This window comes from Passer montanus, unplaced genomic scaffold (assembly GCF_014805655.1).
Source record: "Passer montanus isolate IOZ18808 unplaced genomic scaffold, ASM1480565v1 scaffold47, whole genome shotgun sequence".
In the NCBI taxonomy this organism is placed as follows: Eukaryota; Metazoa; Chordata; class Aves; order Passeriformes; family Passeridae; genus Passer; species Passer montanus.
This window is the reverse complement of record NW_024369596.1, coordinates 6330309-6471669: the sequence shown is the minus strand read 5'-3', so window position 1 is coordinate 6471669 and position 141361 is coordinate 6330309. Positions and strand designations below refer to the sequence as shown.

The 141361-nt window shown below is 50.1% G+C and overlaps 2 protein-coding genes across 8 annotated transcripts; one reads left to right on the top strand and one right to left on the bottom strand.

Annotated features, from left to right (window-relative positions):
- Positions 1–15876: 15876 nt before the first annotated feature.
- Positions 15877–33230, top strand: KCNJ1 (potassium inwardly rectifying channel subfamily J member 1). 5 transcript variants are annotated; one of them, XM_039722120.1, is made up of 4 exons: positions 15956–16102; positions 17888–17958; positions 21356–21459; positions 30468–33230. In XM_039722120.1, exon 4 carries the CDS (start codon positions 30487–30489, stop codon positions 31600–31602), a length of 1116 nt encoding a protein of 371 aa, XP_039578054.1. In that variant the 5' UTR covers positions 15956–16102; positions 17888–17958; positions 21356–21459; positions 30468–30486; the 3' UTR covers positions 31603–33230. The 5 variants fall into 5 exon arrangements, 4 of the variants coding, with proteins under 4 accessions (XP_039578054.1, XP_039578053.1, XP_039578052.1 ...); XR_005628992.1 differs by lacking the exons at positions 21356–21459; positions 30468–33230 and adding an exon at positions 30061–30452 and having other exon boundaries at positions 15877–16102; XM_039722119.1 differs by lacking the exon at positions 21356–21459.
- Positions 33231–42247: 9017 nt separating this feature from the next.
- On the bottom strand, positions 42248–132200 carry FLI1 (Fli-1 proto-oncogene, ETS transcription factor). 3 transcript variants are annotated; one of them, XM_039721866.1, is made up of 9 exons: positions 131918–132200; positions 130017–130098; positions 84309–84517; positions 72834–72988; positions 69334–69537; positions 62848–62913; positions 46855–46917; positions 45781–45828; positions 42248–44786 (listed from the first exon to the last, which is right to left on the bottom strand). In XM_039721866.1, exons 2-9 carry the CDS (start codon positions 130053–130055, stop codon positions 44257–44259), a joined length of 1314 nt encoding a protein of 437 aa, XP_039577800.1. In that variant the 5' UTR covers positions 130056–130098; positions 131918–132200; the 3' UTR covers positions 42248–44256. The 3 variants fall into 3 exon arrangements, with proteins under 3 accessions (XP_039577800.1, XP_039577802.1, XP_039577801.1); XM_039721868.1 differs by lacking the exons at positions 130017–130098; positions 131918–132200 and adding an exon at positions 119805–119920; XM_039721867.1 differs by lacking the exons at positions 130017–130098; positions 131918–132200 and adding an exon at positions 118344–118730.
- Positions 132201–141361: the final 9161 nt, after the last annotated feature.

Genomic DNA, 141361 nt, shown 5'->3' with positions numbered 1-141361 from the left:
TCTGTGAAATTCCATCACATCTTCTGCCTGCTTATAACTGCCAGGAATGTCTTTTCAGCAGAATTACTTTTACCTTTTAGGGGTATGTCTGTGATAACTTCATAAAAGTGCTGTTTGGGGAGTACAGTCAAAGTTTGGGTATTTTTAATGAGCATTCAGACTTCCTTAATAAGCACTAAAGAGTAAATTCATTCAGTGGGAGAGTCAGCCCCCCTAAATCACAGCGTGGGCTTTCAGAGCAGGTCCCTGGACGCTGCTTCCCCAGCACTAAGGACAGTGCCACCTTCAGAATGGCATCAGCTCCGCTTCCTCCTTCATCTCATCTCTGTTAATAAGATTTGGAATGAATTTGTGTGCTAGGAAATGTAGGAGGAATCTTTGTGCTGCCCAGGCAGCAGCCCTGGAGGAGTGGAGTGCCTGCAAGGCCGGTGTGTCACAGCCAGGGCTGGGGGAGCCTCCTTCCACAGCCGCGGGCTTGGCCCGGGCGGCCGGACGGGACCGGGACGGGACCGGGACGGGAACGGGACGGGAACGGGACAGGAACGGGACAGGAACGGGGAGAGGGGGCCCGGAGGGGTCCCCGCTGTGCTGGGTGGGTGTCTGCCAGCTCCGCACGGCTCCCGTGGCACAGGAGCTCGAGTGGCTCCGTGCTTTGTGCGTGTCCCTGACACCTTTCCCGGCTTGGGCAGATTCCCGAGGCTCCCGGCGCTGGAATTCTGCTCTCCCGACAGTGGAATTCTATTCTCCCGGCGCTGGAATTCTGCTCTCCAGGCAGTGGAATTCTGCTCTTCCGATGCTGGAATTCTGCTCTCCCGATGCTGGAATTCTGCTCTCCCGACAGTGGAATTCTGCTCTCCCGATGCTGGAATTCTGGCTCTCCCGACAGTGGACTTCTGACAGGCACTGCCATCTGCCGGCACCGCGGCCATCCCTCCAAACCAGCCCCAAACCCACCACACAAGCGGGGTTATGCCAGGGGTTAAGCGTGGCCCTGGATTTTCACAGAAATCCCACTTTCCCCAACGTCCTCCACACAAGCAGGGTTACGCCAGGGGTTAAGTGTGGCCCTGGATTTTCACAGCCCCTGCGGCTGCAGAAATCCCACTTTCCCCAACGTCCTCCATGGATTCTCCAGCTGGAGAATGCACAGAGGCTTAGAGGCTTCTCCCCTAAGGAGGTTTGTCCGTGGCAGGTGGATGGCTGGGACCCTTGCCCACCTTGTGGGATTGCACAGCGCTGTGCCCACCCTTGTCCCAGGTGCCAGCTGGGAGCAGAGCAGAGCTCCTGACCCCAGCCCAGGCTGGAAGTGCCTTTCTGTGCCTGTCACAGGGGCTGGTGCACCAACCCCAGCACAGCCAAGGCCACACCAAGCAGGGCTCTTGAGAGGCACTGCTTCAATCAGCACCAAAGGCCTTTCAGGAGCTTTTCTTTGATCACCAGGCAGGATCACCTTCCCCTGGTCCATGTGAGTCCCTGCTTTTGCTTCCTTATCCCTACACTGCAAACTCTGCTGTGTTTCACGTATTATTTCAACAGACATCTCCCAATTTGCACTAATTAATGACCAGCCAGACCTAAGAGCAGATTTTCAGCTGCAAACCAACGCCAGTGACATCACCGTGCCCCTGCTGAGGTGGTGAAAAAGTTTTCAATGGCCTCACAGGTTTGAAATACGTTCCAGAGCTGCAGGGATCAGCAGGCTGCAGAAGGGCTGATTTAACACCAAATGGCAGCACAGTTTGGATATTTTTGGGCTGGGATGGAAACATGGAAATGCAGAGGGATTGATTTTCTGTTCAGGATGGGATTCACCTCAGGCAGTGGCATTCAGGATGTGCAGCTCTGAGTCTGAGAAGCCCTGCTCCTTCCTTTCCAGCTGATGCACACAGACAGGTAGGAGCAGGAGGCAGCCAAATTAAACCTTGTGCTGGAATGGGATGAAGGATCCAATTCCAGGAGCATGGAGGTACAGATTTCACATCAGTGCAACATCTTGATTTTCCTGGAGGTGCTCATAAGCTCTAACAGCTGTACTGTTCAAAGGACATCCAGAGCTATTTACAGGGGGGATTTATGGCAACTGTGGAATGCTCAGCTCCTGGAACTGCAAGCAGAACAACAAGCTGTGGAAGAACAAGCTCTAATCTCATTTTAGTGTCACTAAATTGCTCTCTGAGGATCTTACCTATATCAAAAGCTTGCCTAAAATGAACACTTTGGATTTTTGCAGGTTCCTGTAGAACACAGCAGGGCAGCCCCACTTTTGATCTGTCAGGGAGCCAGTGGGGAGTTCCCTGCATTTCCCTGAGGTTTCACGGGCTATGAATGAGCCACGGCCCCTGCTGAGGCCAGACTGGCCCTGACACTCATCACCCAGAGGAAGAGTGAGCCCCGGTGGCACGGACACCTGCTCTGCAGTCAGGGCAGGCTTTGGCTTTGAGAGGAGAGGGAGCAGCAGTGCCTCCAGGGAGCGTTTTAATTTGTTGTGCAATTTGATCTCTGGAATGAGAGATGTCTCTTCCCGTTTGTCAGCCGTCCCACCAGAAGAAAACAGAGTTGTAAGAGGCAGTGCTGGAAACAGCTCCTAGGATTGCTCATCCACCCCCAGCCTCCCCTGGTACTCGCCTGAACGGGAGCTGAGGCTCTGAGAATCCTGACGTGACAGTCACCCACTCTGTCTCGACTTCCTTTTGTGTTTGGGGCTTATCCAGCCCCCAAAATCAAAACGAAACTTGGGAAGCAGGCGCAGAGGCAGGCGAGGGGAAGTTTCCTGAGCCAACTCCCCCGCTGGGCTGTGGAGGAGCCAGGCTGGACGTGCTTTGATGCGATAATGAGGATCCCATCGGAGCCCGGCAGTGATGCTGCCTCTGTCCCGCTTGGGTCTTCACCTTCGGGAGCGCCCGCCCGCGGGTTAGTCCTGCTCTGAGCCAGCTGCTCTGGTAATTAACACTAATTAAGCTCTTGTTTTGCAGGTGCAGCAGCAGCACCTAAGGCTGAACTTCCCGGCAGGTGCCAGGGCGAGGTCCCCGGGGGTGGCACAGGGCGCAGCCGTGTGACATCTCCTGTGTGCCACCTCCCCTGCGAGCCAAGCAGAGCCGGGCTGCTCCCTGCCTGCAGCTCAGCAGCCACAGGCACCAGCCAGGCACGCTGCTCAGGGCAAACCCAGGGAGACAATTTCCCTGTTAGCTGTCAGAAATGGAAAGGTTTGTGACAACAGCAAACGCCTCGGCTCTTCCAGGTGGGGATCTTGCTACATGAATTCTCTCCTAAAGCACGGAGCCTCTCCTTTGCAGAGGGATGGGATGGGATGGGATGGGATTGGGAATGGGCTGAGATTGGGAATGGGATGGGATTGGGGATGGGATGGGAAAGGATTGGGGGGATGGGATGGGATGGGATGGGATGGGATGGGATGGGATGGGTGGGTGCAGGAAAGCACAGTCTGCTTCTCAAACCAGCCATTCATTAACCCCTTCCCTGGAAAGGGATCTCAGCTCCAGCTCGTGGCTTTCCCAGCACTGGCAGGAGGGAGAGGAGGTACAGCCAGAAATTCCTTCATTTGCCTATGAAGAATCTTCCAGGGGATTTAATTGGTTCTGAAAGATTCCACAAATGTCTCTGTGGAATGAGTGTCAGACACTGAATGTTGCCTTTGGGCACTGGAAACAGCTCAGCTAAAGCTCAGTGTGCTCCCCTCCAGGCCTGGATCGTGTCCTTGTGAACCAGGGATCCCTGAAGAGGGATCAGGGGAGCAAGGTATCCCCTGGAGAGGGATCAGGGGAGCTAGGAACCCCTGGAGAGGGATCAGGGCACCATGACCAGCCTCTTCCAGCACATCCTGTGGTCACTGAGCAGAAAGCACAATCTGTGGAGCAAAAGCAGCAACGAGAGGCCCTGCAGCAGCAATTTGTGTAAATGCCATGTTTTGATACTTTTTGCAATCCGTTCTCAGGAACTAAAAGCAGATTGGTCTCACCCCCCCTTACTCCCAGTTCAGTCTTGCTCTGGGATTCTTTGGGTGAATCAAGGAAGCAAAATGTGAATTCCTGCTGCCACAGCAGGAGCACGGAGTGGCTGCTGGGCACACCTGGCACAGCCCTCCTGGCTGCACTCCCTTTCCTGCTGGAAATGCTCTACAGGGGAATTTTCTGCTCTGTCACAATTCCAGCCCTTGGGCTGGGCACTGGATCTCCTCTGCAATGAGGTTTTATTCTTTTACACATAATAGACCTTCAGGCCGATTTCTGAGGTGCACCCACACCTTCAAGGGAGTCCTACACAGTGAAACCAATCATTCCATTTGTCCCCAAAGTGTCTGTGGCCAGAGAGGAATCTGCATGCACTGCTTGAATTCAAACCCACCACTGTAACCATCGCTGTTCATTAGAAAACCCCAGAAACAGTTACGCAACTCGGATTTCCACAGAGTTTACTAAAATTAGCAAGATTTTCAGCAGTTTTTCAGTCATATGCAAGCTCGAGAGAACCATTTCTAGAATTTTATTTGCAGACCTTGCAGCAGCATTCAATATTTATAAGGAATCCCCTGTCTTGGTAGCAACGACTGACAGTTACGAAAAATAAGTACATTATAAAATGCATTAATATTTTAAGTCTGCCTGAGACTGCTGGAGGAAGATATTGCCAGCTGACTGGCTGATATTTAGTTCACACAAGTAACTGACAAAAGCAGACATATCTAGGAGGCAAAAGAGAGGGTGTGTAAGAAATTGCAAGAGCTACAGTGAAAGATTTGTCTATGTTTACACAATAAATCAGCAGCAGAATGAGAAAAAGAACCATTTTCCCCCCGTTTTTGTTCCAGCCACTCATTCCGTGCTGTTATGCACTCAGATATTGCTTTTGGGTTCTAAATAAAAGCCTTCCTGATCCTCCAAATAAAATGTTGAGCTTGTGCTGAATCCTGGTTTTCCCACAAAAATACGAATAACTCACGTTTAATGATGCAGCTGAGAGAAAAGATAAATCTTGATCTGGCTGGAATAAAGTGTTTTTTCCTGAGCCCTCCTGCATGCTGGGTGCAGGCAGTGCTGGCCACGAGCCAGGGCTGTTTACAGTGACAGCGTGGCTGTCCCACACTCCTGAGCATCTGCACATTTTGTTCCTGGCATATTTGTGTCTGTGGAGCCAGCTGACCTTGAAACTCTCATCAGAGGGAGAAAAAAAATCAGCAGCCAGGAGCTACCACCCTCCGTATATTCCAGTTATTATCAGAATATTTTTCCTCTGTTCAGTTTGCGCAGAAATGACATTCAATAACACCGAAAATGTTCCCTCTGTCCCGAGAGAGGCATGTTCAGAGTGAAACCAGAAGAAATTAAAGACCTCTCCAGCAATCCCCCAGCACGGGTTCATAAATATAAAACTGCAGCAGTGCCTGGCTCAAACACTGAGGAAAAAATGTGCCAAAGCTCTGGGGTGCCCCTGCTCCTGCCCCCCACATCTTCTGCCTCTGGGAGGCTCCCTGTCCCCCTCTGCTCCCTCAGGGCAGAGGATGGAGCCTCTGCTGTGGCACTCAGGTGCCCCAAGCCTCTGGCTGTGACAGCAGGGCCTGGCAGCCCTCTCCACAGCCTCTCCTGTCCTCCAGAGGGGCTGCAGCAGGGACAGCCTTTGGAGCACACTCCTGTGCCCAGGAGAAGGGTGCTGCACTATGGGATCTGAATTCCCTGGAAGAGGGAGGGATGCAGGCACTGCTGCCAGACCCTGCCCCTCTCCAGCTGGGACAGCTGCTGCTCCTGAACTCCAGCTGCAGAATGGCTTTTCACAAAACCATGGAATAGCCCAGGTTGGGAGGGACCACCAGGATCATCCAGTCCCACTCCTGGCCCTGCCCAGACCCCCAACAATCCCACCCTGGCCATCCCTGGCAGTGCTGCCGGAGGCTCCTGGAGCTCTGGCAGCCTCAGGGCTGTGCCCATTCCCATTCTGGGAGCCTGGGCAGTGCCCATTCCCATTCTGGGAGCCTGGGCAGTGCCCAGCATTTTGGAGAACCCTGAACTGGCAGACATTCCTCAAAGTGCTCCCAATCCTCCTGAAGAGTGAACAGATGAGTTTTGCTGTGACCTGTGTGAAACCTGCTGCACGTCAGAGCCAGGGACCTTTCAGGGAGTCCTGGGAATGAGGCTGTGCTGCTGGGAGGCAAACTGGGTCCTCTGCAACCTCCACTCCTCCCTGCAGTTATGCAGGATTCAGTGACACTACAGGGCTCCCTCCCATGCTGTCACTGAGCAGCAACACCTCTCTAAAATTGCAGCAAAACTGTTGGATTCACCCCACAGGCCCTCAGTGGAACTTTCTTTTCTGCCTGGATCTGCCTGGGGCTTCTTCCTGTGCCACTCCACACACCAACTCCAAATTTTTACTGCTGCTTAGTGCTAAAATTGTACGAGAAAAGATGCTTCACCCAGATGGATGAAATTTACTTTACTTCCTGGTTAGTCATGAATTTCATCCTCTGTTTGATGTATCTGAGCCCAAGATGAAGGAGATCAGTGTAATCTCAGTTTTATAAAACCTTCTCAGTGTGGAGCACAACCACAGCCATAACTCAGCCAGCTGCAGGGTCCCTCTGCTCCGCGCAGGAACAGACACAGGAATTATTGCCTGGATTTCCCAGGACGTACCCGTGTAAATGAGGCATAACACCAGAATTGTAGGCATGTCAAAAAGCATAAAAATAAGCTTTCCCAGGAAATATGATACCATATGGACATGGTCTTTGTTCTGGTGAGGCTTCTGGCAGTCCCCCAGGCGCTGCCATGGCAGAACGTTTCCGAGCAGGAGCACTGGGTTGTGTCAGCTCAGCACGGAAATTGCCTTGGGCTGTGGTGTTTCCACACTGACAAAAGCACTGGGACTTGTGCATTCTGCACTGTCCCATTTGTGGAGAATTGATTCATCTGTGCTGATAGCCTGCACACACCTTGTCACCCCAAAAGTCCCTGAGGTGCCAGAAGGGCTCTGATTGTTGCTTTGGATGATTTATCCAAGACTTATGCAGCACTCAGAGCCAAGGCCAAGAAAATTCCCTGCTGTGCCTGGACCAGATGCTGCTCTCATCTGAGCTGTGTTAAATCTGAGCTAAAACTGCTAAAGCCAACAGACAGGGAGTGCTACCACCACCCTTGTTTTGGCTCCCATGTGTGTCCACCCCATCCCCAAAATATCAGCAGAACAACCACAAGTGCATGGAAAGCTCAGCCTCTCTGATTCCCCTATTTGCTGTGCAAAAGGGTTTTGACAAAAGATTGAGTGTTTTTTTAAATTGACAACACTGGCCCTATTTTGAGGAGCAGGACGGATCTTTGGAGGCTCAGGCAGGTATGGCATGAAAATGCTAAAATATTTCCTGCCCAAAGCTTCACCTTCCCCCCCTCCCTGCCACCCTCCACCTTTATTTCATGTTTTCCAGAGGTTTTTCCACCACCAGCAGCCAGTGTTGCCTCCAGCAGTCCCTGCACAGCCCAGCAGAGGGGAGTGGGCCACCACACTGGTTTTTCCTCTCCTGCCCAGTCTGGGGTAAAGCCATGCATCTCTAGGATGTTTTTTAACCACACAGACTATTTGCAAAAAAAGATTAAACTTTTTTTTTTTGTTGTTGTTGTTAAGCATAATTTTTCTAGTGGAAGGTCCTTCTGGTCATTGCAAGGGTTGGAACCAGATGATCTTTAAGGTCCCTTCCAACCCAAACCATTCTATGATTCTAAGCATGAAGCAGAATTTTTACTGAGCTTTGTCCATAGTTTGATGGCAAAGACACACTGATTTTAAGTTCTTTACCCATATATGAGGCCTAGGTAAGAGTTCACAGTTTTAGAAAGTGCCGTGCAGGACAAACATGTTTTGGGACATCTACAGAAAAGGTGCAGAGTCAAGTTTCACCTCAGTGTGAGTGATGGAGACCTCCCAAAAACCTTGGTGCAGGAGCTGGAGGTGCCTGCTTGGGCATAAATCAAGTTCCTCTTCAGAAAGAGTCTCTGGAATAAAATCTTTGTAAAGGGCAAACTTTGGCACAAAGAGACCTCAGGGTATGGACACATGGTGAGAGGAAGGGCAGAGCATCTCATCTACCCAGCCTGGTAGGCTTTTATCAGACTGAGAGAGATAAGGAGCCAACCTACACAACCTGACTCAGAGCTGGCTGAATTCCTGCTTCCCATTCCAGCAGGGAGCTCTGGAGCCAGCTGCCTCCCGAGGAGAGCTGTGAGCCACCCAGAGCAGCTTGGCCAAACTGAGCTGGAGGAGCCACTCTGCCACTGCCCCCCTCTTCTGCAGCCCCTGCCGGTGCTGGGCACACAGAGCAGCCTGAGCTGGCACCTGGGGCTGCCTCCTCTCACCCTGGCTGGCAGCAGCTCCCTGCCTGCTGGCAGAGCCTGCATGGGCTCACGTCAGCCATCCTTTATTCCTCCCAGCCCTCCGGGGTGCCTGCCTGCATGGGCTCACTCTGCACGGCAACCACCCTTCATTCCTCAGGTGCTGACCTTCCAAAGCAAGGTCTGGGTTTGTGCACCATTCCCTGGGAAATGTGCTCCTGCAAAGGGAGCCCTGAGGCTGAGGGACAAAACCTGCTGGAAGCTCCATGCTTTTTTCTTCTGATAGCAGCCACCACACACAAAAGGAATGACGACTTTAGTGGGAGCAGTGTGGGACTGCCAGCCCCCTCTGCTGCCCTGAGGAACAAGGAGCTCCCTGGGAAATGTGCTCCTGCAAAGGGACAAAACCTGCTGGAAGCTCCATGCTTTTTTCTTCTGATAGCAGCCACCACACACAAAAGGAATGACGACTTTAGTGGGAGCAGTGTGGGACTGCCAGCCCCCTCTGCTGCCCTGAGGAACAAGGACAAAGCTGCCACCCACCTCTGCTGCTGCCAGGGCTGGGGGGCTCCTGAGGGATGCAGGGATCCAGGGGCTCCAGTCCCCCTTGGCACGGCCTTCATGGAGCACAAGCTCCTGCTCAGCAGTGCAGGCTTGGCTCCTGGGTCCAGCTCTTCCCACGGAGGCTTTGCCTAAATCTCACAATGCCAGACCCCACAGGCCCATGAACTGCCCTCAGACACCAGCCAAAGACAGCCCTTCTCCCAGGGAAAGAGCAGAACAAAGAGCAGAACACATGTGGAGGGGATGTGCTGAATTCCTCATCAGCCTGTCGTGTGTCTTTGCGGCCTCTGGGACCTCAGTGCTCTTGGGAGATGACTAAATAAACAATCATTGCACACAACCTGCTCACTTCCTCACTCTGCTATCACCGTGGGCTCCAGCCCAGCCATTATCTGCAGGGGGAATTCAGCAGGGCTGTAATTCCTTCACACAATGTGCTCTCACTTTCTGCATGGCTCCCAGGGGAGACCAGTGCCTGACTCCAGTGGGTCAGGATATCAAACCAGGCTTTCTGCCTTGCCTTGCCTGTCTCTGCCTTGCTTATCCTCTGGGAAAAGCAGAATGGTGACTGCTTCCTGCCTTTCTCTGCCTCACCTGCATTCCCAGAGAGAGGGTGAGTTTCATTTACTAGTGCTGGTAATGAATGATGCTCTCTTTGAGCCCTTGGGGACCTGCAGATGAGGAGACTCAGCGTGAAGCACCACAGAATGTTCTACCTTGCACAAGGATTGTGCTGTGCTGTTTCTTTTCAAAGCACCTACTGACACTGTCTAAAGTAAAAGCAGCAGTAATAATCAAACCCAAGTAAATCCTGAGCCTAACAATCTGTGAAGTGCAGCTGAGGCTGCCAGGCAGCCTGCTTGGGGAACAGATGGAATGAGTTCCTGAAGCTGGGAGGAAGGGAAGGCTGAAATGGTCACTTGGACACTGAGCCAAGGGGTGACCTTAGAGACACATCCCAAGGGACACAACAACAACAACCAACAGCAGGTCCTGCTGCAGAGGAGACCAGGGGCATGACAATATCTGGGAACTTCTGGGGAGCAGCAAGATCAACCCTTGGATTGTGATTGTCGAGGGACTTTGGGAACAGCAGCACAAGGAGTGGCTGCTCCTGGGCAGAGTGAGGCAGGCCTGTACCTACACAGAACTCTGCCTTTATTCATCTGGGAACTTCCAGGGCTGGAAAAACTGAGGCACAGACAGCAGATTTAGCAGAAGTCCACATCTGGTTCTCCAGAACCCGTTCTCCAGAGCTAGACATGATAGTCTATTCTCAACTGAATTTTGCTGGTGATGTTGAACACAGCCCTGAGAAGACAACTGAAGTAAGCCAAATATACCCATATCTGCTATTTCCTGTTTGGATATTCTCGCTCTGGCAGACAAGGGACAGTCCCCATGCCTGGCTGTGCCACCCTGCCCCTTATCCAGCTCCCAAGCTGGCTCAGGCAAGCAGGATGTCACATGCTCCAGAGGAAAACCTGTGTGGAGACACCTCTGTGCTCCCAGCAAAGCTGGATCTGACAGCCCAGGGGCTCTCTGGGGTTGGTGTGGGGACAGCACCTCACAAATGGCAATTTAGGAACATCTCAGGCCCCTGAGGAAACTTAAACTTCCCCAAATTTCCTTATTAGAGCTTCCAGAAATGTGTTTATTTGGCAACCAGTGTGAGAGGAAACATGCAGAGGATGAAATGAAGTGTGAGCTCATTTTAAAGCTTCAGAGTATTTGATCAATTGCTGCTCAGAAAAACCTTGGTATGTTGTGTGTACCTGGGACATCTGTGCTCCTTCTTCTACCCAATTAATTAACTTTGTCAGCTAGTTGCAGCTACTAATTAACACTTTTATTACCATCATGTGCACTAGATAGGGTGAGAGCTTGAGAGCTCCAATGTCCCTCAGAAACCAGATGGTACCAGACAAACCCAGCTGAAAATCTGGAAACAAAATTTCAGCAGGTTTTACCTGCTGACCAGTTCTTTATGGCTTCAAACACATTCCTGCACACAGTTTCAAATTTCTGTTTTTCAAGCTTCAAGCAGAAGGAGAGATTTCAGATACCTCTGAGTCAGGTGCCAGTGCCACTGTTCAGAGCACTCACTCATTTTTTCTGTGGATTCCTTTGCTTAGGAGTGCAGGGAAGGTGACAAAGACATGGCAGCCAGTACAGGAGCATGGCTCTTTATCAGTACAAGCTTTATCTTCTGTGGGCTCAACTAAACTCTATGAAAGAAGAATTCAGTTACTGGAAAAGGGAAGTGACTCTGCTGTTTGTGCACACCCTCTACTTGAGGTGCCATGAGCCCCTGATCCCACTCCCTGCTCATATCCCTGTTCCCATCCTGCTCCCTGCTCCCATCCCTGCTCTGATCCCGCTCCCATCCCTCCTCCCATCCCTGCTCCCATCCCTGCTCTGATCCCGCTCCCATCCCTGCTCCCATCCCTGCTCTGATCCTGCTCCCATCCCTGCTCCCATCCCTGCTCCCATCCCTGCTCTGATCCCGCTCCCATCCCTGCTCTGATCCCGCTCCCATCCCTGCTCTGATCCCGCTCCCATCCCTGCTCTGATCCTGCTCCCATCCCAGCTCTGATCCCGCTCCCATCCCTGCTCTGATCCCGCTCCCATCCCTGCTCTGATCCTGCTCTGATCCCACTCCCATCCCTGCTCTGATCCTGCTCCCATCCCTGCTCTGATCCCACTCCCATCCCTGCTCTGATCCCACTCCCATCCCTGCTCTGATCCCGCTCCCATCCCTCCTCCTATCCCACTCCCATCCCCGCTCTGATCCCGCTCCCATCCCGCTCCCCACTCCATGCCGATCCCTGGATGGGGGTGGGATGGATGGATTCTCTGATGGATTCTCTCTCTGCAGCCCCCAGCCCGCTCTGGCTGCCGCCGGGCGGGCAGGATGGAGAGCGGGGCCTCTGAGCCGTGTCCCTGCCCTACCCTGCAGCGAGGAAGGGCTTCCCTGGCGCTCCCTCTCTGCCGAGCTGCCAACTTTATGAGTAAATACAGGCAAGGAGCTTTGCTGGAGGATAATTCCCTCCATCAGCAGAGTTGCATAAGCCCCACTTTCCCCACGTGGCACTGCCAGCAGAGGTGTTGTCCCCTGAGGCCTTGCCAGGGACCCGGGGGTGGATCCCACGGTTTTAGGAATTTTTTATGGCAGCTGAGCTGCTCCAGTGTAACAACTCAAAGATGGTGCTAAATTCTCTTCATCAGTTCTCTGAAAATGAAGAATGAAGTGTGTGAATGTGTCATAAAGACACAAAACAGCTTGGTTTGTTCAGCCTGGAGAGGAGGAAGCTGAGGGGAGACCTCAGGGTGACTTCAGCATCTTCAGGAGGGGCAGTGGAGGGGTGGATTTGGACAACATTGCAGGCACAGGGTGGGATTGTTGGGCTGTCCTGTGCAGGGCCAGGAGCTGGGCTGGATGACCCCTGTGGGTCCCTCTCAGCTCAGGATGTTCCCTGATTCTGTGATTCCATGATAACTTGCCAGGGCATCTCTCATGCTGTCAAGTGCAGGGAAGGATTTCCCCTCTCTGAACCCACCCTCAGTGCTCTGTAAAGAAGGGAGCAGAGAACACAAGGGCTCTGCTGCTGTGTCTGACCTCCCAGAGTCCAGTCCCACTGGTCTCTGCCTTTCTGGGGTCCCACATACACTGCCAGCATTTAAACAGCCTGGGCATTTAAATTTTGTCATTAGACTCAGCAGAGGAGGACAAGGCTTCACCAAGGATGTGTGAGGCTGAAGTGATTACAAACCCTTTGCTTTCATTACTAGCAAGACTTGAAGGTGCTGGGAGGGATGAGGGGTATAATTTACTCCATCTGTAAGGCTGTTCTTCCATTGCAGGCACTCAGAGATTTACACTCTCTGCTTGCCTGCCTGCGTGCTCAGATTATTTAGGGAAGGCTGGCGGGGAAGCCAAGAGGAGCCAAAGCCCCGCTCTCACATCTCCTGCACTGTGACGGGGCTTATTCCCAGGGAGGGAGGTTTGGGAGTGACTCAGAGGTGCTCAGACAGCAGAGTGAGTGCTCAGCCCCCCGTCCCTGCTGCTCCAGCTCGGCTGGAACCCGCTCAGCGTGCGCCTCAGCCCCGGGAGGATGGATCCTTTCCTGGGAAGGATGGATCACCTCTCCTGGGAGGGATGGATCATCTCCTCTGGGAAGAAGGGATCATCTCCCCTGGGAAGGAGGGATCATCTCCCCCGGGAAGGATGGATCACCTCTCCCAGGAAGAATGGATCATCTCCCCTGGGAAGGAGGGATCACCTCTGCCTGGAAGGATGGATCACCTCTCCTGGGAAGGAGGGATCATCTCCCCCGGGAAGGATGGATCACCTCTCCTGGGAAGGATGGATCACCTCTCCCAGGAAGGATGGATCATCTCCTCTGGGAAGGATGGATCACCTCTCCCAGGAAGGAGGGATCACCTCTCCCAGGAAGGATGGATCATCTCTCCCGGGAAGGATGGATCATCTCCTCTGGGAAGAAGGGATCATCTCTCCCAGCACTGCAGCTCACACCCCTCCCGTGCCCAGCACACTGTCAGTAAGGACTGGGAGGCTGCCAGGATTCCTGCACCGAGGTTAATGAATAAACAACCGCCTGCAGGACTCACTCGCCTCCTATTTTTAACGTCTGTATCTTTGATTGCATCTTCGAGAGCCTCACCATAAATAACCATTCCAAGAGATAAAAGCATTGGATGTTTCCTTTGACAGAACAGAGATTATCAGCATTTAGACAGAAAAACTGCTGGTAGGCAAGCAGGCTCTTGCTTTTTATAGAAAATGTTGCCTTTATCGTGGCAAACAGAACTCTGAAAGACAAGAAAATGCAAATATAGCAAGGGACACTCTGGCAATGGGAGCTCAGTCATGCCTTGTTTTCCCCATTTTTCCTGGTGGGAGATGCTCTCATCACACACATTTCCAGGAAAACAATGAAGGAAGCTCAGAAAAGTGGACAATGTTGGGCTGCTGAAAATGGGATTTAATTGCTTGGTTATGGATGCAATTTTGGGACTATTACCCGAGGTGAATAAAATAAACAGTTTTACAAACACAACCCCTTGGATTTCCAAGAGTGCCTTGAGTGTTTGGAATGTCCAACATGAGAGACGAGGAGAAGAAATCCTTCTGCACTATGTGGGAATCCCTGCCATCCAAGGGGGCTCCAAGCACCTTGGAGTCATTTGTCACTTGTGAAAATCTAGGTCATTTACTCCCCTCCTCCTGCTCTGCTTTTTTTTTCATGCTAAATATAGAATGTATTTTCTGGCTTCAGACTGAATAAAGTTGTTAATTACACTCTTTCCTAAAAACCTGCAATTGAAATTCTCTTGGGGAGTCTCTGAAAGCTGGGGAAGGCTATTCTATTTTATAATATTCTTTTGACATGTCTTAGAGGAAAAAGGAAGAAAGCTCATTTGCTTTTAATTTCTCAGTTTTGAGGATAATATTTAACAGAAGTAAATCCCTTTAAGGGCTCAGCTATGCTCTTTGAAGCTAGAGGGAAAAATCCCATTGAGTTTCAATGCAGGAGAACCAGCCAGATGCTTTGGAAAATTATGTTAAACAATCTGCAGTGTGTTAAGTGATGCAAGAAAATTAATTTGTGCCATCATGAACTGCCAATAGGTGAAAAAGATGGGAATCCTGAGTGTAGTAGGTAAGGTATAAAAATAACCAGGTTCTTTCAGGGTGTACTTCATCAATGAGCTCCTGGTAAAGGGTCTGGAGCAATTCCATCCTCAGCTCCTGGTGCTGTAAAAGCCCAAAGGTGTTGGTGTGACACAGCTGCCTGCCAGGAGGTGTGACAGGGACTGACATGCTCTGCAGATGAAAAGGGCTGCCTGAGTGAGATCAAATTTGTTACTAATGACAGAGCTATTAGAACATGGGGTGTCTAATGGCAGAGTTAATTCCTTGTTCTTGTGCTTTTGTCCTTGCAGCTGTGAGGCACTCGCTGCCTCCCTGAGCCTCAGAGCTCCTCTGGGTCACTCTGAGCACACCTGCCTCTGCCCAGGTGTTAAAGAACTTGTTTTGAACATCCAAATCCTGCTCCCAAGTTCCTCAGGCCTCGGAGGAGCCCATCTCCAGCTGTCCCTGGTTGTGGCCAGAGGCACCGGGCGCTTGTTGCTCTATCCCCAAGGGAAGAGCAGCTTCCAGGCTGGGGTTGTTGAGGGAAGAACTCATTTATTTACAGCAGGGCCTCCAAAACTCAGGGATACAGCCTGCCCCAGCCATCCTCTGCTGATGGAGAGGGATGGGCACCTCCACAAAGCAGTGCAGCTGGGACACCTGCCTGAGAGGGAGAAGAGGAGATGCCTCCTGAGCACGAGTGGAAGCAGACCTGGCTTTATCAGACACCTCGTGTCTGTGTGTCTGCAGGTGGGGGGGATCATCCCAGGCCTTGGTCACTTGGTCCCTCAGGGTGCAGAGGATGGAGAACTACAAAAGATGGACATTTCTTTAAGCTCCAAGGTGACAGAAATGCAGAGAGACAGCAGCCTCAGTGAGGTTATTCCTGCAGCCTCAGTGGGGTCACTCCTGCAGCCCCAGTGAAGTCACTCCTGCAGCCCCTCCCCTCTGCAAAGGGCTCAGATGGACTCAGGTTCAGCTCAGACCTGGGGGAGAAGTTAGACCAGGAGTGTGGGCAAGGACACAGCCAGCTCACAGAGCACAGCCCCATTAAATCAGGCTGCAGAGGGCTCTGCAGCAGATGGGGTCATCAAGAGGCACCTGGTTCTTGCCCAGACCAACTCCCCATGCAAAGGCAAGGCCTGGAGCTCACAGGTGGCCAAGGCACCCGTGCTGTGCCTGTGCTGGGGCCTGGGACACGAGGCTCGGGCGCTGGGCAGCAGCAGTAACGCCAGCTCCTCCAGGGAACGCTGCATTACTGTTTAACTCTGGCAGCCCAGCTCTTCACTGCCTCCCCATCCATCCTGCAGCCCATTCCCCTGCCTTCCACATGCCCCGTGCAGATGAGGCCCAGCATTAATGAGCCATTGCATACAGATGAGCTGGCAGCCAGTCTGACCCGCCACAGCCACACATAAAAGCCAAGGAGGGCCTTGGGCTCTCTTCCTTTGATGCAGGAGCTGCTGGACCCAATTCCGTGGGAGTTCCCTGCTCAGGAGGACACGGGCAGCTCCTCTCCATCTCCCTTCTGCACTGGGTGAGACACAAGGTAAGGGGCTATGTTCTACTGTTTTCCCATCATACTTCCCTAGAGACTGTCTCTTCTGTCTCCTTGCACAAATTTGCCATGTCAAGACTACAGCAAGGGAACCAAATAGCATGTGTGGATTCTAGTCTGCCTTGTCACTGGCTCACCTCTCCTTGGGCAGCTCTTTGCCACTTCTGTGCCTTCATTTCTGCTCCCACTAAGCAGCAACTGAGGAGAACACTGCCAAAGAAAATCTCTGCATCTGCTGGAGTCCCCTCAGCCCCCGAGTGCAGCTGATGGCAGCTCAGGCATTGCTCCTCTCTGGGAATGCTGAGTGCATCTCTGACAGTGGCATGGGGCTAGAGGGGCCTTCAGCCTCAGCTCTGGGAAAAACTGGGGTGGGATAAGCTGGTACAAGCTCAGAGCATGTCAGATTTGTGTGGGACCTCCCAGCACTGCTGTTCAGCCCTGTGTTAGCAGCAGCCACCTGGGCTCCAGAGTGACTTCAGTAACTTCAGAGTAACTGAAGGGCTAATTAAGTGTGTGCAAGTGGACAGTTAATGAGCATCAGCTCAGGGCTTCCACAGCCCTACCTGAGCTGGGACGTGTTTCAGTTCCCCAGAAACAACTGCTCAGAGCAAAAGTTCCCCCAGCTCAGCTGCAGGAGATGCTCAGAGCTCTAGGAACAAGGTTCTCTAAACTTCTAAAGTTAAAAAAAGTAACCACCCTTAAATTCTCTTCCATTTTGGGCATGACAATGTGTAGTGCATGGTTCACTTCCTTAATCTCACAGTCAATTGCTTTTCTCAACCCCTATAAACATCAGCAGGGAAAGAGAAAAATCTGCATATATGTTAGTAATAAATTTAAAAATCAGGGCATACCACTTAAGGGTTCACTTGTCAGAAAATGGTAATTAAAAGTGTTCCAGCTGACAGTGCTGCTTTAATGAATTATTAGTAATGTTCTCAGAGAACATTTGATGAAAGACACCATAAGAGCTCTTGCTTAAACAAACCAATTTTCTGCATCATGCAACTTCAGTGCACAAGAGGGGGAAAATCTCCCCTATAGAATTACAAAAATAACCAGGTAATGGTTTGAATGATCATGATGGAACAAGTGGCCATTCATACTCAACCTGTATTTCCTCCACCACAGCCTTTTTCCATAGGTGCTTATCTGAGAGCTGCCACTCTTGAGTTAAACTCTGTCCCAAAAGCCCAAAGAGGTGCAGTGTGAGAGCTTCTCACAGTTCCAGGTGCTCTCCATGCACAGGGCAGTGTCTCTGAGACAGGCACAGAGCCTTTGGCTCCAGGTCCCTGATCACAGCTGGGGCTGCTGGGTCCTCCAGGCTCATCCTGGCAGGGTCTGGGGGAGCTGGACAAGGCACACAGAGCAGGGGGGTGAGGAGCTGGAGCTGGGTGCAGAGGGCATGGAACTCTAGGGATGGGCTCGCTCAGTACCCAAATCAGTTGTCCAGTGGTTCTTTGTGCCTTTTACTGCTTGGCATCTACTGCAGCTCCTGCAGGAGGTCCTTACTTCAGACAGAGCCTAGGCTGGCAAGGAGACACTGAGGGGAGAGTGTGTGGAGAACTGGAAACACAGCCCTGCTTAGTGGCAGTGTTGTATGGAGTGGGGAAGGATGAGGGCAAAGAGCACTAAGGCTTAATCGTGGATTTGTGTTTGGATGTGAAGGAGATGGTGGTGGGAGGTGGGGGAGAGAGACTCCCATGCTTCATTTTCTTGCCATGGGATTCTTGCTGGGTTCCAGCTCCATCCAGATTTGTTGTTTGTCCTTGACAGGAGAAATGTAAGAGTGCAGCTCTGGGAATTCACCTCTCTGGCAGAAGTCCCGTGGACCCACCCCAGCCCTGGTGAGCAGCACATCCTGGGGAACTGTGGGGTTCTTGCAGGGGAGGTGGTGGGAAAGGCCCTTCCTGAGAGGAGTTCAGAGCTCCAGAGGGCTGTTCTGGGTTCAGCAACTCACCTCAGCCCCCTGTGACCAAGGCACATCCCTAAATCTTTGGGTTACACCAGGAATGAGGGCAGTTTGACAGGGGAATGGAACCTCCCCTTCCCAGCCCCAGGAGTGCCCGCTGTGTGTGCCCTGGGCACGCAATCCCAAAGCTGCACCAGCACCACTCGCCCTGCCTGGGCTGCAGCTCAGCCTGCCCACAGAGAAAAGGAGCTTTAGAGCTCAGTTCCAGTGCTCTGGCGGCCCCCCATCAGGAGTCCTGTCCCCAGAGCAGGAGCTGGGAGCAGCACGGGGCCGATGAGGGCTCACCCTCCCTGCTGAGCCTCACTCAGGTAAGGGTTTGTTCCCCTCTTGCTTTGCCCAGTGTGGGGGTTTGAAATAGCTTGGTTTTGGTGAGGAGGAAAGCAGGGCAGGGACAAGGGAACCTGCTTTCTCTGCATGAGAGAGGCAAGGGACTTTAACTCAGCTCAGGTTTAATAAACTCTCCCAGCCACTGCGTGCTGTGGGCAGAGCTGTGCGCAGAGGAACCCAGAACGGGTAACAAGCTGCCAGGTACTGCTCCAAGCCCTTGGAATGCCCATCCCAAAGGGAAAACCAGGCAGTTCTACAAATGAGCACCACAGGGCAGAGCTGCTGTGACCTGAATGGCCACCCTGTCTGTGGAGGTTTGGTAATATTGAGAGAAGTCCGTCTCACTTCCCTTTTTTTGTTTAAATTTGGGGGCTGTGTCTAATCTTGTCACCCTGGGTAAGAGGAGACGCCCTGAAGAGCAGCTCCTTCAGCCCTCAAATTTAAACTGCAGCTCTGGTGCCTCTCTTAAATGAGCTGCCTGGGTTCTTCAAACGTTTGAAGGGGTAAAGTGAGGTGAGAGTAAATCCTTCATGGGCTTTACACCACTTTAGTAGGACTTTGGAAAGCTCAAATAACATCCTGAAGTTTGCTGCATAATTGAATCCTACATGAAGTGGCACAACTGATACAAGATTTTTTAAAGCTCATTAATGGCTGAGGTCAGAGCTTCAGTTTTGGAAGTAATTTAGTCCCAGGTTCAACTTAGGTACTTAACAGAAGCAGAAACTTAAAATAGGAATCTTGGTACCTAGAACTGCTTGTGTAGCTGATCATCCAGGGAAGTTTGAAGCAATTCACTTTGAAATGCCAGTTTCTGAGAACTGAGGGGAATTCTGAGGCACCAGAGTCACTTGAGTCAGTTCCCTCAGGTTGGTGGAATGAATCACCACCACAGAAAATTCCATTGAGATTTAAGCTCCTAAATGAGTGGGAAGGATGTGAGATGCCTGGACAGGTTAAGCTGTTTTTCCCTGGAAATGAAACAGTGGGATATATGTAAAGGGAGCCCAAGAGGTCAACATTGCTCTCACTTTTCTGTCTGGTTCTGTCTGGAACATAAGGACCTCCTGCAGGAACTGCATTAGGTGCTGAAAAACAAGAGGCAGAAAGAGCCACTGGGCACTTGGTGATGGTGTAATTTAAATACAAAGCCTTGCACAGTGTGGGGGCTCATAATAAATCCAAACTTAAGACTTTGAATTGCAAAAGGATCTGCAAATCAGCTTTATATTTGTCCCCCTCCAAAAGCCATTGTATATTCCCTCTGTTTCACTCCTTGCTGAGAATACTGAGATACTAAATTCGCAGAACCTTTTTCCCTTCACAGACAATAAACAGGTATCTGCCAATATAGCAATGGGGCATCTCTTGAGACTCTCCTAAAATCTGTACTCCATTCCAACTCTCAGTACAGCAAACTGATGCTGTTACCAGCCCACAGCTCCACACTCAAAACTTTGCAGTCACTGAATTTATCCACCCAACCCCCTCCTTCCTCTGCCATCTTACCAGCAGATGGGGAAACAGGCACAAAGAGGAGAATATTTGTCTCATAGTACACAAAAAAAGTGGAAAGTTGGGAATTCAGCTCAGCTGTTTGGACTCTGGGGAATGCTTTATCACTTGACTGCACTTCCTAGGTCCTGCAGCCAAAAGCCATTTGATTAGGACAGATCAGTTGGGTTTTGGGTTAAGACAGAATCTGCTCCCTAAGTTTACTCCTTGCTGTGAAATAGCAAGGAATGAATGTACTGAATGCTGGTCTCTGACCTTGGTAATAAGTTGATTTAATTGGATTTGATTTTTCAAATGTAACATCTCAAGTCAGCCATAAACGCTGGAATTAGCATAGCACATCTCGGCACAGGAGAGATTTTCTAGCGGCAGAAGGAGATGAAGTCCGTGCCCAATGAATTTCAAATTACACTGAGGATGAACTCAGCCATATGCATGTCAAACCCAAATTGGGCAGGCTCTGAGTGCAGCAGGCAGCACAGTTATTAATGGCTTACATTTGCTATTAGGAATGCAGAGTAGCTGCTTTGCACCCAGTTTGTTCTGACGTCTCCTCACATCAATGACCCATGTGACGGGTCAATAATTCACTCTGTGCACTCTGCAAGCCAAGAATGTCTTGCAAGTCAATTACACTCATAGAAATAATTAGGAGCACAAAAGTAACTGAAGGATGGGGATAGAAAAAGCCTTGCTGGTGAAATATTGCATATCCCAGGCAAAGCAGAGTGTTTCTGCCTTTAGATCTGCAGCTCGTGCTCCCCAGCACCTTCCAAGGGCACTGAGCATGCCCCTGACAGCAGGAAATGGCCTGAAAAGGGGCAATTTTCAGTGCCAGTATTTCAGGCAATAATCAGGTTCCCGTGTAACTAAAAGCTATTTTCTTTCTGCAGGAGATGTATAAAAAAGTAGGACATTAGGCAAATAGCTGCCTGCTGAGATCTGAGCCTCAAAATTGTTCCTGAAATTTGTTTAGCTTCCATGGCATTAAACTGTAATAAATCCCAGGAACATTTTAACCAATCTGCTGGGCACAAGCAGACTCTAATCCAGATGGACAAAATCTGCTTCATCAGACCCTGTATGAAAGAGCACAAAATGCCTTTACCAGCTCTGGGTTCAGCTGGGAGGTCCTGAAGCCAGGCTTCTCACAGCCTAAGTCTTGGGCTGAGCCTAAAGGCCACAGCAGGGTCTGCAGGCTGTGCTGAGCATCCCTGGAATTAGGGCTGTTATCCACACCGTGGGGAGGCAGCCAGGGAGAGCTGAGGGATGGAAATTGCTGAGGTGAGATTGGAATGGGAGTGGATGTTATTGAAAATCATGGGAATTGGGCCTCAGGAGCCAGGGTCAGGACAAAACCCATCAGTGCCAGTCTGGAGCACTTGTGGTGGGCAGGAATCCTCCCAGTCACTGGTGTCTGGTCTGTGAAGGTGCAGCCTGAACTGGTCCAAGGTGGAGCATCAGCCTGCAGGGGCCAGCCTGAGCAGCCCAGGAGAGCAGGATCAGGAGCAAACAGAGCAGGGAAAATCAACAGGTATGGCTGATGTGCTTCAGTGTCAGCTCAGCTCATCACACAGGCAGACACTTAAAGGAATTCACAGGGCAGGAAACCTGTATTATCCAAAGGAAAAGTGCATTTGCTCTGGAATGCAACAAATCCTTTCTCTTTTGAGCAATTCAGTGGGGTCACCTGGAGGTTCCTTTGCTTTCTGAGGTACAGGTAGAATTAAGAGGTTGCATCTTCCCCCAGATTCTCCCATTCACTGTGGCCCAACTGCAGATATCAGGGAGGGCCTTTGTGCTTCTGAGGCAAAAAGAAAGTTTAAAAGCTGAAGTCCAAAATTTCTATTAATGGAGAGCAAGTCTGGAGTGATGTTCCTTTCAACACATCTGCTGGGAAACTCCTGAGTGAGAGGTGAGACACATTCAGAGGAACCTAGCACATGACCATGAAGCGCAGGGTCTGTTACTACTCCTGTCTGAGAGAGACTGATCCTACATACAGAAATTCAGGAAACAAGGACAACTTGACTGCAAAACAAAGCCAAATCCAAGCAACAGCAGAGCCAGGAACAGACAGAACAGTAGCAGGAGAACTAAGAGTAGAAAAGCCCTCTGTAAACGATGTATTTGTGGGATTTACTATGAAAGTACTGTTATTTAAAGAAGGGGATATGAGGTGCTAAGTCATGAGCACAGAACTCGGGCTGCAGTGCAGCCTTTAATCCCTGGCAGGTGAGACAGGCAGAGCTGGGAAATGCTTCATACACAGTGCAGTGATGTAAATGATCCAAGGGAAGAGTTCCACACACACTTTGATCTTGAGAGAAAGCCTGCCTCACTTCGTTCTGTGTTTACATGAAGAAAGAGATAAAATGTGAAAGAGCTGCCTTCTGTGGGAAACAAATCGCAATAAATTCTATTTATAGCACAGCAATTCTCCTGAAAGGTTCAGAATCCCTGACAGCTTGCCCAGGGATCACTGCAGTTACTACTGAAGAACTGTAGTACTCTAACAGGGCAGGGCAGAGGGTGCTGGGCAGTAAAACAACACCTGGTGAAACCCCAGCCTCAGCCTTAAAATAGCCTCACACTTGCATGTAAAGTAGAGAAATTATTCTTATTTCCTTTGCAGACAGGGACCAGGAGTTAGAGAGAGATGGAAACGTCTGAGCACACAGAGTCAGGGCCCCAGCTCAGCAACTGCTGTTTCCAGGCCAGTGAATCCTCACGTGAACCATCTCAGGGGGCTGGGCAGTGCAGCTCCCATCCCATCCCATCCCATCCCATCCCATCCCATCCCATCCCATCCCATCCCGCTGTACATCTGCAAGTCTTTGCTCTCCAGTTCTGCTGTCTGGAAAGTGCTCAGGGGCTGCCATTCCCAATGGAAACCTGGCAAAGCAGGGTGTGAGTCTGGCTTACCCAGACCGGTGTGAGAGGCCTCTGTGCTCTGCTTGGGTTGCTGGCACCCAGCCAGCACAGCACAGGGCGGGTTTAGAAACCAAAGTCACCTTGGCAAGCACCAAAGGCTGGGCTGCTGAAATTACAGCCTCAGGTGAGGACAGTGCTCTGCACATTCCGGGAAAACATTCCCTGGCTGACTGGGGTTTTCCCTGGTGCTGTAAGCAGGGATGGCAGCAGAGCAGTGACCCCCGGGTGGCACTCACACCAGGGCTACCAGCAGCAGTTTTTGTATCCCAAAACCACAGAGCAGCCCTTCCTGCTGCAGTCCCACACGGGACAGGGGTTTCTTTGCCTTTCCCTTAGCTTCCTCAGCTCCCACAGGGAGCATCCCACCAAACGCTGCCCTAAGGGTGCAGTGTGGCTGTGGCAGGGCCAGCCAGGTCGTGGGTGTGTTCTGAGCACCCCTTCCCATGTCTCTGCTCCAGAGCTGGGACTGCTCTCTGAGCTACTGTGGGGAGATTTTCTGTCACTCAGCGTTTGCTGTCTTGTCTCTGTCCTTGTGCAGAGCCCAGACAGAGGAGCTGCAATGCTCCTCCTGTGTCCTGAGTGAGCAGAACCCTTTCCCAACCCACTGAGGTGACCAGTGCTGAGTTCTCTGCCCCCACCCCAGAGCTGGGGCCTGTCTGGAGCAGTACCACAGCAGAATCAGCTTAAATCCACCGGCACTTTGGGTGGAAAGCCTGGACAGGGGCAGAGCTTCCATCTGCCAGGCTGTGCTGGTGCTGAGGGACCTGACAGCAGAGCAGGGTTAGACCTGTCCGTGCTCACAGGTGCTTCTGCCTTGGCAAAGCCTGTGCCCTGCTGTGTCCCCAAGCCCAGAACCAGCTGCCAGCCGGTGACTGCTACCTGACATTGCCAGCCTGGAGAAACACCCCAGGAGTTAATGATTCAACCCCTTAAATGCCTCAGCAAAGAACACCAGCATGGGCAATGTGCAGAACTGGCTCACATGACTCTGCCCCTTTTCCCTGTGGCTTTTTGGTGTGATTATGCAGCATTTGCCTTCCAGCCTTGCTGCTGAGGGTTCACTGCATTCAGATCAATCCCACATGTCCAGGTGAGAGCCCATTTCCATCTGCCCTTCTCACACATTCACAGGGCAGTGCCTTTGTCTGGCAACACAGAGCAGAAGCAGCCACACAAAACCTGCCTTTCTCCATTAAACATTTCAGCTAAAAGCAAAAGGGCTTTATGTTCAAGGCTCCTCAGCCCATCAAAATCAATTGTTCTTAAAGTAGAACAGAAATCTAGTGCAGCACTGGGGGCAAGTTAAATCCCTATTTTTTCTTCTCATGCAACCACAACATGTCACACACAACTCTACTGCAATGAGAATTATTTGCGGAGATTTTTTTGCCAAATTAAAAATCCCCAAAGATAGAATTTGCTTGAGAAATTATTTCTCCTAGACAGCAATTTCCTACTAAAACCTGAATATTTTCAGTGGAAACATATTTGTCTGAAAATAGAAATGAGTTCTGCTGAGAAATCCTGCTGGAAAGAGAGCTCAGCTCCCAGTCCTCTGGAGCAGAGGCAACATCCCAGCGTGGCTGCACCTGAGCTGGTGCCTGGGGATTCCCTGTCCCAGCAGAAGGTGCAGCTGAGGTTCAGGCCAGCCATGGAATCAACCTGGCACTGCAAAAATATCCAGTCGTGATGTTTTCCCTGGTGCCTGTGAAGGGATTCTTGCTGAATGCTGGCAGATGGCTTTGTGCAGCCAGAGGTGCTTCCAAGGGCCAGGACAGGAGGAAATGCTGCTCCTGCTCCTCCACCAAACCCTCCCAGGTTTGTGTATGGGATGTGCCCTTTGCTCTCAGTCTGCTGGAGCCTTTAACTCTCCCCCAGCAAATGCAGCCCTGGATTAATTTCTGTGCAGCACTAATTACAGTATTATTAATTGCTAACAATGACAGTAATGTCTTTATTGCTGTAAATCCTTTATTTATACATCTGAGGTAAATATTTTAACCTTTGAGGACCCCAAATGCTCCTAAGCTTTCAGAAAACAAGATTTGCTTGAGTCCCCAGTGCTGCAGTGCCTGTTCTTTCATTTATTCACTGGCCTGTGTTCCCATGAGGGAATTATTTCTTCCCCTCAGATCTTGGGGGGGTGAACTGCAGCCCCTCCTTTCAAACCACGTGTACAGGGCGCAGCATTCCTGGGTGGAATTAGTGACTGTTTGTTATCACAGAAATATGATGGAAGTGGCTCCAAGGGGCACCCAAGTCATGCTGGGGCTGCTCAGCAGCAGCACATCAGCACCAAGCCCTACAAAACAGGCAGGAAGCAGCAGGAGAAGATCTCATGTAAGGCAGAGGGGCAGAACGCCCCTGGCAGGGCAGGGCAGGGCAGGGCAGCACTTCTGAGGTGACTGAGTCCCTTGAGCAACCAACAGCTCCTGTGGGGTCCCTACATCCCACAGATGTCAGAGCTGCTCCTGAAAGTCAGGACATGAGGAGAGGAAGGGAGGGGACAGTACACATCCAGGTTATGGCCCTGCTGGCCTGGGCTGGCCAGTCCTGCTTGGTGCAGGTCTGAGGCAGGAGGATGAGGCCTCTCCCTTCTCCCATCTAAGGGGGACAGTTTGGCACTTCAGGGGTTTCTTCGCTGGGTGCTCACACAGAGCTGTGTGCTCCACAGAAATCTGGCTGGGACACACCTCTTCCAAGGATATTCCATTTCCCCAGGGGATATTATGGACTATGCCCAGCCCTCAGGCAGGTGTCCCTCTGCCTGTCCTGATGGAAAAGGGCAGCTCGGAGAGCTCACAGTAATTCTGTTTAGCAGGAGAGAGGGCAAGGCAGGGGATAAGATCCTTTGGGGTATCCACTTGAAATTCCACTTGGGCTTTAGGCAAACACAGTCACTTGGGCTGGAGCTGTGACAAGACTCCAGCTTAGCTCTGAGCCGGATGGAAGGATCACATTTCCCACATGGAGCTGGCAATTCAGGTGACACTCTGAGGCACAGCCACAGTGCTCAGCGCTCCAAGCTGCTGCCAAGGATAAATATTCCATGGTGGCATTGCCAGGGCCAAGAAGGAACTGTGCCAGTGCCAGCAGGTCTGGTCCCTTGGCAGATGTGTCCCTCAGGATGCTCAGAGGATGGTTCAAATCAGGTTCTCTACAGACAGACCCCAAGGCCAACTGGCTGCTGCAGGGACCTTAGATTTTCTTTCACTCTCAATTGACTCAGCTCTCTTTGACAGTCCTTGATTCTGATTTTGATATAAGCAACAAGACAGAATGGTGAAATTGCTATCCCCTTCCTACAGGCCCATTCCTACTATCCCATCCCATCCCACAGGCCATTCCTGCCCTCTGTCCCATCCAGGCCCATTCCTGCTCTGCCCAGGGCAGCTGGCAAAGGGCAGAGGAGCTCTGCTCCCCAAAGGGCTCAGCAGTGAAGCAGCCAGAAGATAATACACCATGAGAGTAAGCGTTAGAGCATGCTATTCTAATAAAAACGGATTTGATAAGGTATTAGGAATTGGATATTTCACGTACTTTGTTCAGAGAAAGTTCAACAAAAAGAAAAACACAGAAAGGACTGAAAGAAGATCTGAATTTTGCAAAGAACTGAACAGGACTGAAAAAAAATAATCCTTTAACTCTGTATCCCCTTTCTTCTACCTAAGCTGCTTAGAACTTCCTCTGAATCCCTAACAAAGATGTGTTTCCAGGCAGGCTGCGGGCTCCGAGCTGCTCTGTCTCCCCCTAATGATCCCCTGGTGCCAGCTGGGCTCCCTCACCCTCTGCTGCCAGGGAGGGAAGGAGTCTGGAGCCACAGACACCAACCTGCAGGGACAGAGCAGGAGATGGAACCTTGCTCTTATCAGGCCCCCATCAAACATTCAACACGTTTTCCTTCCTCCCCACTCTGATCTCCTCAAGGGCTGCACGTGGCTGGGATTAAAGCCAATTCCCTGGACTAAAACTTACCCAATGTCGTTATCCCCCACATCCATACTTTTCAAAACAGTGCAGCTGAAAGGAAGTAAGAGCAAAGAGAAGCACTCAGTAACATTCCTGAGGCAGCAGAGGAGCTCCAGCTGCTCAGGACCTGCAAGGATTGCTGTCACCCACCTGCAGGCTGCAGAGGGCAGGCAGGAATACAGGTAACAGCTCTCAGATATTTGGGTGGAGGCACTGCTGGAGTGCTGGGAAAGATGAGAATGGAAACATGGAAGTTTTTCCTTCCTCTGGTGATCCCTGGGAAATGTGAGACTGGGCCAGGGAAGTGGGACCTCCTTGTTTTCACAGCTAACCTTGACAGGTCGTGTTTATTCATGGCGTTTTTATTGGTGAATGTCCCCTGTGCAGGAACTGGAGCAGTGCACCCTCTGTAAATTCTCCATGCCTGGGGACAGCAGCATTCCCCAGGTCCCACAACGCAGAATTCCACACTCCACACACACAGCAGTGCCCTGTTTATTTGGGCCCAACAGGAAACATACCTGGTAAACATTAGCTAGGATGTAGTCAGGCACCTTTGCTGATTTGAATTAAAAGACTTTTAATTGCTGTATTATATAACTTTATATAATCTTCTCCAGACAGTCAGTGATATGCTCACAGCATGCTTATCCAGGAGGGAATTTTTCTCCTGCTGAAGCAAATCAACACATTTCAGCTGTGTGTGGGGGCAAAGGATTTGTTGAAAGGAGAATTCCTTTGTCAACCTGCCTGAAGAGAGGTGTAATTCTTCTGCCTCTTTGATCTGCTCCAGGGTAGCTTAAGCAGGGCTTGTAAAGGAGCCTCAGAAGGGGCCATGGATAATTTAAAGAGGCAGGAGAAGAATGGTGGAGCTGGGGACCTGCATTCAAGGATCCAGGGTGAGCATCTTGTTCTCAGCTCTTCTGTGGTTGTTATCTGTTCAGCTGCATGTCCAGATCCTCACCCACATTCCAGCAGGTTTCCAGTGAGGCTGGATCAGAACTGTGACAGTAATTTGTCATGATTCTGCTGTGAGGACATGGGCAGATTAGAAACCAGAATTCCTGCAGATTTCTCCCCTTCACACCTATTCCCTGAGGTCAGGAGCCCCTCTGTGCCTAAGGAGTCCACGTGCAGCTCACGATGTACAAGGTGAGGCATCCCAAAATTTCACCCTGCCATTCTGGTAAAGTCAATGTTCACATTCCTGCAGAAAAGGACAAAATGAAAACAAGGAGCAGCTGAAGTTGGGTCCTTTTGCACAATAAGTGTAAACACTGGAAAATTTCTTGCAATAATCTGTTGCACAGGAATATTTTATTTCTGCTCAAACTATGCATTAACATGGACATATTAAAAATGCATCAGGAAAATAAAACTTGAGAATTGCTCAGGAAAGTGTGACCTCATTCCCCTTGCCTTGAATACAGGCTTAAAGTTTAACCTCTGTCAGCTCCATATGCAACCAATAAATTCAACAGCAAAAGGGTGAAAAGGTACAGTACAAAGTGACCTTCACTTTTTTCTTTTATTGAGCAGGGGAGGAAGGTGATTCAGTACAAGTGCAGAAAGAAGGCAGCTGTAAGAGACAAAGAAATGAGTTTATTCTTAGGCCTGCTGATACTAACAAGGACATTAAATAATAGAATTACTTCTGGCTTTACAAAATGCAATTAATTTGTACTTAGACTCTGTCCTTGATAATTTAATATTTTCTCCTTGCTACTCATTGACACCTGTGAAGGTGTTTTCTGGTGCCTGTAACTGGGTCCGATGGGAGGATTTCTGCTCTAGCCAGCTGAGGCATCAGGCAGCTTCTCTAAATTAATTTTACAGGACCTTGCCAAACAGCAATCATTGACTTCCTAAAGCTGTTGTGGTGGCAAGGGGACCCTCCGAGGGGGCACTCTGTGCTCCCTGTGTCAGCTGTACAACTGGCACACACTTCCCCAGAGTATAAATGAGACAAATTTCACAAGAAACTCCCACCAGTGTCTAACGGCTCACTTGGGACTGTCCTCATTTTGGATATATGAAATTAGAGTTTAGGAGAGGTAAACAGCTCTTGTCACAAATACTTAAGCACATGAAATCAAGCAAAACTTGGACAGTCCACTTGCCACCAATTTGAGCCCAAGCATTTTGTGCTGACCAAAGGAAGCCTGGGTGGGCTGGTGATAGGAGGCAGGGCTTGAGATAAGGTGTAGCATCTTTAGCTTGCTCTAAAAAAGTCATCCCTATGGCTTGTTTTACTGTCCCTTACTATTTTGAAGGTAAAGTAACAACAGAAACACAAAGCTCTCAACATCTCCTCATTCCAGGTGCGCTCACAGGTTTTTTTCCCAAAGGAAGCATCCCCTGGCAGCTGAGGAACCCCAAACCCTCACTGTGTGTGGCTGGGGATTCTCCTCCTCAGAGACCCGGCAGGCTCAGAACAACCCTGTGTGAGTCAGCACTGGGAATATTTTCCTCTCAAGTTCTTTCTTTGTTTGGAAGCTGCAGCATTTTGCCGCAGGACCCATGATCACAGCGCACAGCTCATTCAGGCACTCAAGAAGGATTTTGTTCAACAAAAGCTAAATAAAAAGGCACACATGGGTCCAGGGCAGGCTCACTGTGCACTAATCCAACATCCTCTCTGGCAAACAAACACATTTTATGCTTCAAGGGTGATAAACTCAGAAATCAATTATTTCTAAGAACACTCCTAAGTTTTGGGTCAAAATCAGGCCCTAGGATGGCCCAGGAACATCCCAGGCAGTGTCTGACTCTGCAGTGCATCAGCTTCTCCCCACACCTGTGTGTCTGAGGAACTCCAAGACTGGAATGTTTCAGATGTAGGGTAATCCAAATTCCAGTCTGAACACATCTGTAGCATTTTCTCCATCAATGATTCTTATTTCCTCTTGTTAACATGGTTGGCCATATGGGACAAAATAAGAGGGACAGAGAAATACACTTTCCTTTAAAGGATCAGGTTCAGAAATCCATTCTTAGTCTTAGCATCACATTTGTGGTGAGTAAACACCCAAATTCTCCTGCTGGAGTTTCATATTTTCTTTTGTTCTCACTTAATAATCCTATTTGAGATGCTTGTGTGATTCCAGGGTCTGCATTTCACACCTCCAAACCCATCTCTAACCATGCTAAAAATAACTGTGTGTCTGGCTTAATTATGCTTTCTGCATCTGCTCCCCTTTGTCCCTAAATTTCCTATCCACATTTCATCCAGGATCTCCTAATGTCAAGATACACACAAAACTGCATCAACAGACCGGGAATCATCTCCTAAAAGGCAGAAAGGTCTCCAAACCCAGCAGTTTTCCCCACACATGCCCACGACGGAGTTATTGCTGCTCCAGGCTTCACTTACACAACTGAGCACAGGACAATATTAACACTTGACTGACTCGGAGTTTATTGAGCAAGCCTAAATGATTGGTTTTTGCTGGAATGCTCCTTAGGCAAGGAACTCTTGAGTTTCCTCACCAGCTGACTGGAACTCTTCCCCACCAACTGCGGGAAAATATTCAAATTATATAGCTTTGTCCTAATCCAGCATCTTGAGCCTGGGTCAGAGTTTCCCCTGGCCTGCAGGTAGAGGTTAAGCTGCCCTGGTTGTTGTTTCTCGCCCTGCAGAGCCCTGTCAGCAGCGGGGATGTTCAGCTACCTCCGGGAGCGCTTCTCCAGCCACCTGCGGGAGCGCAGCCGGCGCCGGGCCAGGCTCGTCTCCAAGGATGGGAGGTGCAACATCGAATTTGGCAACGTGGAACAGTCCAGGTTTGTCTTCCTCATCGACATATGGACAACCATCCTGGACCTCAGGTGGAGGTACAAGATGACCATCTTCATCTCGGCCTTCCTGGGCAGCTGGTTCCTGTTTGGGCTGCTCTGGTACGTCGTGGCCTACATCCACAAAGACCTGCCCGAGTTCAACCCCTCCATCAACCACACCCCCTGCGTGGAGAACATCAATGGCCTCACCTCAGCCTTCCTCTTCTCCCTGGAGACCCAGGTGACCATCGGGTACGGCTTCAGGTGTGTCACAGAGCAATGTGCCACTGCCATCTTCCTGCTCATCTTCCAGTCCATCCTGGGTGTCATCATCAACTCCTTCATGTGTGGGGCCATCCTGGCCAAGATCTCCAGGTCCAAAAACCGGGCCAAGACCATCACGTTCAGCAAGAACGCTGTCATCAGCAAGCGTGGGGGGAAGCTCTGCCTCCTGATCCGCGTGGCCAACCTCCGCAAGAGCCTGCTGATCGGGAGCCACATCTACGGGAAGCTGCTGAAGACCACCATCACCCCCGAGGGGGAGACCATCATCCTGGACCAGGTCAACATCGAATTTGTAGTGGATGCTGGCAACGAGAATCTCTTCTTCATCTCGCCCCTCACCATTTACCACATCATAGACAAGAACAGCCCCTTCTTCCACATGGCTGCAGAAACCCTCCTGCAGCAGGACTTTGAGCTGGTGGTGTTTTTGGATGGCACCGTGGAGGCCACCAGTGCCACCTGCCAGGTGAGGACGTCCTACATCCCCGAGGAGGTGCTCTGGGGGTACCGCTTCGCTCCCATCGTGTCCAAGACCAAAGAAGGGAAATACAGAGTGGACTTCCAGAACTTCAGCAAGACAGTGGCCGTGGAGACTCCCCACTGTGCCTTCTGTCTCTACAATGAGAAGGAAGCCAAAGCCAAAGAGAAGAAAGGTTATGACAATCCTGGCTTTGTCTTGTCTGAAGTCAATGAAACCAGTGACACAAAAATGTAGTGCCAGCTACTCGTGGGGCTGAGTTTTCAGAGAGAATTCAGTCTTGAGAGGATTAACAAATAATCAGTAAAACAAAACAGAAAGACAGGTTTGGGTTTGCTCTAACCCAGCATTTGTTTTCTCAAAAACCTCCAATCAAAGAGGAACAGCATACCAGTTATCACTATTTAACTACATTATATATATTTAATAGAATTTATATTTTTATATCCGTGGGACATTTAATAAAGCTGCTATGTTGGAATGTCCAACTCACTGAAGTTTTCAGGGGCACGCAAAGGTGTTAAAAAGCCTGAAAAGATGGAAAGAAATTTTAGGACATTAAAGATACACAGCTGCTGGAAGGAGAATGTGAAAAGTCAAGATAGAAGGCAAAGCTAAAGAAACCTAAAGGGCTTAGGAGCCAAAACCTAAAAAAAATTTCTGGTTGTCAAAGCCCTCTATGAAAACAGAGACTCTGGCTCTGGAACTTGAGCACCTTTGAATGTTCTGAAACAATTCTGTCTCTCTTTCTTTGGGGCTGGTACAGCTGCAGGACAGAGCAGTATGGGATGGGACAAGCCTAGGAAACAGAGAAGACAGAGCTTGGGCCAAGCTGCTGCATCTCCAACTCCAAAATGTGACTTCTCCCCTCTGAAAGCCTTTGACTCCTTTCAGGGAAAAAGAGCCAAATGCAAATGACAACTGAAAAACCAAGGAGAAGCAGAGACCCGCTCTGGGACAAAAGGAATTTTGCAGCTTATTCCCAGCTATCCCAGCCTTCAGCTGCTCTTCACTGCCCCAGCAGCTGCCTGGATGGGGAATAGAGAATAGTTGTTTGAAGACAACTCTCCAGAAAGGTGGGGAGATGGAGAACACATTCATTCCTTCACACCTGGCAGAAAGCACTCCACTGGAGAAGAGAGGAAGTTCCCAGATCTAGTTGTATACTTCCAAAAAAATCCCCAATACAAACAGATTATCTTCTTCTTTGAAGCACAAAGGTCTCGTTCAAACAAAAAGCCCAGGAGCCTCCTACCAACATTTAGCTTCAGATTTGGCTCCAAACTGTTCATCTCCCCATAGCCAAATGTGCATCCCTACAGGAAACAACTCCTGCTCAGTGGGAGCTGAGTAGTGCTAAGGATTTTCTGGGGGTGATTTTTGACATAAATGCAATAAGAAGCTTCAATACCTTTTTAGTGAATTTCTACTTCCTCACAGTCAGGTTTTTTTCTCCCCAATTCATTCTGTTACTGAGAGTCCTAGTGGCAGACCAAAGAGTTTTTGGGAGCTCTTCCTGGTGATGTAACTCAACTCATCAATTTTCAATGCTGTGGTAAAATGGAAATAGTGTTAAAAGCTGGTGGACTAAGTGGTTTTAAAGAAGGGGAGAATTCAGCAGGTCAGATGATGACAAGAGAAAGTTGTGCTGGAGATGAGCACAGTGTGAGCATGGAAATCAAACTCTGGGAGCCAGGAGTGTTCAGATCCTAGTCCCAGAGCAGTGTGAGCTCCTCTCTTGGGTCAGAACAAATCACTCTACTCTGTATCTCTGATTGCCATCAGTAACACTGGACAAAAACACTGACATTGTACAGAGAGCAATGGTATGAACAGTTATGTCACTAAAGCACTTTAAAAGCCAATTCTCAGCTGTGTCAATCTTTCCTCAGTGCACCACTGTCACACCCTTCTCCACTCTGGATGGAAAGGTCAGCACACAAAGTTCTGCTCTCATCACACATCAGAGCCACCAAAAGTGGCTGCACCAGAACTGTGAATAGAAAAGCAGGAGTGAGACCTTTGAGGTAACTCACAGATACTGCCTGAGATTTTCATTGTGCTGGATTGCAACTTTGCAAACCAACAGTGTAAAAACTACTTTGCAGTCCCAATCACCACAGCACCTTAGTGCCCTTCATATAATCAGCTTGGAAGGGCAGTTTTGAACCCCCAAAAGAAATCAGTGGCTGTACACAGAAATCTCAGAGGGAGGAGGGAAGTGAAATAATGTGTCCAGAGTTCCAGAGTGGTCTGAACCAAAAGGCTGCTCCATCCTTCCAGAGCTGCTGCTGCATTTCCTCCCAAGGTTTCCTGTACAGTGCCCTGGGTGTAGTGTCTCCAGAAAGTGGCACTGTCAGTGCTCAAGGCTCACAAGCTGCACCTCCTACCCCTGGGAAAGGAGATGCATCAAGATGCCTTTAATAGAAGCAGAAAAAGGTGATGCCTTTAATAGAAGCATCAAGGCATCAAGATGCCTTTAATAGAAGCAGAAAAAGTGTCCTCACAGGACAAAAATAGCAAATCCAAGGGAAATCCATTCGAAAGGTCGAACCCAGCTGTGCAATGAGGAGTCAGGGAAGATTCCTACTTTAAGTACTGTTTTGGGATGTTAGTTCTAGTGGGAAAAAGAAATCTAATGCTCTGCAGTGCCTGTCCAAGAGGTGGTACACACCCTCCAAAACTTAGAGGGTCCTTAAACAATGCACTTCCAGGTATGCCCTTGGAAAGGCTCCTCAAAATCCTAAACCTCAACGTTCTTCTGACCCAGCGATGGAACCTTTTGCCCTGTCTCTGCAGGGTGAGCATGGGGAGGTGTTGCCCCATTTCTAGAAGCATGAAGTGCTCCCACAGCTCAGAGAGAAGACACCTGATCCCCCTGAGGGGGTGGCTGCCTGTGCTCCCTCCTGACAGTCACGCCTGCCTCGGGACCTGCAGCACAAGGGAGCTGCACCAGGGGAAGGGTGACTGTGCTCTTTTGTGTATTTTGGCATTACTGGAAGGCATCCAGGAGCAGAGGAAATTCGAGGGGAGGGATCCCAAGCTGACAGGGCCATGGCTGAGCTGTCAGGCTCCCTTAGAGCAGGATCTTGCTGGGAGCTGACTGGGAATCCCAGAGTGAGCCTCCTGCTGGATGCCACCCCAGGAAGCCCTGGCAGCCCCGCAGGAGATGGAGCTGAGGCAGAGCCCAGCAGCAGCACAACGAGGAGTGGAATTTCCTCTGGCTGTCCAGGGAGAGCAGTTTGTCACCCTGCAGATAAAGGCCTGGCCAGGAAGGAGGTTATCGGGGACAGGCCACTCGGGACACGCTCCAGAGGAAAGCTATTTTGGGGGCTGTCACCCCTGCTGCCATTAAAAGAAAGTTCAGTTAAGAGGATGAAAATAAATTTAATCTTGCTGAGCAGAAGTGGCTGGAGGGAACCACAGAGCCGATACTGGAAGACAAAGGCCGGGTTCTTCCCCTGGCAGGGCTTCACTCCTCCAGCCCTGCTCAGGTCCCTGCTCCCTCGGGGTGCCCTCCTGCCTTTGGGCTTCCCCACGGACTGGGATATCCCACGGAGCCAGGTTCATGCCCTGCAAAGGTCTCAGGAGAAAGGCCTGCCCTTCAGGCAGCAAACCAGACCATTCCTGCTGCATTAGGGCCTAAAGGATTTCACTGGGAGAGCCAAGCAGCCAGGCTTGGGAATAATGTGTCTGCACTAACTTAATTTATCTTCTCATTTCACAAACAACATGTTTCTTCTACTGTATTTATTTTAAACACTCATTCAAGCTGTGCATAATATTTCAATCATTTTGAAATAGATTTACCCTCCTGCTGGCAAATGAATAAGGCATCCTGCTGACTGCTGGAGAAAGGGCCATGAATTAAAATGACTGCTTTTGGTAAACTGACATGTGCTGGTTTGCTGTCTGTCTGCACACATGCTCTGGGAGGAGCTGGTGAAAAGGCACCCCTAAATAATAATAACAACAATAATAATAACAAAAGCCCCTGGCACACTGTTCAGATGCTCCCACTGACTCGCACTGCTGGATTGTGGCAGACCACTGCTCACAGGCTGCCAGCGAACGCCTGGAGAGCTCCTGCCTGGACACAATTCCCTGGAAACCCTGCTGCTCACCACAAACCAGGCAGCAGGGGGCAAAGACACAAGTGGTGGCAGCTGGGGTGCTCCATCCCCTTCCTTCTCCCCAGACAAACCCTTGGGAATTCTGCTGGGAACAGCCAGGATTTCCGCCCCCTTTCTTCCCCCTAAAATCACCCCTGCCTTGATCCATGGTCGTGGTGCTGGCCCAGCTCCTGCTCCCCACAGGAGCAGGGAGAAAACAGCACCAGGCCAGGAATGTGAGCAGAGAGGGAAGCAAAGAGGGAAAATAAGCAAGTTCCTAAATCCTCTGGTGAATTCTCCTGCTGCAGCTTGGGGAACCTCTGACATCACCAGCAATGGCCCCAAATCACATTTAACCTTGTGGCAGCATCACTGGAACAGGAGTGAAGAAGGCTGAAGCTCTCTCCATGGCTGCTCGAATACACACAAAGATAATTCCTGAGGCCAAACTGGCATTCCTGTGGTGGAAACATCTGCCTGGGGACACTTTCACTTGAACAAACTCACTGCTGCACATCAATTCTGCCTGCTCAGGGGAGGTGGATGAGCATGGGGAGGCTGGAGATGGGACAGACTCACTTGGTGTCTCCTTTTTTTACACAGCTGGCCAAATTTAAGCAAAGAAAGCATTAAGCCCTCGCTCTCCTGGGCAACCACATCCCAACCAGCTGTGCAAAACCACCACATTAATCCCTTGTGACAGCCCAGCGCAGAGACAGGTCGGGATTCTGGGGACTATCAGGGGAGCACAGGGCTACAGGGGAGCATGGGGATTCTGGGGACCACTGGGGATGCTGGGGAGCATTGGGGATGCTGGGGACTGTCAGGGATGCTGGGGAACACGGGGCTGCTGGGAGCACGGGGATGATGGGGACTGTCAGGGATGTTGGGAGCACAGGGATTCTGGGGAGCATCAGGGATGCTGGGGATCAACAGGGATGTTGGGGAGCACGGGGATGTTGGGAGCAAAGGGTTCTGGGGAGCACAGGGATGTTAGGGACCATCAGGGATGTTGGGGAGCACAGGGATTCTGGGGACCATGGGGGACGCTGGGGAGCATCGGGGATCCTGGGAAGCACAGGGACCCTGGGGACCATCGGGGACGCTGGGGACCATGGGGGATGCAGGGATGCAGCCATCCCCGCGGTGTTTTCTTGCCGCCGCCACAGGATGGCACCGCTCACCTGCGGATCGGCCGCTCCGCAGCCCCGAACTCCGCAGGGCGACCGCGGCAACCTTGAAAAGCAAAGCAAGAATTTATTGGGACCGTTCCGTGTTTTATTACACAAAGTTCAGTGCGTTTAGTGGCTCGGTTTTGGCACGGGCCGTGCCAGCAGGATGTGTTTAGCCCCTTCACAGAAGGGTTGGGAATTCTCGGCCGTGAATTCGGAGCTGCTGAGTGAGTGGAGGGCTGGGGGCTGCAAACATCGGCTGCTGCTGCACCCAAAGCAGAGAGGGGGGATCAGGAACGGCGAGGCTGGGTCTGGAGAGACCCATATTCCATAGGGAATTCTGCTCTGGAACGCCAGACCAGACACTGCTCCCTGCTTTGTGCCTCAGTTTCCCCAGCACGGTGGTGCTGGGCTAACGCTTGGATTCCATGGCCTCAGAGGGCTTTTCCAATCTCACTGAGTCCACGATTCCACCACAGATCACGTCGGGACAGCCCTGAATCCTCCCTGTGTTGGTTTACATCAGTGCCCAAGGCTCCTGCTCAGATGAAGCTCCCCCGTGCTCTGGTGCAGAGCTCCTGGTGCAGCAGGGAGCCAACCCCCCCAAGGAGTCACTGTCACTGTGGCAGGGCCTGCAGATCCTTGGGATGCTTCTGGAAGCCCAGGTCACATCCCTTGGTGCTGCTGTGCTCGGAGCTCCCCAAACTCTGTATGGAACCAGCCCAGAATGGCAGGATGGTTTGGGCTGGAAGGAACCTCAGAGCTCATCTCCTTCCACCCCCTGCCAGGCCCCCTGCTCCTCTCTATCCCTCATGGAGAAGGATGCTGCTCCCCAAATTCCCACAGCAAGGTTGGGATGCTGGGTCTGCAGAGCTTGGAATGTACTGGGTGAGGATATTGGGGAGTGCTCAGCTCCCTGTCAGCCTTGAGCCTCCCGAAATGGAGCATTAAGGGAAGTTTTAAATCCTCCACAGAAACATCTGCCCCAAGCTGAACCCCCTTCTTAATTTGTTTTACCCTAACACCACAGTATCCTCTTATATCAGATAGGTGTACATATACACACACAATTATATCAAACAGGTGTACATGCACACACACAATTATATCAAATATGTATGTATATATATATACTGTTCTATGAAATATACATAAATCTATATGGGATCACAGAGCAGTTTAGGTTAGAAGGGACCTTAAAGCTCATCCCATTCCACCCCCCTGCCATGGGCACTATCCCACGTTGCTCCAAGCCCCATCCAGCCTGGCCTTGGACACTTCCAGGGGTGTGGTAAGTGTATATATATAATAGATAGATGATAGACAGACAGAAAGATGTTAGATAGATAGATAGATAGATAGATAGATAGATAGATAGATGAATTGTATGTATGTATGTTTGTATGTATGTATGTATGTATGTATGTATTATACATGAGTCCTGAGGGAGACAGAAAACCCAAGGAAGGTGTTCAGGTTTCTACAGGTGCCCTTTGCCAGCACAACCTGCTTGAGCCACTCCTCGGGGACACCGGGAACACCGGGAACACCGAGGACATGGACCCTGAGCTCCAAGGTCGGCCGTGTCCCTGCCAGCCCGGCATGGGGACACTGGGAACACCAGGACACAGATCCTGTGCCCAGGCCGTGTCCCTGCCAGCCCGGCATGGGGACACTGGGAACACCAGGACACAGATTCTGTGCCCAGGCCGTGTCCCTGCCAGTCCTGCATGGGACACTGGGAACACCAGGACTACAGACCCTGTGCCCAGGCCGTGTCCCTGCCAGTCCTGCATGGGGACACTGGGAACACCAGGACTACAGACCCTGTGCCCAGGCCGTGTCCCTGCCAGTCCTGCATGGGGACACTGGGAACACCAGGACACAGACCCTGTGCCCAGGCCGAGGGCTGCCCGCCAGGCCTGGCTGGTGCTGGGCTGAGCTCGGCGCTTGCAGCAGCAGCAGCAGGGGAGGTGCGCCCAGCCCTGGGCTCTACAGCTCCGGCAGACACAAACTCAGGCAGAAGCCAAAGCAAATAACAAGTTTGCAGCAGTTCCTGGAAAGGAAGGAGCCGGCTCTGGTGGTGAAATCGCCCTGAACTGCCAGAGCCCCAGGCTCCTCATCCTCCTTCACCGCTCCGGCTTCATGCAAGAACTCCAGGACCGAATCCTGCTGTCCTGGCCCTGGTTAGGAGCAGCAAGGTCCCTTCACCTGGGAACCTCCCCTGCCCAGAGCCCTTTCCTCTGCAGTTGTTGTCTGGGTTGGGGTGGCTGCTGGGCTGCAAACCCAGCTGTGCCCATCCCCTGCCTCCCGGGGCAGATCCTCGGGGCTCCCTGGGGCAGCTCCCACTGTGGGGTGCAGGGCTGATGGGCTTATTGCTGTCATGGCTCAAAACTGCTCTGCCTTTGGTCTTCACATCCTGTGCGTTTGGTGTTGTGCTCTGTTTGCTGCTCTTGGAGCCTGAAGAGCTGATTTTTGCCAAGGATCTCTAATTCTATTCTGATATAATAGAAGAATCTGAGCTTCATGTGCAGGGATTCTACCTCTGTAGTAGAAAAAATGAGAACACACAAGCTAAATTACTCGTTGTCACTCTCCACACAACCTTAATCAGAGGTCTCTCAATTCTTTTCTGATTTGACAGAAAGGTCTGAGCTTTATTTGCAGCGAGTTCTGATTTCACAGATGAAAATTGTCATGTGTGTGTTATGCTGGGTATTGTGCAAAAATATACAAATAAAGTCTTTGAAGTGAATTCATAAACTCCAGCCCCTGACGTGCCCCTGGACTGCAGCTCTAATTAACACCAAATGCAGCCACGCTCGGTTTGATGTGGGAGAAAAGACTTGGGTAAGCAGCAGGCTGAAGTCTCACCAACTAATTTCACAGAAGTTATTAAAAATACTGGATCAGCACAGCAAAGCAGCCTGTAAAAACTCTATTATTGTAATAGGATAATGAAGTGAAGCTGGCTGCTTTCATGCAGCATTTACAGACTGATGGCTCTCTCCTTGTGACACAGAGGTGGGAAACAGCAGCTGGGTTCATCCCTCCTTGGAGCACAAAGCTTCAGGCCTGGGCATTTACTGCCGTGGGTGTGGATGGAACACTGCTGGGCAACTCCAGCCTCACATTAAGTATTTACATCAACAGAAGTTATGGCAGATTTCCCTCATAATTAATGTCTCATTTAGGCTGTAGTGTACTTGCTGGGCATGAGCATGAGAAATCTGTCTTTGTCTTTACTAAGGGAAGGTCTTGGCACAGGGAAATCCCTCTCCCCTGTCCTGGCACAGAGAAATCCCTCTCCTTTGCCACAGCACTCTGTTAGAAATCTGCAGCTGTTTGGAAATTCATCCTCAGGGCTAAAATACAATTTTTAGGTATATAAAACAGGAAGACACCAGTGTGCACAGGACGTGGGTTCTGGCATTCAGGGATTCTGGACAGGAGTGATCTCAGGGATTCTGGACAGGAGTGTTCTCAGGTGCTTGGGTCTGGAAGGATTTGTTATCCCCTAGTTCAGTGCATCTAACTAGTGCTTAAGCTGGGAGCTCCTTCTTCCAGTGGGGATAAAAAGCCTGCTTCAAAACCCAGTTCAAAGCAGGTTCTAAACCTGCTGGCTGTAATTAAGCAGAAGGAATTCACACGCAGAGGCAGGACCAGCTCAAACAGAGAAAAGCAGCACAGAGATCCAGCCAAGAGAGCCAGAGCTCTGAGCCTGTACAGCCATGGCTGATTGTATTCTATGTACAACTGCACTCTCTATTTATTGCTAGAGGAATGTAGAGTTAATTCCAGTTTGGCACATCTGATTAGATCCCATTCAGGGTTTGAAGCTGGTGGAACAGAAATCCTGGGGAACCACCAGATCCCTGGAAATCAGCAGCTGAATTCACCCTGAGTGCAATGAGAGCTGGGTTTCCTGGGGAGCTCTGAGTCCTGAAAGTCGATGCAGGGAAGGTTTTCTGCTGTCCCTGCTGACTCCCAGCTCACAGCCAAGTGATCCCGATCATCTGCCTGGTAAACTTTCTGATTTAAGCCTGAAATGCTTGAATTCAATCTGCCTTGTCCTCCAGGGAAAAGCAGAGAGTAGCATTAGGGCTGTCAAGTTCCTTGTTTGCTTTGTCTCAGTGTGCCACAGAAACTTGGGCTGGGAGGGCAGATCCCCCTGTTCCCATCCCTGCAGCTTCCAACACAGCAAAGCCAGGCTGATTTTGAGGGGTACAAATTACCAATCTCTGTCTTATTACTCTTGCTCTGAGCAAGGAATGTAAATTATTGAGATCCTGTGAAAATGCTATAAAAGGTGCCTGGGAAGTGCCCCAGCAGTGTGAGGCTGTCTGGCACGCTGGGGTGAGATCTCCTTGCTCGAAGATCTCTGGATTCCTTGGGAATGACTGGAGTAAGAGGCAAAATCTGTCTAGAGCTAAATATTAGCAAATACTAGGGAAAAAAAGAAAAAGGTAAAGATAAATATTAGTGTATACTAATATTTAGAAAGGATTAATGCCAGCAATGCCTGAAGGGAAGGATGAAAGGAGGCAGAGAAGACCTGAGCTGGGATGCTGCTGATCACCTCCCATCTCAGGAGGGCTCCTCTAACACACTGGGCAGCCCAGAATCAGATGCTTCTTAAATTGTTGGTTATTTTCAAATGTCTTTTTTTCCCCCACCAAGGTTCCTGCTGGCCAAATTTTGCTACGAGGGACATCTTTGCACTCTGATAACCTTCAGATTCTGTCTTTAGATGCTTTTGTGCAATCTCACCTTCTGATTTTCCTATTACTGGCAGGCAGGCAGGACATGGTATTCAAATAAAATACTTGATATTTCCACTGATGCTGCACAGCCAGAATTAATCTCGCTGCTGCTGCAGTGGAAAACAACAGAGATAAGCAACAAACCACCCGCTCTTGTGACTAAATTGAGCAACTCTGTTGGAATCCAGAGAGGGAGCAGCTCTGGGGTGCTGGAAGTGGCCCTTTTCCCGAGCCAATCAAGCTCTGTCCCGGCGCTCAGCAACAAAAGGTTGTGTGCAGGAAGGAAGTGCTGTGCTTGTGCAGCCCTGCCTTCCCAAGGCTTTATCAGGTCTGCAGGAGCTCCAGATATCTCTCAGGACCACCGTGCAAAAGTGCAGGAAGTGCCTCGGCCTGACCTTTATCCACAATCAGAAGATTCCTTGGCAGAGCTTGTTTTTGCAGCCTGCACCTCAGGAATGCTGCGGAGCACTGGCTCTCCCTGGGGTTTGGGGATAGGTGGGAAACAGGAGCAGGCTGGGCACACACTGACATTCCTGGGGGGCCCTGGGGCACCCCAAGAGCCACCTGGACACTTCAGCTTCTGAGCTCTGGCTGCCCTCCCACTTTCTCTGTCTCTCCATGGACAAAAGCCAGAGCCTGGGTTTTAATCCCTTCAACGACCAAATCCAGTCTGACCATCTCTGGCAACAATTTTCTGGAATGAATGGTCAATACTACAGGGATCAGGATGGGTTGCCACTACTGTGGAGCTGCTTTCTTTCCCTTTTTAGCTAAATTTAATTTCAAGTGCATGCAAGTGTGAGAGAGGAGGGAGAGAGTGGGACAATTTCATGCCTTAGAGAGAAAACCACCATTTATTTTGTCACTTTTTTTTTACATAATCTTCTTCATACAACTGTTTCATTGTAACATTAATACATTTAAAAAAAAAAAACAACCCACCAAGATAGCTTGCAAAATTATATATATTTTAATATCCAAAAAGTACATTGCATATATATAGTAGCAAAAGCCCCATTTCCATGGGTAGTTCCTTCATACTTAAATTTTGCGATTATTGCAGAAATGTTGCTTAAAAACACCCCGAAAGCACTAGGACCTAACTGTATTAGTTTGATCTTCTCTTCCCACTTTGTTAAATAATGGCATCAGTGCTTGTGTTTAACGTTCTGAGCAGACTCCAATGCTCTGGTTTCAGACTCCCCTCCTGCAATGGGATGCACATGGACCAAATCCCGCCCCCACAGAGTCCCAGGGGTTGGTCTAGACTAGATAGTTGTGATCCTGTTAATTGGCTGCCACTTAATACAAGTCAGCTAATGGGTTGTACATGGAAATCTCACCCCCCAGACATCTGTTCCAAACCCCAAACGCTTGTGGTTTACCCTCTGTTTATGGCACCAAACCGCCACTTGTGCAGCATCACATTCACATCTGCAAAGCTGGGGATGTCTCAGAGTTCTGGAAGGGGTCAGATTTCCACAGAATCCCCCAGCAGAAGCCATCAAAAAGAGGAATATTTCATCTTTTTATCTATGAAGTGGTTAAGATCATCCCAAAGTTCAGGATTTGGGTGAAAAGCGATCACAGAATACTGCAATGGTTGCCTTGAGATGTTGGCCTGTTTTCAATCAGCTTCAATGCGAACATGGGAGTAAGTGGAGTTAATTTGCAGACAGCTACAACAGAGTAATACAGAAAATCCTCTCCTCTAGACAAACCCAGGGCAATCTGGAGGGTTTCTGGCCACTTTGGGGGTCAGTCATGGATCCAGTTGCAGGACTAAGCCTATCTCCAACAGATACATTACTTGTGTCTTATTTTTTATTTTTTTTTTTAGCAAAAAGTACAAAGCTACAGCCCAAATGTACAGATTGAAAAGATGTACAAATTACATTAAAAAAATAAACAAAAAACAACCGAGCTGATAGTAAAAAACAAACCTGCATTTGTGACCGAGGTCAACTCGTTTTATTTACTCTTTCTTTTAAAACTGTGAGATATAGGGAAAAATAACTCTGCATAATTTATACAGTAATTTGCCTTCTGGTTTGTTGACCCTTGGTTGACGGTCTGACAAACGCACAGCGTTCGCGAATCGGTGCTTCCAGAGCCCGCGGCTCGGGCGGAGCCAGGGACCTGCTGTCGTTTACTCACTTCCCTTCTGCTGCCCAGGAATGCCTGTGCTTGACTTTGCCTTAGCTTTGTTCTGGTTTCTGCTGCTTGCTGAGTCCACACACAGTCAAATGAAGTTGTACTCTAGGAAAGTTCCTTCAATGCCCTTTACTTCTTAAAATATACATGTACATATATATATATGAATATATATATATATTTAATTTCCAGTTGGGTGAAATTCCTCCTCTGCCTTAGAGCTAAGATTCCAGTTGTGGTGCCCTGCAGCCCAACGTCGTCCACTGAATGGTCAAATGGCCGGTGAGAAAAATCCCATTCTAGTCATCTTTTCCTACGACCCACTGCTGGATCTATGCCTTGTCAAAAGCCTTTGAAGCCTTAAAAATTGCTGCCATCCAAAAGCTAATAATCATTCCAGGGAATGGTGAACCATCTTCATTGTCACTTCCTACAGAGGACACAAGCCTTTAAACCCCAAGGAAAAGGCAGAGTACTGGCCCACAGGAGCTTCCATCTCTCAGTTCAAGACACAAGAGGCAAAGTTACAAAAGTAAAAGGTTTGGTCCAGGAATAACAAATATCCAGTTTCAATTCTTCCCCAGAAAGGCCACAATTATCCATTAAGGGTCCCCCCAAAAACCATACAAATCCCAGGAGTAAAGAAAAAGTCCAAACAGACTGCTCAAGGCCACAGGCAGATCAAAGCATTTAGTAATAGCTGCCCAAGTGCGGTGTGACGTGGGCGTTGGGGTGGCGGGGCACGTTGGGGTTGGGGTAAATGCTTCCTGCAGGGGAGGTCCAATAGGGGGAGGCAGCTCCAAAGAAACTGGATGATGTGACAGGCATGGAAGAGGGGTGTGGGGGCACAAAGTTCACCTTCTGCTGGTGGGCATGGTAGGACGGCATGTAGGACAGATCCGACGGGTACTTGTACATGGAGGACTCGGTGGGGTGGGGCTGCAGGGCCTGGGCGATGCCGTGAAAGTCAAATTTGTAGGCATACCTCTTGCCGTGCACTTTGGTCATAATGTTCTTGTCGTAGTAGTATCGCAGCGCCCGGCTCAGCTTGTCGTAATTCATGTTGGGCTTGCTCTTCCTCTCGCCCCAGCGCCGCGCCACCTCGTCGGGGTCCGTCATCTTGAACTCGCCGTTGGTGCCCTCCCAGGTGATGCAGCTGGCGTTGGAGCTGTCCGACAGCAGCTCCAGCAGGAACTGCCACAGCTGGATCTGCCCGCTCCCTGCAGACACAGCCAGGGGAAAGGAAATGACTCGGGCCTTCCTGCTCGGGGCACACACAAAGGCAGGAAACAGAAGGGCTATCTCGATCTCGACTGGGAACTGCTCCTTCGGGCCTTGGAAAGGCGGCCCTAGCATGGATAAACTGTTCCCAGCAAACAAGTTACTCAGCCCTTTGTTCTGGGCCTGGGCCTGAGGTCACACTACATTTCATAATGGTTGCCTTTGGCCTTAAAATCCTCGGGCTGTTCATAAACAGGGCTTTCTGTGAGGACACTGCTCTGCAGAGTTTTCACTGACTGGCTAGCACAGTGTCCTTCACCCCTCCACTGCTCTCTGTTTGCCATGGAGATTGTTTTGGATACCTCCAGCTCTCTTTCCAGTGGTTTATCTGAGTTACACGGGATGATTTGCTCCCCAGATGATTCCTGGTTTTACTCAGTGTAGTTGTACAAGTAGTTAAGGGTAAGTTAAGAGCCTTAGGAGGATGTTTCCTTACAGGCATCCCATGTGTACAAGTTTGGTTATTCGAGCAGGATTTGCTCCAGGCAAATTACTTACTCCCTAAAATCAGGGTTTATTTACTGCAGATGATGTGCTAGGGACAGTTGCACTGTCACTTTCAAATGTCACTTTTTTTCTGCCTTTCTTCTTGTAACCCACAGCAGACAGTGAAAAATTAATCTGTACTGCAAATCTGAGAGACCAGCACTTAGGCCCCCTATAAACTCTTCTCAGAAAATGCTGGGTTTGGGTCAGAACATCCAGGATGGGGATTTTGTCCCAACAGAGATGTTGTTGTGCCACTTTCCTCACTTTTCTGTAAGGGTTTTGGCAAAAGCCCTTGTGAGGTCACAGCTGCCCAGTTCAGTGGCTCTCACAGGTCCCCCCAAGGGTGCAGGGGCAGCAGCTGCTCCCCCAGTGCAGGCTGGAGCAGCAGCTCCAAAGGAAAATTTCTCTTTGATAAGGGGGTTCTGAAATGTAAAATGAACTCACCTGGATTGGCAAGACGGCTGCTGGTAGGCCCCAGGATTTGGTAGGGATCTAAAAAAATAAAATAAAAATTTAAAAAAATATCCAACAAGATTTAAAGGATGTTTCATCAAAGAGAAACTCCAGGTCATTATGTTTGTCCTAGAAACCAAATTTTCATTTTCTTTCTTTACTCCTTCTGTCCCTTCTCCCAGGGCCTGGAAGTGCTCCTTCCTTCTTTCTTAGCAAACAACCACCAGCTATTTCTGGCATCCAAAATGGCACAGCCACAGTTTCTGGCACTGCTCTCAGACCTGCCTGCTTTTGCAGTCTGGGATCTCCTGGACATTCCCTGCACTGTGTGGCAACCAGAACACATCAAACGTGGAAAAAACCTGTGGGATAGGAGAACAGCCACAAAGCAGAAGCAAATGCATTTTTCCTAACAGAAACGAGCTCAATAAAAAGGAGAGCAGATGAGATTTTCAGATTCACTGGTTAGCAGCTGAGCTTGCTGCCCTGGGAGGGCAGGAAATGTTCACCCAAGTCTCTCTTTGTGAGGGAAACACAGCATTAGAGAGATGAGAGTAACAGGAGTTTGTCGCTGGCTCCACCAAGGCTGAGTGGTTCTTGAAAACCCCACAAAGCATTTATTAGGAATGAATTCCTTCCCTTTCTGTGGGGCCTCCTCAGCCCTAATCTCTGCACTTGTGCTCTGCCTCTCTCTGGTTGGATTTGGATCTCTCTCTGGATTTGGATCTGCAGCCTTTGCTGGTGGATTGAACCAGTTCCAAGACAGCCAAGCCCGAGCAGAGGAAGGGGATGGGGAGCAGCTGTGCCAGGCAGGGAAGGTGAGGAGGCAGCAGGGGACACCCCCTGCTCTGCCCGGAGGGGCTGCTTTCCTCCCCTGCCCCCTCTGGGCTGGGACAAGCTGGGATGCCCCAAGGGGACCCTGCAGACCCCGGGATGGGATGGGCAGAGCAGGCACAGAGCCCTGGGGAGAGCTGCTGGCACAGCCCAGCCCCTGTCCTGAGCCCTCCCCTGGCCGTCCCTGCCTGGGGCTGCTCCCCCAGCCCAGGGTCACCGACCCCACCTCACCTGGCTGGGGCCGCTGCTGCTCCGTTGTCTTATTCACATTTTGTGTCCCTGCCACAGGAGGGCCTGGAAAGAGAGAAGGGGTTATAGGGACAGAGAACAGGTACAACGTACAAAACACATCCCACAGGAATCACAGCAACTGCAAGGGAAAGGTTTGCTCAGAATAAGAGCTGATATTTTGGGGGGTTGCACTATAAAATAAAGAGATGTCCCTAGAAATTTAAAATTTCCATGTAAAATGAAAATGCACCAATAAGGAAAGTATTATGTAGATATTTATAATTTCCGAATAGTCAGTGAGACAAGAAAAATATTATGTAGATACTTCATTAATTTTCTGTCTTTTTTTGCAACTGAACTTCCATTCTAGTTTGCATCCACCTTGTGAAAAAAAAATGATTAAATGTACAAATGCCTACCTTCTTCCACATTGGAGCTTTCCCCACATTTTTTGCAAATGCAAACTCTTTTTTTGACAAAAAAACCCAACAACCTGGGGTTTATCAAACATTTATTTGATAATAGCAAGGTGATTTGTATAAACGCCTTCAACAGGAAGATCTGCTCCTCTTCTTTGTATCATTTCTCACAACAGAAAACTGTGACTCGAAATATAATTCTCACATTTGGGATGAGCACAGCTAAGGAAGCTGCAGATCAAAGGGAGGGGACTCTGCCAGGTGCTGCCATGTGGATTTACAGCAGGAGAGCCCTGCTGAGGGTCAGACGTGCCCACCCTGCCCAGGGAGAAGCCCAGCAGTGGGACAGGGGACAGTGGCTCAGAGCCTGCAGGCTGGGCCAGCTGCAACATGGATTTTAGGGACAGAGAATTGGTCTGGGATGTCCAGAAATCAAAAATCAAAAATCAAAAAATCAAATCAAACCAAACCAAAATCACTACACCTCCCTGTTGGAATCCAAGGCACCCTAAACCCAGCAAGGTGTGGGCAGGGCTGGAGCAGAGGGCCTAATCTGCTGCTGGACTTTGCCTTTCTGCAAAGTTGGCAGAAGCTCTCAGGATGTCCAGATCTGCCCCTAAAACCATCACAGCAGGGGACAGGCCTGTGATTAACAGGGTGTCTGTGCAGAGGATTTGCTGCTGGCCCCTTAACCAAACCCTACAATTTTACTCTGTCCATAACATCATTCTACTTCTTATCTGTCCCCAGTTCTAGCTCTTATCTCTCCCCAAATCTTCTGCTCCTCTGACACAGGCCAGCTGTGCCCAAGTCTCATTTTAACTTTCCATTGCACAGTTTGTGATTCCCACTGGGACAACTTACTTTTGGAGAGGCCAGAATTCCCACTACTGCCCCATCCTGCTCCCCTGACTGCACCATAGAAGGGATCTAATGACAAAAGAGAAGGGGTTATAGGGACAGAGAACAGGTACAACGTACAAAACACATCCCACAGGAATCACAGCAACTGCAAGGGAAAGGTTTGCTCAGAATAAGAGCTGATATTTTGGGGGGTTGCACTATAAAATAAAGAGATGTCCCTAGAAATTTAAAATTTCCATGTAAAATGAAAATGCACCAATAAGGAAAGTATTATGTAGATATTTATAATTTGCTGAATAGTCAGTGAGACAAGGAAAATATTATGTAGATACTTAATTAATTTTCTGTCTTTTTTTGCAACTGAACTTCCATTCTAGTTTGCATCCACCTTGTGAAAAAAAAATGATTAAATGTACAAATGCCTACCTTCTTCCACATTGGAGCTTTCCCCACATTTTTTGCAAATGCAAACTCTTTTTTTGACAAAAAAACCCAACAACCTGGGGTTTATCAAACATTTATTTGATAATAGCAAGGTGATTTGTATAAATCCCTTCAACAGGAAGATCTGCTCCTCCTCTTTGTATCATTTCTCACAACAGAAAACTGTGACTCGAAATATAATTCTCACATTTGGGATGAGCACAGCTAAGGAAGCTGCAGATCAAAGGGAGGGGACTCTGCCAGGTGCTGCCACGTGGATTTACAGCAGGAGAGCCCTGCTGAGGGTCAGACGTGCCCACCCTGCCCAGGGAGAAGCCCAGCAGTGGGACAGGGGACAGTGGCTCAGAGCCAGCAGGCTGGGCCAGCTGCAACATGGATTTTAGGGACAGAGAATTGGTCTGGGATGTCCAGAAATCAAAAATCAAAAATCAAAAAATCAAATCAAACCAAACCAAAATCACTACACCTCCCTGTTGGAATCCAAGGCACCCTAAACCCAGCAAGGTGTGGGCAGGGCTGGAGCAGAGGGCCTAATCTGCTGCTGGACTTTGCCTTTCTGCAAAGTTGGCAGAAGCTCTCAGGATGTCCAGATCTGCCCCTAAAACCATCACAGCAGGGGACAGGCCTGTGATTAACAGGGTGTCTGTGCAGAGGATTTGCTGCTGGCCCCTTAACCAAACCCTACAATTTTACTCTGTCCATAACATCATTCTACTTCTTATCTGTCCCCAGCTCTAGCTCTTATCTCTCCCCAAATCTTCTGCTCCTCTGACACAGGCCAGCTGTGCCCAAGTCTCATTTTAACTTTCCATTGCACAGTTTGTGATTCCCACTGGGACAACTTACTTTTGGAGAGGCCAGAATTCCCACTACTGCCCCATCCTGCTCCCCTGACTGCACCATAGAAGGGATCTAATGACAAAAGACAACAGGCACACAGGGGTTGGTTCTATCCCTAGAAAAAAACTTGTAAGACTTTGGCTTTCAAGTTTTGCTTGTGGTCCCAGCTGGCTCAGCTTCTGTAGGACTGCGTTCTTTTCCTCTCCCACATCTCCAGTGCTCCCCCAGCCCCTCACAGAAGTGTACATAGGGCTGGAAATGCAGCAGTGGGGCTCTTTGGGCAGTTCTCAAGACTGACACATTCTGACCATAAAGTGCTGTCCTTGCACTCAGTGGAATTCAGTCAGACCCATCCCAGCCAAAAGGAGACCCCTTTCTCTCATCCCAAGAGCACAGGCAGAGGAGGAGGAGATGAACCCTGTTACTGTTTCACATAAATTAGATTCAGATTTTAAAGCTGGGGAGGCTGAGGATTTGAGGTGACAATAAGGAGGCTGTTTCAAGGAGATGCAAAAGGGGGAAAAGCATCCTCAGGGACATCCCAAGTGCCCCGCTGCCCAGCACCTCCTGCCTGTGGGGCTGTGCAGCTCCCTGAGCACCCATCCCAGGCACTGGCACATTCCTCCAGCACTGGGAAAGCCGCTGAGGCTTTGAAATTACAGCCTTGCAGTTATTGGCATGGAAAGGAAAACACAGAGGAACGGGAGAGGGGAGGGTGGGGGTGCCGGAGGAGGAGGGAGGAGAGAGGAATGGGGAAAACAGAGCTCGTGTAATCTGCCTGTTTTTATTTTTATTTTACTTGTTTGTTTTTTTCCCTTTTTGCAGAAACCACAAACCCCACTGCAAATAGATCAGACTGGAAAACAAACCACTGTGGTTTCAGCTGGGACAAAGAGTGGGATGGGACAGCTCGGGAAGAGGGAGGTGACAGCTCCATCTACACTGTTCCAGCAGGGAGACCTGTCCCAAAAGGGATCCCTTCCCCATTCAGGATCCCTGCCCCATTCATGATCCCTGTCCCCATTCCAGATCCCTGCCCCATTCAGGATTCCTGTCCCCATTCCATATCCCTGTCCCATTCCATATCCCTGTCCCCATTCCGTATTCCTGTCCCATTCAGGATTCCTGTCCCCATTCCGGATCCCTGCCCCATTCAGGATCCCTGTCCCCATTCCATATCCCTGTCCCATTCCAGATCCCTGTCCCCATTCAGGATCCCTGTCCCCATTCAGGCAGGGCTTGGAGCAATCTGGGACAGTGGAAGGTGTGGATCCCTGTCCCATTCAGGATCCCTGCCCCATTCAGGATCCCATTCCATATCCCTGTCCCCATTCCGTATTCCTGTCCCATTCAGGATTCCTGTCCCCATCATTCATGATCCCTGCCCCATTCAGGATCCCTGCCCCCATTCCATATCCCTGCCCCATTCCATATTCCTGCCTCATTCCATATCCCTGTCCCCATTCCATATCTCATCCTCATTCAGGATCCCTGTCCCCATTCAGGATCCCATCCCCATTCAGGATCCCTGCCCCATTCAGGATCCCATCCCCATTCAGGATCCCTGTCCCATTCCAGATCCCTGTCCCCATTCAGGATCCCTGCCCCATTCAGGATCCCTGTCCCCATTCAGGATCCCTGTCCCATTCCATATCCCTGCCCCATTCAGGATCCCTGTCCCATTCCATATCCCTGTCCCCATTCAGGATCCCATCCCCATTCCATATCCCTGCCCCATTCAGGATCCCTGCCCCATTCAGGATCCCATTCCCTGTCCCCGCGGCCCCACAGCAGCAGCGGGGCTGTCCCTGCCTTGTGCTGCTGGCACCTTTCCCCAGCCCAGCCCGGCGCTGTCCCTGCCCAAAGCAGGGGCTGTCTGCAGGGCCGTTTTCCTGCCGCAGTCCCGATGGATCCCGGGGCACGGAGCTCCCGCAGTGACCCAAAGCAGCAGAGCAGGGAGGGGTCTGAGGCAGGCCCTCTGTCCCTGTCCCCGCTGCAGCCAGGCTCTGACTCCCCTGCTCCCCTGGGACATCCCTCTGGTATTCCAGCCACAGCTCTCAGAGCCGTGCTTGGGGGAACGCTTTGGAAAACCCAGCTTCTGCACTGAGGAAAGCAAAACCCACAGCGATGTCCACCAGCGGGGATGTTAATGTACATTTTGGTTTGTTCAATCCATAAACAGTTCTGTAATGTAACATTAATGGAAATGCCATATGATGATTCTGTTAAAGGAAGGCAGCAATTCTTTTTCCAACATAAAAATCCTTTTCAAATTAGGGAAAAATTTCCTTCCCAAAAAGTAGTGGAACTCACTGAAAATTTTTAGTTTTCTCTGATTTTTTGTGGGGCCAGATCATTGGAATCAAGGGCATCAACTGCTACAAAGGGGTTGCTTGATCCAGAGTCATCAGCACGTTTTGGGTAAATAAATAGGGCATGATTTGGAGAGATGATCTTCCTCCTCCTCCTCTTCCTCCTCCTCAGGTTTAATCCAGGCCAACTGAGTCCCTTTGCCTCAGTTTTTCCTCTATAAATATGGATTATGGAGTAAAGTGTGGAATGTATAGGGGCAGCCTTGTGTTGTAGGGTGAGATTTGGCCCTGAGTGTGACTTGGCTGTAATAAGAAGGGCTAAATATGATAATCAGCCCTGCTATTGAAACACCGTGTGCACTCAGCTACTGCAAGTTTCCAATTCTCTCTCCCCCTCAAAAAAAAAAAAAAAATCCGAATGCAAGAAGCTATTTTTATTTCACAAAAATCTCTGCAACGTGAAAGAACCACACCAGCCTTCCTGGCCTCCAGGCCCAGGCTCAAAAGCTGAATGTGTTTAAAGCAAAATGGAAAAGGCAGAGCCAGGGAACCCCTCCAGACTTTTGCAGGTTCCTGCAAAAACAGGATCATTCCCAGGACCTGACGCCCAGTGGCTCGAAGAGATCCTACAGAACTGCAGCCAGACAGTGACAGGAATAGCCTTATCTGTCATTTAAACCACTCCGATTTTACACCAAAACTTGCCATGGGATGGAAATTCAATTAAAAGACTTGGACTGGGGTTCTCTCCTGGTGTAAATCAGCAAATGGCTACAGTGAAGTGGGGCAAATTTATCCCAGAAAGGATCAGGTCCCTGAGTCTGGTTTAGACTTAAAAGGCCCCGTGGAACAAGAGCCCTATGACAAATGTGTGTTCAATACAAAATGGAATTAAAGAGCAGAAAATAAATCATAGATGCTTTCAAGAACTGTCATTCTGCAGCTGTCTGGTTTATGTCCAGAAATTCCCCAGCATGAATGCTCAGTCTATTAGGAGGAAGGTAAAGGATATTAATAATGCTTTGCACTTTCACAGCAGCTTTCAAGCGAGGATCTCACAGCTTTGCAAACATTCGCACTCACAGCGCGCCTGGGAAGAAGGTTAAATATAATTTTATTTATTCGCAGGCATAAATGCACTTTCTGCAGGCTTCAGCTGCCTTTTCCAGATGCACTGCCTTCCCAGGAGCTGGGCTGTGGGGGGCAGGCTGCAGCCCTGCTCTCTGTGCCCTTTTAGCCCTGGTCCCCACTCTCTCACCCCAAATCTGCCTTGGCTTCTCCTCTGGTACTCTGTGCTCAGCTCTCCAGACAGCCCCTGTCTCCCCTGGAGCTGTGTCCCCTCCCAGCACCTCTGGGGCATATTTAGTCTGAACAGACTGATAGATATAGCTGGGGGCAGATGGACAGACACACAGACTCCCTTCCCAGGAAACCAGCCTGAAAACCCCCAGGTGGATTCCCACACCACCATCCCAAATCCTTGTCAGTCCTGTCAGCCTGAGTGCAGCCCAGTGAGCAAGGGAGGCTGTGTTTGAGATATGATGTATTAGGGAGCAAACCCTCTCTGATAAACTTCAAAAAAAAAACCCCAAAAAACCCAACCCTGGTGTTTTATAAATCTGAGAGTTTGAGACAGAGGGGAGGCAAGGGGGGGTTCAGTGAACAATGGGCTCACAGTGCCCGCGCTTCCTGAGCTGCTGGGAAGTGCTGACAGCCCCTTCATCCTGCTCCCTCTGAGGAGCTTTCCCAGTCAGGCACCACTTTGTGCTACCAGCCTGATGAGGCTTTCCAGGAGAACAACGAGCTTGGGGCCTGGAACAGCCACATTTCTTAGGCCTTTATTTTTCCAGGATGGATACAGTGGGGCTGGGTCATTTATGGACTAAATGCTTTATGGACACTATAGGGGAATCTTATTTGGAATGCTACCCATGCTGGCACTACAGGCAAGACTGGGAAGGGGTGGAGAGCCCAGGAATATCTGGAGCTGGCACCTCCAAGGAAATTCAGCAGCTGCAGGGTGGGAAGGGGCTTGTCCTAAGCCATGGAGACAGAGCCAGGAAGGGAGACAGGGAGAAGGCAGACCCAGGGGTCCTGGGGGATCTGGGCGGGTGATGTGGCCAAGTGGTCACTTGGGGTCTATTTGTGGCAACCACTTTATAGGGAGAGAGGGAAAGGAGGGTCAGGCGCCTGGAGAATCTTGTGGATCTCATAGCCCACTTCAGATTTGCAGCCTTCTCCTGATTTGCTTCACTGAAATCCCTAAGGCCAAGTCCTGCTTGCAAGTACCCGTGCTCCCAGCCCAGGTGAGACAGGTGACCCCAGAACAGTTCCTCCTGCATGCCAGGTTTGGGCCATGGACTCTCCATGCACAGCACAGGCTGGGTTTTGCAAGGAGTCCTCCTGCTTCAAGAGGAAGAAAGGTCCCTGACCTGGTGGCTGGAATTTAAATTAGCTTTCCTAGATGGGAAAGCAGCCCCAGGTGTCCTGGGGGTGCAGACCTGTCATTAATCCTAGTGGTCCCTTGGGGTCTATTTTGTGGCAGCCACTTTATGCGGAGAGAGGGAGAGGAGGGCGCAGAGCCCCTGGGCCTCTCCTGCCCAGGTGAGGCTGGGGTTGGTGGCACCCCCCTGGTGCCTTGGAAAGGTCCCAGCATGGGAACAAACCCAGCCCCGTCCTGCTGCCAGCCCAGCCTGTCAGCCAGGCCTGCCCCTGTGCGTGTGCCCAGCCCTCAGGCTGCCCCTTCCCCTCCTGGGCATCCCAGCGAGGAGCTGGGGCTCAAAGCCAGCGGAGAGCAGAAACCCAGGCTGCAGTTCCTGCAGGGACCAGGGGGCCAAAACCACCCCCAGCTGCTCCTCGAAACACCCAGGGCACTGCTTTACATGGTGGCAGCAAACATTTAACTGTGGAGCCCAAAAGGTCCCTTCCTGGCTCCAGGGACATGTTCTGAGTGCTCGACAGACCCACAGGACGTTTCTGAGTGCTCCACAGACTGACAGGACATTTCTGACTGCCCCACAAGACCCACAGGACGTTTCTGACTGCCCCACACCCAGTGCAAACCTCGCAGGTCAGCAGAGGAGCTCCAGCTCCCCTCAGCACAAAGCTGTGAAGGCTCTGGGCTCTCACGTGTCTGGGTGTGGGCAGGGATGGTGGCACAGGGACTGGAGCAGGGTCTGAGGACTCCTGTGGCCTTTTCCAAAGGCTGTCCCATCACATTTACCCAGGTGCAGGGACATGTGTGACACACTGAGCCTCAAAACCTCACAGCATCACTTGTCCTGTAAGGAACTGCTTTTCAGCTTACTATCTCTGCTAATTAAAACAGTTAATTAACACATGTGCCGCATGTCTTTGTCATTTCTGGCCAGTGTTACTGTGACTGTTCCCATGGTTACACGAGCCTTCCCAGCCCTTCAGCACCAAACTCTTTCTTTTCCCCTTCAAGACACAATGTGCTGTTCCTTGAGCTGAGGAACCACCACTCCCAGGGTCAGAGGAGGAAATCAGTAATTCTAAGTCTCTTCACTAAGAGGAAGAAACTCACTGAGTGCAGAATGATTTCAAAATTACTCCTATTTTACATTATCAGGCAATTTGATTATTCCACAACTGAAAAATATTATCAAGCCATATTTGGTGCACTGTTGGATTCAGAGGCCTTTCCAGCCTGAATGATTATGTGATTCTCTGATCTCTACATTGCTGTTACCCTGTTTCACAGATCCCATATCCAGGAACAACGCTGGGTTTTGACCTAAAGTCAACTCAAACCAAGTGAGAAGGGACTGATTGCTGGATGTAGGTGAGAAATCTGCTGCAGAGATGGATGTGAAGGGCAGATTTAGCCTGGGGAGTGTCTGAAAGTGGCTGAGAGCCTGGTTATGAATTGCTGCCTTTACAGAAATACAGATCAGAGGGATTAAACCTTTCTGATTGAACTGCTCTGAATCAGTGATGGATTAAAGCCCTGTGGCTGAAGGCCACTCATTTCCAGAGCCAGACAGGATGGATGGTACAGGAATAGGACTGGGATTCAGTATTGCTGTCCCTGGCAGCGTCCCAGGCCAGGCTGGACAGGGCTTGGAGCAATCTGGGACAGTGGAAGGTGTGGGACAGTGGAAGAGGTGGGACAGTGGAAGGGGTTGCTCTGGATGGGCTTAAGTCCTCCCAAGCCAACCCATGCTGGGACTGTGATTTCCAGAGGGGATTTCCTGAGGCAGGGCGTGCTCAGGACAGGTGGCTCTGTTTGAGCCCTGTGCCCTGTCCCTGAGCAGGGGTGCAGGGAAGGAGCCCCCACAGGGCAGAGGGCCCAGCCCTGCTCCCCCCTCAGCCCAGAGCCTCTCCCTGCTGCCCCAGCCAGAGGCAACAGCCCCAGTGGTGTCTGGGGCTGGGAAACATCCCTGAGCCAGCAGTGCTGGCACTTCCTGAGCCACGTCTGCCTCAGCCCTGCTGGCCTCACAAAGACACATTATGGAGAAAAGGAGGAAGTAATGAGAAGACTTTTTTCCCTTATTGTTGCTTTTTTAATATCAGCAGCAGAAATCCCAATGCACAGTGCACAGAGGCTGAAGAATGTGTCCTGAGAACCCTTCCCAGAGCCAGCCTGGAAAAGCAGATGCTCTCCAGCCAGCAGGGATGATCCTGAGCCACGCAGGGCTGCAGGCACAGCCAAGGCACAGCTGCACAACCTCTGCACACCTAGAGAACCACCCAAACACAGCCGGGGCAGGCAGGAATGTGCCCACGGCGCTGTGTGGATGTCACCCCCAGCACAGGGTGTGAAACCAAACCATTGACAGGCTGGAGGTTGCTCTTGTTGAAAAACACACAAATGCAGAAGTAAAAACCTCATATCCATGGAGAAAAAGGCCACGCACACATGAGAGAAAAGGGAAGACACACATGCACAGCCATGGCAGTTTTACAGCTTTTAAGTCATCATCAGGAAACAAATTAACTCTTGTTTTAGGAAATAGCCCAAGCACTTCCAAGGCTTTGGGAGGGAGAGCCTGGCACCCCAGCAAACCTGTGACCCCCCCAGCACAAAAACACTCCTTGCACTGCACTCCAGGCAAAATAATAATGGCTCTTTTGCTGGGGGAAAGGAAGGATAATGGTTACTTAGAAAGTGCTCCAGACAAGCTGTCAGGTTGAATTCAGAGAACTGGAGTCTACTCTGGGACAGCGCTGGCTCGGGGTGATCCCTTGTGAGTTGGGTTTCCTGCCTGCTACAGCTTAAAGACAACGATTCTTTGTTTCCAGTTTTTCTGGTGAAAAAACACACGCCTGCCTCCGAAGAGGGTCAGGGAGAAAGCAGACAAAACACTAACTCTGGAATTTCAAAGGAAAACAATTAAAAAAAAAGAAAGTATAAAAAGCAAAATCCAAGCGCGCTGGCTACTGTCTCCCCTGAACTCATAAATCCCTGCTTGGCCACACAGCCAAAATGAAAGGAGACCTAAAAAAGCCTCCCCTTTTTCTGCTGCCGAGCTAAAAATGGGATATTTCATCACCAGGCACACAAATATCATAGAGAAATGTTTTAGCAAGTACAGACAATTAGGAGGGCACAAAGCTGCAGCTGCTTTTCCTCTGCCACAACTGAAGCTGGGGAGTTCAAAACCTTTGCAGTGAAAAGGGGCTGCACTGACACACTCAGAGGAGAGTTTATTGAACATGGTCAATATTTTTCACCACAACCCTTTAGATCTGAAAAATGGCCTTTTCAGAAGAAGGGTTTTACGCAGGAATTTGAGAGTATTTCCTGTGGGAACTGTGTTATGCAACCATAATCCCTGCAGTCTCTGCCCCTGTCTCCCCAGTCCCCCAAAATCTGAACCTGTTACCCCAAATTGTCATCAATTTACAAGTGGGAGAGAAGAGTTTTGAGGAGTTCCTGCCAGTTTGAAGGGAACAGAGGCTGCAGCCCTGATGGGGAGAAAAGCAGCTGCACAGACTCATATTTTGTGAGATACTAGGGAACTGGAGTGAGAGGGGTTTTAATTGATGCTCCAACACCAGAAAACTCTTTCTTAGGGCCTCACAACGAACATAGGTACAAAGCCCCAGGAAATCACACTGGATTTCAGAGTTCACTGATTTATTTATCCTCTTAAATTTGCCAATAGCCCCACCAAACACACACCTTGTACCAAAACATCCTCATTGTTCACACAACAACTTCTATAATGTGATCATAAATATGGGATAGCCACAGAATAAACCCTTAAAATTCCTCCCTCCATCCCTGTTCATGCATTCACATAGAGATTTCTTCCCTCTTTGAAAGGTACCACATCCCTTTTTCCTGTGCTCTGCTTGAGTTTTGGTTGGATTTCTGAGACTTTGGGCTGGTTTGTTACTGTTCTCAGCCAAATCTGGAAGGCTCAAGAAGGATCAAATCCTTCTCTGCAACTCCCTGCCAGGAGCCAGGTGGGGGTTGGGGTTTCTCCCAGGAACAACTACAGGACAAGAGGAAACACCCTCAGGCTGTACCAGGGGAGGCTCAGTTGGAATTTCTTCATGGAAAGTGTTGTTAAACACAGGAAGGGGCTGCCCAGGGAGGTTTGGAGTCCCCATCCCTGGAGGTGTCCAAGGAACTCCTGGAGGTGGCACTCAGTGCTCTGGGCTGGGGACAAGGTGGGGATTGTTCACAAGTTGGGTTTAGTGGTCTGGGAGGGCTTTTCCAATTTAAATGATTTGGGGATTCTGGGATTCTGTTACCTTGGGCTGAGCACAGCGTGTGCAGAGGACAGACCTGTGCTGAATGCAGCTTTTGAACCAAGATCCTGAACGACCTGGAGACAAACAGCCCCAGGAACCCCTCTGGTTAATTGTCACCTGTGATGCTGAGCCTCCCCTCACACCCTCTGCCACCTCCCTGCACAAACATCACTTCCCTGGGATCAGCAGTTCTGGAGCTAGGGGGGTTCAACCTGAAGAAAAGGAGACTCAGGGGTGCCCTCATCACTCTGCACAGCTCCTGAAAGGTGCCTGTGCTCAGCTGGGGCTGGGCTCTGTCTGCAGGCACTGACAGAGCCAGAGCACACAGCCTCCAGCTGCACCAAGGGAAATACAGGTTGGATATCAGGAAAAAGCTCTTTACAGAAAGAGTGATAAAGTTCTGGAATGGCTGCCCGGGGAGGTGGTGCAGTCACCATCCCTGGGTGTGTTTAACAAAGCCTGGATGTGGCACTGGGTGCCAGGGTTTGGGTGAGGTGTTGGGGCTGGGTTGGACTCGATGATCTTGAAGGTGTCTCCCAACCTGGTGAGTCTGTGAATTCTGTGAATTGGAAAGCACCACACATCCCAGCCCAGGCATTCCCACAGGCTGCATGGACACAGGGAATGTCACACATCCACACACCAGGGCTCTGCCTCGCTGCGAGCCCCCAGCCCTGCCCTGGCCTCAGCTCCTGCACAGCATTCTGCTCCAGTATTAAACACAGGAATTACACAGACCCCAACACACTAAAAACTTTAAAACTGTGCTGGAGTGAGGCCAGAGAGCTCAGAGCCCTTTGGGGACGTGGCCCTTTGGCCTCCCAATGTTGTTGTATGTGAATATTCTTTCCATTTCCCTATGGAAACTTGCTCAAATGACACCATTCTGCAGGAGAACACTTTATGCTCTCCCTGGACTGGGGCAGATCGTGGGCTCAGATTCCTGTGCCTGTCTCTAGTACCCACAGCAGATCACTCATTTCTCCAAACAGTCCCAGAAAATGACCCAGACCATCTCTGCAGTGGGAGGGGGACACAGCTCTTTCCACTCAGCCATGAGAGCAGCCTCATTTCATTTCCCAGAAAATTGCTCTCCAGCCAAAAACCACTGGTGATTTTCATTAGAGCCATTTACTCCTCTGAGGCAGCTGAAGACAATTTGTCCCAGTGACGCTCAGTCCCATCCTTTGGAGTGTTTATGAGGCTGGGAAGGGGAGAAGCTGAGGCAGCAGGAGGCCTTGGAACAGGACAAGGTCCTACCTGTCTGCTGTGAGAACACTCAGCTGCCCTGGGCCCCACTGTGGGACTCAGGATCTGCTGTAAAGATTCCCAAAATTCCTGCTGCACAGATCTGCACTTGAGCTGCAGCTCCTGTTTGCAGAGCTGGCACTGCAGGGAGCGAGAGGACAGAAAACAGAAGGGAAAAAGGGAGTCAGGTCTGCAGCTGCAGCCAGGGCACCAAAGCCAGCCCAGGGACAGCACTGGGACAGGGCCAGGCTCCCTGTGCTCCTGGGGACATCGTCCTGGGGGAGGGAGCAGAGCCTGTGCTGCATCTGGAACATCTGCAGCTGTCTGTGCTGCAGCTGCACTTTTTTTTTCTTTTTCTTTTTTTTTTTTTTTTTTTTTTCTGACGTGTGGGGTCTTTTTTCCAGCCATGGAGGGAATGTTTTGTGTAAAGCACAGTGTAAATGCATGCAAAGGGCTCCTGTGTCTCCCTAAAATCTGCACAAACAGGTTATTTGCGCTAGTTACATAGAAAAACTACAGGAGGAGTGAAGAAAATGGTATTTTTTTTCCTATCTTTGGCATGGTTGGTACTATTTCATCACCTGCTTTTGAATCCTCAAGGGAAGGTGGTTAGAAAAACTCGTCTGTTTTTATTCACAGACGTAGAGAGGAGAAATATTTACAGGATTGGTAGATTCCAGATGTATTGGCATGAAGAAAACTGTTTAATCTTTTGAGAAGTTAAAAAATCTTTTTAAAAAATCATAATTTTTAACCTGAAATTCCTTTTTCAAAAGAACATAATCCTTTGGAGTGAGAATATCATCTTGAAGTGAGCCCATTAAAAAGGAAACAAGGAAAATCCTGTTTCCTAAAAAAAAACCCCAGACTGAGGAATTCCAAGTCCAGTTTTATGAGCATCATGAGTTTCTGCTGTGCTATTGGATGAGCCACTTCACTCTGCTCCCCCAGTCCCTTATCTGCCAGCCTGTTGTGCTCTCCTGTCCCTTTCCCTTATCTCAGTAACCTCAGGCAGCTGCAGTGGGTTGGAGTGGGGCAGTTTGTGCTACACCAACACCCAGTGTGGAAGGAATGGTGGAATTTATGCCCTATAGGGAGAAATGGGGGAGGAATAGATGGGATTTCAACATTTCTATGTAGTTCTTAATTTTTATTTGCCTCTCTCCTGGGCGTGCTTGGTCCTTTATTGCCACATGATGAAAGTTCCATGTGAAGCTGAGGGCTCCACGCTGACAGCAGTGAACCCAGAGCTCTGTCAGCTGCACTACAGAGACACCCTCGAGGCCACTAAAAATGCAGGGGGAGGGACACTTTCCCCTCAAATTTCTTTCAGCCTGAATGACTCAAGGCCCAAGTCACAAAGTGTTTAAAAATTCAGAGGAGTGCAGTTCTACACAGATTTTTTTTTTCTTGAAGAAAATAATATTTTAAAAATCAGACTTTTCTTGGCTTTAGTTTTAGCAACTGCCTCGCCTGAGACAGAAGGAGCAGAGGTTTGGTGTGAGGGGAAACTGTGAAGGAGTACATGTCCCTACTCTATTCCCTTTATTCCCACTATATTCCTACTACACAGTGCAAGCCCAGCTGGGATGAACTTTAAATAGTCATTGTTAATGTCAAAGCAGCAGTCAGAGCACAGCCCGAGTGGCTCTGTCCCTGTATGGCCCCTCTTTCATCAACTGTGCTGCCTCAGAGGGAGAACAGTGCCAGGGAGCTCCAGTGGGCATTTACCTGCTGGACAAGAGGAGCTGCTGCAGGAGCAGCCCTGATCTCGTGTCCAGCTCCGAGGCAGATGTTGGGGATGAAATGCAAGGAGAAAGGAGGGCTCTGGGGGCAGCACAGGAAGGAGGCAGCCAGACCCTCCCTGCAGGAGCTGTTAAAGGTGGGCTCTGTTTGCTGCAGCCCCTCAGTGCAATGGGAGGTTTTGTCTCTCCATCTGCTTCAATAAAAAACCTTCTGCCTTTCCCCAGTGCTCTTTTAATCCAAACTCGAGGCTTGTCCATGCAGCCACGTTCTCCTGAAGAGCAGAGAAGCATTTGTGACAGTCAGGGAGCTGACACAGGGACAGGCTGGCTTCAGGGGTGGGCAGGAGTTTCACCCTCCACAGAAATGTCTCCAAGGAGGAGCTGAACAGAGCCCAGGGAACAAACCCAATGTTCCTGCAGCAGCACAAAGGGAAAGGAAAACCCATTACAGGCTCCTGTCCCTACACAGGAGTTACGGAGCACAGAATGGATTTTTGCTCTTTATCACCCTACTTCGGGGTGATAAATTCACCCAAATATTCATTATATAAATTCAACTTCTCTATGTAGGTTAGGGATGTGCTTCATCCTGTCCCTGCCCATGGCCATGGACTGGAACCAGGTGATCCTTAAGGTCCCTTCCAACATCAACCATTCTGAGATTCTGTGATCACACCAATGCTCACAACTTTATCCTGACCGAGAGTCCAGTTTGTCAATAAAAATAAGAACAAGGAGCAGGGCTGGAGGTGCAGAGAAAATCCTGAAACACCTGACTGAAGGACCCACAAACAACTCCAAAGCCTGAAGGAGTCTCAAGAGGGTTATTAACTTTTAAACTCCGAGGTTTCTAAGCTATAGCTACATGGTCAGAATTTCTACTAGATAAAAACCAGATGGGTTATTTGAAACAAAAAAGAAAATCAAAGTATTCCAAAATGAAAGTGTCAAAAACATACAATTCATCTTCCTTGCTGGTTGAAATAAGCTACACATCCATGGATGGGTTTGGAATACCTGAGTGGCCTTTACAATAGTGAAATTCATCGTGAGAAGATTTGATCCTTTAAACTGTGAACTCAGAGAGGAACAGAGTCTCAGACCTTGCTGTCTGTGTGAGATTCCAAACTGTTCACATCAGGAACAGAAAATGTGCCAGCAGTTCACCAGCTCAGCAAAACACCAGCGTGACAGTGACACGTTTGATGCCATGGTGCTGGCTGGACAAGCAGAGATGGCATTTCCAGCCTGGGTGGGGCTGCACAGTGAGAACGATTCCTTTTTAACTGTGCTGTGAATGCAGAGTGGAGCAGAACATTTTCTGCCAAGGATATTATTAACAAGGTCTAGTTTTAACCCAGTCAAACCCAGGACATTTGTATGTAAGACACTGACCTTCTTTGGTGGCAAGACGTGAGGAATCTGTGTGGGATGGAGTGTTGTAGACCAGCAGTGAGCTACCTGCAAGGCAAAGAAAAGGAGTTAGAGCAGTCTGGGCACACTCTGCCACGGGGAGTCATCAGGGCAGATAGGAAATGTTGTTAATGGCATGAAAAAAAGAAGTTGCTGTTAATTAGGGAGACATTTTCTGTGAAATTAATCTAAAAGCTTGGTAGCTGCAGGGCACATGTGCTGCTGTTTCCTCACTTGCATAATAAAGATATTTGTCTCCTTCACTGAGTGCCTTGATGCCCCCCATTGAAAACTGATCTTAAGGTGTGAGGTTGTACAGGTACAGGATCTATCCCAGCCCAGCCTCCAGAAATGCCTGTGGCACAGTTTGTGTGACAGGATAAGGAAGAAGCTTTTCTCTCACTGGCTGTGATAGAGAAATTTCCTGTTTGAGGAACAGGCAGGAGAAAAGACACAAATTGCACTGTCAGGACCTTTTTGGCCATTTTTAGAGTGTCACATGCCTGGTTTGGGGCCAGCAGCTGCACAGCTCTCACTGGGATTCCAGCATCTCCCTGCTCTGGGGAATTTGGGAACAGCTCCCTTGCTTCAGAGAAGCCTTTCCATCCAGCCCCACGTGACACACAAGTGCAGCACAAAAAGAACCTGTTGGAAGGGTCTCTGTTCTGCACAGTCTGTGAGGAAATGTTCCTTTCTAAACATTTCCCTCTGGTTCTCCTGTAAACTCTCCTGGAAATGGAGGAGGAGATCCTGGGAGTCCAGGGAAGCCAGCATGAAATGCCCATTTCATGGCTGTCTGGTTACGTGTGCCCACATCACCCCTGGGCTCACCTTCCTGCAGCTCTAGGAGCAGCTGTTGCTGGGTCAGTGATGTCCTGACAAGGCACAGGTTCTGTTTGTCCTGAGGCTGTGGCTGCAGCAGCACCAGTCCTGCCCTGAGTGCTGTTACAGCTCTGCAGATCCCCTCCATACCGGGGATCCTGCCCTGAGCATCCCCAGCCCCTCAGCAGGGCAGGAGCCCCTCTCTGCAGGTCCCACAGCACCAGCTGAGCAGGACGTGGGGCTGAGCCCTGCCCGTTCCTCTGGGGCACATGGTCCCAAATGACCTCAGCTGCCCCTCGGTGCTCTCAGAGTGTCTCTCCTGTGAGAGCTGAGGTTTGGGCCAGATCTGAGAGCCATTGCAGGTGCTGGATGCTGCTGGCCCTCTGCCCTCTGCTGCAGTGGATTTCTGTCCTCCCCAAGGCAAACAAAGCCAGAGGCTGCACAAGCCAGCAGGACACGAGGCAGGAGGTGCTGGGAAACAAAGCTGCTCGCAGGGAGGGGAGGATGGATGGTACCAGATGCTGCAAGCCAGGGGATGCTTCCAAAGCCAGGATGGATGGTGAACCAGGAGGTAAAGAGTTCAGAGGGATCCCAAGGGCACCCTGGCTCTGAAAGCTGCCAATAGCCAAAGGGATTGGCTGGAATATTTAGAGATTGGCTGCTGGAGAAATTGAAACAACTCTGTCCACGTAACTCATATTTTCATCTGATGGTTTCTGGCTTTGGCATTTCTTTCTTGAATATCTGTGGGGAAACTCCTGTCCACCACTCTCTCCTTTTCAGGTTATTTAAAGCAATCCTGAGTGCAACGCCCAGCCCAGCTTCCCCCCGCCAGACAGGGAAGTGCTGGGGAATTCAGAAACGTGGTTTTCTATGACTAAATGGGCTGCAAATGAGTGGCTGGGGCGGTGGGGGTGGGGTGATGAATAGCACTGAGCGAGCAGGATCAACCTATAGCTACTTTAGGGTAAAAAATGCAGCCCAAGCCACTGGAAAGGACCGGCGCCTCCCCCGGTTTAATTGCTCAAAGTTCTCACCTTTGCCCGGCAGTCTGAGGTTTCTGGTGGGAACACCACAGAGAGGGAAATGTGTTTCCTATTAAGGGTTTCAATGGAGGAGGGAAAGGGAGAAAGGCAGAGACCCAGATCGGGACAGAGGGAAGCAGACAGACAGACAGACACAAGCCAGGCTGCTCCTCCCTCTCTCCTTTGGGGGTAGAGCTTTGGGTGATGAATTTTCATTTTTGTTCCTATTCCCTCTGCCTGGGTCAGCGACACCATGGATGGATCAGCTCTCTGGTTAATGCAGTGAGGGCTGTTCTTCCACAACTAATGTTTAAACACGTTCTTTTATGGCACCCCAGATCCTTCCCTTTCTTTTATTTCCCTTGCATTCATTACAAAAAGATGGAGAAGGACTGAAAAGCAGGAAAGTTTTTCCCAATAAACCCTTCCCTCTCACAGGGCAGCTCATCCTTCAGAGGGACAGGAACATCTTGGTTCCACAGCCTCGGGGTTTATTTAATTTGAAAGTCTTTTTTACCCTCACCTTGCCCAGGCCCTGCATGGCTCCTGCTGGAATCCACGTCCTGCTGCACTTGGCAGGATGGTTTTGTTGGGCATTAACACATGGCTCAAAACCACTGAACAGTTTTCTACTTCTCACCACAGCCTCATTCTTTCCCCTTCAGGCTCTTCCTCTTTGTGCACAGCCCACAGCCTGGCCCCCACCACCAGGGAGGGAAAGGATGGAGGTGGCAGCTCAGCTCCTTTTGATCTTCATCCCAAACACAGCATGGATGCATCCAAAACTCCCTTCTCCTGCCCAACAGCTCCCTGGAGAGGATTCACCAGGCAGAATATGCTGGAGAAAGATCAGTCTGGAGCCCCAAAGTGTGTGGGGATGAACAAAAAGAAGGTGAATCAAGGCATGGCTTCATGATTTTGGAGAGGGAACTAAAAGGAACATGTAAAGAAAGATGATTGTTTGAGGGGGTGGGCAGGAAGCTCCCTGAAAGAACCACTGGGGTACTTTGGGAGGCTCCAAAGGATGAAGAGTGCTGCAGGACTGGGCTCTGCACTCTGCAATGTCCTGAGGATCAGAATTCCTGCCAGATTCAGTGGCTTGTGGCAACAGGAAACAACTGCACCATTCTGAGCCAGGCCTAAGCCGGAGACTATAGGTGCTGTGGGATGAGTTTGGGTTACTCTCGACTTCATTACACAGCTCATCTTGAGCCTTCCACTGCTAAAACTGAGACTGAGCTTTTGTTGAGGTCATGCAGATGTTGCTGGTTTATTTTTTCAGTCTGGACTCAGATGTGCCAAAAGAATGTATTTCATAGGCAGCTTTAAGGAAGTTTTCACCCTGATTACGAGTGTAAAATGCTGAGATCCTTCTGGGAAAGCTCATTTTCAGGAGGTCTCCTTGTCGGGTGAGCAAACAGCTCAGAAAGTTCAGATCAGCTTTGTTTCTTGGAAAACAAACCCCAAAGTTGAGGATTCATAAATCATCACATATCCAGCTTAACATCCCAAGACCACAAACACCTTTAGAGAGCCTGGACAGAGGTAACCCAGCCTGCAGGTCTGCACTGTCCCCAAATCCTCCTGTGCTGGTGGCCATCACCTGTTCCCTACCCTAAGCAGGAGCAAAGCCTAGTGTCTGTGGGACAAACAAAAGGGGAACCTTTCAAAAGGGGAAAACTCGTGAAAATGAAAGCCCAAATCCCCATGGCACTGAGCTCCAGCTCAGCACTGAGCATCCACTGGAAGCTGGTCCGGAAAAGCCATCAGCTCCTCTGGAAGGTGCTGCTGTGTGAGGAAGCCACCCAGCACTGCCCAGAGCAGCCTGTCCCCGGGCTGGGAACAGCTGCAGGGCAGCAGGAATGCTCTGCCCAGCTCCAGCAGCCAGGAGCTGCTCTGATGAGCAGGGCACTCGCAGCACATCTGGGATCAGCACACACAGATCCATCAGCCTGAAGCTGGCATGGACTGGCACTGAATTCCCTGTGAAACAGGAGTGGGCAGTCTGCCTGAATCCAGCAAATTCCTCGGGTTTTGCAGTGTCCTAATAGCACAGAAATCACTGCAGGCACTGCCCTGGCAGGACAGGATGTGTTGATGATCATTATTGCAGCAGCATTTAAATATTGCAGCTGCACCAGGGCTGCAGTGCTGGGCTGGGGAGCTGTGAAGCACAGCCCCTTCTCCACAGACCCACAATCCTGTGTTAGATGAGGAATGCCAGCTGACTCTTACAATTAAAAGACAAATATTATGTATATGCTAAGAGAAGTTTTATAGGTTTATAGTTATGTTTTACCCCCTTTGCATTGTTATCAGGGGGTGGCCTGGGTTTGGGACATTTGGGAGGGTTGGCTTGTTACTCTGGCAATACCTGACCTCCAATGCGTAAGGAAATTATCTTCTCAAGATGCCAGGAAGAGATCTCCACCACTGGACAGTAAAAAAAGATGGACAAGATTTTGAGAGGGGCTAAAGGATTAAAAGGTGACCCATCCATTGTGTGGATGAAGACATGGTAGAAAAAATCCTCTGCTCCCGGCGCCGTAATATTTTCTCTATTCAGTCTTCTGTTGTACTTTTTTGGATAAGGTTTTAATAAACCTTCTAAACTTTTGGCAGTGAGTATCAGTTCTCACAATGCCAATGGAAGGGCCCAGAGAGAAGGCAGGATGGCTGATGCCACCTTACAGTCAGCAAAATCTCCTCATTTCAGGTATTTAAAGGCAAGGTGTGAGCCTGGGACTGCTGTCCTGAATGTCAGCGTGCCCTGGTGCTGCCTTGCTGGCCATGGAGACCAGTGTGACCAGACCTCAGTGCCCAGGGGATCAAGCAGGAAGTTGCTCCTGAGGAAATGAGCAGCAGCAGATGGTAAAAATGGCCACTGAGCCCAGGTTTTGGGGCTCATGCCATGAGATCAACAATGCAATTCCCCTGATCCTGCCTTTGGTCAGCCCAAACAATGGGACACAAACACTGGGACGATCCTGGAGATGCCACATGGAGAATTCCACTCCTCTGCCAAGCTTTCCAAATCCAGCCTGCTCGTGTGCTTTGACTCCATCCAATTCCATCTCTCTGACAATTCTCAAGCCTTATCAATAACACAACTCAAGTGTCTCACTTGGGTGTTTATCTTGTGGGAATTTAGAAGCGTTTCCGGTTACAAAGTGCCAGATTTCCCCAGCCCCAGTCAGCAGGTTTGGCCAAAGCACTGCTGCCTGCACAAAACTGCCTTCCCATTTCCCAGGAAACTGTCTAATTCCACAGGCAATCCTTCGAAAGCTTGCTGTGGACTAGCAGCTCTTTTCTGACGGAACAGAATTAAATTTGTCTGTGATTTTGGATGGGAAATTATTTTATTGTCCAGTCACACGGGACAACTGTTCAAATCCAACAGTTTGGTTTTTTTGTTGTGAATCATTTCCTTGGCTAGACTTCTCAAGAAAAATAAAGGTGGAGCTTCCAGAGGCACCCATCTGTGATCTAACTTCTGTGCCACTGGAATCTGTGAAACTCCCACTGATTTTGGGCAGGGAGAGATCAAATTTGAAGAAACACCCTAAATTCTGTATCTCTCCTTCACTGGCCAGAGGAGACATATTCAACTGCCTTTTCATCACATTTGGATTTTCTAGTGGAGAAAATACACTTTTGCCTTTCTCTCCCTGCCATTCCACCTTGATTTATGGCACCTTCTCCTGATTTTTGAGTGTTTAAATAATGATAGTCCTATAAAAGCTGTTTCACTGGGAAAAACAGCAGAGCATGTGGGGCCCAGCTCCAGTTCTCTGGCTCATCAGAGCACCATTACCCTCAGCACACCTTTGTGGGGAAAGGAAATGCTCTTAGCTCCATTTACAGGTGAAGAGGAGACATTTGGAAGCTGTGGATGTGATCATGATTGTACAGAAGTCTTGGAAAAGCTGAAATCTAAGACTCCCAGCATCAGGTGCATATGCCATCCCTAAGGTGCTCATTCCTGTTTGGGTGCTGGGATAACACTTTTCCTGACTGCTCACAGCTCCTGGGTTTGGGGCTTAATAGAGCAAAAAGGGGAATTGGATCCATCCCATACTCAAGTGTGGGGCAGAAAGGAGCATTAAAGAGTTTCCACAACCTTTTTCTCAGAGTCCTGGGTCATTTGCACAACATCTGCTCCAGCACATTTACACATGGGGAATCGCTCTTGGGTTTTCAACTCTCTCCCACAAACCTGGGCCTGCAGGAGCACAGGAAAGCTCCAGCCCTGGCCAATTGTGGGTCCTGCTTATGGGGAGGGCACAGCCCTCTAACTGCAGAGCTATGGAATAGTTTGCCTGAGACAAATCAGTTAATGTCAGGTTTAATCTCCATGGCAAATTTGTGTATTTTTATCACATAGCCACAGATGTTGTTATCTGTGAGGCTTATCTAATCTCCTCCAGAGCCCTGCTCAGTTCTTCACCTCCCTGATAGCACCAGTAGCTCCATCTGTGCTCATGTGAACTTTCCAAGCCCATTTCACTCCCTGTTTCCCTGTTTGCTCTCTCTGCTTGCCTTTCTCTGCTCATTTCCCTGTCCCTTGCTGCAGGAGGAGTTCACCCAGGGCAGGGGCTGGGATGGCCAGGCCAATACTCACTTTCCCTGAGGTAACTGAGGTGAGACAGCAGAATTTCCGTGTTGTAGGGGGAGGTGGTGCGCAGGAAGTCGTCCTTGTTCATTTTGCAGAGCTCCTTGCCGTCCATGTTCTGGAAGATGGTGGTGTCGATCTCCATCAAGCCGTACTCCTTGATTGCCCACTCCAGCCACTGGCGCACGTGCTCCTGGGTCCAGAGGGTGGGATCTGGCAGGAGAGAGCAGAGGGTGGGCACACACACACCTCCAGAGCCCCTGCAGCCCTGCCACAGCGCGAGCCATTGTTCCACAAGCAGATATACTGAATTTACTGACCCCCTTTGCCAGGATGAACAGGCACCATGGAGCAGGGCTCAGGATGGACAACCTGGCCTGGTCACTTCTGGCTGTCCCACCTGCCCAAAGCTCCCTCCTCTGCTTGGGAACAGCCCTGGTGGCATTTGAATCTTCTCTGTCTGGAAAAAAGCTTCCCGAAGGAAGCTGAGCCCTTTGAGAGGGAGTTCCTGTCCCAGTGTGGCTCTGCAAGGCTGTGCAGTGACATCAGAGCTGTGTGGGTATCACCATGGGCATTAGGGAGCCCACAGCTGGCACAAGAGACCCTGAGCATGGGGTATTCATGGTCAGCAAAGGGACTCAGAAAATAAAATACAAGTAAAAAATAAAATAAAATAAAATAAAATAAAATAAAATAAAATAAAATAAAATAAAATAAAATAAAATAAAATAAAATAAATAATAAAAATAATAAAAAATAAAATTAAGAATTAAAATTAAAACATTAAAACCAAAATAAAATAAAATAAAATAAGAATTAAAATTTTTAAATTAAAATATAATAAAATAACAAAAAAATAAAATAAAATAGTGCTTCTAGAACAGAGCAGCTTGCCCTGGGTGTGAGTCACAGCTCTTCACCCCGGTGCAGGAGCACAGTCCTGCCTCCCTGTCCCTGGAAAGGCAGCCAGCTGTGCGAGGGCAGGGTGGATTTTGGGCTGTCTGGCCGTCCCTGAGTGTCAGCAGACTCCAGCTGGGGGATCTTTATTGCTGCTGCTGACGTAAGAGCTGCTGCAGCCCGGCTGGAGCTCAGGCCCCGTGGAGATGAGTGGCTGCAGCAGTGGGTAAAAAAAGCAATCAGCCTTTGAATTCTGCAAAGGGCATTAGATCAGAGGGCCCCAGCAAGAGCTGGTGCCACAGTGCTTGACAGTGGTTTTCAGAGCATATCAGCACTCTCAGATGTTTCCTGTGCTGCAGCTCCCCACGGATCCCATTTCCAAGCTGGAGCTGCACATTCATGTTCTGCTGCAGCTGCACAGGATTGCAAAGGAGTTCAGGCTTTGGAGATGTCTGATGTGTCACTAACAGCTGCTCCAGCTCTGAGACAAACCTCAGACACTCAGATCCCAGGGAGCTGAGAACATGGATCAGGAACATGCCCAGGGCTCTGGGGGTGCTCTGGGCAGAACAAGAAATGCCTCTGCCTGCATTTAGGGGGTGTGAAGCAGTGCCTCATCCCAGGGCTGGACACTGGGTGCCCAGGCTGAGGGCAGCCCTGGGCACAAAAGGTCAGGAAGAGTCCACACCTGGCATTCCTGGGCACCTGAGCCCTGCAATAACAGCACCAAACAAGGAACCAAAATTGTAACTGAGACCTTTCCCCACTGAATCCCCAGAAAACCTGGGCTGCTGAAAGCTGAATTCAGAACATGGAATTTACAACCCCACACCTTTGCAAGTCTGCTCTGAGAACGACAGATGGATTTCCTTCAGGTTTTGGCTATAGTTAATTGAAATTCTGCTTTCTAAGCACTGGCAAAAGGCTGCAAATTTTACAATGCAAGCATTCAAGGGAGGATTTTTTTTTTTTAATTGAAAGACTTATTTGTCTTGAGTTTTGAAAACAACCCAACATCTAGAGGGCAGAGTGAATTTGTGGCCTCCCTTTAAACACTGTAAAAGACATTGAATGGTGTCTGAAAATCTGCCTTCTTGAAACATGGCTTAGAGCTCGTTATTACTACTATTGTAAGCCTAATGTGACATTATTCTTGCTTATCTTCGCCCTAATGCGCTATAAATCTCCATTCTGGATTAAATTAAAATATCCAAATGCCTTTCTTGGATGACTTGGGCCTCCTCTCCTGCAGCCAGAGATCTGGGATGATGTTCATTATTGTCTTCCAAAGTCTGGTAAATCTCTGCTCTTTCATAAGGATCTCAAGGGTTTGATTTGTGAATGGTCATAAGAGGGGGGGGAAGTCCTTTTTTTCACTTTCCTTCAAAGAGGAGATTCCAAACTTTCTCTTCCACCGGGGGCACTGAAAGTGATTTCCCCTCTTTCAACAATGCTAGACTTTAGCTCACCCTTGTTTTTTTTTCAAACATACAGGATAAATTCTGCCCCTGGAACATCTTTAATGACACAGGGACTGGTTGGTGCCAGCTGCACCTTTCCAGGTAGCTGGAAAGGTGGGCACTGGATGGATCTGTGCTGCTGTCCCCAGGCAGCTCAGCCTGTCCCTCACCCATCAGCCTGAACGGGATTTAGAGGTTTGCTATCAAGCCTTTATTGGCTTCTCCTCACTACATTCAGTTCAAGCCTTTCCTTTTCATCCTAAATGGCAAACAAATGCTTGGGAATTGTCATCTGCTCGTGGTCAAGCCATGCTCAGAGAAAGGAGCTGCATTCCACAAGTGCATTTCCCCCTGCCAGCACTGTCTGCCTGCCCTCCTGCCCTGCTGAAAGCCTCAGAGCAGGGCGAGTTCTGGGATGTCACTGGGCCAGCACTTGGCTCCTTTGCTGGAAACTTCCTGGCCCTGGCTGTTTATAAACTTCACAGGGAAACAGCTCCTCACTCCAGGTTGAGGCTTCCCCCAGAGCAGCTCTCACCCCTGAGTATCCAAACGCATCCAGAGCATCCTGCCAGCTCCAGGCAGCAGATGTGGATACCAAACACAAACAAAGCTGGACAGGAATGTTTCTGTGTGACAATTTTTGGAAGGATAACGCAGTTCCTGCAAAATAGAATTTTTCTGGGTTTCTACTTCTAACAAGAAAAATGGAAACAAAATAGCTCATTTTGAATCAATCAGTGTGACTTGAAAGTGCAGCTGGATCCTGAGAGCACCAGGGGAGTCATAACGTGGGCCCCACTTCATTCCTCTTTGATCATCCCTTGTGTGTCCCAGGAAGCAGATTCTCCTCTAGCACATGACAGGAGATGGATCTGGTTCAGCACACCAAAACAACACTGCATTCCGGGGAAAAAAAAAAATTTAAAACAGAATTTAAAAAAAAGGAAAGAGAAAATACCAGTTATCTGCTGCCTATCCTGATTCAGATCATGCTCTGGGACGTGGGAATTCCCACTAGCCAGAAACTCTGATATTTTCCTTATTTTTTGCATGGTTTGTAAGAGAGAAAATTCCTCTGGGAGCGGCTAAACAAACCAAACAAAAATCTCTTCCAGGCAGAGCAGGCCCAGCTGGCGCAGCCCGTGGCAGTACCTGCGGGGACGATGACCCTCCTCTCGTTGGTGGTCATGTTGGGGGGAGGCCCGTTCTTCTCATCCATGTAGGTGCTGTAGCTCATGGGGCTGGACTCGGGCCCTGCTCCCACCAGCTTGCCGCACTTGTTCACGCTGCAGTCCACGGGGGACTCCCTGCAAGGCAAAGCAAAGCCGGGTCACCACCAGAGCCCCCCAGCCCTGCACACAGGAGGGGCTGGCTCACACCACGGAGGGACACTCAGGGGTCCCTCTCCCTTATGGAGAGGCCATTCCTGACCTGTTACTGGGTGCCATTAGGGGTCTGTGGGGCACACAGGGGATCCCTGATAATGCAGCTGGAGTCTCCAAGGGCATGACTCCAGACAAGGCAAGGTCTGCAGTGGCTCTGAAATACCAGCATGCCCAAACCAGGCAGGGAGCCAGTGCCCAGGACACCGGTCTGTGGGTTACACCCCACTTCCTCACCCTGGCTGCTCAGGGCACTCCAGCAGTCCTGCAGGCAGGCTGGCTGCTCCGGGGGCCCTGTTCCACCCTTTGTGTGCTAAAACAGCCCTCGTGTTGCACTGGGGCCTGGCAGTGGCACACAGGTGCTCTGCTCACCTGCAGAGCTCACAGGGACACAGGTACAGCCCTTTCATGACATTAACAAAGAAGCCAGAACACCCACCCAAAGGGACAGGGCTGTCCCCAAGAACACCCAGTGGCAGCACAGAGTCTGATCCAGCCAGGGCTGAACAGGATGGAGCTTGTCTGTGCTTGGAGCCTCCAGAGCTGCAGGAGAATTTGGATAACACTCAGGGACAGGGTGGGATTGCTAGGGTGTCCTGTGCAGGGACAGGAGATGGACTTGGTGATCCTGTGGGTCCCTTCCAACACAGCCTGTTCAATTATTCTACTGTTCAATTATTCAATTATTCTGTTATTCTATTATTCTCTGATTAATCATGCCACAGTTCACTACCTGGTGAGGAAATCTGGGAATCCTGGATGCCCCAGGCATGAGTCAGGAACTTCAGAGTTCACTACAGGGTGTGAAAGGAGCTCTGGCCCCAGTTTAACTCCTGAGGTGTGGGAGTGACAGAGGGGACATTCAGCAGCGCAGGTGGCACCGTGCTAAGGCCTGGCCTACTGCAAACTCTTGGGAAGACTCTGGGAGAACTGTGAGTCTCCAAAGCCCAGACAGGGAGCAGGGATTGTGCTTTCCTCCAGCTGCAGGAGCAGCTCCTGCCTTTTGTCCCTTCAAAGTTCAGTCCCAAGCCTGCCAGGCACACACAGCACATCCCACCTCGAGGGGCTTCCAGGGAAGGGCACATCATTGCCCTCACCTTCCCAAGGCGGGAATCAGTGCACAACCTCTGCACAGAGCAAGCCCAGGCTTTAATCCCAGAGCCATTTCCAGGGCAGTTTAGGCCATGCTTTAATCCCAGAGCTGTCCTCCTCCTCTGGCAGAAGCCAAGAGCTTTTAGAGGGAACCATTCCCTGCAGGTAAGAATGGCGACAGTGCACAAATCCCACCCTCCGAGCTCAGCTGGCAAGAGTTCCAAATAGGACACTAAACAAATTTGTCTCTTAACCTGAGCTGGGGGGGAGGGAGAAGCGCCTGAAATTCAGTTATCATGGCTGGGAGATAAATGCTCCACCGAGATATTCCAAGGCAGACGGTAATTTTTTCCTCATGTCTGACGAAGGGAATGTTGCTGGAAAATGGAAATAAGATGTATAACTTACACATGTTCGAATTTAAGGGTTTACTAGTTCGCCTACTGTTTTTCCAGGCAGGGAACCAAAATCCGCCGTGTGCTAAAACAGCCCTCGTGTTGCACTGGGGCCGGGCAGTGGCACACAGGTGCTCTGCTCACCTGCAGAGCTCACAGGGACACAGGTACAGCCCTTTCATGACATTAACAAAGAAGCCAGAACACCCACCCAAAGGGACAGGGCTGTCCCCAAGAACACCCAGTGGCAGCACAGAGTCTGATCCAGCCAGGGCTGAACAGGATGGAGCTTGTCTGTGCTTGGAGCCTCCAGAGCTGCAGGAGAATTTGGATAACACTCAGGGACAGGGTGGGATTGCTAGGGTGTCCTGTGCAGGGACAGGAGATGGACTTGGTGATCCTGTGGGTCCCTTCCAACACAGCCTGTTCAATTATTCTACTGTTCAATTATTCAATTATTCTGTTATTCTATTATTCTCTGATTAATCATGCCACAGTTCACTACCTGGTGAGGAAATCTGGGAATCTTGGATGCCCCTGAGTCAGGAACTTCAGACCCCAGTACCGGGTGTGAAAGGAGCTCTGGCCCCAGTTTAACTCCTGAGGTGTGGGAGTGACAGAGGGGACATCCAGCAGCGCAGGTGGCACCGTGCTAAGGCCTGGCCTACTGCAAACTCTTGGGAAGACTCTGGGAGAACTGTGAGTCTCCAAAGCCCAGACAGGGAGCAGGGATTGTGCTTTCCTCCAGCTGCAGGAGCAGCTCCTGCCTTTTGTCCCTTCAAAGTTCAGTCCCAAGCCTGCCAGGCACACACAGCACATCCCACCTCGAGGGGCTTCCAGGGAAGGACACATCATTGCCCTCACCTTCCCAAGGCGGGAATCAGTGCACAACCTCTGCACAGAGCAAGCCCAGGCTTTAATCCCAGAGCCATTTCCAGGGCAGTTTAGGCCATGCTTTAATCCCAGAGCTGTCCTCCTCCTCTGGCAGAAGCCAAGAGCTTTGAGAGGGAACCATTCCCTGCAGGTAAGAATGGTGACAGTGCACAAATCCCACCCTCCGAGCTCAGCTGGCAAGAGTTCCAAACAGGACACTAAACAAATTTGTCTCTTAACCTGAGCTGGGGGGGAGGGAGAAGCGCCTGAAATTCAGTTATCATGGCTGGGAGATAAATGCTCCACCGAGATATTCCAAGGCAGACGGTAATTTTTTCCTCATGTCTGACGAAGGGAATGTTGCTGGAAAATGGAAATAAGATGTATAACTTACACATGTTCGAATTTAAGGGTTTACTAGTTCGCCTACTGTTTTTCCAGGCAGGGAACCAAAATCCGCCTTCAGAGAGGCAACTGCTGAAGGCTCGATGTCCCCTCAGCCGGGAGAGGCTGAGGAGCTGCAAGGACACGGGGCTTTCACGGGGAGAATCAGCAGTGCTGGCTCCCTGGGGCACTGCTCCTGCCAGGGGGGAAAGCCCTGTGCTGGCAGGAACGGGCCTGGGGCAGCAGCAGGGAGCTGAGACCTGCTGGGCACAGAGCTGAGACCTGCTGGGCACAGAGCTGAGACCTTGGGCACAGAGCTGAGTGCTTGGCACAGAGCTGAGTGCTGCTGCTGGGCACAGAGCTGAGTGCTGGGCACAGAGCTGAGTGCTGCTGGGCACAGAGCTGAGACCTGCTGGGCACAGAGCTGAGACCTGCTGGGCACAGAGTTGAGTCCTGCTGGGCATAGAGCTGAGAGCTGAGTGCTGCTGGGCATGGCCTGGGCTGGGGAGGGCCAGGGTGGCATCTGAGATCCAGGTGTGACAGCGTGGCCTGGGTGGGACAGAGTGATCCAGGGTGTGACAGAGTGATCCAGGGTGTGACACTGCTCCAAATGTGACAGAGTGATCCAGGTGTGACAGTGCTCCAAATGTGACAGAGTGATCCAGGTATGATACTGCTCTAGATGTGACAGAGTGATCCAGGTGTGACAGAGTGATCCTAGTGTGACAGAATGATCCTGGTGTGACAGAGTGATCCAGGTGTGACAGAGTGATCCAGGTGTGACAGTGCTCCAAATGTGACAGAGTGATCCAGGTATGATACTGCTCTAGATGAGACACTGTGCTCCAGGTGTGACAGGACAATTTGGGTGTGATCACCAGGTGTGACCCTGTGCTCCAGGGGCTCATACTGTCTTCCAGCATGTCACATTGTCCTCCAGGGTGTGACACTGTGATCTAGGGTGTGACACTGTGCTCCAAGGAGCCATACCCTGCTCCAGGGTATCAGACTGTGCTCAAGGGTGTCACATGATGCTCCAGGGTGTCACACAGTGTCCCAGGGTGTGATACTGTGCTCCAGGGTCTCACATTGTGCTCCAGGCTGTCATAGCATGGTCCAGGGTGTGACACTGTGCTCCAGGGTGTCACAGCATGCTCTAGGGTGTGACACTGTGCCCCAGGGTCTCACATTGTTCTCCAGGGGCTCTGTTGTGTTCACAGGTCACTGCCCCTGGTGAGTGACCAACGTCCTCTCCTGCCCTGCCTGGGATCCAGAGCTCCCTCTCCCATTCTGTTCTGGAGTAAAATTTCCCTGGAAAATGCCCCTACAGATGGGACAGGCACTATTTATGATCAAATAATTCTATATATTTCACTCATACAGCTCCAGGACACAGGGAATGGCTTCCACTGCCAGAGGACAGGGTTAGATGGGATATTGGGAAGGAATTCTACCCTGTGAGGGTGGGCAGGCCCTGGCACAGGGTGCCCAGAGCAGCTGGGGCTGCCCCTGGATCCCTGGCAGTGTCCAAGGCCAGGCTGGACAGGGCACGGAGCAACCTGGGACAGTGGAAGGTGTCTCTGCCCATGGCAGGAGTTTGGATTTGGATGGTGTCTAAAGTCCCTTCCAGCCCAAACCTCTCAGGGATTCTGTGACTCTGGGATATCCAGACTCTTGGAAAACAACACCTTGTAAAGAGTCTCTCCATGTTTCTGGCTGGAATGAGCACAGGCACAGAGCAGAGTCCTTGGCTGCCTGTGCTCCCTGCTCACACCATGCACAGTGACCCTCACAGTGAGTAACCAAAATAACCCCGGGGCTGTGAGATCCCCTTGGTGTTTTTGGGATGATTTTTTTACATTATTGATTTTTTTTTACTCTGCTCTGGCAGTTCAGACCCTGCCCATCCCTAGCTCTGTCTCAGCAGCCCAGCCCCGACAGCCAAGTACCAGAAACCTCTGGCAGAAAAGTCTGAAGGGACTTTAAGGGACTGAGGTGCCCCTGCCGGGCACTGTGGGCAGAGGAGCCACTCCACGAATCCTGCAGGACACTGAATGTGCTCCAGGTGCCTGGCAGGGTCATGTTCCTGTGCCTGCAGAGCTGCCTCCCTTCCCTCTGGGGAAGTTTTGGGGATGGCTGCATCCAGAGCTGACCCTGTAGGACACACATGGCTGGGAATAGCATCACCCAGCTGGGCAGGAGACTGAGCTGTTCCTGAGAAAGCACCATGGAATCTTCAGCGACAGCAAGGGAGAAGATCCTTAACTTTGTGTCCTCTGGAACCCAGCATTTCCTACCAAACACAGCCTTTTCTTGGGAATTGAGAAGTTCTGCCAGCCTGAGTCACCCCTGCAGCCCCTGCCCTGTCCCAGGTGAGGGATTTACCCCAGCAGGAGGGGGGTGTAGCTGTGTCCAATGACAGTGTCAGAGGAGAGCAGGGAGCTGTGAGCCATGGATGAATTCATGGAATATCGCTCCTTCCTCAGCTCCTGCATCACCCACAGGCAGGCTGGGATTCAGAGAAATACTGCCTCATCATTTGACAGGGTTTGTGCCAGGGCATTTCAGCTGCCACATCAATCCCTGGCTTTTCCCAGCGACTCCAGACGCTGCAGTGCTCTCCATGCTGCATTTGCTCAGGCTGTGGCAGGAAGTGTTGTGGATGCCCACAGGTAAATGGGCACAGGCTGGATTCACAAGTTCCCCAGAGCACAGCCCCCGTGGCATGGGCAGAGTCCAAGGAACAGGAAGCACAACTCATTCCCAATGTCCAGAGGCTCCTTGTTCCAGCAGCTCTCTCTGGGGATGCCAAGAGTTTGCATCTTTTGGTTGGGAAAGTTTTTCCTAGAGTGGCCAAAATGGACAAGCAGCTTGCCTGGCACTGACCAGTAAATCCTCTGTACAGCTCCAGTCTGGGCTCCAGAGGTGTGGAAATAAAACCATCTCTGTCCCAGGTCTCTGTCTAGGAACCACCTTTGACTTCTGCTTGAAAGAGCGACAGATTTCAGGAATTTCTGAACCTGACTCAGGGGAATATTTCCTTCTTACTATCCCTCTTTTCCTGTCCTTTCATTCCTCCTTTCTTCTAGACCTCTTTTCTTTTGAAATTTGCTACTTTTTGGTGTAGAGCCTGTGGAACAGAGGGAACAGCCAGCTCCTCCAAACTTGCATCTGCCTGCGCTTCAACCCTGCTCTCAGGGATGCCTCGGGAGGAGGGAAGCTCCTGAAAGAGGCTGCAGCACGGCCAAAAGGATGGCAAGGCTGGGGTGTCTGTCCCAGCCAGGTGAAGGCAGACAGGAGGGAGCTGCTGGGGCAGAAGGAGCCGGCAGATCCCACTAGAGGGCTCACCCGCGGCTCCGCGGGCAGCTCCTCCCTGCAGGCACCAGAGCAGCTCCCCTGGCCTTGGGCTGACACAGCACAAACACCTTGGGGACCCCGAACCTTGGCGGTATTTTCATGTTCTGGAGCAAGAGACACATCACATCGCAGAACCCCAGAGGGGTTTGGACTGGAAGGAGCCTTCAAGCCCATCCAGCGCCAGCCCTGCCATGGCAGGGACATCTCACAGGGTTATCCCAGGGTGCTCCAAGCCCCATCCAGCCTGGCCTTGGGCACTGCCCGGGATCCAGGGGCAGCCACAGCTGCTCTGGGATGTCTCTGCAGAACGGCTCCAGAGTATTCCCAAATTTCATTATTTCATCTGGACAAAATCCATGACACAGGTGGGATTGCCTGGGGAAGTTTGCCCACATCCATCAGCACAGGAGAACTTTCTTTCACATTTGAAGATCAGACACATTTTGTAATATTTTTTTTAATGGCTCACTGAGTTTAGCTGCAAATGCAGATTAGGGGAAGCTCAGTAAATACGGTCAAGATCTGGGTTAAACTTTACCCAGCATTCATCTAAATAATCCTCCTCCTTTATTTAGTAAAATTTCAAATGTGAATTTTAAACAAAAATTTGTTTTGGTTTTAAAATATAATTTTAAATGGGTTTTGCTCTGAGCAAGGTGCTGTCTTAGGGCAAGGGCAGATTTTGAGGCCATAACCTGCCTCAGGGTCTGATAACAGTAGAGGAGTTAATGAAATTTCTACATCTGAATGTTGCAATAATACAGAATTCCCATCTTCTCCCCAAAAACATTGATCTGAGCAGCCCCTACAGACAGTTAGGATGCACTCATCTGGAACATTCTTTCCAGTCTGAGGGTAAGCCAGGGGATCCTGGCATGGGGTAGAGAGCTGGGTGGGTTTTCTATGTTGGCTGGCACTTGGAGAGTCCTTCAAAGACCCTTCTCCCACCCTGCTGAGGACCAAACCCCCACCACACCCTCAGCCCTGCTCCTGGTCTGAAGGAAAGAGCAAAGCCGAGCACTGTCCCTGCTGTCCCCTGGCACTGGCAGTCCCTGGAGCTGTCCCTGGCAGAGCACACAACCCCAGCCCTGCAGCACTCCCTGGTGACAGCACAGCCCAGGCTGGCTCTGCTGGGGGACACCTGCAACTCGGGAACAGGACACCTGAGAGTGAGAGAGGCAGAGCCACAGGGGCACGGGGTGTTGTACAGCCTGCAGCTGGAGTTAGGTGGGATTGGGGTTGGCACTGGGATTTGTTTGGGGTTAGGACTGGGGTTGGGATTGGGATTGGCATTGGCATGGGGTTGGGATTCGGATTGGGGGTGGGAATGGGATTGGCATTGGGGTTGAGATTTGGATTGGGGTTGGGATTGGCTGCTCACACATGTGAGCAGCCAGGCAGCTGATGGACAGGGGAATGAGTGATTGGAGTGACCCAGTCCATCCCCACAGACTGGGATGGCCATGCAGGGGAGGGACAAGGGGATGGAGCATGGAGAGAATGTTCTCCTGTGCTGGGTGCCCTGGAGCTCCCACGCTAAGGAGTTATCCAGAGGCAGGCTGGGAGCTCTGGCAGTGCATGGCCCTGACATTCACAGCAGCCTTTTCTTCCCTCCTGACAGGGGGTTACCTCTCTTTAGGGACACTGAGCACATATTTTATGTCAAAGAACCCTGGAGTCTTGAGCAAGTCTGTGATGAAGGATTTCCTGTTTGCCCAGAACCAACACACTCCAAGGGCCTTTTTCATGGCTCCCAGGGCTTCTACAGTTGTTCATGAATCAGTTTGTCCAGGCAGAGCTATTTCCCTTTTTTCTGAACAGAGGAGGAAATGGCTACACAGGAATCACCACGGAAGGACAGCCCAGGATGTTTCATTCCAGAGCACACAGAACACTCAGAAAATTTGGGTGTACAAGTACAGATACACTCAGGATGATACAGAGCCTGTGCTTACAGGACCTGCAGAGCACAGACACGTGTGGTTTATGGCAGCTCAGGGGATGTGGAGGGCTCCTTTTCCCTGCCAGATTTCCCTGGGACAGAGGAGTGGAAAGGGAGGAACCCCTCTGTGTGCGTGGGTCTGGCACTGGGGGTGTGAGCAACTGCAGCAACCACAGAATCTCAGGGTGGTTTGGGTTGGGAGGGACCTTAAAGCTCATCCCATCCCATCCCATCCCATCCCATCCCATCCCATCCCATCCCATCCCATCCCATCCCATCCCACCCCCGGCCATGGACAGGTACACCTCCACTACCCCAGGCTGGTCCAAGCCTCAGCCATGATTTGGGCAGCCTGGCAATGCTGCAAAGGCTTCTTCATCCTTTTCCTGAGAAAACCATCCTTGGTAGCCAAAGGTAACCCCCATGACTATCAATACCCCAGATCCATCCTTCTCTCTGTGTTATGCTTTTTCAGGAAAACTCATTTTCCCATGTTTCACCCCAGTTCTGAGATTGGGAACACAGTGCAAATACCCATGGGGTTTTCATGGAGTCACAAAATGCCACTGAGGTACAGTCAGGGTGACATGGAGCTCAGCCTGCAAATGATCCCCATGGGAGAGCAACTGCCACAAAGGCCTTTATCTGAGGGCAAAATCAGCATCTACTGTACACTCACGAGGAAAAAACACCATGCTGCTGTTTGATGTCTTTAACAGCCTCATCTCTCTGTAGAGGGCTGAAAGTGCAAGGCTGCTTTGTGTTTCCAACTCTGTGCTTTGCTGTGTTCTCAGAAACCAGGAAAATGTGCTGCTAAACTCACTCTAAAGTAGAAAAACCCTTGAGAGTTTCACCATGAAACACTACAAATGCAGAGATGTTTGTGACTTAAACATTCAAATAATATTTAAAATTAAAATGAACTCTAAAAGCTTTTGCTAAAAACCAAAGTGTATCTATATTATAGATATATTTAAAATTGAAAAAATTATTGACATTTTTACACTTAAAAATTATGTTCAAGAAGGTGACATTTGTTTCCAGGCTGTGGACTTGTAGTAATGTTTCTAAAAGAAGCCACCTGGGCTGATATAACAAAATGTCGGAATCCTGACTGATGAGAATTTCAGACTTTCTGTGCTGACAGACTCTGACCCCCAGGAGAACACTGCATTGACCTGAGGCTGTGGAGAAGCTTCCAAAATGGAATTACAGAACTGGGATTGTGGGTGTGGAGTTTGAATAGAAGTGTGTGATGTCACAGGGTGGAAAACTTAGAGATTGAGATTTTAGAATATAGTGATATAAATAAAGCAAGATGGAGGTTTTGGGGCAGAGGTTGGTCCTTGTCCTTCTTCTTCACCTTCTTCACCTTCTTCTCCACAGGTTTGGGTGGTTTTGTGTAATTGGATAAAAAAGTCCACATTGCAGGCACAGGTGATTGGTTATTGGGTTAAAGTAAAAATAATTTAGGTGTAATTTCTTAATTGGACAGTTTAGCCTTAAACGACCTTGTAGAGAGGGGTACGAGGCAAATTTTTACCTTGTTAGAGCAATGTGCTGTAGAACTCACAGTTTGTGAGACTGTAACATAGCTAAAAACTAATAAACTTCTGAGTCCAAACAAAAAATACTATCTCGGATTTAATCCCAGCCTTAGCAGAAAAAAAGCAAGGAATCCATTAACAAAACGTTTTCAAGCTATTCAATTTCTCATTGACAAGGGAAAGGATTCACCTCTAAGTACAAATGACAGGGGCTGGGCTGTGCTTTGGCTGTGAGCTGGGCAGGTTACACCATCCCCAGGCACCCTGTGGGGCTTCACACAATTAACCTTCTCCAATGGCTCCCAAATTCCCTGTGTCTCCTCTATCCACTCAGAAGGGGTAGGCACAATTATTTTTATTTTTATTTTTATTTTATTTTTATTTTTATTTTTATTTTTATTTTTATTTTTATTTTTATTTTTATTTTTATTTTTATTTTTATTTTTATTTTTATTTTCATTTTTATTTTTTTATTCAAAGTCTGCAATCTGGACTTTTCTGTTTAATTACAAAATACTACTTAAACTTAGGAAGAAGAAGGAAGAAGAAGGTGAAGAAGAATAACTTGATTTTGTTTTAAAACTTTTATCTTTCTTTATATCCATTACTATATTTTAAAACTCTAAATTTTTTCTTTATTATATTTTATTCTTTTAATTAATGATACACTTGTAATTTCAGTGTTATCAATTAATTTTGGAATATTTTTTTATGGCGTGGCTTCTGGTTAAATGCAGTGTTCTTCTGGGAGTCAGAGTCTGTTAGCACAGAAAGTCTAAAATTCTCAGCATCCACAACTCCAACAGGCACAGGCCTTTGGTTTTGTTCCACCTCGCAGACTCCCATAAAGGACCTCAGTCTCCTCCCTTCCCCACAGAATCACAGAATCCCCAGGTTGGGAGAGACCTTCAAGATCATTGAGTCCAGCCCAGCCTCAACACCTCAACTCAACCCTGGCACCCAGTGCCACATCCAGGCTTTGTTAAACACACCCAGGGATGGGGACTGCACCACCTCCCCGGGCAGCCATTCCAGAACTTTATCACTCTTTCTGTAAAAAACTTTTTTCCTAATATCCAACCTATATTTCACTTGATGCAGCTTGAGACATCAAAAAGCTTTCCATTCCCAGAAGTTTGCTTATGGCCTCGTAGAGCACAAATAAAAGGTGTCCTTCAGGGAAGCCCTGGCAGCCCAGCAGTGCAGCTTTCAGTGCTTCACTGGCAGAAACTCTGATTATTGCTGCATGTTCCCTCTGTGAGCCCCTGGAAACACAGCACATCCATGGGGTGCTGAAGTCAGGGGTGAAATGTGGGATTTACAGCAGCATTTGCAGCACAAGCTCTGTCCTGGCAGTCTCATGCCCAGTCCCTGGAGTGTCCATGGAGACTGGGAGGGACACGTCCTGCAGGACTGCACCAGCAGGGTGCTCAGGCTGATAAAAATGAGTCACAAAGGAAGGAATTGCAGGAGACTGGGACATGGTCCTGCACAGAGGTGTTGATGTGCAGGACAAGAGCACAAACGGACAGTGGGTGTTTTGCCTTTGTTTGGGCTCAGGGTTTGGATTCAGGAGCTGGGTTCAATGATCCCAGCAGGGACATTCTTGGGGTTCCATGTTTAAGACTGCAAGCGTGCAAAGGGTCTTTCCTTACCTGGATCCGTTCATGTGGTCGTACTCCCGTTTGACACTGACCCTCATGGGCTGGTTGATCCACTCCTGCTGGGGGGGCAGGGGGTTGATCTTGTGGGGCTGCCCGAAGTCGGGGCTGCCGGAGGCCGTCATGTCCTTGGGGAGCTGCGCGGCCGCGCCGTACGTGGGGTCGAACAGGGACTGGTCGTCGCTCACCACCGACAGAGCCTCCTGGGGAGAGACAGAACCAGCCCTCAGAGCTGTGACTAAAGCAGGAACTGCCCTCTGCTTCTCCCTCTGAGCTGGGAGCACCTGCAGGGCCCACAGCTGCCCTGCACTGGCTGCCACTGCCACCTGCCCGAGGAGCGAGAGCCCAGGGTCCAGGAGCCCCTATGCAAACCAGGGCATGCTCTGCTCTGCTTTGCTGGCTGCCATTTCCACCTGCCAGGGGCAATCAGAGCCTTTGGGGTCCAGGAGCCCCTATGCAAACCAGGGGTTACTCTGCTCTGCTTTGCTGGCTGCTGGCTTTGGGTGGGAGCAGCGTTCAGGTTCACTGGAGCTCTGCAAACAGCAGAGGAGCTGCTGGGACTGTCACCTCACAGGGACTGTGTCACCTCATGGGGGCTGTGTCACCCCGTGGGGGCTGTGTCACCTCGCAGGGGCTCTGTCACCCCACTGCTCGCTGTGAGCAGCTCAGTCCCAGTCCCAGTGACCGACCTGCCCACCTGCTGCACTGCTGCTCCAGAGCCACCAGGGAACACCTCAGGAGTGGCATGTGAAGATCTCTACGTCTCCTTTTGGAGGGTTTGTGTGCTGTTTGTGTTTTGAGGTTGCTGCTGAAGGAGAAGCAGCCAAGCAGGTCACAGTTATGGGTGTTTGTGGTAGGGGAAAAAATGCATTACTTTACACTTTTTGTTTATTTTGTGGGAAATGAAGGGCTGTGTGTTACCCAACTGTGCATTTCTAGAAATGCTTAAAAACAGGAAACTGTTATCCCTTTTTTTTTTATTTTTCCCCTCCTTGCTGAAACTCCAAATATTGACAAAAATTCTGGCTATCAATTTCCTTGTGTGGATGTGCTCAGGTTTTCCAAGCAAGGAGTGCTGGGCTCCTGATGGCTTTGGCACAGCTCTGCCTGACTCAAAGTGCATCTGGCAAGGGCTGCCTGCTCTGGAGGGAGCTCAGCTAACCACACACAACACAGCTGCCTTTATGAGTGGCAGGGCAGAAACCGAAGGAGGAACCTCCCGCACTGAAAGCAGCCCCCACTTTCATGTGAGCTGATGGAGCAGACTCCAAAACAAAGCTACAGACTCACCTACTCTGGGCTCTTAGTGCTCAAAAGCCACCCAGCAGTGGTGTGTGGGCTGCAGAGGCTCACTGAACACAGCTGAAAACTGGTGTGTGCTAACCCCCGTGCTCAACATTCACAGGGCACAGCCTCAACAGGGAGCTTCTAAAAATAAGAATTTCTTGCTCTCTCCCTGCCCTCCCCCTCCCTTCCCCCAAGTAGTTGTTTCGGAGGTTTGTTTTGTAAATTCTTCCATAACCAGGGAGGGAAATAGAAATTCTGAAAGCTTAGAGAAGTGCAGCTCCTGGAATGACACCAGAATCTAAGCACAAATCAGATACCACAGGCTCACGATATTGCCACAAAAAAATCAGAGTTGCTGGGTAAACACGAAAATCCCCCTCAAGTTAACCCACTTAAAGAGAGTCAGGCCTACAAAAACCAGCGCTTTTCTATCTCTGATCTCAGATCATGTAACAAACCCAAACAAGCCGAAATGGCCTAGAACTGGAGTGGGCCTGGCTAAGCTTTAATTCAGAGGAACCCTCAAACATTTGCATAAATCCTGCTGAAGTTCCAGCATTTACTGCACTTTGTGGTCAACCTCTCACACTGGTTAGAGCCACTAAACAGCAAAAAGGAGTTTTACCCCACACTGCCCGGTGTGGGCTGGTGAAAGGAGCTCACTCTGTGTTTAACGTTTCCTGCAGCTTTTCTTGGTGGATCACAATCTTGCAAAAATACCCCTCCTTTTTTCAGCTTTAGAGTAAGGGAGGGAGTGGAAGGTGTCCCTGAGAAGGATTGGTGTGAATTGTGTCAGAAACCCCTCAGAGGGCTGGCTTTATCTCCAGGCTGCACACTTTCCCTGTGCAGGAAGGTACAAAAACAAGAGATGGCTCAGTCTTAAAGGGGAGCAAAGCCTTCCCATCAGAGCTCAGGATTTGCTGCTCCTCTGATTCACTGAGGTCAGCATTCACCCCAGGCAGGGGTTCCCAATGTCACATTTTCTGCAGGCTTCTACTTCCTCACAGTACAGAAAGTGTCAGGTTTCCTTCTTGAGATGATGGGTGAACATCACACTGGACTGCAGGACTGGCTTAGGGCCCTCTAGACCCAGTCTCAGCTGGGCAGAGAAAGGGAAATGTGAATTCCACTGAAAATTCATCCAATAAAGATTCTGTGTGTTTCGGTTTGAAGATTTCCAGTCTAAAAACATACTCTAAAGACATAGAATAATTGTTTTTTGTTTTAGGGAAACAATATCTGGGAAAATAATGATAATGAGAGTTCTCCCACAAAATCAGTGTGAGAGGTTGCTCACAAAATTTTCACTACAATTCAGCAGGACTTATGCAGGGGTTGAAGTGTTCTTCTGAATTCAAGCTCAGTCAGGCACTCTTAATTCCAGGCTGCTTGTTCTACCTAAAGACATTTTTCTTCTGAAGAAATTTTCTGATGGTAAAGAAATTGGAAAGCAGTTGTCCCAAAAAACGCCAAACCTATCAACCTGCCACAGAATAACCCTGGACCAAGACTGTGGGGCTGCATGAGATACAACTTTACATGTACAAGCAAGTACACACTGCTCTGTGACACAGAGTATGTGGCAGAGAACCTCCTCAGATAAGGATCTTCCTTGAAAGACAAAGTGGCTGCTCAGACCTGCCTGCATGCAACTGGTGTTAACTGGGACAGCAATAACCTCACTGGGGCACGGGGAAGGAGCTCTGCCTTGTGCTGCATGAAGTTTCAACCTGAAAACAGGAGGAGAAATCCAAATGCTCTGGCTGCTCTTGGCAGCTCCTGGGGCAGGAGTGCTCTGAGCTAAACCCGAGCTGGTGGCAGCACAAAGGCTCAGCCCCAGGGGAGCTGAGCACCAGGCAGATGAGGAGAGATAGGGCTGGTGACACCTGCTCAGCTCCAGGGGCACAGCAGAGCAGGGCTGGCGACATGCAAGGCAGGGCGGGTGGCACGGAGCCAGCCCCGCTGCCAGCAGCTCAGCCCTGTGCCCACATCCAGCTCAGAAAAAGCAGCAGGCAGCCTTGGCTGGTGGGGACACCTTCATAAGGCCGGGGCTGCCTGGGGCCCGGGCTCGACTCCTGGAAGGGGCCAGGGCTCGGCCCCCCTGTGGGATGTGCACGGCCCTCCCTGTGCTCGCCGCCGGCTCCGCTCCCCCGCCTGTTCAAGGGGGATTGCCTGAGGCACAGAGCGGCGGCTCCGTGAAACACCGAGCTTCTCTCCCCTGGAATCGAGAGCTGCTCTGTGTTTGGAGACTGGGAAACCGCTCCGAGGTGTCCAGGTGCCAACACAGCCTGCCCAGACGGGCACAGCCCGCCAGGTCCCCACACGGCGCTGCCTCAGCCTGTGGCCTCGGGCCGGCCAGCCTGAGGCCGAGACAGGGGCTGTGTGTGCTACTCTGGCATATATGCTACCTTATAGTGCCTCTGGGAATAGGCTGGCCTCGGTTTTTCCAGGTTTTAATCACATTCCTGGCATAAATGTTGCCGTGGCAGCTCGTCCAGCGCCCTGGGCAGCCCAGCCCCAGCCCCTCCAGGGCAGCCCAGCAGTGGCTGCCCCAAAGGAGGAGCTGGCACACGCTCCTGCATCCCTCAGGCAGGAATCTGTGGTGTGCCTCTTATTTGTACAGCAGTTTCCTGTTGTAAGAGAGTGAATTATCAGGTTTGCCTTTATTTGGATGAGCCATGCTGACCCAAGTCCCAGGTGTGAGGGGTACGTAGCGGAGGCACAGTTTGGCTTTGGCCCTGAGGGCAGGACAGCCAGTCTGACATTCTGGGAGGGCTGACAAGCCACCAGTGCTTCAAACGAGATTTCCTGATCTCCTTGCAAAGGGAGATGGCACACACACTTTAGCAAAGGTTTCAGTTAGTTAATGAACTGAACAGGACATTTGAGACAGGAGAAAGGCCAGGGGAGCAAGGTGAGTAGACAGTGCTGTCACCCCACGTGTCCCCAATAACAGGTTATTCCATGTGTGTGCAATGAGATTTCACTGAACATCAACTTTTAGCTCTCTGCATTCACTTTTCTGGCCATAACCACATTTAAAAGATCAAAGCTTCATCCTCCTCCACAAAGGCTGCCTTAGAAGAGAAGACTGAGTTCTGAGTACCTGAACCATTGTGCCACAGAGAGATGATTCCACCACTAGAAAGGTGGTTGTTTTCTTTCCTATTTCCCCCTCCCCAAACTTTCAGCACTCCTGGTCGTGTGAGAAAATCACTCCTGAAATATTTTTGTGAAGAGAATGTTGCCAACACGGACCTGAAGATCCCAGACCTAACTATGTAAAACACTAAAATCCGAGGTCCAGCAGCCTCCCACATGGCCCAGGGTTTGCACCGAGGAGCAGCCCTGGAGTAGAGATGACTTTGGCACTGCAGTGTTAGAAGTCAGCATTTCTGCTGCCAACATCTCATACGAGCACAAAGATAACATCAGACTTACAAGAAAATGAGTCAAGTAAGAAATTAAAAAAGTAGCAGAGTCTGTGCTGATTGTGGGGCAGCACATGACGATGCATCGGGCACTGGATTAGAAGACAGTGTTCTCATCCCTGCCCTCGATCTTTGGGAGCATTCCCCTCTCCCTGCCTTCCCCTCCTCTGTTGCCCTGTACTGTGCACACTGTGGGACACTGAGCCCTGGCCAGTGCTGCCTCGGGGACACACACAGGAATCCTTTGGGCACACTCTCAGATTTCCACTCCTCCTTTGCTCCCAATCAAACCAAGAGTTCCCTCTGCAGCTTTTCCAGACCACTTTTCCTGAGGTTTGCTCCTGCTATTCCACCTTCCTTACAGGATGTGACTGGGGCAAGGACTCCCCAGAACTCCCCCTAGAAAACTGTAATAATGAACATTTGGTTGCCAACAACCTCAATCCAATCTTGTGCCCTTCACAATCCACTGAAGTCCTGCTTAGGAGCGTTTCCTGGCTGCAGTTGGAGATCCATCATCCCCCTGCTGACTGAAGCAGGATGTCACTTGTCACTTCAAGATGCCCTGTTCTTCCCCCTGGTACCCACCTGCAGCACTTCCCAGTGCTCCCCACAGTGCTGCTCACAGCATTTCCCCACTGCTGCTGGTGGGGCTGGGACATCCCAGCTGCTGGAATCCCTGCCCAGAGCTGGCCCTGCCCCGGGAGGGATGGGATGAGATGCAGGCTTTTGTCACAGTCATGGAATGGCATGGCTTGGCTTGGAAGGGACCTTAAAGCTCCTCCTGTTCCACCTCCTGCCAAGGACAAGGACACCTTCCCCTCTCCCAGGCTGCTCCAAGCCCCCTTCCCTGCTGCAGCAGCACTCAGGGTTAAGATGGCAGTAAACCTTTAACACTGTGTCCAAATGTCTGCACATCTGAGGATTTCTGTGGGTATGAAAGTGGAGTTTCGTTCATTAATTTTAGGATATCCCACACTGCAGGTTTTTGCCCCAGCCTGCACTGGAGACTTGCTCAGAGCCACCCACTCGGCCCAGACTGCCTTTTCTTCCCTTTCCTTCTCTTTCCACCCAGGCTACTCCATCCAAGGGTAGCTTGGCAGCCTTGGAATACAACATAATTCCTTCCCAGTTCAAATGAATGGGAAATCATAAGATGGTAACTCATGTTAGGGGGAAACAAAGCAGGAGTAAGAGCAGTAGAAACAGCAAAAACACTGAAAACCACCAAAATCATGCTGAAATTAGACAGCTCAAAATTGGGGCAAAATGATTTGGCAAAACTCGTCAGAAGGGAAAAAAATATCTCTATCTTTTGGGGGTTATTTTTATGCTCACTATTCCCATGAAATTTTGTATCAAGTGGGTAAAAGAAGGCTGCTAAAATCAATGCTCTATTACTTTCATCTCAAGATCTCCAAAAGCAGACTCAAAAAGGATAAAAGTATAAATCATTATTCTGTACTTCACTTCTCAGAAAAGCACTTTACTTCAGGCACACTTTTATAGGATCTGGACCAAAGGCTTTTTTTTCCCTCTGTCTAGACTTCACATTAATGGTTTCAGGGCCTATTTTGGTTTGTTTCCAGCCAACTGGGAATAACCAGGTGACAGTTTCTCTTTCCCAGCAAGTTGCTGCATTAAGCATAATGATAAGGAGTCTTAAACCAGGCCTGGAACTGTGGGAAATTCCCAGGAAAAGCCTCTGTGAGGTCTGAGCACAGGCCCAGGAATGGAGGTAGAATTTAAAAAGAACCTGCCAAATTATCTCTGTGGCCCCTTGACCTCTGGAAAGTAAATGTGGTGAAAGCTGAGGCTGAAAGGACCATCCAATCCCCATCACCCTGAAATCCTGGAGTGTGCTGCAGCTTTTCCCATGGAACATGAGCAGCAGCAGCTGTGCCTGGAGCAGGAACAGCCCTGTCAGCCCCCAGCTGGCTCATCCCATCCCAGGGCTGTGGACAGGGAGCTCCCCAAGCACTCCTGGCCTCCCCAGGGCTCCCCACCCTGCTGGGACTGACACTGGGATGAGAGGTGTGTCCACTGGGACAAAGCCCAGCTTCTGGCTGCCCTTCCCAGACAACTCCCTGGCTTCTGTTCCCTGCCTGCTTCTGCCAACCAGGACACATGAGATGATTCAGGATAAGGCCAGAGTGAAACCTGTCCTGAGTGCTGGAAGCTTTACCTTTGGCATGGCTTGGGCCAGCTTTCTTATCTTGGCAGGTAATTTCCCTGCATCACTGGAAATCTGGCATCCGATAAAAACCAGAAAATGGCTCTAACTGGGATGGACAGTCCTGAGCTGGAGATTTTCCCAGGAGCCTGAAGCGACACAGAACTCAAAAGGATTCACCTCTATGGATTAACCAGCCTGACCCTGCTCAGGCCGAGGACTGTATGATCTCACAAGATCCTTTCCAAGCCATGTCATGTTCCCAGAAAATCAATCAGCCTTTGCCAGGTATTAACACTCCCTTCAGTCACTTTCCTGTGCTGGTGTCTCCACTCCTCTGCGCCCACAGCTTTTCTCCTCCGAAGCTGTATCCCCTTCTCACTGAGACTGACACTGTGGGGTGATTACTTCCCAGGGCTGAGCACTCAAATCCACCCAGTTCTAGCTCACCTTCCTTTTCATTTCATTTCTTTGTCCCCTCACGCTTTTAAAATAATTGCCTTGCTCTGAGCAGATGTGTTTGTAAACAGAGACACATGGACCTAACTGGGAACATGCACCCTTCAGTAAATATTATTGTAGCATTTTTATGGTCTTCTCTGCTGAAGAAACAGGGAGGGAAACTGCAAGATGGTTTCAGAGTCTGGCTTGCTGACAAACCCCAAGAATCCCGGAGCACAAATGCAGAAATGCTGTGCTGACCTCAGCTCTGTCCTGGAGCACCCAGTGCCCAGCCCCTCGCCTTGATGTGCTGCCAGAGGCTCTTCCCAGTGGCCAGCATTCCATCAGGACTTTGCAGACTGAGCTGAGCTCACCCCCAGCTGCATCTGCCACTGCAATGGTGTCATCCTGTCCCTTAAAGCTGAGCTTCTGGGGGCTATTTTTACTCGTGTCAGAAACTGAGACTGTGACAATCCTGCAGGGTTTGTTTCCAACGTGCAGAGATAAATTGAAGCTTTTCAATAGAAATAATTTGCCCTAGAAAGGAAAACAACAAATGGAGAAACCCAAAAATGCTGGGGGTTTGATATGAGAGAAGGTTTGTCCCGTCTCTGGGCTTCCTCTCAGGCTGCCTTGGGAAAGGACAGAAAGCAGAGTCTTGAAAGCACAAAGGAATAGGTGCAAGCCATGAAACCTCATCATCTTTTCTCTTTGGGTTCCTACTGCCAAAGCACTGGAAACTGTAAAAAGAGCATTCTCCCAGGAATTCAAGAGGTGGGAGGGGGCAGCTTCAGGAGACACAAATATTTCAGGTTGTGACTCAAGGCTCCAGAAGTGCCCATTCATTATTTTTATTCCACTTTGATACCATTGTCCCGTTACATTCACAAGCCCGTGCCGTATCCTGTTTTGTTCCCTGACACCGTTCCCTGCACAATCGCAGGAAGCCCATCAGGAAGCGGCCATCGGGGGCTGGTTTGTTTCCATCCGCAGAGAACAAAACAAGCTCCTGCAGCCCGAGATGACTTATCCCAGACTGAGGAAAAACAACAGCAAGAAAGGATCCCAGCAGCATCTCCAGGAGCGAGCACAGCCTGCGCTGCTTCCTGGGCCAGGAGCCTGGAGCACCTCAGCAGCTCTCGAGGGAATGCTCAGCTAAAAGGAAGTATATGGAATAATCCATCACTGACACCTACAGTGCACAGCCACGGTCTGGACACTCTATGGGGGCAAACACAAGTCCAACACAATCCTGCAGCTGAATCCAAAATGAGATGTGGCATGGGTTTTCCAGTGTGAGGGCTTGGGTCTATTTGTGTCCTGAGCTGTGAGCCAGGTTTGGGTTAAATCTGAGCTCAGGGTCTGGGTGCCCAAGACATCCAGAGTGCAAACTCGGGGTTTGAGCCCCAGGTTGGGTTTGGGTTAAATCTGAGCTCAGGGTCTGGGTGCCCAAGACATCCAGAGTGCAAACTCGGGGTTTGAGCCCAGAGCAGGCTCCGTGGGTCAGAGCCTGCATCCCACAGAGCCCAGAGATAAGAGGAGAGGGGGGAGGTGGTCCAGGACTCACAGGAATCTGTTTGTTCCCCAAGGAGCACATGCACGCTCCTGATCCAGCACCAGGAGTCTGATCTCTGCCTCTTTGCCAGACAAAGGGCTCTGACTGGGATGGACAGGTCTGACAGAGAGATTCCCAAAGAGCCTGAAGTCACACAAATCACACTCCCGTTTACAGGTGCTGGGAACTACAGTGTCATAAATGCCTCTCAAATATCAGGATTAAATCTTGTGATTGGCCCAGGTTTGCGTTTCCCTACCCCTGGGCACACTTGGGTGCCCCTGTGCAGCACTGCAGCATCCCCTGGCTCCTGACCCACACCCCATCTGCTCTGCTGAGCCTGGCAGTGGAGCTGAGGGCTGCCACCCTGCTGGGATGGCATGGATCTGTGTTTTCCTTGTGCACCGAGCCCAGCCCCTGTGGCTCCAGTGAGGGGATTGTTTCTGCCTACGCCTATAGCAAAAGCAGAGATTTTGTGAACAAGCCTGCCCGTGGCATTCCAAGGAAAACAGCTCGGCGGGTTACACTGAGATATTTTCTTTGTCAATCTCCATCGAGATATTTGAACAGGAAAACCCAGTTTACACCAGTGGAAATTCCCAGGGGCTTTTGATTTCTTCACAAAGGAACGGTGATGTTTTAACTTTGGTGCAAAAGGAAGGTCCTGGAAGAATTCAGGCACTGCCATCACAACTACCTCTTGGACAAAAAGGCTGAATCCCATCCTGGCATCTGGGCCAGAGCCCAAAGTTAACACTGCCATACAAAAAGGGGTTGACAAGGTGCTGCTCCTCCTCCTGATATCAAACATGGCAGAGCAAAGGACACCCCACCAAGAGTTCCAGGGGGCTGCAGCAGGGAAAGAGCCTCTGCTGCATAAATGTAATGAAGCTCTTGCTGAGGACAAACATTCCCACTAAATAAACACATCCAAGGCATTCTCTGATGTTACACCTACAAGAACCAGGCTTGAATCAGCAAGAATCTACAAAAACCAGGCAGTGAATACTGGCTCCTAGCTCAGCCAACAGCAGATGTGAGAGTAAAATTGAAAAAAGGGCTCTTTCACAGCTGTGTTAATGTCCCCATGCCTCAGTTTCCCTGTCTGTGTGATGCTGCCCTGCAAAGAGCTCAGATTTTGTAAATCCCTTGTCCTTGGAAAAGGAGGCCACGGAACAGCCAAGTGTTACCCCAGGGATAGGATTGATAGACAAAGCAAAACTGACTTTCCTCTGAGGCTATGTAAAAAACCCTCCCCAAAATCTCTTATCAGTGACCATTAACAGAAAGGCTGTTGGCTTTATCAGTGTGGTACTGAGAAGGGCTTTGAGCCTGGCTCAGATAAATGAAGTCCCTTGGCACCTCGGGAAGTCCCAGAACCACAGAATGGTCCAAGTCTGTGCCCAGGGATAGTTTTCCTTGCCTGGGAGATCCAATATCCGGTCAGCAGGGTCCATGGGTGAGCACCTGGCAGGGATTTTGGATGTTCTGCTGCAGGGAGGGCAGACCAGAGCTGCAGCAGAGGCTCCTGGTGAGTTTGGGAGGGGCTGGGAGCCAGGGCTGCCAAGGGGCAAATCCCAGCCCAGAGCCCACTCAGTGCTGTGGCTTTGGCCAGGTCACTCAGCTCTGCATCCTTCTCCTTCTCTTTCACACTGTCCCCAAGGGCCAGTTTGGGGCTGATTCTGCCGGTTTCTGCAATCCCCAGGACTCTGCTCAGACTGCTATGGGATTCATGTTATCCCTCAGCAGATCCCCACCTGTACCTTCAATGTGATGGGTTTGTCCTGGTTTATTTTGCTGTATTTTAAATGAAAATCATTAGCTCTGAGTTGATAACTGAAGTAGGGGCTGTCAAGTTCTGTCACAGCAATGATCCAAAAAAACAAAGCCACCATCTCAGGGGTGCCCTGCAAACACAAATGAGGCTCTTCCAGTAATTTTGCAGCATGGTAACCAACACAAAGCACCCAAACACTGCTCCAAGTCATTGTGTCAGTGTAACTAAACCAAGACTAAACCCCAGCTTGCCCATGAAGCTCTCTCTCCTGTAGAGCAGAGGATCTGCCTTTCCCCCTGCACTTTAGGGTGTTTTCTCATGAAGCTCTCTCTCCTACAGAGCAGAGGATCTGCCTTTCTCCCTGCACTTTGGGGTGTTTTCTGAGCTGACTACAGAGCAGAGGATCTGCCTTTCCCCCTGCACTTTAGGGTGTTTTCTGAGCTGACTACAGAGCAGAGGATCTGCCTTTCCCCCTGCACTTTGGGGTGTTTTCTGAGCTGACTACAGAGCAGAGGATCTGCCTTTCCCTCTCCACTTTGGGGTGTTTTCTGAGCGGACTGCATCATGTCTTCCTTTTGCTGGAGAGTTTCTTACACTCAGCCTGGGCTCAGTAACACAAATAAGAAGCAGAACCCTCGGCACATCTCCATGTTCTCAGCAGAGCTGATAGCGCTGCTCTTATCTCCAGCAGGGCAAGTCCCCTGAGCTGTGTTGAAAAGCCTTTTATCAGATGCAGTGTAAGGAGAGTTCTCTCTGAGATGTAGCTCTGCAGCTTTGGCAGCAAAGTGGGGCTTCTGAGTGAACCTCCTCTGGTTTTGTTTAGTGCTGGGGTGAGGGAGCAGGACAAGGTCCTGTTTGTGGGGCTGACAAGGCAGGGCTGCTCCTTGGCCTTCCCAAAACAACTCCCCACTCCCTGAGCCGGAGGAAAGCCCTGTCAGAAATGGCTTAACGATCTTCTAATATTTCCCTGCAATTAAAGGGCACATCTGTCTTGCAGACCCTGTCCTCCTTTGCTAAAGCACAGACATGAACTAAACAGTCTGTGGTGTCGGGCCCGGGGTAACAAAGGGGCCCATTCATAACACAGCACTCGGCCACTTCGTGTGTGTGAAGTGAAGGAGAGTTTGCGTTTGGAGAATAACCTGTGCTGGAGCACAGGAGCCTTCTGCTCTCATAAATCAATCAGCTTTCCCTGCTAATAACCCAGCCTGCTCCCAGCCCTGCCCGCAGCGAGCAGCAGCCACCCTGCAGAGACCCAGCTCTGCCGGCAGGGCTCGGAGGAGAGGCTGCTGCCTGCTGAAGCTCTGATTAAAGAGGCCCAAAACAATTGGCATCAACCTGGGCTCCTCAAGGCGTGAGGAGAAGGGGCCATGGCAGCCCAAGGAATTCACGGCCTGAGTTGTGCCAGTCCCGGGCTGGCATTTCACACTGTCCCTGTGGCTGGGTCACAGCCAGGGGTGGTCCTGCTCTTGTCTTGGCAGGAGAACGGGAGCACTGCACAGCAAACCGTACCAAACCAGACCAAACCAAACTGAACCAAACGGAACCAAACTGAACCGACCCAAACCAAACCAAACTGAACCGAACCAAACCAAACTGAACTGAACCAACAAACCGAAAACCAAACCGAACCAAACCGAACTGAAATCAGTCTCACAAAGAACAAAGGAGCCGAACCAAACCAAACTGAACTGAACCAAACCAAACCAAACCAAACCGAACCAAACTGAATCAAACTGAACAGAACCAAACCAAACCGAACCAAACCAAACCAAACCGAACCAAACTGAACCGAACCAAACTGAACCAAACTGAACTGAACAAAACCAAACTGAACCAAACCCAACCCAACCAGATCAAACCAAACTAAACCAAACTGAATCCAACCAGACCTAACCAAACTGAACAGAACCCAACCAAATCCAACCCAACCAAACCAAACCAGAGCAGACCAAACCGAACCAAACCAAATTAAACCAGACCAAACTGAACCAGACCAAGGCAGATCGAACCAAACCAAACCAAACCAACAACCAACCACGCTCAAATACCCATTCCTGATTTTAGTGAAACTGAGGGCTTAAACCCAAAGAAAATCAATTGAGGCACACCTTGGCAGAGTCCTAAGCCACGGCCAGATTCTGCCCGAGCTGGGAGTGTCAGGCAGTCCTGCAGGTTAATCCAGGTGCAGTGTTTAACATTCATATGCAAATGCCTTAGGAATGGGCTCTTAGGTTTTGGAGGTTTTTTTCTGAGCCCAGAAACCTTGGTCATGGGCTGTATCTCTGTCTCTTAGTGTTCTCCCCATACAAACAAACTGAGTTCACACCTCAGCATACCTCATTTCCTCAGCTTTCAAGCAAGCAGGAAATGGCCAGGAAGTGGCCGCAAGATGGTCCTGTGGTTTCAGTACTACAGTGACATTTGGGAAATGGGGGCTCATTTACCATCTCGGCAGCAAAGTTGTTTGTTCAGCTCTAGCCAAAGTTTTCTGTGTAAAATGAGGGGTAAAAAGGGTGTCAAGGCCATGGGGTATGGGATGGAAAAGTCCAGAATGTGGTGGGAGATCCTTGTCGTATCCTGAGAAAATTCTGAAGGTTTGGGGAAATTTTTCAGTCCTAATGTTGGACAGAAGGTCAAAACAATTATCAAGAGAATTCCACCTTAAATTAACCAAAGATTGTTTTGGATATTCTGAGTGTTCTATTGCAGTTTTAGCCTTTTCAGTTTCCTTAAAAAATTGCAATTGGTTTCCAGCTAAAGTGGAGTTTCAAAGGAAGGCTTGAAAAAACTGAGAAGGCACCAGGTAGAGCAGCATGTCAGAACTCAGCCTTTCCAGGGAACAGGAGGGCTTGGATCCATTTTCATCTTTCTGAGGAAAAGACACCACGTAGGAAAAGGTCAAACTGTATCTCACAGGAATCTCCTGTATCTGTCCCTGGTACGAACACAGTGAATTCTGTCACAGCCTTTGGGGACAGGACCAAATTAAGGCTCCCCATGCCAGCACAGCCACTGGGAGCTCTGCCTTTGCCTTTGGGGTGATGTGTGATCCAACCTTCCCTGAAACTCATTGTGGATTTTTGTGCTTTGTGTGAATGCAAGAATGGTTCTAACTCACACAGGATCTGTCCTGGAAAACTTCCAATAGCCAAGCAGTTGTAGTCTGTAGACTTTTAGTTATATTTTTAGTACTTTATACAAACACTAAAAAAGCAATTTGATGCTTAGAAATAATTTAAGAAAATCTGTTTTGTTTTTGGCTCTGGCTTGATGCCATTTGACTGCACAGATACCTAAATATCAGTAACATTTGGCATTTTGATATCATGGTGACACAAACTACACCAGACTCTTATCCTGCCAGGACTATGGAGATCTCAGAGAGACCAAAGGAAAAGTGGATCCTCCTGGGATACCTGGCACAGACTGCTCTGAGCATCTCTTGCAACCTGCGTTGAGTTTTCTGGGGTCTGGTTGTCCTCAGCACTCGGGGATCTCAGTGGGGCCCTTTGAAGGCAGAGGTTCTCCCTGGCTGGGAAGGTCCCACAGGAACATCCAAGGGAGGAAGCAGGAGAGTCTCGTGGCAGGTCTTACAGTCACCTTCCTCATCAGCATCCTCTGGGAGTGAGATTTCAGCAATTCAGCAGTGCCTCCCTGGGGCTGCCCTGCCTCTTCCTGGGAGTCTCAGGTGAGGGTGATGATGGAATTTCTCTTCCATGGGGGCACAAAGAAATCCCAAACATTACTTCAGATAATGTTTATAGGGTTGTCAGTAAAAAAAAATCAGTCTCACAAAGAACAAAGCTTTGAAAGGACCTGGGCCTTGTTGGGGACTTGCTGACAAAACCTCTGATGGAGCTACTACAAAATAGGGGGAAGAGGGAAAATGGGTAAAGCACTCCAAAATTAGAATTGCAGAGTCACAGCGGGGTTTGGGCTGGAATGTCCCTAAAGCCCATCCAGTCCCACCCCTGCCATGGGCAGGGACACCTTCCACTATCCCAGGGTGCCCCAAGCTGGCCTTGGGCACTGCCAGGGATGTGGGGAGGAATAGGCTGGAAATAGGAGTCAGCTCCAGGAGAAGCTGGTGGGGCCAAAGCCTCTGGTCACATTTGAATTACACAGATAAATGGTTTGGGGGAGCAGAGGAGATCATGGGCAGATCATTTTACATGTCTTACACTGATGTAATCAGTGATGTTTTACTGTCCCCTCCTCCTTCTCCATGTCACCCCAGACAGAACATGTTCGGGAATGCCAGGGGACCTCAGGGTTAACCAGGGAGACAACTTTTTCAGCGTCATGAAGGAAAAATGTTGGTGGGGATTGTTAAACATGTCAAAATATTGCCTGCCTATCTCTCACATGCTCAAGGTCACCTTTAGGGGCAGATTTCATGCTGCTTTTCTCATCTCTGGACAACTTTTCTGTCACACAGTCACAGGAGGCCCAAGGACGTCACTCAGTGGGGCTCACACAGCACAACTGCAGCAAAATTGGGCTGAGAGCACAAGGATTTGGGGTCCCAGGGTACTGCCTCAGGTGCTGAGCCACAGTGGGATGTGCAAACAAGGGGGTTTTCTTCAGGGGCATCTTCGAGGGGGAAAATCTGAATCAGGCAAGCAAATACATTTTATCCTTCATTTAAACCTTCCCAGATCCTACTCTGTGCCTTCACTCAGCTCATATAAAACAGCACGGAGGTAAAGCCTGCACCAGCCGGAGCAGGGACAGAATATTCTGTCTCTGTTTCATTCATTAGGCCTTTTCTCCCCAGCCTTGCCTGCAATTCCCATTTCCTTGCTTGCCTCTCACAGCAAACAGCTCCATTGCACACACCCACTCTGCCTCACTGGCTTGCAGGCACAGGGAAACTGGTTCACAATGATATTTTAAAAGAATATTCTGCTTCTGAGCATTCCTGCCTGATTTTTTGGGTAGGAGCAAAGAGATCGGTTGGGCCCTGGTTCTTTCCCCAGTGGGCCAGTTCCAGTCTGTCCATGATCTGAAAAATTCCCTTCCCATTTTCTCATATAAACGGAAGGAACAATTTATAATTTCTGGAATTTCATAAAGATGGGATTGATTCTCTAATTAGAACCAACTACAATGACAGATCCAAGCTTAATAAGTCTGGGAATGTAAATCTGGGTTTGTTTATCACTTTGGGAAGGAACATTTAAAGACTCAAACAGCACAGTATCTTCCTTGGATGTGCCCAAGTTATCTTCAATGTATGACCCAAAGTTTTTAGCTCTATTTGGGTAGAAAGCCTAAGCCAAGTATTTATAACCTAGGCTTTCAGCTCACTCTGGTTAGCAAAAAGAATACTGCCAATGCTATATTAAAAAAAAAAAATTAATAGTTTGAATGAAAGTGCTGAGTTAAAAATTCTGTTGTTGCAGGAACTTTCAGTCTGTTTCTCTAAAGACTTAATTCATACATGAGGATCCAAGGCCCTCCCCTCAATTTGTTTCCTTTCTCCTTGAGGTATTTCTGTGATTAACAAGCAGATGAGAGTGTGACTTTTGCTTCCATTTTCACTGAAATAACAAATCCACTTCAAACACAAAGTTCGGTAAATATCAGTCATAAAACAAGGCAAGAGGAATTTGCATTTCTGCTTCTCTCAATTCAGGTTTTAATGTGCTTGATTTCCTTTGACATTCAAAATTAAGAATGGATATAATTGAAGTAACCTTGGATGGAAACGTGGATGAATGTGACAAACTGTGGCACAGGATCCCTGAATGGTTTGAGCTGGGAGACCTTAAAAATAATCCCGTTCCACCCCATGGGCAGGGACACCTTCTGCTACCCCAGGTTATTCCAAGCCCCATCCAACCTGGCTTGGGGCACTTCCAGGGATGGGAAGGGTATATTAAAGTACAGTTAAGTAATGAAGTGTCATTAATTTAATTCTAATTAAGTGCATATAGACATTCAAGTCAATTCATCTCGATAGCAGGAGATTTTAACATTTTGCTGCCCTGAATTCCTTCCATAAAGAATATTCCTGGTTCATTGAGGGTGAATGTTCAGCTCAGTGGCACAAACCCCAGAGTGGCTGATTTTAAGCAGAAAAAGCCATTTTCACTGGAGCACAGAGCAGGGGACATGTGTGTGACTGTGTGGATTCAGTCACACCCTCAGCCAGACACAAACCCTGTGCAAGCTGCAGAAAGAACAACAGGAAATGGCCGGGGGTATTTATAGCAGGATTGTGTTTATCCTGAAGTGATGTTTGCACAGATTATGATGAAGCTTTTCGTGGGAGAGGACACAGCTTGTGTCAGCTGGAGGTTTGCATGCACTTCACCCCATGTGCTCCTGCCAGACTCCCTCATCCCCCTTGGCTTTCCTTTGCTTTTTCCAGTTTTGCTGAACTCCAGGAGTCCCCCCCACCCCCTCTCCCAGTGAGCCCTGGTACCACCGAGGTTTGCCAAAACTTGGTTTCTGCAGGTTTGCAAATCCCCCCTGAGATGGCAGAGAGGAGAACAACCTCTCACACATCCCGAGCCGCTGAGAAATGCAGGCCCTGCTGCAGCCACACCAAAGTTCTTCTCACATTTTGGGTCCCATTAACAAAGAAACTGATGGCACAAAATGCCTTTTATCAGAGCTCAGCTCTGCAGCACAGACTCCTCCTTTCCTGCAATTCTCTTGGGGGATCATTTCTGCGTCCTTTATTTTCAGATGGGGTATTGAAACACCTCCCCATTGATCCCTTTTTTGAGGGGAGGCATCAAAGAAGAAGCAATAATTTTAATGGAGAGATCATCTCCATATCCCCAGCCTCACCTTTGCCATCTCTCTCTGATTTGAACATGTAAAGAAACTTTTTCTAATTCATTCCCATTATTTAAATTTCTCTGAAGAGGCAAAAAAAAAAACCCCAAATATGGGAGGTGAAGTAGATAGGGCAGCAACTTAATATCTCTGTGGGGTAAAGAGCCCTCCACCCTCCCACACAGCCTTTGCAAGCACATGTCCAACCCTGCCGAGCAGTTTATCTCGGCCACAGATATGGAATGGGGAACGCTAAAAAAATAATGATAAAAGTGGAACTCGAGCAGCAAAGAACCTGCTATTACTTCATTGTCAGAACAGTTCTTCCTTATCTGAGTCACATCTCCTGAGGTTGTTCAGCTCACGAGCGCTCAGCTCATTTCTCTGTTTACACCCCATGATATCTGAAAACCTTGATTAAAAGCAATCAGAAAAATCCATCATATGACACTGAGACCGTTTGCAGCCTGTGACAGTTATTAGCAAATGTTAACCTTTCCTTTGAGAAAACAGAAGGAAATCCTGCTTTAATTTAGGCTTTCAAAGATCATCCCCCTCTATCTCTGCAGTAAATCAGAGCATCTCCACGAGGCCATTGTTTGCAAATATAATAAGTCTCGGGTTTGTGTGTTTAAAACCAAACAGCGAGAGCAAAGCATCAGGAAGTGCCCGTGAATGGGAGCTGCGGCTCGAGATGGGCGCATTAATTACTGCAATTGAGCCAATGCCCCGTCAGGGCCGTGCGAGGCATTATCAGTGCTATTAGTGCTTCATTAGCGCTGCAGGAGCGCGGGCAGCTCCCCGCGCTCATTTGCATCCTGTTCTGACAGGTGCTGGTCCAGGTGTCCTATTGTCATCCCGAATTAATAAACGCGCTCCGACCCCTGCTCCTTTCATCGTCTGTGCAAGGAGGCAAGAATAGAGCCCGAACGGGCTGCCGGGGGGGCAGAACAACCTGACCTCATCTCCCAAAAAGGCTTTTGCTGGGCCTTTGCCAGTTGAATTTCGAAGTGATGAGCTCGTACCTGTCAGAGCTCCCATCCCTGCCGGGCTGACGGCTGGGGCAGGACTGACACCGGCCCCGGGGCTTCTTCCTCCGTTCTGCAAGTCAGTGGGGCTCGAGGCTGCCCAGGTGTGTCTGCTTTGGGTCCTCTCGGGTCTCCTTTATAAAGTCATCCTTGTCCATCCCTGACCCCCAGGTTCTACCTGACCCTCTCTTGCCAGTTCATCACTCACAGACTAAAATTATACTCCTAAACCCATCCTGCTGTTGGTTTTTATACTTTTATTCATGGCAGGTGCTGATGAGCCTTAGTAGGATGCACACAGCAAGCCACAAGGGGCTTTGCTTTCCAGTCCCATGCTTTAATTGAACATGGAATTGTATTTATAATTGACTTTTCAAAATTTTTAGGATATTATTTCAAGCTCTTCCCTGCAATCTTAAGAAATTCAGTTCTGTTAAAGAAAAGGTGATATTCTTCTGCAGTTGGAGCATAATTCAGGCTTTCCAGATGAAAACCAAATCCCACAAGAGCTGGCAGCAGCACTGCCATCACACAGCATCCCTCTTTCCACCCTTTTGCAGCAGCCAGTTGGCCTCACACTGTCCCTTCTCTGGCTTTTCTGTGTTCCCTGATTTCCCAGAGCCTCCCTGGCCGTGTGGTGTCAGATGCCATCGCCTCTGGCCTGGGCACTCCCATCACACCTGGGCTTTGAGGTGGGCCCAGCTCAGTGCCAGGGGAGCAGTGGCTGCAGGGGCCTTGGTGGCTGCTGTCCCCTGCCTGATGGCTCCCACCAGCTCCTCACACTCCTCAGGCTCTTCTGGCAAACAAGGAATGCACTCCAGCCTCATCCCAGGGCCCTCTGTGCCTCTCGGGGTGCAGAAGCTTCATTGAATCTGCAATATTTATGTCCATAAAAACCCACAAATTCCAGGCTGTCCTCATTTCCTTCACTAAGGTAACAATTGAAGCTCCTGCTGTTTATGTGCAAAAAATATTCCTGAGTGTCCTAATACTCCAGAAATTCATCCCACCCTGCTTCGCTCCACTGAGCTATGACCAGAGGGAGGAAACCTGGGCTCCAGGGCACCTTTCTCAACTCCTGCACTACCAAATGTCCTTGACCTTGTGAGACAATAAGCACTTTTCTTCTTCATGCCCAGAAGAGCAGGTGAATGACTTTATCAGGGGACCACGTCCTCCAGGCTTCAGGTTGCCTGCTTGGCCTGGCTCACTATTTAAACTGGGCATCTTTTTATGCAGCTTGGGCATCTTTCAATTTATCTTGTGCATCTTTTTATGTAGGATCTGCACCTTTCTGTTTAGTTTGTGCATCTTTTTGTACAACTTGTGCATCTTTTTATATAACTTCAGCACCTTTTCATTTGCCTTCTGCATCTTTTTGTTTAGCCTGTGCATCCTTTCTCTCTGAGTGATGAAGCAACAGCCTCCCACACCTGCACTCACTCTTGCACTGCCCCCGTACCCAGTCAGGGCTCTGAGCTTGCTCAAAAACCAAAACTCATTTCAAGTGTGTTTTTTTCACCCCTTTGTCTTTTAAGAATGAGCTCGCCATAAATGGCAGTCGCTAAATGACTGTCCAGGCAGACACAAAGGTGCAGCAGAGGAGGAAAGGCCCCATCAGGTGCTGCAGAAGAGCCCCTGTTCTATGGAGCTCTATTGAGAGACAAGAGCTGTTGCTTGTTGTTGCAGCCTCTTGGGAAAATTTGCATGCCATGTACCCGGGTGTGATCTGGAAGCAGATTTGCACCTGTCCCAGCAGTCCAAAATCAAACAATGGCAGCACTGAGAGAGCCAAGGCACGGCCAGGAGAGCTGTGCTGCTCTGCTGCTCTCGGGTTCTGGGCACTACATCACCAGAGCATGGCTTTCCTGTGATCCCAGACACCCCAAACACCTCTCTGCCCTGGAAGAGCAGCCCCTGGCTAATGGGGCCTTTGTATCTCTGATTGTCAGGGCTGGAAGGAGAAGTGTCCTGGGAGGGCTGAGCCATGCCAGCTCCATCCCAGGGGCTCTGGATGCTGTGGGACACATCCCCATCCCTGCTGGGGCTGAGGGGCTTGGGCTGCACAAGCCCAGTGCAAGGTGTCCCACGAGCCCCTGTGAATGCATCGCTTTAGGCTGCAGAGCACAGCCTGTTTCTCTCTGTGTTTCACAAGCACCAGAACACTTCATGTCCTATAAATAGTTCTTTCCTAGTTTCAAAAGCTGCAACTTTTGCATCCAGCTGCTTTGAACTGGATTTCAGAGAGATTTTCTGCTGACATTTCAGGCACCTGCACGTTCTTTATCCAGGGCTTACAAAGCTCTTTGTGGAGATTTGCCACTTCTCAGCTTTACCTCAGAAGAGCATTTCCCATTATTATTTTACAATTAGGAAAATCAAGGCACAGAAACCTCTGATGATTTGCTCTAGGTTTGTGGTTAAGGAGGAGGGATAAAGCCAAGGAGACTCCACTTGCAGGGTTTGATTCTGCCCAAAGTTGAGAGTTTCTAAAGAGAGCCATGTGAGCTGATTGTTATCTGCTGAGCAGAGCAGATACCAGCTGAGAGATCTCTCCTCCTTATCTTCTCACTAAATAATAGATGTCTGATTAGGATCTCATATGCTTAGAAAACTTTTTCATAGATAATGGCAGGTTTTTGAACATGTTTCTCTTCTAGAAGTACCCTTATCTCCATAACTCTTTAACTGAGTCATAACAGAAGGTGAATATCCAAGGGCAGGTCTTGGACACAATTCCTGGGGAAATTCTCACCTCCCAACCCAGGATGAGCAACACTCAAGTTGCCCCTGTGCTTGTGCTGGGCAAATACACCCAAATACACCCTGGGGATGGCTCCTATTCTGAACAGCTCAAGGATGGGCAGGCAGAGGATAAACAGGGAATGACCAGGCCTGCCTGAGAGTTCAGTGGCTTCTCCAGGCTGCACAAAAAGTCACTGGCAGAGCCAGAGATGAATGTCAGGTGTCTTGGATCATAAATTTGTATTTTAAGACCTTGGCACAGATTGCCCAGAGAAGCTGTGGCTGCCCCTGGATCCCTGGAAGGGTCCAAGGCCAGAACAACTTGGTCTAGGGGAAGGTGTCCCTGCCCACAGGATGGGGTGGAACAAGGTGATTTTTAAGGTCCCTCCCATCCCACCCCATGCAGTGAGTCTGTGATATATGAAATTACCATCAGCTGAGACTGAGCCGTTTTACAGCTGTTTGCTTAACTCCACCACTTTACCCTGCTGTTTGTACAGGGTGAGAGCACATCCCTTTAATCCCTGAGCTGATGACACTCCAGAGCCCTTTGTTTACTCAGGGCATTGCCCATCCTTTGAGCCCTGTGTGCACAAACCCTACACTTGCCCACCTGTATCTCCCACTGCTGCATTTGTGGGCACCCCAAACACCCAGGCAGGGGGAGAGGAGCCTGGGGAGGACAGGAGGCACTGCTGGAAACCTGAGGGGACCACAGAGTGGTTCTCGTGTGCTGGGAGAGGCTGTGAAAGCAGCACACACTTGTGGAGGCTCAGCTCAACCAGGATGGAGCCCTCAGCACCTGAAAACAGCTGAGGTCATGATCTGGGTGAGGAGAGACCTCGGTGGCACTTGGGACAATGGTCTGTCAGGACTTGGAGGGATTTCTCCGCACAGCCAGCTCCCTCTCTGCTGCCCTGCTGCCCTGTTCCATCCACATTTCCCCGCTCTGCTGAGTGCCCACACCTTCCACATCCCACATTTGCAAAGGTTTGCCAGGCCACCTGAGCTCCCCCAGCCTGGCACAGAGCTGCACGTGGTGAGCACAGGGCTGCTCACAAGGTGGAGTTTCTGTGGCTTAGGGTTATGTTAATTCATGAATTCTTTTTATTTTTGGAAGCCTGCAGCTGTTAGTTTTGAAACAACAGAACCTCACCCTGCAATAGGGTAAGAAACGGATGGATGAAAGAGAGAAGCAGAGCAGAGTCCTGAGCCTGGGCTGGCTGCTGGCTTTTAAACACATCACCTTTGGCTCATGCAAGAACCAATCTGGCATTCAGGCCCTGCTGGAACGCTGGCAGTGTTGTGTGTGTGGAACTATGGAGCAGCTCCACAGGCACACACATGGACTCAGCTGCCTCCCCCTCTCCTCCAGAGCACTTGCTGCAAAGCCCTGGAAAACCTGGAGGCCTTTACACCCTGCCTCCTCCTCTGGAATGGCCTTTGGTCTGTGGGAAAGCATTCCTGCCGTTCTCCAAAGCCACACTGCAAATATGTGCAGGACCCCAAAGGTTGGGAGCTACACCCACCTCTCAGGACAGGCAAAGTTTGTGGGATGTTAACGAAGGACAAGGATGGGAACAACCACTGATCTCTCTGTCCATGCCATGGCACTGCAGGACAGGCCTGCACTGAGATCTCTGCTGCTCCTGAGCAGAGCCAAAGTCATTCCCAATGTGGGACAGCATTACTGCAACCGGAGCAGAGGAGGCAGGGAGGGAACAGCGGGTTTGCTGAGTCCCACGGAGGAGAAGCTGAGGTACAGAGAGGTGAGAGCCCGAGATCCAACAGTGGCACCACAACTGACTGAGCCAGGCTGGGCATTGCTGACACAAAGGCTGGAGTCAATTAACAGCACAGAGTTTTCTGATTCACCAGAACCTAAAAAAGCCAAGGCATCTCAATCCCAGGATTGCATCAGGAGGACATTTCCAGCCAAGCCCTGAGAACAGCGTGTGCCACACCAGTGATTCTGAGAAAAGGCAAACCCAGATGGGAGCAGGTGCAGCTGAGGACTACGGAATAACCAGGAGAAGGAAGGTGAAGGGATCATAAGGGTTTTGTTTGTCCCAGCAAATGCAAGAGGGAGGTACAGCAGTGGTCTGTAAATGCACTGGGGACAGAAGTCCTGGGAAGGGAAAGTGCTGCAGTGGTGCTGGCATGAGAAAGGCATGAATCAGTCATGAGCAAATGCCAGCCCCAAGTCAGAAGAAAGTGTCCAAACCTCAGAAGGAAGAAGTTACGGAAGTCCTGTTCATTGAGGAGCAGTGGGGGTGGAAAGAAAATCCTTTACAGAAACCTTGGAGATTTTGAGAAAGGAATGACAGAAGCTGGTCCTGTCTGACAGCAGAGCAGAACCCTAGAACTGCTCCCACTCTGGAGTTCAAATTAAGTGCCTTAACTTTTCTTCACTGTTCAGGAATTTTGAGGAGGACTCTCCTGTTACACACAGCAGAGACCACACTGGTCTCCAGGCACTGCTGCAGCACAAATAATTCCTCACACTAACGACCAACCATAATTACATCCTTCCTGCAGCAGACATGACATAGGAGAATACCAAAACTGAGGAGCAGGGAGCAAACTGCAAGTTTATTCCACCCATTCCTGAGCAGGCTGTGTCCTGTGAGGATGAGAGCACGTCTGCTCTCACATGCCGTGGTGCAAATCCAGGGGATTTATCACAAGCCAGCCTGAACTTGAGGGCATTGCTTTCCCTTTCTGAAGGGGATGAACTCTGTCCCTTTGTTGAAACCTTTGCCTGCTGCTCTGGGAAAGCATTCCTGGAGCTGTGGAGCTGGGTTTGGAGTGCCCTGTGGAAACCAGGAAAGGGAGAGACACAACTTCAACGCTGACAGACAGAAAATGTTGTCCCTGGCAGGAATGAATTTGGGTTTGGAGTTAAGATTAGATTCACACTTTTCCTGCCACAAAAAGGGTCCTGTGGGGCTGCATGTGAGTGAGGTTTTTACCCAGCCTTGCACACTCTGCTCACACTCCAGAGGATGCAGTCTCACAGAGGAAAGGCCTGAGAGGTGCCAGGGCAAAGTCCTGTCCTGCATCTTCTCTGTCCAGTTCCTGTGTGGGTAAGAACACTTTCCATCCTGGACCTGCCCACGCTCCTGCTCCCCTTTCTGCAGCCCAGACTGCAGGACAAAACCGTGCCCTGGGAGGCTGGGCCCAGAGGCTGCAGGAGGGTGGGCAGGGCAGGGCAGGGCAGGGCAGGAGCCATGGTGAAGCCTTCATCTCCTGGAGACATCTTGGATCTCCAGCACAGTCCCAGCATCCTGGGGGAATTCACCATCACATGTGACACATGTGACACATGTGAAACTTGCACACACACTTGTCTGGCAGAAAAAGATTCAGGGGAAATGTGTGCAGCTCAAAGCAGCCTAGATCCTTTGTCCCTCACTGGAGCTCATTCCTTCTCCTGTCACTGGAGCTGTTAAAGACAATTTTGGTAAAATTTACAGGATGATACTGAGAGTTCTGCCTAACAAATCACTCCAGCGAGTGCTTATTTTAAAGCTTGGTTGGTTCTAACAAAGTCAGATGTATGAGTTTAGAAATATCAGCTAAATATAAATATTTGTGCTGTGCAAAGATATACATAGGCATATTAAATCTAATTAAGGAAGGTTGTTATGGCTCGTGTCATGTGAATCCTGCTTTGGGTTGGGAGTGTCAGCAGCAGAAAAATTGTCCCTGATGCAGCAAAGTGGCCCTGAAGGACCTCTGGTCTGGATCCTCAGTGGCCTTGGAAACATTACCAGCAGCTGCTCAAAACAGCTCTCAGGCTTTTGGGATCAATGTTGAAGGGATCTGTCCCCTTTTCAGCCTGGACTGTATCAATCATTTCTGCCTCTGGTGATTTTTCAGTGGTAAAACCATGGAAGGTATTTAAAATTCACCAGTCCCTGGGCAATTCTGACGCCAGGAACTTGTGAACAGAATCTTTGCATCTCTGCTGGTGCCTTGCTGAGTGACCAGATGCTTCCTGCATTTCATCTCCTGGTTGTTTTTCCTTTTTCCCTTTGCCTGCTTGGATTTTGGTCTCTTATTCCATATATGTGCCAGGGTTCTCCTTGATGGGAACCTCTGGGGACAACTCCCATAATACAGGGAATTAATCATAGAGCCACAACTTCTGGTTCTAATCAGGAGCCAGTTCTAAAGGCTGAGCTGCAGCACAACCCTCACGGACAAATCCTCTGAATTTAATAGGGATTAAATCAATGGAGTTTTTATGGAAATTGAATTATACTGTATAGAAATTGTTCCATAAACAGAACACAGCAGAAAAGGCAAAACTTCCTTGATTATCCCCTGGATTTTATAGTAGGGATATAATTTGCTGATGCCTTTTGCTGGGCATCCCAAAGTGATTTGATTAAAAATGACATTTCTGACTGTAAAGGTGCATGAGAACACCTCAAAGTAGTGCACAGAAATGTGCAGAAATGCAGTTCTGTAGGGTGGAAATGATGTTAATTACTTTTCTGGATCAAAGTAATGCAGCTCTTACTGCTTCCTCAGTCTTGGGTGAGCAGGATTCCCTGGAAACCCTGCCTGCCTGGCCCTGGGTGTGGTGCAGGAATCCTCTGCTGCCTCAGCCTGGTGTAACCAGGGCCTTGCTCTGGCCACCCTTCCACACCACAGACACACGTTCAGGCATGTCCAGGAAACAGCCAAGTCCAGAACCTCCAATCCTATTCCATATTCTGCCATTCCTGAGTGCTGATGGTTTGAGTAAATGGGCCTTGGATTTCAGCTGCCTGCTCTGGGCAGGCTGAGCTGGCAAATTCCCTTGGCTCCACACCCACCTGGGTGGCCAAGGGGCTGCACAGCCCAATTTCCCTTCTCCTTTCTAATTCTGCTGAGCTCCTGGGTCTGTATGAAGGGATAAAACCTCAGCATGAACTCTTTACACTGATTTCACTGGGAATTTGCAGATATCCCATGTCTATTCCTTGGAATCAGCTTTGCTCTGAACTCTGCACTAACATCAACTCTGTACTTGTCCAGTGGATTCTGGTTGCGTTTGAAGGATTTTTGTAGATATCTACTCAGTCCTGCTCTGAGCTTGTGTTCCTCTGTCTGAACAGAGGAAAACAAGGGATCCTTGTGAGTCAAGTGAACAAGAACTTGGGATTTTTGTGCAGAAAAAGCCTCAGCTCTGAGATGTGGGGTTATAAAGGATGGAGCATCTCAGCAGAACAGCCTGGGGAAAAGGGCTTTCCCAAGGAAAAGGCTCCTCACTGCAGGGCAGGATTTGGATTTTGCTGCCATAAGCCACTCCTTGTGTAAATGGCAGGACTGCAGCCCCTCACAGATGAGGGACAGCCAGTTCAAGAAGAGAAAAATTGCCCTTCAGGGGGTGGTTTGAAAATAATCCAAATTAAAATATAATATACAGGGCTGCCAGTTCCCTGAGTGCCAGCGCAGTGACTGTATGTGCTCCTTTTTGGGAGCATTTCTACCGGTGGCCCACACATTTCAGGACATAAATTCCCAGGTTCAAGTATCAAAGTTCACAAAATCAGCCTGAGCAAATCACTGAGACCTCAACACCTGATACTTGCTTCAGCAGGACATGAGAAATCCCATATCTGCAGTGACACACTGAGCCTTTGGGTGAAGAGTTTCCCTTTCTGCTTTACTACATTTTAGCTACTAAAAGCTGCCAGTGGCAGTGGTTTCCTTTCAATAGCACCGAGTTCTTGCCCCTCTGCAGCTGGCAGAGACGAAGAGGGCACTGGAGCTCCAGGCACAGAAAAGACAAGGCAAGGGTTGGATGGTGAGAGTGTGTGCAGTCCCAAGGAGATTGGGAACAGGAGCAGCAGAGGAGTTACAGTTTCCTTTGTTCTGTTAAAAGGAAAAAGGAAACACATCAGGAAACCAGACTGCGGAGCACAGGAAGTCTCACTCTGCCTGATAAAAAGGAACTGATGTGAGGTTGGTTCAGATGCAGTTATAAGTCAATCAAGCTTGGAACAACAAGAAGAGATATTCAGAAGAAACCAGAGAGCCAAATTCTGCATTTAGTTGTAAAAAGAGTATTTTAACCTCTTCTAATCTTTTCCTTATCTTCTTTTTTTTTTTTTTTTTTTTTTTTTTTAATAAAAGCTGCTATAAAAGCCATTCAAATGAGTATTTTCTCATCATACAGAAGTCGGTTTCCTGAACTCACCACACCTTCCCCTGACCCCACCATACCTTACTCCAGTTTCTTTCTTTCACTCATCAACCAACTTAAAAAACTGTATTCTTGCTGATTTATCTCTTCCCCTCAGATCAAAACCAGCAGTATTAAAAAGGGCAGTTTTTTTGCTGAATGAGGAATCAGCAGATGAGTAATGAGAGGCTCTGCTGCCCACTGGGTTATTTTTCACTGCCTCTGGATGACTGACAAGGATTATAACATTCAGTTCCTGGGTGTGCAGCTTTGGCAGGCTGGGCTTAAGGCTTTCTAATTTATTTTAAGTGTTTCTGACTCTTTCACAGCCCTGGTAGAGTCCTGGGTTGGTCTATACTGGAAGAACAAGAAGAAAATAAATACAAATAAAGCGGCAAGCTTATCCATGACACTTCCTCTCCTGGGCTGTTTCTTACTAAATTTTAGTGAAAAATCGGGGAAAGAAAGAATGCTGAACACACATGATGTGTTATTTTCTGTGCAGCATCCTGAAGAGAAGAAAAGCTGGAATTTTGCACAGCCTCTGGGTGACTGAACCTTCTTCCTCTATTTCCCCTGGTCCTTCTCAGGGCGTTATTCCCAAATTTTGCCCTTGGTGCTGTTTGGAGAACAAGAGGTGTGTCAGGAGAGCCTGAACCTCCTGCTGCACATCCCTTTGCTTTGGGGCTCTGCCTTGGGCTGAAGGAAAGCTTCAGGTGGGGGAGGAGGGCGGGAGGGAGGCGCCGTTTGTGGTGAGCTCAGTACCAGAGCCAGGTTTCCAGGTGGGTGTTACCGGCGGGGGAGATACACATCAGTAATTATGTGGCCTGGTAATGAGAGGGAGGAAGAAAACAAGCAGAAAAATGCATCAACATCTTGAAGGCTTTGGTACCTGGAGCTCAGCAGAGCAGAGCAGGCACTGGCACACACATTGCTGTTCATCCAGCCTGCCCAGGGCACCCTGCCTGCCCAGGTGTCTGTGGTGACACAGCACCCACAGCTCGGCTCCACCTCAGACAAATGGTTCCCAAGGGAGGCAGAAACCCACATTTGGGGGGGATATTTTAGGTTGGATTTCAAACCCGCTATAAATGTGCAGCCACAGTCTTCTCTAAAAATCTTTGTTGGCTCGGAAAATGTTCTTGGCCCTCGCCCAGGGCTGTGTGTCAGGCCCCTGGCACTGAGGTGCCCTCAGGCAGATCCTTTTAGATGCCAGAGCTTCATGGGGCACCTGTGTTCAGGTGTGCACCAAAGCACAGCAGAGGCATAGGCAGGGAAACAGACCTGCTGTCCGATTCAGGTGAGAGTTCTGAAGAGAATTTCACATTTCAGGTGAAATTCTTGGCTTCAAACCGAGTTGTAGAACTGAACTGGATGTGTTAGACCTGCTTTTTCTAGGGGCACATCCATGCACACCAGGCTTCTGCAGCTTTAGGGGTTCAGTAAACCCACAAATCCCTGAAACCCTGAAGTTAATGCTCCCCTGGCTCCTTTCATTCCCCTGCTGGTGCATGTTTGCTCTGCGGTGGGACACTGAGGGTCTCTCTCTAAGTGCTCAGGTGAACTCAGGCACAAGGACACTTTTTTTTCCAAGGGCAGCTGATGAGGGGCTGTAAAGGAACCTCAAACACCTATGGGCTGTGGGGGAAAAAGGCAGGGAGGTGCTCTGTGCTGAGGCTGTACATTCATGTGTTCCAGACCTAACCCTTCAGAGCAGATGGGAGCTGAATTCAAGAGGAAAATGCTCCCATAAGTCCAGGAAGGGCAGACCTGAAGGAAATAAACTCTGCTGCCTGCAAACCTTGCTCCAAGTGCCCTTCCCCCAGCACATCTCACCTCTCAGGGTGTCATCTGAGAGCTCACTCTGAGGTGCAGCCTCCCCTGTGCTGCCTCTGATGGTGACCCTGCAAGGAACAGCATCCTGCACCCCACACAGCTGCAGGGCAAGAAATGCTGTGAGCAGGGACAGGGGCTGTTCCTTCCCTCATCTCACAGAAGGAATAGCCCAGAATTAAAATCAATAACTCAAATAAAAGCTTGAAATCCTCAAGACACACATTGCTACTCCTTTGAGTGACCACATCCTGTGGAGGTGAAGAGAAACTACACCAGGCTCTCAGCACCTCCTCAAAGCCTCACAGCAAAACCCCGAGGACTACAAATCCAAGCAGTTGCATTGTTTTGTTGGGTAAAGGTTTTCTCCAGAGAAATCATCCTTTTCTGAGCAGGAAAAAAAACCACTACAGCCTTGGAAAAGGTTTTCCCAGTGTTTGCTGGCAACTGGAAGTCAGCACTGAGCACTGTGAGCTGGCAACACCCAGCAGGACAGCGGGGCTGGAGGTTCATGCTACGACAGGAGATGTCCTTTGCACACAGATCTCGAAGGGAAAATTCAAAATATCCCCATCAAAAAATATTCCCAAAATATCACCATCATAAAATCGTTCTAAATGGTTTTTGATGTAGGAAAGTTATTATGCAACATAAACGACTTCGAATGGTGATTAGGGTAGGAGGGAATATTGCTGTTCATGCCCTGGAAATTCCAGATGGTTTTGTTCCAAATTGCTTTTGAGGGACAGCAACATGGAAAGTTGTTGTCCCTCAAATCTTTGTGATTTATTTATTATTTTTCCAATGTGGAGATTATGAGCCTTGCCCCAGGAGTCAACACCCTTTAGCCAGGAAAGGCCATCCCTCTGGGGCCAAAGCCGGGGTGATTAAAAGGAGCCAAACAGACACGAAAATTGCTCAAAAAGGAAACATTTTCTTAGTCTGAGATCCCCACGGCCAAGTTTGAGAGCGAGAGCAAACGCCTCCAGCTCACAAACGACAGTGATTGCTCCAAAACCCGGCCCCACCCTTTGCTATGGCAACGCCAACACACCAGTCCTCCATTCAAGGACACGGCTGTCCTCTGCTTAAATAGTGCAAAATCCTCCCTGAACGTCCCTCGGAGGGGCTCTCTGATGGCCACAACATCAGGAGAATTTTATTTTCCTGGAATGAAGGCAAGAGCCACACAAAATGTGCTTTTTCATGAACAGGCAGGCTCTGGCCAGTATATTTGCTTTAATTATTCTCCACACATAAAGTGGAACTGAAACAATTAAAGCAGCTCGAAACCACAGCATTTGTTGTTGTGAGCAAGGCCATACATGAGCATCTTGCTGTTGATGAGATGTGCCCTTTTCTGATTTATTGTGAGGCGATGAAACCCAAGTCCCCCAAAGACAATGCAAGCCAGTCAAAGTGGGTGTTAACCCAAAGAAGATGGGATTTGAATGTCTAGAGGTGCAATAAAAATGTTGGTGACTATTTAAAATTAGTGCAAACACAAGAGTTAGGAGTTTCCCTGGCTCCAATCATCTCTGCCAGTGCTATTGGCAGAATATGAAGAGAAGGTGGAAATAACTCAGATTTCCTGCACTTCTTCCTCCACAGAGCTCTTTGAGCATTGCTGAGGGGGCACTTCCCAAACCAGCCAGTTCTGCTCACAGCAGTATTACATAGATTATTTAGAGAATGCAGCAAAAACTGCCACCAACCTCCTCAGCAGGTGATCTGATTCTCCTCAGGATAAAGAATGCTTAGTGAATAAATACAAATGTGTTCATTTGCGTGGTGCATTGGCTCAGCACTGTCACATGGGATGTCAGTCAGTGCGTGGTGGGGAATGATGACTTTAAATCCCGAGCTGATCCTGTTTCTATCCACGGGATTCCCTGCTTGGGTTGAAAGCCTGAGGACAACTCAATTCACACTTGCACACAAGGGATCCATGTCCACAAGGATCATCCCAACCACATTTATTCTCTGCCCATGCCCTGTTCCCCAGCCTGGTCTTGAGCCCCTGGGACAGCTCAAGGCTCCAGTGGATTCATCCCTTCACCTGTAGCTGGGCAGGTGTGCAGGTAAATTATTCTAGGAAGGTAAAACCAGCAGTCAGAGAGTCATCAAGATCCTTTCTGATAAAAAGATGAAGAGGAAAGTACAAGCCTGTCTTGGTAATGCAACCTAAGACAAAGCCAAATATTGGAGACTGCAGGCAAAGGGAGAGATTGGCAAAGTTGGCTGGACCCAAACTCCTGCATCTGCCAGCCTGCGGTCAAAGGCTTCAGCTCAATTAAAACAATTAGTCTGTGCAATAGCATTACATAGGCTTAAAACAGCCACTTGTCAAATTTTAATTGCTCAAGAAGAAAATCATCTGGAGGGCACAGCACTGTCCCAAATCTAGCAGCTGTCCTCTCCAAGGACAGGACTGTTTCTGAGTTTGGGGTGGGAAGTGCCTTTCCCCACGCCGGAACTCAGATTTCATCTGGGACCGCCCCGTGTTCTTGCTGTAGATGATGAAAGAACCTTTCTCTGTCTTTCTTGCTCTCCAGTCACCGATGTCCATCTTTCTGCCATATTTTCCCCAACACAAATGCAGAGCTCTGAGATAAACCAATGCCTGCATGGCAGAGCAGAGCTGAGGGTACAATTGCTGTTAAATGGCTTTGCTCTGGATGTGCCCTCGGAGTCACACCCACCCTGCAGCACAGGTTAAAGACAGAGCTCAGCACACCAAAAGCATTGCAGCATCTCAAGCCACATCCTCTCGTGCTGCCCTTCACCTGTGAGAACCAGGCAAGGGGGGCTCACCCTTCCCTGCAGCCAGTCTCTGTGTGGGAGGCTGGCACTGCCTCCAACCCAGCTTTCTCCCCAGCATGAGAATTTGCAAGAAGTCTCAGCTAATCCTTTGGGCAGGACAGGATCACAGAAAAGGTACATGGGCAGAGGGGACAAACAGGACACGGGGACCTGCTGATCCTGGAATGGCTTGGAAAGGAGCCCAGGAGGAGATCCTGTGTCTGGATCCCATCTCTGGATCCTGTCTCTGGATCCCATCTCTGGATCCTGCCTCTGGATCCCATCTCTGGATCCCATCTCTGGATCCTGTCTCTGGATCCCATCTCTGGATCCCATCTCTGGATCCCGTCTCTGGATCCTGCCTCTGGTCCCGTTTCTGGATCCCATCTCTGGATCCTGTGTCTCCCAGCCCCAGGAGTGTCAGATTCCTGCACTAGCAGGGCAGTGCAGAGGCTGCAGAGCGGCCCCAGGGCAGGCCCAGCCCCGGACAGTGACCCGGGCTGTGGCCGAGTTCCTCCTTTGGCCGCAGCTCCAGCGTGACTGAGCCCAGCTCGGAGCGCTGCAGTTCCTCATCCCCAAACCGCAGCCGGGGGGAGAGCTCAGGGCAGCGGGGACGGGAGCAGCTCCCGGGGGCTCCAGGGGAGAGGGCACGGCCCAGCTCTGCTCAGGGATGGAGCAGGGGGCTCCTGGCCCGTGCAGAAAAGCAGGTCCACGTGTGCACCGCAGCACAGGCACAGATGGGGAATTTTTGCACTTTCACTGCACAATATTTAGGGCTCCACAAATCAAAGAAAGTTGTGGTGCATTAAATGTATCCTGAATGAGGCCCCGGTTACTTTTGCCACAGATCTGAGGAGGTGGAGGGGGAAACCTGTCTTATTCCAGCCATACCTCCCAAATATTGTGCTTTCAACACTCCTGCTTTCTCCCTTCCTTTCTGACATTCACCCTTTCATTCCCTCTTTCTTTCCTCTTTCTATTTTCTCTTCCTGCCCATCTCCTTCCCTCCCCCTTCTCTTGAGACCTTTCCAAACTGTGCACTTGTCACAAGCTGCAATCTAAGGGAGACAGTTTCAGTTCCTGCCAGTTTGCAGCTTTGTTCTACCCAGGTCAGCAAAATAAAAATTAAAAAAAAAAATTAAAAAAAAAAAAAGAAAATAAAAGAAAAGAAAAAAGAGGCACTTTTAAGCCGAGCTCAACACCCCACCCAGGCAGGCGATAGGCATCTTTCGAAATCCTCCAACCCAAACACACCCACAGCGTCTCTCGCTTCAAGGCTCCTCTGTTCGAGCGGCTTCTGTTCCTCAGCGCTCCCCAAGAGCCCGTCACAATGACACAAGGGTCCCCCAAAGCCAGCCCTGTGCTGCCTGGGCTGGAGCAGCGCTGCGGGAGCTCGGAGGGCTCGGTGTATCGGTTTATCCTTGCAGGGGCAGAAGGAGCGGCGGAGGCAGGAGGGGGAACTGCTCGCAGCCCAGCAGTGTCCCTGGTTGCTCAAGGCCACCAGAGGTTGGTTATGTTGGTGGTTTATTTGCCTCACCCTGCTTCCCTTTCCCCCGAGCCAGGGTGATGTTTCTCCTCCAGCCCGGGGCTTTTTCCCCGCCAAAAACCCAAAAAAGCTGCGGAAGGAGCACAGGCGACCACCAGAGCCAGAGCGCCTCGGCCAGGGCCGGGCGAGGGACCGGGGCCAGGGACACACGGACAGCGGGGCAGCCCCGAGCCTCGCCGGGGACAGGAGCTGCCCTGGCACTGCCCCCGGGCCGGGCACTCCCCGGCCCTCCTCGGGCCCTGGCCCAGGGCTACGAGCCGGCTGCGAGCCCCCGGGCACCGGGAGGCGACGGGAGAGCCCCGAGACGCGGCGGCGGCGAAAGAGGAGGAGGAGAAGGAGGAGGAGGAGGAGGGAGCCCGGCCGGAGCCGGCCCCCAGCCCCGCGCCCCTTCCCAGAGCCCCCCCAGCCCGAGGGGACCCCCGGCCCCTCCTGCCCCCTTACCTTAATAGTGCCGTCCATCGGGAATAACTTCCAGCCGGCACCAGCAATATTCCACACATTGACCCGGTTTAGCCTGCGACTGACGCCTCCTGAAGTTTTTTATCCTTCTCTCTCTTTTCGCTCTTCTCGCTGCCCTTCCAGCGGTTTTGTTGCTCTCTCCGTACCCCCTCTCCCCCTCTCTCTCCCTCCCTCCGTCTCTCTCGGTCTCTCTGTTTTTTTAACTTTCCTTCTTGCAGCAGAGCGAAAAAGAGACAGTTAACCGGATGAAACGTTTTTTTCTGCTAATTTTGGGAAGTGAAGTCACTCGAGGAGGAAACCTTCGTCTCTACGCTGGTCCTGCCTTCTTGATGAAAATATATATATTTTACATACAGGATATTTGCTCCATTTAGATAAGAAGGGGCAGAACAATAGCCACTCTGTCACAGCTCCTGTTTGTCGCTGGGACAGCCCGGCCAGCGCAGAGCTTGCCTCGCACCCCAGCCCGTGTTAGCCAGCCTGTGTCATCTCACGGCTTCGTTTAACGTGGAGTTTTGGCTTTTTTTTTTTCTTTTGGCTGGAGCAGCTTTAGCCTGACTCACTGAATTTCCGTCTCTTCCCACAGATTTTTTTATTAATGCGTTTTCCAGTCAACGAGAAAAATTAAGGGGAGAAAACCGTAAATGCAATTCGGTGACGGCAGGCGGAGGGAGAAAAGAAAAAGGCTGCCGATTAAAACGTATTTAAATCATATTTCGAGCGCTCTCCTTCACGCCTCCCAGCACGGAGCGGTGCAGCCGCTGCCAGGAGCGAGCGCTGAGTGCAATAAGGCAGGACAGACAGACGGATTAAAGCCGGGCTGCGGGCAAGCCCCGGCTCTCGGCCGCTCTCGCTCCCACTCGTCTCGCGGGGTGGGATGTGGGGCTGGGAAGGGAGAGCAGCGGCATGGATGGTTTTCCGTCCGTCCTTTCTTTCAGGTGCCGGGAGCCCTTTCCCAGCTCCTCTCGCAGTGCGAGCTCCTGGCGGACATGTGGGGACACCCCCACTTGATAAACATGTCAGAACCTCACAGTAATTATCAGAACAGCCGAATGTGCCGCTCCGGTGCCGTGTCCTGACGGGCACAGCGCACAAACCCCCTCAGCCAGCAGCCCTGGCACCCGGCGAGCCCCTGACGTGCAACCCTCCCTCATTCAAAGCGGAGCGAGCGGCACGGGAGAAACGCGCGTTTTCCCTTTTCCGGGAAAAGCCTAACCCTTCCAAAGGACCGGGGAAATGAGACAATACCCGCCTGTCCAGCTCCCCCGCTCCCCCGCCCTTGCCAAAATAACCACGGCGGAACACATCATGCAAGAGCCGGGGCGGCCCTGCCCCGCTTCCACAAACCGGGCACGGAGCAGCGAGGGAAGGGAGAGGAAGGCGAGAGGGAAAAGTGCCAGGGCAGGAGGACACCCTGCCCGTCCCGTCGGCGGAGAGCGTTACCTTGTCCAGTGCCAGTCGTGTCCAGGCTTTTTGTTTCCCCCTGTCTTTAGTCCAGCCACGGGGAAGGGGATGAGGGGAAGCAAAATTATATCCAAAGTTATCCTGCCCCTGCTCCTTGCGAAGGGGAAAAGCAATAATGCCACCAGTGTTTCTCCCCGGCTGCGGCAGGGATGCTTTATTAATACTTTATTTCTCCGAGCCCGAAGCTGGCAGGAGAGAGCCGCAGATCCCCCTTGCCCCTCCCTCCCCTCCCTCCCCCTCCTCTGAAATTAGCCTCATCAATTCAGCTACAATTTTTCAGTTCGGATGCAGACGCGGGGCCGAACGTGACCAGACCTGGAGGTTTTTGGCTCGCTGCTTGCCAGCGATTGAGGCCGCCCGCAGCCGGGAGGTGAGGGGGGAGCGCAGGGCCAGCCCGGCCGCCTCCCCTCGCCCCGCGGCCCCGGCCTCTCCTGTCTGCTCCGCGCTCCCGGGGCTGCGCGGGGTCCCCCGAGAGCAGCACATCTGGATGCTGCTAGCGGGGTCAGGTCCCCCCTTGCCTAGGGCCACAAAACTGGAGTTCAATTAAAAGAAATCACCGTTAACCCTTCGCGTTCCTCATTCCTCTTGCTGTTCTGTGCCCTCTGTCCTGCCCCCACGCCCGGCAGTGCTCCGGTCCCGGCTCCCCCCTCAGCGTTCCCAATGGCAGGAGACTGCAGCGCCCGGAAAAGCGAGAGGTTAAAGGGAAGAGTGAAACGCATCCTTCCAAAACCCGAATGGTTTCCTCTCTAGACAACGCTCCCCACCAGCCCCGACAAACAACGCGGGTGGGGGTGATGGAGAGGACAGGTTGAGGATCTCAGCCGCGAAAGGAAGGGGGGAAATCCCCTGGAAAGAGCCTCTGTCACCCACCGACCTCACAGGGCACTTTGAGTCGGGGCTACGGGATTGAAGTGGGGGAGCTGAGGATCCGAGGTGGGGGGAACCACCTGAAAACGGGCCCAGCTCGCGGGAGAGGAGCCCGACAACCCCAAATCCCCCTGAGCCCAGCACCCTCAAAACTCCTGAGCCAAACACCCTCAAAACCCCCCTGAGCCCGACACCCTCCAACTCCCTGAGCCCGACAACCCCCAAACCCCTTGAGCCCGACAACCCCAAACCCCCTGAGCCCGACAACCCCAAAACCCCCTGAGCACAACACCCTCGAACCCCCTGAGCCAAACACACTCAAACCTCCTGAGCCCGACACCCTCCAACCCCCTGAGCCCGACAACCCCAAACCCCCCGAGCCCGACAACCCCAAACCCCTTTGCCCAGCTCCGGGCTGAAGGTACAAACAAATGCGGCCCCCGCCGCGCATCCCGGCTCTCCCAAAGACGGGAAGTTGCCAAACAGACCCCCCGCCACCCCACCGGGAGATATTTTTGGAACCTAGCTCTGCATTTTATGGCCAGACGGGCACCGTGACCCGCAGGGTTTATTGGGCACGACTAAAGCGCAGCCTGTTCAGGTCCGGGTGTCATTTGTGATACCGGCTCTGTCAGGATGCTCCGCGCTTCTCCTCCTGTGTTTGGTCTAAAGCAGCATTTGGGAGAATCCAAGAGATAAGGGAATGAGCGAAGGTGTTACACACTCTAAAGAGAAGCCGATCAATCTGCTCTTTTCCTCCCAAATAACGACAAATAGAAGCTTTGCATTGTTTTTTCTTTCTGGTTTTGTTTCAACCCCCCACCTTCTACCCCAGCCTCCCCCCCAAAAAAAAACCACCCAAAAAAACCCAAAAAACAAATAACCTTTAAAAACCTCAAAACCCAACCCAAAAGCCACCTTTGAAGTTATGCCATACTTTTTGGAAAAGGCTGAAATATTCATAACCTCCGGACGCCAAGCTCTGAATCATCCTAGGTGGTTGTGCCGTGACTCTGGGTATTCAACTGTTATTTAACTGAGTGTTTGACTGAGGTTTTAACTGGTATTTTACTGAGTACTTAACTGTTATCTAACTGAGTTTTTAACTGTTACTGCATTTAACCAAGAAGGAGGGAGCCGAGACAAGCGGGGAAAGGCGGGCACGGGGCTGAGCAGGATCTGTTGCCACTCTGGATCGGATGCTCGCCCTTGGGATGCACATGTACGTACAGCAAAGGAATTAGGATCTGTTTCATGTGGTCACCGCCAGACAGTCGGAAAATCATTTGATCTTGGCAACCACGGAAGATTTCAAACACTTACATGGGGACAGGCTGGTAGAAATCAGTTACTCCTCTATTATTATTATTACTACTATTATTAATTATTATTATCATTTCTATGTCACTTCGTTAACGAATGGAACGGAATTGTCGAGCAGCGTTGTTAATTAGCCCAATATTGATCTCGGGCGCCTGGCACGTCCCCAGCTCCTCTCCCGTCCTTAGGGCTGGTGCCAGCGGCTGCAGCCCCACACGGAGAAGGTGAGATCAGCGCGATCCGAAAGGAATGAGGAGCCACTGGGGGGATGTGGCCTGGAGCTGTTTCGTGCCCAGACCCCAAGGAGTTAACCCTCGGTGTAGCTCTGTGCCAGTCCCTCGCAGAACCCCTAAGATCTGGATTTTCTGTCTGTTACCCACACGGGATTAGCGGGCATCGCTGAATAATTGAAACCGTCCGGTTATTCCCTAGGAACAAACACAATGAAAGCCTTCCCCAGCCCCATTGCAGGTTGGGAATCTGATTTTCCGAGGAGGGGAGAGGGGATTGGCTTATGTCACCCTCTCTGACCCCAACAGCATCAGCTGAGCTCTCGCTGAGCCCAGCCTGGCGCTGTCGCTGTGAACGAACGCGGGGATAGGGGACGGGAGCTCAAAAAACCCCAACATCCACGCCCTGGCTTTGTGGCCAGAAAGAGCCCCATTTCTCACTAAATGTGACCAAGTGTCCCCTTTGTAAAACGAGCTTTCCATCCACGTGTATTCACAGAGCCCGTGGGGTGCATTGTGTGTTATATCTCTGATAACACCGCTTTGCGGATAACCTGCCATGGTTCTGTTCTCTCTGAACGTAGGCACAATTCCCGTCATTCCGGACTTGCAGGGGGCCGGAGTTTATCCCGCTCCAGCCTTCACTGGAGGGAAACTCTCCCCCAGCTGCAGGGAACGTTTAAAATCCCCGGCTCTGACTTTCTTCTGGCACTGACCCCATCGCAGAAAGAAAAACGCGACGTGTTTGTTTATTTTCTAACCCCACATTCTTACAAGCAAAAAGCCCAAACTGCAGCCCTGGGATTTGATCCCCCGAAACGAATCCCAATTTTAGACCCAATTAATTGGGCAAACCTCAGCTTTTCAGCTGCAGCAATAAAAGGGAATCGGGAGAGGAAATCAGAACTGAAGGATCGGGCCCCTCCTCCCGACAGGAACAGCCCAGGAGATCTGGAAGCTGAAGCCGGCAAGTTATTCCCCGCTAATCGGTACTAAGTAAAACATAATGTCTTAAAAGTGGGGTGGAGAAGATGCAGGAGCTTTGAAGCTGCATGGCAATGAGGGGCGAGCCAGGGGTGTCCTGGATGCTTTTATTTGAGTTCCATGTCCCAATAAAACAGCCCCCGCCCTCCCTCCCCCATCCCGCAGTTATTGAAAAGCTGAGGCACAAAAAACAAAAATACTGAAGGCCAAAAAAACAGACTGCAGTGCACTAGCTCCGAACGTCTGGCCCCTCGCTTGAGGCCATAATTAATTTGAGATTTATTTTTATTGGAGAACCCAGTCTCGTCTGACCTTAGCCAAACAAGACTTCAGCGAGACCCTTGATGCGCTTGAATGGAACAGAATATTTCTCTCTAACTTCTCTTCAGGCGGCCGTGCCTGCTTTGAATTTGTTCCTCAGACTTCATATATTTGGAGATTTACAGGAAAGATTTAAAGCATTTTTCCCCTTAGCATTCACTCTCTCTTTTCTTCCCTTTTCGATCCCCTTTCCCTCCACACCGTCTCCTTCTAACCACGGGGCTGGGAGAGCATAAGGAGGGCTGGAATACAAAATTCCCTGGATCCAGCATATTGGGAGGGGGGCGTTTTCCCTGTAAATTGGGAAAGAATGGAGCCATTAAAAGGTCGCAGAGCTGGGGAGGGGGGTTGGTTGCTGCTGCCTGAAGACGGAGGTCACTGGAAAAGCTCGTCCCTTGTGCCCGATTTATTTTAGAAAGCTCCAACGTGCCACAATTCCAGGAGAAAAACAACTTTTCTCCCACCTCGAGTTAAATTCAAGCCTTGTCTTGAAGGTGAAGAGGGAAGGAGCAATGCCAGCCCTTCCCCACGCAGCTGAGCACGGGAAAGAGGCAGGACACGGGCACATGGAGAGGGATGTTTCTCTTTAAAGTAGAGAGGTTGGTGCAAACAAGACCTAAATCCTTAAAAAGTAAGTTGTCATAAGGTGTTAATCAACGACTTGCTAAAAGTCCGACAATTTAGCAGCGTTTGTACCCCGAGAAATGGGTGTCGAAAAGGGAAAGAAAGAGAACCGATAGGGTATAAACGTAATTAGTGATCGCGGAAGGTGGGTGAGAAGGAGCTCACAGCAGCTCCTGCCCCCGAAGCTACCGCAGTCCCCACCCTGGAGGTGCCTGTCTCCTCCTCCCGAGCCCGGGCGAGCAGGAGTGGAACCCTCCGGGATGCCAGGAATGGGGAAATAAATAAATAAATAATAATAAAAAAACCAAAACAAAATGAAAAACAAACCCAAAAACCCCCACAACCAAATAAAGCGCTGGAGGATGCACTCAGTAGGAACATCAGCACCCGGAGCGGGGAAAAACCAGTCCGGGGAGGCTTTGGTTCTTTGGTTTTGCCTTTCCTGCCAGGCTCAGGCTCTCCAGCCGCTCCTGGGCAGGTTTCTGCCCGAGCACCTGCGGGCTGACCCCGCACGGGTCCCTGTGCAGCGCTCGGTGCCCGGGCACCAATCCCGCTGCAAAACAAACGGAATCCCGGGATATTCTTTCCTGGCAACCTGTCCTGTGCTGCTGTTCAGCTGGAAAGGGACGTGTCCGTGCCAGGGTTTGGCAGTGCCCGCTCCAAAGAAACCTCCACTGTTTTGTCCTTAAAATAAGAATTTACTCCCTCTCTCTTTAGGGCTTCTGTAAACTTTCCAGGCGGAGGGAGAGCAAGAACAAACCCAATATTGTTCCCAGCCACGCAGCCCCTTTCCCCTGCATGAATATCCTTCTTTGTGCTGCACCACAAACCTTAGGGCTGCCTTAAACCCGGGCTTAAAGCGGGAGCCCCGCGCTTGCCCCGAGGATCCTTCCCGAGCAGAATCCAGCTCCGTGCCCTTCCCGAGGGCTGGGGCAGCAGGACTGGGGTCACTGCAGGCACGGCAGGGCGAGAGAGGAAACGCGGGGGTGGCACCGGGCCAGCCGCTCCTCTCCGCCCCGGGCTTCCCTCCTTCGCCAAGGGACCTTCCCTGAGGGGTCTGGCCCCCAGGAGCAGGAAAAGGGCTCCAGGAGAAGGAAAGGAGCTCCAGGAGCAGGAAAAGGGCTCCGGGAGAAGGAAAGGAGCTCCAGGAGCAGGAAAAGGGCTCCGGGAGAAGGAAAGGAGCTCCAGGAGCAGGAAAAGGGCTCCGGGAGAAGGAAAGGAGCTCCAGGAGAAGGAAAGGAGCTCCAGGAGAAGGAGAGTGGCTCCAGGAGAAGGAGAGTGGCTCCAGGAGGAGGAAAAGAGATCCAGGAACAGGAAAGGAGCTCCAGGAAAAGGAAAAGGGCTCCAGGAGAAGGAAAGGAGCTCCAGGAGAAGGAAAAGGGCTTCGGGAGAAGGAAAAGGGCTCCAAGAGAGGGAAAGGAACTCCAGGAGGAGGAGAGTGGCTCCAGGAGGAGGAAAAGAGATCCAGGAACAGGAAAGGAGCTCCAGGAAAAGGAAAAGGGCTCCAGGAAAAGGAATGGCACTCCAGGAACAGGAAGGGGCTCCAGTAGAAGGAAAGGAGCTCCAGGAGCAAGAAAACAGTTACAGGAGCTTGAAAGGCAGTACAGGAGCAGGAAAAGGATGCCAGGAGCAGGGAAGGGCTCCAGGAGGAGGAAAAGGAGCTCCAGGAGAAGGAAAGTAACTCCAGGAGCAGGAAGAGGGCTCCAGGAGCAGGAAAGGCAGTCCAGGATCAGGGAAGGGCTTCCAGGAGCAACAAGGAGCTTCAGGAGCAGGAAAAGGGCTGCAGGAGAAGGAAAGGAGCTCCAGGAGCAGGAAAGGAGCTCCGGGAGCAGGAAGGGAGAGAGGCTCACCCCGTGCTGGCTCGGGGAGGGCAGGGCACGGGAAGCGAAAGCAGAAGCGCCGAGTGTGCGAGGAGGAGGCGATAAAGGGGAATGAAGCGTTTGGATGTTGCCCAAGGGCAGAGAAAAGCGCGGGTGAACAATGAACCCCCAAATGATCCTTGTGTCTCTTCACACCTTCTGAAAGCACAGACTGGCGGGGCAGGAGGGGAGCGAGGGCTGCTGTGGCCTGCAGGAGCTGTCACAATGGTAATAATTAAAAAATCAGAATTCAGAAAGCATGTTGCTCTGCTTATGGCTCTAATTCTTTCCATGTCCCTGCAGTCAGGATTCCAGTGCTGTCTTTTAAAATTTAATTTCCCAATTACATTCCATGTTTCATTCTCTAAAGTCAAGTCCTTGTGTTTAGATGAGATTAGCACCTCTGACACACTGTGAAATATTAAATATTCGCAGATCAGCCAGTCCCTAATGGCCTGAGGAATAGAAATTCTTCAACAGCTATGCAGAATAAGCCATGAAGGATCAAAATTTATTTCTACTTGATTCCCAGCCCTCCATTGAATTAAAGCCCCTACAGGAGGTGGGTATGAGACAGAAGCTTGGGTTCCCTTGTCGGGAGCTCAGTGGGACTGGGTTCCTGTGTCAGGAGTTCCATGGGATTGGGGTCCCCTCTCAGGAGCTCTGTGGGATTGGGTTCCCTGTTGTGTGGGATCTGTTCTCAGTGCTCTCGATGACCCCTCTGTGCTGTGATGGAAATCGAGGTTACAGCCCTGAGCTCCAATCCGAGTGACTCCACACAAAAATCCTTGTTAAAATAAAGCATTTTAGATGCCTCCTGCAGCTCCCTCACCTCACCTCACCTCACCTCACCTGTTAAAACAAAGCATTTTAGATGAAATCCTCCTCTGCCTCCTGCAGCTCCCTCACCTCACCTCACCTCACCCCTCAGACTGCTTTTGGAAAGCCATGACAAGAACCCCGTGGCCTGAAGGTGTCCCAGGATATTTGGTGAATTTGTTCCTCCTGGGATTCCTGTGGCACACCCTGTAGGTGTGTGGCACACCCTGTAGCTGCCCCCTCTGGGCTCCAGCTGAGAGGGACGAGGCATTTTCTGTCCCAGGCACAGAGTAAACCTGAAGTGAATGCACACTGTCCATCTGTTGGGGAGGATTTGTAGAAAAGATCAATCCCCATCTCTCATGTTCTGATGGGGGTGGTGTACACATCCCACAAAAGTAACAAAGAAAATATTTCTACCTTCCATGGGACAGCAAATAAAGCTTTGTGGAGAAGGAATGACATGGGGAAAAAAAAAGAAAAAAAAGGAGGAGGGGGTGGAGAAGGAGGGGAAGGAGAGAGGAATTGGGACTCAATCATCTCTCAATCTTCTGCTTTTCAAACACTTGGGAAGCTTGGGAAGCCCTCCCCGGTGAGGCTGGGGCAGCAGGAAGGGCAGGAAGGCAGGGGGGTCCCAGTGGGACCTGGTTCAGCTGCACCCACACTCGAAGATGGGGAGAGGCAGCAGAGGGTGGAGGTGCCCGGGGCACGGAGCTCACTGCACAGGGAGGGGATCCACAGCCACATTCCCACTGCCTGGGGCGTTCATCTATCCCAGCCCTTCAGCCAGGCACTGCCAGAGCCTCTCTGCTGCCTCTGGGTGCGTTTGGATCACTGGAAGCTGCCACCAAACCCAGAGGGCAGAGACTGACCTCACCCATGTGCTTAGGGCTCAAATTCCCTGAATTTCACCACGTTCCCACCTTTATGCACGGCTCTGAATGAGCTGCCCAGGCACATTTTGGTCCCACGGGGCAGAGCTGCCCAACTCAAACCACTCAGAGCCCGTGGCAGACATTTCCTTTGTCACCAGAGGGTTTTGGGTCAGACTTCATGGAAATCCTGTTGATGTTTTTAAGCACAGGAACAAATCATTTCCCCAGTGCCTTTGGAGCGGGAGAAGCTCTGCAGACAGCACAGCAGAGACACTGTCCTTGCCCAGAATACCCTCAGCTGAGGAGGAAGGGCAGTGGCAGAGGCAGAGTCCAGCACCCCACAGCTCATGCCTCCCTCCTCACTGCGAGTCCCACCCGGGGAGCTCTTCCCGGTGCACACAGCACAAACTCCTGCAAGAGAACCCTGTCCCAGCCCTTTCCTGCAGCCCTGCCCTGCCTGAGGCTGCCCTGACACAGCCAGGGACAGGCCCCCAGTCCTGCTGCCATGATCAGTTCCTCAGGCCTGGGGCTCACTCCCACGGTTCCAAAGGAATTTTGCTCCCAACAGGAGCAGCCCTGGATCTGCCTCCCAGCCCGAGGCAGTGACACCACTCCAGAGGATGTCACAGGGCCTTCCTCTCCTCATTGCAGTCAGAGCATCCCGGGCATTCCCTGCATGCCCCGACTCTGCTGGCCACAGCCAGTCACACACTGGGAACACCTTCCTCTGCTGCAGCTCCGAGGGGATTTGCCTTCCCCAGACTCGAATTTCAGCTGTTTTCCACAATTTCTGTTCTTCCAGAACCTGATCCAGAGCTGTGCAAATTTACTGAAGAAAATTACCTCACCAGCATTCCCTGAAACACCAAGATGGGAGTGGGATTTTGGGGATATCAGCCCGTGGGGATCCTGCCCATTCCTGGTTGGATCTGTTGTGGTGATGTGGAGCAGCTGCACAAGCTCAGCCAGTGCCACACGACCTGGGATCATCCCAAACTTGCATTTCCACTGCTGATTGTCCCCCAAGTGCCCAAACTGAGCCAGGACATCAGGATTATTCACAGGAATTGTTCAGTGGGTCATCCCCAGTAATCCTGGGGCACAGATCATTGAGACAGGGAAAGGGGGAGAAAAAGAGACCAAATTCCTGTAATAAATTATTCATTACAAATTATCCACCCAGCTGTAGTTAACACCCTCCTGTGTTTCTTCAGGGACAGGAGAGGCTTGTGGTTTAGATTTTCCCTAAGTGCTGCTGCATGCAGGGTTTGCCTCAAACGTGTAACCCAGATGTCCCAGGCTTGGTTTATTTACATTCTTGGGAGCTGTTGTGAAAAAAACCCTATATGATGTCAAATATAATATAAAGCTCAACTGAGGTATAAAGGGACAAGGCTGTGCCAACCCTGCTTTGGTTTTTGTTTTAATCTTTAAAAAAGAAAGAGACAGAAGTGGCCCATCAAAATACATGGTAAGACATTTTTTAAAAACTTAAAATAAATAAATAAATATATATATAAATGCAAACAAGTATTTGAAGTGCAAGATCTGGTAATATCAGTTAAAAACCAAAACAACTGAAGTTAATTTTCCCACTAAATTGCATGGAAATATTCAAGCACAGAAAGAAACTTCAGGAACACAGAAAGAAATCCCAGTGTCACACAGCACTGCCTGGTGTGACAATCCATTGCTTCAGCAGCTGAGACAGATGTTTGTCTTTAACTCATTCAGTGTTTTCCCCCTCTAAACCCATTCTGAAATGGACCTTTCAGAAACCACACAACTCCACAGATCATCTTGCACATGGAGCTCAGGAGCTGGCACGGCAGAGAAGAGAAAGGAAATTCAGCTCTGGCCCAGGACTGAGGGGGGCTGGGAAAGCAGAAAGTTGGGAGGAAATGGAAGGAACGGCGGTGCCAGCTCTGGGGTAGAGCCCGGGAGCAGAGCCCCTGGGTGTGCTGCTCCCAGAGCAGAAAACCGGGACCACACTGGAGCTAAACACAGCCCGACCACGGGGTAACCCAGCAGCAAGGAAGGGTGAAAGGGAACCCGCCTGAACTCATTGTCTGTCCCCAGTGGTACAACTTCTGAGTCAACCCTGCACCTTTCCAAAATGATACATTTCATATCTCAGTCTCTGACCCTTCTCCCACTGAAGATCGAGGGATTTTTTTTCCTGCTAAATTCAGTAAGAAAGGGAATGAGATTTTCAACCAATGCAAACGACTGTGAATTTGGGGGGATTGTGATTTTTGACATTACCTGTTTAAAGATGCTGTCATGTCTTACCTTGACGTAAGACGAAGTGTCTGGTACAGTCTGAAACATCCTTACTTGTTTATTAGATATATGTAAAGGTCCTAAATTTGACCTGAAATAAATCACAAAGATACTCCCAGTCATATATTTGGATATAGAAAAAATAAAGAAATAAAGCCTGGTCTAAATAATAAGATTGGTAATAAAATACAGAGGGGAATGATCAAGCATTTAAGTGTTACTTTTAAAGGACAGAGAACCACATCAACACAGTAACTAGAATCGAGTAAGAGACTCACAGAGCAGGGGTTTATTTCTCTTTTTAAACACCAGTTTGGTTTTTCCTTTGGATTCTCCCTCCTCCTGAGGAAAAGAGCCTTCTTCACGTTAGACCAGAGCAGAGGGAAACGTTTGACATTTGATTAACTGAATTTCTTAACCAACAATTAAAAGCCAGCTGAAATACTCGTGTTTTCATGTCGAGCCTAGTTAACCCCATTGACTCGTACCCCGAGGTTTCCCCGGGCTGAGTGAGGGGCAGTTCCCTTTCCTGGCTCATTGAAACCATCCCGAGCCATTAACCCGCCGGCCCCGACTGATTTAAGGAACCTTCCCCACCAACAATAATTAAACCATAAATTCAAAAATACTCCGAAGGGAAGCATCCATCGCTGCGAATGTTAAAAGAACTCTCGGGGTTGTCAACCCCGTTTCTATTTGGGGTCCTGCTCAGACTTTGTCTCAGACTCAGGGCACCCCATCTGTTTTCCTGTTCTCCCCAGGCTCGACGAGCCCCTGATGAGCCGGGAGTTTTGTGCCTCCAAGCCCAGCTCGTCACTGCAGAGACGCGGGGATGAGCAGCGTGCAAACCGTGATGCTGTGTGGGAAAACAGACCCGCAGCCACCAAAACATCCGACAGACCGACTTTATTGGTCCTCCCCGACCCTCTCGGGGTCTTCAGCCCTTCTGGAACGCGCCAGAAACAATTAGCTAAGTGTAATTAGCCAAGTGTAAGGGGTGAATCATTAAGAATCACACCCCTGACACACATCCCCGCCCGCCGCTCTGTGCTGTTTCCCGGGGGTGGAAGGAAGAGTGAGAGATGCAGCCGGGAATTACCGCAGGGAAGGGGCCCGGCGCACGGGAAGGATGCGCAGGAGCCGCGCAGGAGCCGCGCAGGAGCCGCGCAGCCCGGGTGCTGGGCTGGCGCTTTCTCCAAGCTCCTGAGGAAAAGCTGTGGGGTCCTGAATGCTTGTCCCGGTCTGATCCGAGCCAGCCCGGGTTAATTACAGACCCGCGTTAATGAGGCTGAGACCCCGCAGAGCCCGGGGACACCCCCGGCCCCTGGAGCCGCGGAACCTTCTGTGGAGTTCAGGGAAAGCAAAAAAGAAATAAAAACAAGAAAAAAACCCCACAGTCCAACAACTGGAAAATAAAAGCTCGCTATCTGCACGTAACCCCCCTTTAATTGATTTTTAAAGTATTTATTGCCCGTCCAGCTGGCACGGGAGGGCAAGCGGCTCTAAGGCGGACAATGTGTTTCTGATAAATACAATTCTTTTTTTTCCTGTCGTCCTCCCTCCTAACACATTCCAGTTTCTTTTGCTTCTGAACTTGCGACGGGGGGTGGGGGCAGGCAGAGCGGAGGGACAAGGTAATTTTGCCTCGCCAGTAAATTTTCTGGGGTCAAGGATTCCCATATTGGTTTTCCCCGCTCTCCCCTTTACCCCTGATTAGCGTCCCCCCCTCCCCTCCTTTACCTCCCTGTTGTAATTACGCCAGTGCATGTAAATAAATACATCTGCATATTTTGGAGCGGTTCTCAAAGCCTGCAGCGGATTATTTATCAATCGTCAGCCGCGATAGAAAAAGGCCTCTTAAACTACTTTTAGAATCGCTTATTCTTATTGCTGTGCTTGAAAGGACTCACCTTTTAAAGCCTTTGCCCTCAGCCAGTGGCAGGGCAGTTTGTAAAGATCCAGGGTGAGACCAAGCCCGAGCTCGCCCCCGGCTGCGGAGCGCTGCCCTTGCCGCTGCAGTTTTGCGGGGAGAAGAGAGATTTCAACTTGTTGGATCCAAAGCAGCGCTGAAGTTAAAATTCCCAGCCCATCCAGACAGGCTGCATCAAGCAGGCATTTCCTCAGGGGGCTTCTGTGCTGCTCGCGGCTCCAGGACGTGCTTTGCTTTCCTTTGCCTTGCTTCTCTGCCCTCTACTTTTCATTTGATTTCCGTTTTCCCCCCTTATCAATATTCCAGCTGTTCCCTCAGATTATTCGTGGTCATGGGGCATCCTCGCCCCGTGAGCCCTCCTGGCGCTATGAGCGGCTTTAAACAACACTCCAAAAACAGAAAAAGAGGGGAAAAAAAGGGGGGGGAGAATCACAACTTAAAAAAAATATATATTGCTGAGGAGTCAAGCCGAAAAGAGACGCTGAGTGGAGCTCAAGTGCTACTTTAAATCCCCTTTTTAAAATAAGGAAGTTTCAAATATCCGTTTTTAAATCATCGGTCCTTATTTTGAGGTTTTCTTTCCTGACTCTTACCTAGAAAAGAGTTAACCCAAAGCATGACGGAGCACGCTGCAGATGCACACGGCTGGGAGAGCGCGATGGAATCGGCTCCAAACGATTCTTTTGGTTAAAGAATTCCGCATTTCTCCCAGCGAGCCGAAATCTCCTGCTCTTTTTAGCTATTTCACAAGGGTCTATCAAACAGTAACGTGTTCAGGAGGGAAAGGAAACACATCTTCAATCCAGAGATGGTTTTTCCCCATCGGAGTCACGTTCCTGGTGCATTTTGTCATCTCAGAAACCTTCACAGACAATATTTTGCTCTAACCTGGGCAAAAACTTCCAGGGATTTTAGTACAACATCAATTTTAAATGCAACCCTCAGAAGGGTTACCAAAACTATTTGGAAAATGTTCTTCCATTCTCTATTCTCTTTCTCTCCTTCCCGGCTTTGCCCCAAATTCCAACATATTGAAACATTTTTCTCCTTAATAAGAGGAACATATAAAGTGAAGGGGTGAAAGGGCAACCTGGGAGCCGTGCCTTGAGCTCCGCACACAATTTACTCCCTGGTAGACGAGGCGTTTAGCATTCCTCCCAATTTCCAAGGAAAACAGACTCAGACCTGGACCCGGCAACCAGGGACCTCGCCACTTTTTAATATAGAAATTCTTCGGATTCTTTGTTGTTGTTATAATTGTTGTTGTTTGTGGCGAGAGAAGCCCTTTCCCAAGGTGAGGGGACGGGGTTTTAGGGAGACGCTTCCTTGGGATGGAAGGAAAAGCAAAGCGACAGGAGGGACAGGAAGGTGCGCAGGAGGGAAGGGATCGGGGGAACAATCAGGACAGAAAGGGAATAGGGAAAAACCCCTCTAAAATCAAAAGCAGCGTAGTCATCATTAAAAGCTTTTCTGCAATCGCGTGCACGGGGTTAAAAATGCTCTTTGCAAGCCTTAATCTCATTATTCTGCGAGGATGGGAACGACTCCGTGGCCAGCCGGGACCGCACGGGCTCACGTTTCAAAGCCATCGCTCATTCTTTTCTCACGTTTCCACGTGTGAATTACACAGAGCACGGCTCGGGAGGAACTCTCGTGAACAAAAACGCCTCTTCCCGTTTTTCTGGCGGGGCAGGGAACCAGCGGGTACATCTCTGCCCCGTTCTCCTTTTCCTCTTATTTTCCTGCACTTTTAAAGCAATCTCAGCCTGGCTCCGGCAGGGAGTCCTGAGCACACGCACAACCTGCGATGAAAAACCCTTCAAAGGCTGGCGTTAACAGGAATTTGGGATGTAAAGCACTCCCAAGTTCAGGGGAAACGCCTGTCCCGAATCCCGAGCTGGGTTTGCTGCCCCTTGTAACCAAACCCCAGAGCCGAGGGAAAAACCCATGTGGCCAGTTGCAGCCATCCTGGGAGCTTTACTAGCCCAAAAGAAAATTGCTGGCAAATTGGAAACAGCTGTAGCGTCGGAGACTGCAAACCCCCAACGCACCATCCCCCTGCTCCCGGGCAGGGAAAGTCGCAGGAGTTTTGTTTACACGAACATCTCGGAGGCAGAGCCCGCATTTCAGGTTTTCCTGCCCAAACCGGGGGTGAGTTGCTCATAAGCGACATTTCAGCGTCCATCATTGGCCGCGGGTTTTTAAAGATGCCGATGAATTCCTTCCCTCGGCTGCCGGCCCTGTCCCTGTCCCCTTTAACGGGGTGCGAGCGACACAAACCCAGCGACTTCCACCCCACAAAGGGATTTATCCCGGGCACTGGCAAGTGCCGCCTTCCCACCGCCCGGCAGACAATTGCTGCTACAAACGGAACGGTGGAAAAGCTCCGAGCCCTGCAAAATGTGCTCTTTTCATGTTTTCTATTTATTAGCTAGGTTAAGAGAAAACAGACTCATATGAGTCCCAAATGGAGGCAGGGTATTAAAAGAGGCATGTGAATGCTCCAGCAATTACAGCTGAATTTGATTAAAAACGTCATGAGGGCTGCAAAAGCAGGAGTTACCTGATACACTCACCCCGAGGTTGCTTTAGGATGAATTATAACACAATTCATTTTATTTTAATAGGTCACTATAAGATTAACTGTTTAAGGATGGAGCTGCGCTATAAATGTTTACATCAAACCGGAGAGAAGCAAGCTTTCCTTTCGGGTTGTTTAGAAATAATGTTTATTACATTTTAAAATTCCTCAACACGTTAATTAGGAATAAAGGGAAAGTCTGGGAAGGCAGATGGAGCTGCAGTGCTTGACATGGAAGCACACACACGCTGCTGTGCCTCAGTTTCTCCTTGCTGGCAGGGAACTGTGGGGTTTAGAACTGTTCACCACTGTTCCTACATGCCATGGGCAAATAATGACAATTTGTTTGCCCCTGCTCCTCTGCCAGGCTTGGCCCACAATTTATTGGCACCCCAAAACCTGCCGAGGAGAGCAGCCCCAGGGGAGCTGAAATTCCCACCACAGCACCCAGATTTGGGGGTCTGGGGGGAACGGGAGGATCCAGCAGTGACCAAGGGCAGAACCTCCGGGAATGAAGGATCCCAAACCTTCCACACCCTGCCCCCACTGCAGGGACACAAGGTGCACACCCCACGGGTGAGTCCAGGAGCTGGATAAAACCATGCTCCTGAATTCCCTGAACCCCTGGATTCGGGGAAGAAATGGTGAAACCACTGCCACGGGGAGATGTCCAGCTGGGTTTGCATCTGCTGTGCTGCTGCGGGGTTTGGGACAAGATAAAAACCCTCTGCAAAAAAAGGCTGCAAATTCTGCCTTTTCCCTGTGCTGTCTAAAGCAGCATCTGATACAAAGGTACTTTTGCATAGCTGGAGCTGCAAGGAGTAATTAAATTGAATTAAAATTAGCCATATTCCTGAAATTAAATTATTAGTCTGAGAGAAAAATCCTCTCTGTTAAAATTTATTTTCATTTTCCGTTGTTAAAAAAGACAAATTTAGAATTTTAGCATGAAAAATATTTTCTGTCATAAACTACAAATGCAATAAGTTTTCATTCAGAGAGCTCAGAAAGTCCCATTTCAGCAAGGATCTGCTCCTTCATTTCCACTAATTAATCATTAAAGGCACTTTGATGAAGTCCACTGAAAATCTGCAAACCCACTGTAAATATGTTTGGGACAAATATCTCAGCTTTGTTAAATCACTCTCTAGCAGGAAAACCACCCTTGAAATAGAATACGCTTCACCCTAATATTAATGATGGATGTGATCGCTGTATTCAAATAAATAATCATAAATTATTGATAAAATCATTATCACAACACAGGGAAAGCTTTAGTTCCAGAGATGAAATGAGGGCATAGGAAAAAAGGGATGGCTGTCGTGGTTGGATGCTCTATTATTCCTGAAAAAGGAATGTTAGGTGAAGGTTCATGAGTGCCCCAGGAATTTTAATTTCCTTGTTCCCTGTCTGTTTGATGGGAAGGAGAACCTTGCTCTTTTCACTGTCTGGATTTAAGGACACGTTTGGAGTATTTATTTCGAGGAGTGTTTATTGTGGAGTTACAAAAAGTGAGAGTTTGGCGTTGTTAAAGTCCCGATCATTTACAGAACACGGGAGTTTATAAACATCCAAGGATGATTTACTGTCTGTGGGATGCCGTGGAACTCCAGTTAAACCAGTTTGGGTCGGGGACCGGTGTGAGCCTCAGTTCCTGTGAGCTTTTACCAGTCCCTGGAGAGATCCTCCCGAAGCTGGGTGGGGTGGGACCGGAGGGTGACAGTGACATTTCCTGGACAAAGGAAGCCTCACGGACAAAAGGCAGGAAGGAAAGTTTAGGGATGGGGTGATAAGACCTCAGACCCCAAGGCAGTGGGGTGGGACAGGAATCCTGGGGCAGAGGGATCCAATCCCTGTGCAGAGAGGGACAGGAATTCCTGTAGGAGAGGGATTTAATCCTGTGGTGGCAAAGGTGGAACAGGAATTTCATCCCTGTGGCAAAGGGATCTAATCCCTGAGTGGCAGAGGTGGGACAGAAAACCCTTTGGCAAAGGGATTTTATCCCTGTGGCAGAGGCAAAACAGGAATTTCTGTGGCAGAGGGATCAAATCCATGTGGCAGAGGGATCTAATCCCACAGCAGCAAAGGTAGAAAAGGAATTTCATCCCTGTGGCAAAGGCAAGACAGGAATCGCTGTGGTAGAGGGATTTAATCCTGTGGTGGCAAAGGTGGAACAGGAAATTCATCCCTGTGCCAGAGGGATGTAATCCATGTGGCAGAGGGATCTAATCCCACAGCAGCAAAGGTAGAAAAGGAATTTCATCCCTGTGGCAAAGGGATCTAATGCATGTGGCAGAGGCAAGACAGGAATCTCTGTGGCAGAGGGATTTATTCTTGTAGTTGCAAAGATGGAACAGGAATTTCATCCCTGTGCCAGAGGGATCTAATCCATGTGGCAGAGGTGGGACAGGAATTCCTGTAGCAGAGAGATTTAATCCTGTAGCAGCAGAGATGGAACAGAAAACCCTTTGACAACGGGATTTAATCCCTGTGGCACAGGCAAGACTGGAATTTCTGTGGCAGAGGGAGGAGAGGAATCCTTGTGCCAGAGGGATCTAATCCCATAGTGGCAAAGGTGGAACAGGAATTTCATCCCTGTGGCAGAGGAGGGACAGGAATTCCTGTGGGAGAGGGGTCAAATCAGTAGTGGCAGAGGCAGGACAGGAATCCCACAAAGCCTCACCACACACCAGCTCTGCCCCTCCTGAGCAGTCCCCAGAGGAGCCTCCACTCTCCTGGACCTCCCTGCTGGACACATGGCCCTGGGCACTTCTCTTTTAGCCCAGGATTTTCGTGTTCAGCCCCTTCAGCATCATTTAGTGACAGGACACCCGTGGGCCATGATGTCACCCCTCGCAGTGGCACCTGCAGAGGCTCACCTGAGTGGCCCTGGTGACAGCATTGCCACCCTTCCGAGGTTCCTTCCCCACAGAGATCCCTGGCCAGCCAATGCTGACTAGAAAAATAGAAGAAAAGAAGGAAAAGAAATGAAAAACAAACCTCTTCCTCTAGAGGAGTTTTCCTCTTCAGAAAAGAGACGTGGCCGTGACCCCCGGTTCCCTGCAAGATTTGCTGCTGCTTTGCTTTTTAGTAAATTTTACATTAAACACCATTCTAGATGAAAAAAAAGTCTTTTTTGGGATATAAAACTTGAAGCTGCCCTTGCCTCTGGTAAAGCTTCCCCTCCTTGTACAGCCCAACTCCACAGGCTGAAGCCTTTACTCTGGGATTGCTTCTTTCCTCTTTTTTTAAAGCAAAACCCTAAATTCTTGACCTTATTCTCCCTTGGAGCGTACCTGGCCAACCTGGACTTCAGCTCTCCAGCTCAGGAGAGACCAGGCAGCCCCTGAGGACCTTTCTGGAGCTCTAAAGGGCTCCACCTGCTCTGATCTCCACAGAAAAACAACCAGCCAAGCAAACACATCCATTATTTCTTCCCAGAGATCAATTCCTTGGAAATACCTCACCTTGTAGATGATACAGGAGGAGAGCAGGAGGAAGAAGAAAGGCAACTCCACCAAAAATATAAACAGGCAGAGGAATGAAAAGGATTAAAATAACCCCAACCCCAAGGTGAAAGAAAGGAAAATAAATGAATAAAGCAGGATCTTGATGCCATTCCAAGGCTTTGACATGGAAGTGTGTTTCCCATTCCACTCCTCCATCAGAGGTTTCTCTCTGAATCTGATGAACCATAAAATAAAGAGGAAATTTAGAATAACCCAGAAAAATGGTGTTTTAGCCCTTCCCACTCAGGGTTTTCCCCTGAGGAGCTCTGGTACCTCGGCCCTTGTCTCCACACTGTCCCAGCAGCTCAGGGGCTCCAGGCAGATTAAAGGGCTCCTGGAGCAGCCTTTCCATGGGAAGGAGCTTTGGGGGAATAACTGGTCCCAGCTGGAGGAGCCAGGATCTGGGAAATCTCCCTGGCTGATGCTGTGAGATGAGAGTTTGCTGCATCAGAGATGGCTCCATGTCAGGCTCTGCCATGCACTGCCAGGGCCCCCGGGCATCCTGGCTGGAGCAGGGACAGCAGGAGGGGCTGAGCCCAGCTCTGAGCAACTTCTGGGCCAGAGAAACTGCCTGGGACAAGAGGGGAAGCTGCTCCCTGTTGGAGCTCTGGATGCTGAGAATTTCAGACTTTCTGTGCTGACAGACTCTGACCCCCAGGAGAACACTGCATTGACCTGAGGCTGTGGAGAAGCTTCCAAAATGGAATGATAGAACTGGGATTGTGGGTGTGGGGTTGGAATAGAAGTGTGTGATATCACAGGGTGGGAAACTTAGAATTTAAGGGTTTAGAATATAGCAATATATATAGAGCAAGATGGAAGTTGTAGGGTGGAGGCTGGTCCTTCTTCACCTTCTTCTCCACCTTCTTCTCCACGGGCTTGGGTGGTTTGGTGTAATTGGATAAAAATTGTGGGCACAGGTGATTGGTTATTGGGTTAAAAGTGAAAATAATTTAGGTGTAATTTCTTAATTGGACAGTTTAGCCTTAAAAGACCTTGTAGAGAAAGACAGCAATTTTGTACCTTGTTAGTGAAATACTGCAGAGCCCACTGCTGTGAGACTGTAACATTGATAAGAAATAACACACACCTGAATCTGAACACAAAATATTTTCTTGAGCACTTTCAATTCCAACCTTGACAGAAAAAAGCCAAGAACTGGCAATTCCCTCTGCAAGGAGAGGAGATGGCAGAAATTCAGATTTCACAGAGTGAAATGGATGGAAGGGAACTTGAAGATCACCTCATTCCAAGCCCTGCTGTGGGCAGGGAATCTTCCACCAGCCTCAGACAGCAAAATATGGAGGGGACGAAACCTGGATTCAAACCATTCACAGGGAAAGGTGTGGGGGTGAAAGAGGAATTTATAGGAAGGGGAGGGAAGGCTTGGATTCCTCTCTGCCAGCACTGGAAAGCACCTGAGGGACATCCTGGGATCCATGGCAGGGATGGAACTGGGTGAGCTTTCAGGCCCCTCCAACCCAAACCAATGTGGGATTCTGTGAATGCCCCCAGAGATGCCAGGGCGAGGGACAGTGCCTGGGACAGGGACAGTGCCTGGAGCAAGAACAGTGCCTGGGCCAGGGACAGTGCTTGGGCCAGGGACAGCGCCTGGGACAGGGACAGTGTCTGGGACAGGGATACTGCCTGGGGCAGGGACAGTGCCTGGGACAGGGACAGTGCCTGGAGAAGGGATACTGCCTGGGACAGGGACAGTGTCTGGGGCAGGGACAGTGCCTGGGCCAGGGACAGTGCCTGGAAAAGGGATATTGCCTGGGACAGGGATACTGCCTGGGGCAGGGACAGTGTCTGGGGCAGGGACAGTGCCTGGAGCTCTGTTTAGTCCAACACACCAGTCCTTGGGCCGTGGGGCTCACCCTGGGGCTGGGGGTGTGCCAGGGCTGTGGCAGCAGAACGGAACCTGCTGGAGCCAGGTGAGCGTGGAACAGCAGCATCCAGAGCAGGGCTGGAGCAGTGCACGGGGAAAAGCCCATCAGCAAGCAGATGAAAATGCTGTGAACTCGGGGAGTTCAGCCAGTAAAACCTGCACCAGGACAGAGCTGGGGTGGCCCAGGGCCCTGCAGCTGGAGGCTGTTGGACATCAGTGGCACTCTGCTCTCCATGAGGCTGCCTTTCCTCTCAGTAGCTCAGATATGAAGGCTCTGTCATAAATTAACAGAGGTTAAGGTAAAATCAGAGCAGCTGCCCCAAAGAAGAGCTTGCAGAAGTTTTCCTGCTTAGAAACAGCCATGAAAGCTCCCTTCAGTTGGTTTTCCAGAGGAGAGCAGACAGTCTCACTTTTCCATTCCACAGCCATGCTTACAACAGTTTTTGGGCTGCCAGAACAATGTCAGCTGCTGTTCTTGGATATAATTAGCCCAGATATTTTTGTGTTTGAAATACATTACAGACGAAGCCCACAGGCTTTTCCAGTTACCACCAAACCCCTCGTGCACATGCGGATAAGAGGTGATTATAAAAATAACGTGGTGGCTATAAAAATCTCCTGGTGCCCATGTGAGCAGCTCCTGCCTCGTGCTGTGGGTTCTGAGCCACACTGGTGGCACATGGACACAGACCAGGAGATCCTTTGGGGCCCAGGGAGCTTCCAGATTTACACAGCACCTTATAAACCCCAGGTGGGACCCACGGAGCCGGGAGCTGCTGCTGGGCCCAGCTCGTGCTCCCGGTCCTGCAAAACCAGGAGGGTTATTTCAGGGGCTGCTTATGGGCTGAGCAGCTTCACTTTGGGCTCTTCAGGCAAACATTGCAGGTGTGTGAAGACATCAGGATGTTTCTGTTCTCCATGGCAGGCAGGGCAAATCCTCTCTGCTTGCCGGCAAGCTGCAGTCGTGACAGAGTCGTGACACTGAGCCACATCCCCGGCACTCCTGAGGTGTCCAGGGGAGCTGCAGTCGTGACAGAGTCGTGACACTGAGCCACATCCCGGCACTCCTGAGGTGTCCAGGGGAGCTGCAGTCGTGACAGAGTCGTGACACTGAGCCACTTCCCCGCACTCCTGAGGTGTCCGGCTGCTGGCTCAGCTTTGTTGACTCTGCTCCAGCCACCAGCCCCATTTCCTGGACTTATCTGGCCCAGCAGATTTCCCCTCCTCTCCCTCCTCCTGTGGCCATAAACACGGAATCTCCTGCAGGCCCAGTCTGGGCTCGCAGCTTGTCGGGAGCAGATAGCAGCAGATAAGGGGCCAGGCCACATTGTCTTTCTGCAGCCTGCACCCGGAGTTCACTTTTAAATCTGAAAAGTGTTTGCTTAAGGAAAAGGAAATGTGCCTGTGTGTGCTGGGGGCAGCGGGAGGGAGGGGAAGGAGGAAGGG

Bases quoted from the DNA above. Each gene is read 5' to 3' on its own strand.
- KCNJ1 (XM_039722118.1), top strand. From the start codon at position 18,146: ATGGAACCTCCCCTTCCCAGCCCCAGGAGTGCCCGCTGTGTGTGCCCT. The intron at 18,392-21,355 runs GTAAGGGTTTGT...TGGTCTGTGAAG, and splicing joins CCCTGCTGAGCCTCACTCAG to GTGCAGCCTGAACTGGTCCA. The intron at 21,460-30,467 runs GTATGGCTGATG...CTCGCCCTGCAG, and splicing joins AGAGCAGGGAAAATCAACAG to AGCCCTGTCAGCAGCGGGGA.
- FLI1 (XM_039721866.1), bottom strand. From the start codon at position 130,055: ATGTTTCAGACTGTACCAGACACTTCGTCTTACGTCAAG. The intron at 84,518-130,016 runs GTAAGACATGAC...GTCTCTCCCCAG, and splicing joins ACACTTCGTCTTACGTCAAG to GAGGCTCTGTCGGTGGTGAG. The intron at 46,918-62,847 runs GTCAGTGTCTTA...CTCTCTTTCCAG, and splicing joins ACGTCTTGCCACCAAAGAAG to GCCCTCCTGTGGCAGGGACA.